The sequence below is a fragment of the Cuculus canorus genome, chromosome 2 (genome assembly GCF_017976375.1).
Source record: "Cuculus canorus isolate bCucCan1 chromosome 2, bCucCan1.pri, whole genome shotgun sequence".
Classification (NCBI taxonomy): Eukaryota; Metazoa; Chordata; class Aves; order Cuculiformes; family Cuculidae; genus Cuculus; species Cuculus canorus.
In genome coordinates, this window is record NC_071402.1 from 154,219,506 (window position 1) to 154,363,684 (window position 144,179).

The following is a 144,179-nucleotide window of genomic DNA, read 5'->3' on the forward strand; positions in this document are numbered from 1 at the left end:
GACTTTTCAGAGTTCCTCTCCAAATGGAGATGCTGTTTGCTTATTCAGAACAGCTTTTGAGTCCATGCAGACATTGCTGAGAGTTGAGTGGCGAGGTCAGGGTTTGCTCAAGTGAAGGACGCATGCAAGATATCTGCCAAGAGGCACTTCAGCACCCACAGCCCGCCTATGGGTCCAGGCAGCGCTGCATCTTTTAAACATTTCAGACACATCCTGCTACATTGAGCTGCACCTCACAAGTCCGTTGCATTATGTCAGGAGCTGACATGACATGAGATAATAGGATTTGATATGACATAATCCACCCATAACACAACATGTGATAGATGAAAAGACTTTCCCTGAGGCAAGCAGAAACCAGCTGGTACTGTACAACACCAGCAAAAAGGGAAGGTTTTTAATCATCTCCTCCTGCCTGGCTAGGATGGCAAGTTGTTCAGTCGATGCACATCCCTAATTGAAAACTCAAAATAACTGGTTTTTGAAATACCACTTCATGTTTTACTGGGTTTAAAACAAATAAGGGTTTCTGTAAATTCATATCAGTCATCCACACAAAACAAGAAAACCCAAGCTGAGGTGAACTTCTGCAGTATGTGAGATATGATTGGTTTGCTTCAAGCTCTTCTGAGCTAAAGTACCTCCTGCTCATTCTTGATGTCTACGTGTATTTAACCTCAGTTTTGCTGTTAGGGGGAAAAATGGTGGCTGGACATCCATTTCAATCTGATCCTGAGCAAAGCTTCTTGTGGTGCTTCTTGCTGTTCTGCTGAAACTCATGGCCACTATGTCGTCAGAGTTAGCTGTATCAGAGGTGTAACTTGGACACCTGCTGTCACAGCTGAACATTTGATCATGTTTTCCTTGGGGACATCCCAGACTGTGATATCCCCTGAGTGGACAGAGAAAGCCACAAAGAGAAGATTATTCATGCCTTGGGAAAGTGTTTTAGTACCTTTATTTCTGAATGAAGACATCCTGCGAAAAGAGCTGGAGGGGTCAGAGGAAGACTTGCTTTAGATGAATTAAAAGGGATCTGATCCTAAAGGGACATGTTCCCCGTCTGCTTTGATTCAAGTTACTGTCATTCAGTCATTTTACAGGCTTCCCTTTCAATATTACTTTCCGGAATGCTGTCACCTCTTCATTCACTACAAGTGCTTCAGAAAGGTTCGGAAAAAGTAGTAGTAGGAAATCCTGACAAATGTAAGGATGGTAGGGAGAGGCTGTCATTTTCACTGTGTGTGTTCTAATTCCTCTTGGCTTTGATGTATAGCTCCTGTCTTAAGCAGTTTAGCCTAGATTGTCTCGTACATGTGACACTCACACTTTCACGACCACACTCCTTATTTTTTGAGGTGCAGCATGTAAGGATTCATGTTACATCACTCAGCTTTCAAAGAGACAAAATGCTCCTTTTTATCCCATTTCAACGCCAACCCCAAACCCCACTGTTTTTGTCCAAGGCTCTGGTTCACTTCAGCAGAGCAGGACTTTCCCTTTGTTGTCACTGCTAGTACCAGCAACCTTACACACCCACGGACTTTCCTGTCCTCTTCGCTGACCCTGCAGTAATCAGCCTGGGCTCTGCTAAACTTCTTGAGTTCTCCATTTGTAAGCATAAACTACTTGACTACAAGAATGAGGCACGTGACTTCTTATGATAATCTCCAAATAAGGGATGATTTTGTATTCCTATCAAAGGCTTTGCCGCAGTTTCCTCTTGCTGGTGTTTCCAAGTGATCCTGACAACTGTAGCCATCCCAGTGGATGCCCTAGTGAGCAGAGGTAAACTATGGTTTGGTGCTGGCCTTGAACGTCCTTCGATTGGGTTTGAAAGAGACGCTGAATGTTGTTCTAAGCTGTTTCCTTTGTGATATCTTTAGTATAAATCTTTGCCCCCTTTCTTAAAAGCCAGCTCAGCCACATGAACTAGGCTTTATTTTATGAGGCTCATTATTTTTATATTGATGTTCATTTTCTGAAAATAGTGTGAAAGCTAAATGCATACAGCCCCCTAGACGTTTTAACAAAATCATATTTCAGTTGCAGTATTGATTGTCTATCTATAAAGCAATATATGGCCAAGAGTTAATGTTAACAGTGCACTATGTTAACTGAAGTAATGTAGTGAAAAACAAAAATGAGCATTGGGCTTGCTTTACTTTTTGCTGCAGTGTGACACCTCCAGCTGAGCTTTATTACTTCTGCTGAGCGTGAGGCAATCAGAAAGATGACCTATAGCAGTTTCCTTTAATGGATAATAAGGAAAATCAGCCAGAGTTTGTGGTTGCTAGTATGGGAGCGGCACATAAACAATCCTCTTTTCGTTATGTTTACACACATTTTGTTTCTGTCCTCTGAGCAAAAGGCAGTTGCTTGCAGGTTCAATGTTAAAGTGATGCTTACACTTGGTTACTTCTATACACTCCTGTGGTCTTGAAACTCGTCTTGCTTTGAAGCGAATAGGTGGAATTTTTATAGGAACTATATTTGTTCAATCATTTTCTCCCAGGAAATGAGTCTTTAAGCCTAAACCCAGGCAACCATCCCAGGAAATGAGTCTTTAAGCCTAAACCCAGGCAACCATTTAGGCTGCAAAGCTTTTCCCCAATGATTACTGCAGACAGGCAAAAGGAGTTGGAGGACCCTGATCCACATTATCTCCATCTATAGCAGGGTGGATCAGCTCCTGTTTTCAGAAGTCACCAAAATTCCAGCACATTCATAATCAGACAGATTTTTCAGGTTCATTTTTTTTCCAGGAAAGGGATGAGAATTTTCTTTCTGTATATTTACTTAATTTTGTTTCTCTGTGTTTACATATTGGAAAATAGCTAAGAAGAGGAAAGTAGTGATGTGGTAAAAATCACATTGTTCTACCAAAGATGGGAGCAAATCTAAAATCTCACTGTCTTAACAGGACCGTGAGGGACTTCAACTAATGATTTAGGCTGTTCCTCTATCACTATGTCCTTTCAATTGAAACAAAAACCTTTTCCCTTCCCTTCCCTTCCCTTCCCTTCCCTTCCCTTCCCTTCCCTTCCCTTCCCTTCCCTTCCCTTCCCTTCCCTTCCCTTCCCTTCCCTTCCCTTCCCTTCCCTTCCCTTCCCTTCCCTTCCCTTCCCTTCCCTTCCCTTCCCTTCCTGAATTTCTTAATTTCTTTCTTAATTTCCTCTTCTCTCTTACCTGTTAATCCAACTTCTCCTGACATACAGTGGCCAAAACATAGAAAAGTTCTCCAGTAAAGCCTTTACCAGCAGCAAACAGAGCAGAAGGCTTTCTTCACACATCTCAAATATGATGGTGCTCTTTGCATGCCTCAGCATGGTGTTTGTTGTTTTCAGCATAACCCTGTTGATTCACATCTATCTGCTGATCCACTCTAACCGTCAAGTCCTTCTCCGTGTAGCTGCCACCCAGTCTGCTGTTTCTGGCTTGTAGTTGTGCAGTTGTTGTTCCTCTGATCTTGATATTTATTAAGGACAAAAGCTTATTTGCATCCTTTTTTGTCTCAGACCACCTCTATCATTTGCCAGGACGATTCTGAACTCTAGCCTTGTGTTTTCTGGCATGATGGTAGCCCCTCCCTCTGGAATAGTGTGTGTGAACATGTAAACATAGAGGTTATGCTGTCATCCAAACCGTTAAGGAAAATATTGCATAATGTGCATAATATCCCAGTCAGAACCTTGAAAAATTTTATTGATCTATATCTCCATCTTGCAAGTGAGCTGCTAATTACTACCGTACTAATCCATATTTTTTTCCCAGATAAATTTGTATACTTCAGTAACAGTTTCACCTAGACTGTATTTCTGAAATTATTTGATCTACAAAAATCCAAACTTGATTGTTACTTAGTGTTTCCGGATATCTCTTAGATCTCAAAAGGAGCTTCATTAATTGTGCTCATATTTTTACAGAAATTTAATTTAAATTGCTTTTCCACTCTTTCTCTCCCTCTCCCTCTCTCCAGTTCCTGTTTTCCTTTTCCCTGTAATCATAGAATCAAAGAATCACTAGGCTGGAAAGGACCCACTGGATCACCGAGTACAACCATTCCTAACAATCCCTAAACCATGCCCCTCAGCTCCTCATCCACCCATCCCTTAAACACCTCCAGGGAAGGTGACTCAACCACCTCCCTGGGCAGTCTGTTCCAGTGCCAAATCGTTGAGGAGGTCCAGCAGAGCCCTGTCTGAAATGTTTTAGCCTGCTTCTGAAATGCCATGCTTCCTTAGCCATTTGTCTCTTCTTGGTCCTCCAGTGCTGAGCTACTGGATGCTCTTCTGTGGTGCAAATCCTCATGAGGTGCATTGAGTCAATATCCTAAATAAAGAGGTGAGTGGTCTCACCTAGTAGTTGGAGGACTTCTCATAGCCGGGAGGCTTTGATCCCTCATGTCTCTGAAGAGTTATCTTGAAGTCATGATGAGGGTTAGGGAAGACGGGCTGACCTCCTCTATTCCAGCTGCTGTCTTCAACTTTTAATTTTTAATTTAATCCGGAGATCCCCCAAGCTAAGCAGAAGATGTTTGACTGTCATCCAGTGCCCTTTTCTGGGAGAAGGAACTTTGACCTCTAGTCCTTCCTGCTCCAGGGTCTGTTTTTGTCATTTAATGTGACATTTTATGCATTTTTGATATTTAAAGCGGATAATTAAAAGATATCAAATCTCTTTGTAGACCCTTATTCAAGTTTAACATAGCATTAATTTGGCTGAGCTTAATTTACTTCATAAGCTGAATTAGCGACATTTTAATTCTGAATAAGAGTGTGCATAAAGGAGCCTAATGTGGATTAAATAATCCAAATTAACTTAAAGTGCGAATAGAAATGAATTAATTTTCCTGTGCAGGTTCAATACATCACTCATTCTCTGCTGTGGCTGCTCATCCCACGCAGGTGAGAATTCCTCTCCAGCAGTTCTCTCCCTCTTTGCTGTGTGGGCCTCTCATTTCTCTGTCTGGGTGATGACCAGATCCTGCTGAAGCACTGATGGTGAGCAGGATTGACAGCAGGAGAACAGGGAGGGTTTGTCAACAGAAATGGATACAATATGTGAAGCACGCAGACAATGCGAGCAGCTCTCGACCAACTGTTAAACAAAGAAGGGAGTGAGAAACAGAATCTCCTGACCATAAAAAGGGAAAGGAAAAATCTTTTTCTGCTTTCAGCTTTGTTCTCCTTCGCTTTAGCCACCAGCCCTGATTTAGACTGAAAAGAAGGGCTGGGCTCATGAGTCCTGAATATAAAGTATTCCTACAGGACACCATCCATTACTTGTGCTGCGTAAGCACTAATAATCCCATTGAGCACTCTTTCGTATGTGCCTTGATGCTAATGCCTTATACACCAGCTTTCTCATGCATCCCCCTTCATCAGGAGCTCTGGGGAGAAAACTAAAATCAACCACAGATTACTCAGACTTGCCAAGTGTGCTCTGCAGACCAGAGAGTACATCCTCGGCTCAATGCATGTGCATAACTCCCATTCACATTAATGGGAGTTATGTGCTTACATCCACAGAAGGCTATTCCCCAATGCCTGACATCTTGCTTCATCATTTATGGTACTGAAATGATCTGTAAATTGTAGGGGCCATAAGTGAATGCCGATACACCGGAGCAGTGCCATGATTACGTGCAGACTGGAGATCCCCTCTCTTTTACACCACGATGGTGCCTAGCCCAGGGTGTCTTTATTCTGTCACTGCTAATAGGACAACTTGTAGATAGTTTTATGATGTTTTCCCCATGGAATTGAAATGACACAAAACTTAACCTCCCAAATGCTTTGACACCCCTATAGAATAGATTTATGCCAACCCTACATTGAAGGGAATTAGCCCTATGGCAACAATCAGCAATTATATATGCCAGGGAAGAAGAGCAGTTGCTGCAAAGGGGATTAATTAGGAGTAATGGGATAAAATTGAGGGGGTGGGAGAGTTTAGTTTGAGTATTAGGTCACACTTTATACTGTCGCATTTTTTAGCCTGTGGAACAGTTTCTGAGAGGGGAAATTTTGTCACTTCAGGAATTAAAATGTGTATAGAGCTGGAAGCCTCTGAAGGGGAGGTTACCTGGCTCAGAATTGTTGAGTAGGATATGAAAAAGATGGGTCGTGTCTCATGGTGCATCAGGGTGAGGTCTCCAACATCACTGTGACCCCTCCTCCTTGGCAATGGGTCCACAAACTGCGGATAACAGAACAGCCCCACAGAACAGGTATGAATATATCTATGCTGTAAAGCAAGAGAAATGCAAATCAGTGACCAACATCCTTCTTTTCTTCAGAAGTGTTGAGGTCTTGTAGCTTCGTTGACTCTGGAAGGTCAGTCAGTCAGAAACAAAAGTCCTCATGATCACAAGTGTGAAAAAACAAGGTGCAACTGGGGAGAAGACTGCTTTCTGCAAGCCTTGATAGATAGTGAAAGAAGAGGACTCGGTGGATCTGCTTTTCTGTTACTCCTATAGCCATAATCGAATGGTTCCTCATTTGGGACTTATTTGCACCTCGGAGTGTCTACACTTGGTTTTCATTTTGTCTTGGGTCTGGAGCATCCTACCTGTCCCATTGACTGGGGAGATGCACGTGCATGGTGGAGACTTGTATGTTGTCCTGTAGAAAGTGTGTCCTACAAGTTACAGAGCAGAGCAAGCCTTGGCCCAGCCTCAGGTAGGGTGATGGTGTAGATATACCAAATATATATCCTTATAGGCATACGCGTATGCCCAACTACAACTGTGCAATGGTTCATTTTTTAAGGCAGATCCTACTTTGTGTCCCCTTCGACATCACCACTACAGCTCTAGACCTAGCTCTGAACAATTTACTATTCTATCAGTGGACAAATTTGGAAAAAACAGGGTGGTTCCTTGTAATTCTTTAGTGCTGTTCCCTAAATATTTTGGAATCTAATATTCCTTGTGTTCTCCTGAGTTAATTTTTCTCCCTGACGTGCTCAATTGAGTCACTTGGCTCTTTGTTGTGAATGAGGTTGCTAAATAAAATCCATATTTAGGTAGAAGTGCAGCTTAGCAGAGTTTGATGGCAAGGTCACGCTGCAACTTACTATAAGGAGGAAACAGAGAGAGGGAAATTAGGTTAGAATTGGTTTGGAGTGATCTACACAGGAAGTAGGGATGCAAAGGGAGATGCTCCTGTTGAGTCATGTGGTTCAGAATGGACCGCCTTGCTTTCTAAACTTCTCAGAGAGGAGTCTTGGAGAAGCTAGATCCAGTCCTAGTCCTAGACTTGGTTGATGGCTTATGGCTAAGGGATTCAGAGGGTAAGGATTATGCATGTTTATAGCTAGAGGATTACGTGTGCAGATCCAATTCTTTATGCCACTTAGCTAAGATTTCAAAGTTTCATCATGCTTTCCCACTTCACTTACCTTCTGTCTGGGCATCTGGCATCAGTTCTCTCTGAAGTTTGAAAACGAGGTTTTGTGAAGCAGACTCTCAGGAATCATATTTTATAAAATAATTTAATAGAATGGAATAGTACAGCAGCAAGGTCAGCTCCAAAGGGATGGCCAGAAATCCCTAGGCAATTATACTCTGAATAACTATTTACAAACCACGCAGGTGAGGGCTTGGTCCAGGATTAATTTTTGTTTCTAGAATCTTCTTGTTTCTCGTTGGATTCCTTTGCTGTCTTTCAGACAGGTTGTTGACTTTTCTAGTTGCAACTGTTGTTGATGATATGTATCCCCAAAGCCTCTCTATCTTCCGATTTTTGTTGACTCCGAAGGCTCTGTTTTGACTAAATAGGTTGTACATGTTTAGAAAGTTTTAAGTGGAAATATATAGCTTACAGCCTAATGCCAATGCTTCAGTAAATCTAGCTACTCATGCTAAATAAGCAAAAGTAAGCAAACAGCATACTAAATCACACAATAATATAACTCTAAAGTGATTTATTCTATTTAAAATATTACTGATTTAGGCTAAACAACTAATTCCTCCTACAGAGGAGTGTTGCCCGGCGTGCAGTCCAGTTGCCTTTCAGGAGGGATTCAAACGGGGCTCACCATTGATCTGTCATTGCTGAGAGATCTCATTACTTCATAAGGAACCCTTGAGTGGCATCCCAGTGCAAGGAGGGATCATCACCATGCAGCCACACTGCCTTGCATGGAGAACTCAAAGAAAGCTCACTTAGGCTGTCGTATTTATGGGATAAAAGAGATTAATTATAGTCAAATTGCATACAGTAAGAGAGGTATGCACAAGGCTCCTTGTACCCACAACTTATTAGCGTGCACTGTGTTGCTCTGATCCTCCCGGGTTTCCTAGAGGAGTTCTTGGTCTGGCCATGGCTCAGGCTTTTCCTTACTTTTGAACATATTCCAAACTGCTGGTTTGGCTAAGGGCAGCCAAGTGCACCACCATCACACTCATGGGTGTGATCTTTTAAACCTCAAAATGCCTACATATTTTGGGGCTTCATTGTCACGGTGCTTTGCACCTGTTTGTACTTTCCTGGGATAGACAGTCTAGGTTTTTAGTGTTCTTTTGCTGGGATTTTTTAGTGTTCTAGTGGTAGTAGCTGGCAAGAACATTCACCTATTCTATTCAAAACCTTAAAGGCCACAGAGGTCATTACGTTAATCAAGCCTGGCCTGCTACTCAGAGTTCCTGAAGTTGCCGCAGCAGGAAAACAGAAGCCTACACTACTAGTAAGCTATAGATCTCTGTCTTCTCCCAGCCTTCCCTCCCACCCATGGTGACATGTCCATAAGGAGTGACAGCCAACTCAATATTACTTCTTCAGCCAGGTGAAGGTTTGCCCAAACCATGATGATACTGTGCCTTCAGAATGACAGAGCATTTATTTATAGTTAATAGCATTTTTGACCTTCCTCATCTCCTTACTGCTCTTTCAAGTCTGCTTTAATCTCATTACATAAGGAAGTAAGAGCCTTAGAGGGAGAATGTGTACCCAAGGCGAGCTCAGATAAAGCTCTAAGCATTGTAGGGTGAAAAAACCCAGTATCTTGTTACCAGCTATGTGAGAATCAACAGGAGTGAAGATGTGACCTGGCAGCCAAGTCACAAAAAGACTTAGAAAGATACTGATTCCTCCTTCCACTTCTCTTTTGGTTTAACCAGACTTTTTCTGGTTGATCTAGATAAAGAAAAGTAAGAGCAATGATCACCTACTGACTCCTGGGGTTTTTTTACTAAGGGAGGTTTGAGAAGCACATGCATCCTTGTGCTGGTGAAACACCAGAGAGGAGGTGACCAACTATTTTCTATTTCTATGGAGGACTACTGAAGCCTGGTTTGGCCTGTCACAAAAAATACAGCAGGTCTAATGCTTGTTTTATGTTCACAGGACGAATGGCATCTCTACTTTTTCCAAGCTCCTTCCTAGCCCCAGCCTGCCCTGAAATAGGAGACCATCCCCATGCAACCAGCAGAGATGGCATGGGTGCACTGGAAATGCAGGGAAGAGATATTTTTTTTTTATGCATAGTATAGACCTGATTGCTCTGAAACGAGTCTAGAGTTATGTGCTTGCAGCTAAATGGGAAATGCCTCTGTCAATGGGATTGTGGGAATTTCTACTTGGTAAGCAGCTGGAGGCAGATGTCCCAGGGCTCTCTTTAAGCTCTTCTTTCAGAGACAGAGAAAGGTCTGTGATCTTGGAGCACTGGGCATATTTCAGATGAGTGCAGTAAACACCCCTGTCCTGGATAACTCCCCAAAGTCAGGTTTCTTTTCTACTCTATCCCTGTAGGCTTTCCTGGAGCAGGATTGCCTCTAGTCTTGCATTTAGCCTCTCAGCAACACTCGATAAGAGCAGAAGCGCTTAATCTCCCATCCTGCATCCAGGCTGATGCTCCGCTTTTTATTGTCTATATATATCTGTAATTATTAACTTACAGCAACATTTCATTGGCCAATAAATATTAGTTATGGTATATTTGGTAGCTTTATGAAATATAATTAGTGCTGGAATAGTATGAGATACTCAGCAGCTCCAATACTGGTAGATGAACCTTTTATCAGCTGCGGGCATTTAACTCACTTTAACAGAAAAGACATAAACAAATAGCAATATTGCATCCTTGGACTGGCCTAGTTTCATCTTGTTTGCCTGCCTGGCTGCTGTGTTTCTACGGTTTCCTTATATGATTTTTTGCTCCTGCAGGCTTGTAGTAAATTGATCATTGTTAGTTCTGAGGTTCAAATTTCCCTTTATACCATCCACAGACCACTTATTACTGCTTATCATGTCTCCCTGGAACCTGTGAACCTTCATCAGCTTTAGAGGTCTGAGATCAAAACTCTTAGATAAAATTGGAAAAATATTGTGACCAAAGCTCTCAAAGAATGCATTTTTTTTTTCCAGTTCAACAATCAAAATGAAATGTATACCCTTTGGATTAAACCAAACTTTTATGTTTCCCTTTGGGTTATCTGGCCAAAATAAATAACCCCAAATGCCATTTTATATGAACCAAAAATCACTGGAGGAATGCAATTTTTTTTTGGTCACTTGTCCATAAAGTAAAACACTCAAAGACCAGCAACTTTCCAAAGCATTAGATATTTCAGAAGTCTTGTAGAGTATGTTGGAGACCTAAATTCAGTTATTGTTTCAAGCTGAGAAAAACTGCATCCAGTCCTGCACCTCCCAGGTGGGGACTTCAGCCACTAGGAGAAAAGGTATTCTTGGGTGATGCTCTCAGTATTTCTCTTTGGCTCCATTCCACTTCATGCAACCAAACACCGACAGGTGCAGGCATGGGTTTAGGTGTGCCTTCTCTTCAGATGGGTGTCCTGGATGCCTACAAGGAGGATTACCTGCTTAAAGCAGACCAATTCCAAAATAGGCCGAGATGCCTGCCTGAACTGCAGAGGCTGCAAGTCCAATTTATTCTATCTGAATCAGAGACCCAAATTTGCAAATAACTCCAGGATGATCAAAATAAAATTTTAGCATATTTATGGGCTGTCAAAAGAGCTGTTCTGGAGCTCTGGTTAGTATTTCTGCTTTGTGGCATGTTAGTGTGAGGCAAATGAGGTTTACAGTTCAGACACACTGCAGGGGTGCAGAACATCCTCTTTAATACCTGCTTGCTTTTCCTGAGCTTTTATACAGCACTTGTCGTATCGTATCTCAGTACTTTGCACATGTGAAAGCTGACAACAACTCTGCAGGGAATTCTCCTTGCTTCTGTTATGGATGTCTCAGCACATCCTTCTCTAACACTTGAGAAGACTCTTGGCAGCCAAGGGGTCACCACACCAGACCCGGTCTGCAGTGGGCACTGTGGGGTCCTTCATCTCACTGAGATGCAGTGGTAAGGCCATGGCCAACTGAAAATGTGAATTCTCCCTCAGTATAAGGTGCCAGTGGTGAATGTCTTCTACTTGCATGGGTGTGCATCTCCTGTGACTCCTGAATAATATTTTTCAAGGACAAGATTGATTTCCAAAAAGACAACAAGCCTGGTCCTGAGTGTTGGTGTCTCCACTGAAGTTGTCTTGATAAAGCTTTGATTATCACACACAGCAATCTTCATTGCAAGTCCTTCTGGGGAAGAGTCCTTTCCCTGCCCCTCATTCTCAGGGGGCTTAGAGCATCATTAGCTAAAATCCACAGATGTGTTAATCTAGCGGAAAAGGGAAAATAATGTGCCTCTAGCTGACTTTATTTAGCTGGGGACTAATGCAGACAATGCATGGATGTGGTGCCATTAGGAAGCTGGAACTGAAGCTGCCAGCACCCGGTACAGGGTTATCTGCCCGTTGCGGGACTGGTCTTGGTGCAGGCTGACAAAGCCGGCAGGAGGGGGAATTTGCTTGTCATGCATTGGATTATACCTGATTTATGGTTTCGCTCATTGACTTCAGAAGTCTCACAGTGGCAAGTTGCATTGTCTTAACTTTGCATTTGTAGATTATCCACACTGCAGAGTTATAAATCCTTCTGAGCACAGCGTGCTTCCAGGGCCTAATTATATTGTCAGTGATAGGGTCTGGAGCGGGAGTGTATGCGCTACAATGCTCTGCTGGCCCCGAGTTCAGGAGGCATTCATAGAGGCATTTTATCAGTCAATTTCATGAGACATTAATTAATGAGATACTTCAATTAGATCATTTCTGTCACTAGGAAGGAATTATTCTTCATGGTCAAGATTACATCATCTTAATTAGTCCCTCTCCAAGTAATTTGCTTCTTTTCAAGCCCCGAAGAAGGGTACATTCATTATAGATAATTAATATTCAAGTTAATTGACTGTACCCTACAATTCATGGAGCCCCTTTGAAACAGATTTTCTAGTTAGGCATCAGGAAGGGCTGTTAAAGTTGCATTGTACAGTCCTATGTAAGGCTTCTCAATCAACCAGGGGACCAAATTATAATTATCAGCCCCAGGCCTGCCTTAGCCACTCCAGTTAATATTCACAATAGAGTTCCCATTCTAAGCAACTACTGTAGAGATACAAAAGTTGAGACCAGGAGGTTAGGCTAAATCTCTTGTATTTATGTACACACTATGCAGGGAATCTATTTTTTGTTAGCACACACATTCTTCACAGCAAAATTACTTTGATTTGACTGTTTCAATTTTAAAAGGGAATTTTTATAGCAAGCCAATCAGGAACAGCCGATACTTGAAGCTCAGATGCTCTGTTTGTTTATTCTCTCCAAAGAAAGGTCATGCAATATTAATGTTGTGTCTTTTAGTGTTGCCAATAATCCACAGAAACCACTGTATGCGACCCAAAGTAGTAAATTTAATGGAAAAGTTCTGTATCATATACAGTTTTTGTTGCATAAATTTTCTTTCCTAGTATTTATACTTAAGTTTTTACATTTGACTTAATTCAAAACCAGATTTTTCTCTCTCACGTTTCAGACTATGTCAGTGATGTTAAGTGTGAAAATTCTGCCTGCCAATCTCAGAAGCTCGCAACTCAAATGCAAGCCAGTGTTTCCAAAAGCAAATACTTTAAAGAAAAGTTGATAAAAGTTACAGGTTAGGAAACATAGGAACAGTTAGAAGGCTCCAGGGAGACTTTATAGCAGCCTTCCAGTACTTAAAAATGGCCTACAGGAAAGATGGGGAGGGGCTGTTTATCAGGGAGCGTAGTGATAGGATGAGGGGTAAGGGTTTTAAGCTGAGAGAGGGGAGAATTAGATTAGGTATTAGGAGGAAATTCTTCCCTGTGAGGGTGGTGAGGCACTGGCACAGGTTGCCCAGAGAAGTACCAGATGGCCCATCCCTAGAGGCATTCAAGGCCAGGTTGGATGGGGCTTTGAGCAACCTGATCCAGTGGAAGATGTCTTTGCCCATGGCAGGGAAGTTGGATGGTCTTTAAGGTCCCTGCATCCTAAACCATTCCATGATTCTATGATTCTAAGTCGGGAATAAACAGCTACAACTCCCACTGAAGCCAGGGAACTGTGATGGCTGTGCTTGCGTCAGGGCTAAATATGCCTAATTGCAAATGCAATATCGCTGCTCTTCATTTTTATGCAAATAGCTGAACTCGTCTGATCCAGGCAGAGGTTCTGAGAAAAGGAGATGCAGTTCATATGTGTGCAAGTCTTTGTTTTTAGAAACAAAACTTCCCATTTGACTTGAACTTTAAATAATAGAGCTTAGCAAATAATATGGATAATGTCACTGAATATGTGCTCAGATTTCGGCATTTTATAGCTCTCTCTTTCTATGTGCCACAAATCAGTTTCCTCTGAATAATTAAATGGCAGGAATGCTAGTGGAAGCAGCAAGATATAAACAAACACTGAATATTCAGAATGACTATTTTTATTTGCAGCAGAAACCTAAATTTAAGATCAGAGTTACCCCAAAAGCGGAGAAGAACCATTAGTATGAGTACAACAGTGTTTGCGAACTGTACTATTACAGCAGTGCTGTGGAAGCTTATCAGGAACAAAATGCTGCTGAGTGAGTACACGCAAAGTGAGACTTGGGGCAAATCTGTATGGAAGAGGATTTGGGACTGTTGTGGTCAACCCACTGCCTGCACAGCATGGATTGCATAGAGAAAGAAGTTTGCTGTAACTCTATTCCCACTAGAGCCTCTTTGAATAGGTTAGAAGCGGGGATGAACGTATTCTAGGATCTGGATATTTGAATTTAGTAGTACTGATGTGAAGCTTCTCTTCTTGCATTGCCCTTGCCACAGACCTCCCAGACTCCTCCAGCCCACCCGTGACGCTCACTGCAGGGGGTGAGCACCAGCCTCATAATAGCTGTGCAAGTCAGGGAATACAGGTACTTGGAGGGGTCACTTTCTCTCCTGAAATAGCTACCACACCATTTGCATTCCTTGTCCTCAGCAGTGGTGGCTTTGTGGCTGTCTGGGGCTCTGGACTAAACAAAGCTCTTTGCTGCAAAGTTACCAATCCTAAATACATGGCAGAATGAATCCAGCACAGAATCCCAAGCAACATAATTTTGAAGACTGCTGTATTCCGAATTTGGTCATGTGGCAAGGAAAAGCTAAAAAAGAAGATGAGCACATAAATTTCATGTAGGAAATACTTTGTTGAGAATTATTCACCCAGGGCTGTTAAAAATGTAGCTTGAATTAACATTCTGCCACTTGCTTAGTGTCTTTGCCTAATTCTGTTTTCTGTGATTGATTATTCAAGAACAATTCTCAGGAGCTTGCCCAATTTGTTTTTATTGATAGTTAGGCCAATGAAAAGGAATTGTCTAAAACTTCTTGTTGTCTCTGCTTCCTTCTTCATCCTCTTCCCTTTTCTCTAATTGACTCATATAACTCCTAGCCCTGTCCCTGCACCATTTCTGCATTGACTTGCAGATATTTTTTGCTACTTTTCATACCCCATGGAAGAAACCAGAACCTTTTTGCTGTTGGTTTTAGAATACATTAGAGTGGACATTCTGTGGCCCAAATCAAATCTGTGTTCTCCTGTCACGTCCTTAAGAGAGAACAGGTTCTGCCTCTGCTGGCGCAGAGTGCAGTAAGTGCGCCGAGACAGAGGCACAGGACTGTGCTTCTTCAACTGTAATTGTGAAAGTGTTCCTTTATTGATTTTGGGGTAAAACACTGCTAAAAAAGTATTTCTGATTGTGTTATTATGAAATCACCTCTAAGACTGCCTGACACCACGGCTGTGGACACATTTGATCTTTCAGCTCTGGGTCTGGCAACACTCTCTGCATAAGAACTATCACAGGGTTAGTTTAGGAGGATCACTGCAGTATTTTTGCACCTTTGGAGCAGCCAATTTGAGGATATCAAATTGCTCTGCAAAATGAAGGTGCAAAACCTACCAAAGAAGGTCAGTAGCATTAACCCTATTTCAGTACTGGCTGATTTAACACCCATAGTGACAGAAGGTCCACACTGTGGAGATGCTGAACGTGTGCACTTTGAATTGAAGTCCAGAGGAACTGTCAGTATTTGATGCCTGCAGAAAGCAAGGATCCCACTGGGGATATGTTTAAAGGTAAATAGAGGAATAAATGAGAAGTCTTGACTCTCAGTCCTCTCCTCTGATCATTGAATCACACTAAAGTGTAACTTGTTTAAACATCCTGTAGTATGACACCAGTCTGAAGCATGGAAAAAGTATTTAGCATTTTAAGGGTTTCTTATCCCACGAAAAGCATGAAGAAGAAGGAGAAGAAGAAGTTGAAGAAGAAGAAGAGGAAGCCATGTTGTCTGTCACCAGTCACCTCCTTATTTTCCATACACTTTACTTAGTTTCCAAGGGGATCTGCTCCATGATCTTGACGGGTAGAGAGGTAAGACTGACTGGCCTGTAGTTCCCTGGATCTTTCTTTTTAACTTTTTCAAAAATGGTGTTTATGTTTCCCTTTTTTCCGATCAGTGGGAACCAGACTAACACGACTTCTCAAATGTGAGGGATAGTGGTTTAGCAACTTCATCCTCCAGTTCTCTCAGGACCTGTGGACTCATCTAATCAGATCCCACAGACTTGCATGCCTGCAGGTTCCTTAGATGGTCTCTCACCTGAGCTTCATCTACAGTGGGTGATTCTTCAACCTCCCAGTCTCTGCCTTTGCCTTCTGTGACTTGGGTAGTGTGGCTAGACCACTTGCTGGTGAAGATTGAGGTAAAAAAGTTGTTGAATTCCTCAGCCTTCTCAACATCCTGGGTAACTGAGCACTTCCAATTTACATTTGGAGAGGGCCCCCACTTTCACTGGTCTTCTTTCTATCACTGATGTACGTATAGAAGCTTTCCTTGTTGCCCTTGATGTCCTTGGCCAGATTCAATTCTATTAGGGCTTTAACTTTCCTAACCTGATCCCTGGCTGCTTGGACAATTTCCCTGTGTTCCTTGACCTGTGCAGATGGTCACAGAACAGTGCCTCATTGCCAAGTTATGTGTACTTCAAGTATCCTACTTGGCCAGTGGAACGCCTTTCCTTCCTGTATGCGCTTCCATGCCAGCTGCTATGCCAGCTGCCACACCATGCCCTGTTTGCCCATCCTCGTCGCAGTACTCCTGGTCGCTGTGGTCCCTATGGTTGCCTTCTGTGGGAGTGAGGGGTGGTCACCATTACTCCTGGTCCCATCCAGGCCTCCTCAGCCACTCTCATGAGAGCCGCCAACTTCTGGTGAGGCTCTGTGCTGCCCTGGGGTTTCTCCAGCTCAAGAAACCCCCCTGGACGCCACAATCCCCACCTCTGCTGAGGAAAGTACCTACACCAGAGATACTTGCCTTGGTGATGGATACTTTGTCTTGACAATGGAGTCCAGTGGAGCAAAAAATCCATTTCAGCACAGATTTCTCGGAGCTGGGGAAGCTGTCTCTGGTGAGAAAATAACAAATCACATGTTTTAAACTACAATTTTCCTTGCAGAGCAGTCAGTGGACTGTGGCGAACAGGGTAGTAAGTTTGGACAGCCTGGATAGAGGGTATGACAATCCTGCCAAGCTGAACTGGAAATTTGAGAGCTGTTTGGGATGGGATCAGCTTCCAATATGATGTATTGCCAGACACGGGACAAGAGGCAGAAATGAAAATTTTCTGAAATGACTGATAACCTCTGAAAATGTGAAGCAAGTTAATCACAGACAACGCTGTAACCTTGCTGTCATGCAACTTAAATGCACTTCTGCGTGTCGTGATGGTATAGTACAGTACATTCAGCATAGCAGTGTGGAGGTTTTTTCCCAGCTAAGCATTTCTTTTTTAACAGTCTCCAGCTTTTTATGAGTAAAATTTTTGTAATTAGGATTGTCTGATATATATTTGGACATTTTCCCATTGTTTTAGCATCTGGTGTTTGCTTTGTAGGTAGAGACCATTGCTGGCACTCAAAGAAAGAAGGTTTTTCCTGCTTTCCGCTGAGGCTTAGAGAATAGTAGTCATGGCCCAAATCTGCAGTCAGAGCAATGTGAGTCATTTCCATAAAGCACTTTGAGTTTGATGGGCTGCAAACAAAGGGAAAAAGGGAAGTGGTCCCTGAGCACCGTCAGGGGGGCTGAGGTGACAACCTGATGGGACCTTTCCAATGAGTACTGAAAATACCCATCATCTGCATTCTGGAAAAATTCTTTTCAAGGTTTTTTTCCCTCTCTTCTTTTTTTTTTTTTGCCTCTTTTCTCTTTCATCCTCTCCTTTTCATTTTCAATTTCAGCCACTTGATCTTCAAATATTTTTGAAATGGCTGTGAAAAAGGGAGACAAAAATGAAGCCACACGAGGAAAACTGAAGTGCAGGTAAAACCCACAGCAGTTTATTCCAGACCTTATTTAGTGATAAATAATTAGAAAGTTTGAAAACACTCTCCGAATTTCAATCCCTTTTTCTGTTTATTCATGATGAACAAAAACTTGAAGCTTTGGTTTCCTACCATAAAAGCAAGCAATATCTATTTTTTAATCACTTTTTTTCTGTCCATTTATTAACTTCAAGAGCATTTGCATCTAAGCAGACAGTATTCAGAGCTCTGCATGCTTTCTAATTCTTCTGGTTCTGCTCCCCCATTCTGGTTGACATTTACCTCTGTGAACCCTGTCTTCCCTGGGTGTGCCCAGAGCTAAGGCCACTGGTTGAAGGTACTGGTGAAGTGGTTTGGAGTAATGGAGAGAGACAACTTGTGTTTGTGCCTTGTTCTCTGTAGTAAGGAAGACCTGGTGGGACTGGTCAGTCTGGGTCTTTTCAGTTTGTAAATCAAATGGCTGTGAGGAAACAGATTAGAAGGCTCTGATATCAGGGATGAAAAGGAGGAAGCAAAGAGGGAACAATTCTTCACCTTTTCTCAAAATGAAAGAACTATCTTGATCCAATGCAATTATCAGATGATATACATGAAAGAAACAAGGCAGTATTTTTCACCTGAAAAATCTACTTGACTTGTTGCCGCTGGATTCTGCAAAGAACAAATATCTTGAGTGTACCTGAAAAGAACTGAACAGTTATGAAGCACAGCATTACTGGTGACTCTTAGACAAGATGGTTCACACTCGGCTTCCGCCTCTGCTTTCAGTGAGAGGACAGATCTTTCATGTATTAGAGTTTGTTGGACTTTTCCCAGCCCAGTTGAACTTGAATTCTGTGAATTAAAAATTGAAGATGAATTAGTTAAATCAGTAGGTAAATATAAACTGTCAAGTAAAGACAAGGATTTCCCTAGCAGATATCCATCCCAATCTCTGTCAGTATACCAAGTGTTGTGACAGAAAAAGTAGTTTCATCCTTGACTGACCTATTCTAAGATCTTTTATGAAATATTTTCCTCTGTGTTTATTTTATCTTCTCACCTGTGTTGTATGTGTGCAGAACCTCTTAAAAAACCTAGATGTCTTCCACTGTCAGTACAATGCCTAGCACCATGGAGCTTTAGCCTTCTTCAGGTCTCTAGGTTCTGCCTTATTACAAGTAAATAATTATAATTTCTGTAGACTACAACATTTTCAGTTAGGTCTTGATAAATATAATCTGGTAAAACTGGAGTTGTAATAAAACGAGTCCTTGTTCTTACTGAATGATGAGCTAAGCACTCTCTTTGATGCTATTTTCCTACTTTCTCCTTTGAATCAAGTGGAAAATATCTGAAGGGTGTCCAAGGGCTGCTTCCTGTGGTGTTTTCTTGTTTTGCAAGTGTGGAGTATTTTTAAAGGGATCTAAGTTGAGAACCCCAGGAATGCATTGATTAAACAGAGCTAAATATATCAATACCCATGTCAAAGCAGAGGTGTTGTTTGCTTCTGGAGACCACAGACAGGAGGGGAAACATAAGCTTTCCACATGCAAAAGAGGAATAATGGCATTTGGTCATTCAGGTAAAAGAAGTTAAAAACAACCCCTTAAGAAATTATTTTCCTAAGTATAAATAATCTCAAAATGCAATTGTGCTCATCTGTCTTCGCATGTGGTTATTATTCAGCAGCACCAAGTCAGGTTGTACATTGCCATGTGGAAGCCATTTAAATGATCAGGATGTGATATTTTGGGGGTTGGTGGTGCAGGAATTAGGGGGATGATCTTGTGTAAATGTGATCTTCTGTAAATGAAGAACTAATCCAGATATTCTTTTCTGACAGGCATGTAATTTGCAGAGTATGAAGTTTTTTTAAAAAAAATTGCCGCGGAGACAATTTGGATTCAAATAATGTTTTCTAGAAGGAGCTGCCTGCTGGCAGTGTGTCTCAGTCCATTGCATGTTGACAAGCCCAAAAAACAGAGTTAAGAGGCCCTCTGAAGTTGACTGAAGTCAGTGTCAACAAAGCTGGGATTTCTTCCAACCAAAAGCTGTGCAACTAGTGTGAAATGTTTGTCAGGCTGTAGAGAGGAACAACTAGTGAAGCTACCAAAATATTTAACTCAGACTCTCAGAGACACATTGGGTTTCTACTGAATGATACTGTAATGACATTCAACACTGAATATTGTTTTATCTGGGAACTTCCTTGCGTTTCCACTTTAGAAAGACATAATTACAGGGCATCGAGGCAGCTGCAAGATTTTCAGTGTTCAGGGAATAGGGAAACTGTGTTATGCTATGGGAAAGCTGGAGGCTATCTCCATTTGGATTTAGAACATTCAAGTTCAGCCCTGCAATTTGCAAGTCCACCAGCAAGCTTCTGCTTAGTTCTGGTACCCTAAGCTCCACTTCTGCCTCAGTTTCTGCCCTAGAAGTATTCCCTGGGAGCAAGTAAAGCCTCTAAGGCAGATGAATCAGCCTACTTCCATGATCTCCACTGACGACATAGGAAAGGACGAGTGACTACATTAGGCTCCAGTACAGTGGTGCCTCTGACCTGACAGTAGTCTAGGCAAGAAAGATCTTCAAATGTACATGGAAGAGGTGGAAGGAATGAGCAGCTGGGGATAGTTTAATGCCTGATGTGAGGATTATGATGTGTTAAATCTACTCCCATCAGTACCTGGTGTTTGTAAAACACCTCAATGTTGACATTGGTGGGTGCTGTCTCGTACTGGTACCTAAAGGAGTGCAGTTCCTTCATCAAACAGCTATATTTTGGAAGCATCAATTTAAGTCTGTTGGTTAAACATGTTACATTTACTCTCTTTGCTCTTTGACTTCTCTAATCTGCTACAAAGAATTTTTATTTATGTTTCCGTGAGTTGCCCCAGCTGCTCTCATTATGTTCTCCCCTCTAGATCTCAAATGATCTACTGCCAGCTCCAGACCAGTGGCACACTCTTCTGGGAGGTGGAAAATGTGGATCTGCATTCCCTGAGGTAGAGAAAGTCATTAAACCTGGGTCTCTCACTTCCTTCTCCAGGGTTAATCAGTAGTAACTGCTTAAACGTACAGCAACACTGCACTTTCTGTGGATGTCCCGTCCTCACTCCAGAAATGAATCAAGTGCAGAAACCCCTGAAAGCAGAGACCTCCTCTACCACAGAGTAGTGTGTAGAGCCTGCAAGTAAATCTCACTCCTTTCTGTAAAGGAGAAGAGGTTGAGCAGATGAGATTGAAACCTTTCCAAAGAGCCTGATGTTCTCAGGACAGTCTCTGGGGAGACAAGGAAGTGTGTCACACCTCTGTAGGCAGCACCAGACCTCCCATAATGAGCAGCATTGTCCTTACTGACACCCCTCCTCTCCCATGCTGAGGAAGACCTGTGAAAGAGGAATGACCCCACCTAGATTTTGACAGGAGGGGTCATGAGTATGCTATCAGGAGAGGCATCTTTGTGCAGCACAGTGTGAGCAGCCAAAAGAGGTCCGATGTTCATTCCCACTGCAGAACAATAGAATCACAGAATAGTTTGGGAGGGACCTTTAAAGGTCATCTAGTCCAACCTTCCTGCAGTAGGCAGAGACATCTTCCACTCAATCAGGTTGCTTAGAGCCCCATCCAACCTGACCTGGAATGTTTCCAGGGATGGGACATGTAACACCTCTCTGGGCAACCTGTTCCAGTGTTTCACCACCCTCATTGTCAAAAATATCTTCCTTATATCTAGTCTGAGTCTACCCTCTTTTAATTTAAAACCAGTATGCCTCATCCTACTGCAGCAGATCCTGCTAAAAAGCCTGTCCCCATCTTTCTTATAGGCCCCCTTTAAGCACTGAAAGGCCACAATAAGGTCCCCGTGGAGCCTGCTCTTCTTGAGGTTGAACGGCTCTAACTCTCTCAGCGTTTGTGTGGTGTGTTTTGTGACACCAGTCCCTGGATGCTCTATAGGTTGGTTGTTCTGGATCCTGCTCTGAGTTATTCTTCTTCCCCCAGATATTCTATGTGTCTCAGGAGCCTCGGGCACCACTTTTGTGCCTAGAATGCTTTGGTGAAGACTGGATTTGGGAGGACCAGCACTTCAAGGCAGAGTGACTATAGTGACACTTGAAGGCAGTAAAAGCTGTGAAATAAAGAAAGTCATCTGCATTAGATGACATTTTATTATGCTTACAATATTGTTCAAAGAAACCCCCTCTTTCTCCTCCTATTCTAAAGGCACGATGGTGTCCTCAACTTCATCAAGCTCGTACAAGTATTATACAAAACCATAATGATAATGAGTGGTGGGATTCTTCCATCACTGATGACCACATCTGCCCATGGCATGTTCTGATCCCAAGATCAGCACTTTATCTAAAAGTTCCCTTTTTAGAATAGCCCAAAGCTTGAAGAAAATCAGATCTTCCTGATTTCTGCCATTTCAGTGATGTTAAATGCCCCCTGTGCCACTCACAGGAAGGCCCTACCACACGCATCACATTTTTCTTAAGTCCTCCAGAACTCATGTTAGAGCTCTTGGTGTCAGATACTCGCCGAATAAATGGATTGTTCTCTAACTCCCCCACTATCCTAGTGTTTAAAATGGCTCCCCAAAATGAGGCTATTGAACAAGAGTGACTAACTATGACTTTATTCCTCTGCGGTGGAACATAGCAATGCTGAACACACAGACCACAGTACCTATGTGGCATGTCCTTCAGGCAGGGATTTGGTGAATGAATTGGAAGTAGTAGAAATGAAGCTCCACCTGAAAAGTCAATCAAAACTTAACACAAGTGAATTGGTAAGAACACTAAAGATAGCTCTCTCACTCCTGAGAAAACATCTCTGTTCTGTTGTGCTTACAACTGCTTACAGATTCAGCTTCATTTCTCATCCAAAGGGCAGCTGCTTGATCAGGCATTGGTTGAGAACCAGTTTCTTTCTCTGTAAAGTGGTATCAAATACCCACTGAGGCCATCACAAGGAATTTTTGCAATGGCCTCAGTGGGTGTTTAATTGAGAATAAGAAAAGACAGGAATGTTTAAAGAGCTAACATTCTCTAGAACAAGAGACTTGCATGGAGCAATATCCAGTTGCTTTGCCACCTAAATAAAAGATGCATGGATCATTAAAATGCATGCTTCCTCAGCATCTGGGATAGTGATCCGCTGTGGCTTCGATGATGATTATCTACAGAGCTCAACCATGAAAGCCACAATAGTTGATGAACTCATGGTACCAAGGATCAGTAGGATTCAAGGCTAGATGAGTCAATTAGATTATTATATTCTGTTCTCATGAACATACAAGGTAGAAAATGTCATCCAGTGAGGCCTGCACAGAGCCCAAGGTCTTATGTTTGATTAGACCATCTGTGTTGATTCAAAATCCTTATCACCCCTGTTTGCAGGCTGTTTTAATCAGAAGTCCCATGTTGCTTAAAAATTACAGGGGTGAAATTCCAACTGTTGAGTCTATAAATAGACCAATGTGCTGTCAGATATTATTTTGTGATCATATCAATTGACACCTTTGCCCCTTGGCATAGAAAGAAGAAAGGCATAGTTTACATTGACTGCAGGTAGTAATAAATGCAGGATTCTCATGGGCTAATATATAGGACTCTGTGGAGTGTTGAGGAACAGAGTGAACGTTTTGACCTGGCAGGATTGAAGCCAGTCCTGTTCAATACACTACAACGAAAATATTTTTTGAAGGATAGTCCTTGATATTGTTTGGTGTTAAATGAAAGAAAAAAGGAAAAGAGGCAGAGTAAAGCCATGCATGAAAAAAAAAAAAATCAGAGAAAAACATGGGCATGGAGCTCACCATTTTTAGGGGAGGAGTGCAGGGGGAAATAATCCCTTTTCTTAAAGATTTTGGGGAGAAAAAATCCCTGCTGTGCTTGCTAAAATTCCCTTCCAGTTCAGTGTTAATTGGTGATAGCCCCCATCACACAGAACTGCTGTGGAGGTAAAATGAAAGGAAATATGTAAGGGGGTGTGTGAGAGTAAGAGGCTGCTGCATCATCTGAACAAGGAACACAACAATGGCCCAGAATAAGCTAATATATATAAATGAAAATATCACTTGATCCTTTGCTGGACTTTTCGATGCTTTGAAAGTTCACGTTAATTCCAGCTGCGTGGGTCCCTTTATTAATTAAATGGTCAAGGCAAGCTCCATGTGCAGCACCAGCTCTGCTAGCAAACGATGAAAGCACTGTGTTGACATCCTTATTCTAAGACCCATAGTCACCTTCAGGGGTTGCATTCAGGGTGAATTACTTTGGCTTCGGTGAACTTAAAAAATCCCAGGCTTCTCTCAATAGATTTTAAATCCTTCAGTGCTGTTCACCTAAGAAATGAGAAGGTCTCTTGCTGACACCCTTCTTGATGTTCCTGATAGTAAAAAAACTTTGAAGCCAAGTAGGAAGATCTAATTATTCCAAAGGGCTCCCAGCTGCACCGCTTCTTGGCTTTCCCTTTCATCATCTATTTAATTAGAAAAGGGCTTTGTTTATTTATTTTTACACAGTATGTGGTAGAATTTTATTTTAGACTGCTAATAGCTCATAGTTTGTCTGTGTGCTGGAGACTGCTTATGCTTGAGTAGAGTTGAGACCAGGTGTTGACACTTCTTCTGTGTACAGCTGCACAAGCAATAATGGCTTTGGTGACATAAAAGTATTCACTATGTGGCTGACCTAAGCTTTTGCTTGGACCAGGTTTGTCCTCCCTGTGCACAGGTAGGACCTACACATAAAAGCTGAGGGTCCTTGCAAATATACTCTCAGTTCAAAAGCGACCTCTGATGAATATAGTCTTTGCAATTTATTACTTCAGTGTGCAGTGCTTATGGATGGCTTGACAGAAACACACCGAATGCAAGCCCCAGAGATCTGCTAGGAAGGAGAGTGATAGCTGTATGCTTAAGGAACAGAGATGTCCTAGGGCCCTGCATCTCTGTTTCATGTAAACATGGTGGAAGGATTTTTCTCCCTCACCTTTCCCCTCTTGGTTGGGTCTGGTGACTTTTCCTCATTGTCTTTTCTGCAGCTGTGAAGTTCTGCAGGAGCCAATTCCCTCTGCAGGTAAAGTGATGCAGTGTTGAGGTGTTGTTCTCTTTGGCAAATAAAGGATTTAGCTGCCCTCACTGGGGAGCATGATAACTCAATGCCTACACTAACCTAAGCTTGTGAACCTCCTCTGGGTCAAAGGAGGGACTTCTTAACAGCTTTTCTTGACCCCCTCTAGATTTTGAACACTTCAGGAGACCTTTTGCAACAACATCTAATTGAACACTAAATTAAGGCTGTAAAAACAAAGGCTATGGAAATGACATCAACCTTCATGCATGAGAATGGAATGCACTTCCAGCTCTGGGAGCTACAAGGAGAGCTTTCTTGGGGACAAACTCTCATGTAGCCAGGTCCTTCTGCTCCAGAAGCGATTGGGCTGGCAGACCCAACCCGGACCTGCTGCAGCAGCTCCTCAGAAGTGGTGCCCCTGTTTTGGTGCTGTGTGTTGGGCTTTTCCTAAATGTTATGACAGGTTTTGATCCTTAAGTCTCAGAAAATAAAACTTGAGCTGATTTAGGGATAGATCATTATTCTAGATTAGACATCGCATGAGCTTTCTTTGGTTTAATTCATTGTTATTTTACTCTATCCTATCACAGCTCATCATCTGAGGTTTGAGTCTGTAATCTAATAACATGCTCCAATGGCCGAGTCAATTCCTCCTCCTGATTTTTTTCCTTTGCTTTCTGACATTAATAGCAACGAGGGACATGAAGGCACTGAATTAACAGTTGGGCCCAGTGGCTGTCCAAAGTGGTAATGGCTTTTTCCCAAGCCAGCACATGCCGCTTGCTGCATGGTTAAGAGTGCCAGGTGTCCAGAGGGTAGAGCCAGCTCTTAAGCTGCTTGTCATCCCTGGGTGGCGTCATTAGTGCATCATATGTTTCAGAAAGAGAGAGCCCAGTGAGAGCCATGCATTGCAGAACAGAAGCTGAAATGCTGATTCTCTGCCCTTCTGTTGCCAGGAAAATGTCGCAGAGAACGGTCGAGTAAGTTTGGATGCATGAGAGCATCTCTCCCATGCTGTGCACACTGATTGTCCCGAGCACGAGTCCCACTTCTTCCTGGGCAATAGAAAGAGGACATAATCTCCCCTAGGAAAAGAACTTTAATTTTTGGGGCGAGGTTTATGTAGATTCTTTATTCTTTCTCCCTCTTTGTGCATGTGCACATACACACATGCATACTGCTCTTTATTGAGTACATTTGTGCTTCACAGACTGGTTTATTCACCTTTTCCTTCCATACTGGGGAAAGCTTCACAGCACTTCAGCCTGTTTTAAAGCATGGACGCAAGTTGCACTACTTGTGTCTTGACTCTTTGATACTTTCATGTTACTCTCCTCCATGGCAGGATGACCTGGGGAGCTCTGCAAGAGCTCTCAGTGGGGTGCAGATTGTGGTCTCAGCATAGTCTCAGAGTTGGTGACATGGACATCAATGCCCCATTGACATCTCTTGCCTCACTGTACAGTGATGACATGCCCCTCAGAGTCAAGGCAGCTCCAACAGAAAAGTAATTCGCACTAATTAGGGCTCCTGCGAGCCGTTGTGTTCTTCACTGGCAGCCAGGTGGCCTTCACAAAAACATAAAACTCTTCCTGGGTTTTGCAAATGTCAGAAGATGTTTAATACAAACCTGCAATGAACCTCCACAATGGAAGTGGTCTTTGGGTAATTAATAGGGGATTTGTGTTGGCCAAATATTATTGAGTGTAAGAAAAACCAAACCTCATAGGAGTGCATTTTTTACATTCAGAGTTTTGAGAGGATCTCTGGTTATTTCCCGAGGAAGGGATCTGTTTCTCTAGTGAGAGGGCCCAACTTCATAGCAGCTTGTAACACCAGCATGCTTGCAACAGGCAAATCTTTAATACAGTTCCTTGCACCAACATTGAATGTTTCCCATCACATAGTTCTGTGAGTGGAAGAGATGAGTGTATTCCCACCAGGGTGATAGTTATTCCATCCTTTTCCACCTCTGTTCCTCAGTTTTCCCCTACGTAAAATGATGGGACTCCTCAAGAACTACCACAGAAAAATGCTGAATGGGAATCAGGCATTAACACAAACGAGGCTCTGGAGGCTCTTTCTTTTGCACATCTTTTCTTACTGTGAAGAAAGGGGTTTGTGCATGCTTGAAAACAAGTTAAGAAACACAAGTGCTTGGAAGAGGCAGTATGTGTATCTATTTCCATAGGTATACACACAGCATTGCCTGTAAGCTTCACGAGGAGGACTGAGATTGGATCATGCACATGAAAACTGTACCCCTCAAGAGGAAAGATGGGCAAGGGACCTTCTCTGTGCAAAGCTGCACAGGCTGAATCCTGCTCCTTCACCCAACGTGCTTGACAGGAGAAAACATAGCATGCCAATTAACAGCATATTTTGCTTATTCGCAGCAAAAAGATCTGAAATCAGATTTAGTTATCAATGTGCTCAGTGTTCTTTATGAGGAAAAATCATGCAGAAGTAAATACTTTGAATGAGGAACGTATAAAATGAGATGATTCCAAAACACGCGTGTGTTATCTAATAGTTTTATGATGAAATGTACTATCGTCGGGGCTGTTTCCAGGGTTTGCAGAACTAAAGTAAGTGTCACCATATTTTGTGGTTTTCATAGATTTCTATTGCTCCTGGAGTGCAAGATAGCTTCATCCTCGCTCAGATCCCTTTGAACTTGGCACTGCACAAACACCAAGTTGAACAGCAAAGGACAGATGAAACCAGGACCATTAATGTTAACCCTCTGGCTCCTTCCCATTTTGGCCATCTCAGTTTTCCTGAGGGTCTAGGGTTTATACAACCTGCTGACACAATGTACGTGAGTGGGGTGTTATCACAGGTGACACATTTGCAGAGGTGACAACTGCTGTGTTCTGTTTGGAGTCATCTACTGCAGAAAAGCTACTCCAGTTACTCTTTGGGATTTTGGCCCCTCTGGTGCCATGAGATGAGGAGATGAGGCAGTATGCGTGCATTGCACTGACAAAAATTGCTCCTGTGTATGCAGCACATATTTGCTTTCCCCATTACGACTTATTCCACCTCCCTGAAGGGACAGAGTACATTTTTCCACTTTGTCACAAATAGTAATTATCTCAGTGATAGCCTGTGATGGGAGCTCACCCTGAGGAGGCTGCTCTGGCTGCAGGAGACACATCAAGATGCTCAAAATAATGCTCTGTGCTATTTTAGCTGTGCACTTCTTGCACTGAGGGAATCTGCATATAGCAAAGGGGGAAGAATCTTGTGCATTTACCCATCAAAAACCTTTGATTATGTCTGTGTGGAGTGGTACAGGTGCTTATAGCCTTCCCTTTGCCTTCTGTCCTTGTTTTCTGCACCTGCCCAGGTAGAGCATCCTTGCAGTTAAAGCATTTTTCTGCTCTCAGGAAGCATAGCAGCTTCTCAATATACATTAGCCTAACACTGTAGCACTGCTGGTTTGCTTTCTGTCCCAATGAGTCCCTTACTGTTAAAACAACCGTTCATCATTCACCATGTACAATAAACCAGGAGACTACATTTTGCTTGATTCCAGCTCCAGGCACTTCAAGCAAGTATGAATCTTTTAAGTCTAAGTTCATCTTTAACTTGTCCCAGAGTGCTGTGAGTTACGTACGTGGCTTTAAATGTCTGTGAAACAATCCTGAAATTGAAAATGGTGATGTGGCCCCAGCAGCTCTCTGATGTTTGTAGAAGAAATTCTGCTGGGATTGTAAGTTGGACTGAAATACCTTTCAGACAAGGTTCCCAGAGGGCTTGGCAAAATGTTAATAATTACGGTTTGTGCCACCCCAACAAGAGGTAACTGATGGGAATCCAACGTACTCAACCATTGGTGTGTGACTATGTATGGTAGAAAATACTAAGACAGAAGATTGAGGAATTAAGAAAATTGCAATTCACTGGTTTCGTGGTGTTTAATGACCACAAGAGGTCAGGCCTTCTGTTTTCACATCTGTGAGAGACAAGTCCTGTCAGAGTGCAACATCTTTAAAGGTATGGTTTCCTGAGCAGCTTAAGTTGGAGACTGTGCTACTAGCTAAAAGAGGCACCTGCACCTTTCACCATCCCAGGCCATGATTTCTTGCCTCCTCCTTTGCCCTGGCATTGGTAAGTATGCTGCCATGTGAAAGGTCAGCTCCACCTTCTGATCTGGCTGAAAATGTACAGGTGAACCCTAAAGCTGTAGTTGTTAGAGCAGAGAGAATGGATGGCTGGGCAAGGAGGCAAGGGGATCATAGGTGATGTTGCTTTTGGTAGTCACACAGCCGTTAATGTAGGACTGCAGTATTCTCTGAGCCTTTGATAGCCCTTATTATGTTCGAATAATGACCAAAACCAGTCCTGAGAAGTATAGGGAATCTGAATGGCAGTGATCCAAGCGGCCTGGGGTACTTTAGATGACCAACTTTGATGGGAACCCAAGGACAGGATGGCAAACCCAAACAGGCAGATTCTCATGGGCAACTAAGGACATTTGGCTCATCAAATAGGCAGCAAGGAAAGAAAATTCCTCCCAGGATTGGACCATGTTCCATTTAGGAGGCATGCAGGTCATTTGGCCCTCCATTCCTGCTGGAAGACAGCTCTGTCGTGTCTCTTCTAAGAAAAATAGACACTGTCTTTTTGATTTCTAGACTAGGTAAGGACAAGGGGCGATGGGCACTAAGTGGAACACAGAAAGTTCCACCTCAACATGAGGAAAGATGTCTTTATTGTGAGGGTAATGGAGGATTGGAACAGGCTGCCCAGGGAAGTTGTGGAGTCTCCTTCTCTGGAGATATTCAAGACCCATCTAGACACGTTCTTGTACAATGTGCAGTAGGTCTGCAGGTGAACCTGCTTTAGCAGGGGGTTGGACTAGATGATCTCCAGACATCTTTTCCAACCTCTACCACTCAATGATTTTATGTGATTCTGTGATTCTGTGACTCTGTGATTCTGTAATGCAAAGCACGTTTTTACCTATGGAGAAAGGAAGTAGATGTGGAAGTTTACAGAACTCTTTGTCCTGGTCACTTGGGGGTTGAGTTAGAGTCCTGAGTCTTAAAACTACATTGAAGAAAACTCAACTGACTTTGTGAAGTAGTGAGGCTAACCTCAGAAAGAAAAGGTTACTGAAGGGAAGACTCTTGAGAGACAAAGTACTTAGGGAACTTTGTAACCTGGGAGAGAAGTGCACCTAGTATCTCAAAATAGCAAAGATCTGAAGCAAAGCACGTTGCAAACAGCTTTTACAGCAGCCATTCCTCTCCACACCAGTTTATCCCACCAATTTCTATTCAATTTCTTTTTTATGTCATCAGTGCAGACATTAATGGTTTTGCTTTAGAAAGCCACACTGAAGCATGCCTTGCCAAGGAGGTACCCTTAGTAGCAACTTGTAGCAGCACTATCCTAACTTCAAAGTATGGATCTCTAACTGCCAATGAACTCACCAAGTTGTAATTTCTGAGCCTAAGACTAAAGGACTGTGTACATTCTGCTGTATATCAGTAATAATATGTGTGGACATGGCTGTGCTAGCAACTTTGTTGTGGGCTTATTCATGTTATGCCAGAAGAGTCGTTTGCTACAACCTCCTGTTTCTAGAGCACTGCAATATCACTCCGATTTGGTTTCTGGTTTTGCTTTAAAGTGCGTGTCAAGCCCTGGGGACGTGATCGTTTTGTAAAGATGAAACTCACTGCCTCCTCTCCTGAGATGGAGTCAGAAGTGTGAATTCTGAGGGATCTGATGAAGACTTAAGTGGCTAAAAAAAGATAAAATACCAGCACTGGGTACTTTAGCTTGCTATACTAACAGCAAACGGGAGCTTCAGAGGCAAGACCTCCTAAATACTTATGATAATGTCTAACAAGAATAGAAGATGTAAGACAAAATAGCAACTACGCATCTTAAGGAAAAGCCTTGATGTTTCCTTGGCTTGTTGGATATTTATCAAAGCATAACCTGTAGGTTAGCCAACAAAGCACCAGAGAACAAAGGCTCTGTGTTTGAATCTTTCAAGGGGGAAGGTTAAACAAAGGACATTGAAATATGCTTTGTCAGAAGATCTTTGTTTCTAGACATCAGTGGAATAAAGGATTTGGAATAGCCTTCTCGCTTCCTTCATTGTCCTTGCCCACGGGTGTTTAAAAAAAAAAAAGATAAAAAAGCAAATTAAGTAGTGGAAACAACCTATATTTGTTGGTGCAGTTGTTGAAGTAGCCATATGTGCATCACCTGGAACATGAACTGTTCATATTCCAGAAAGTAAAATATGATGCACTCCACTCAGATTTCAGACTATTCTGCTGCCATAGATGTAGGATTTTAAAGATAAATTCATTTTCTTGGGGAATAATGTGAGCTTAGATACAAAAGTGAGTAAAATTAATCTATGACCAAATTTCACAAGTGGGACATACCTTCTATATATTAAAGGGATTTGTGCTGCGGTTTCTTAGGACTGGGTAAACCAGTTGCTCTTCCAGTGGCACATCTTGGCATTACTGACATTAGGAGCTTTTTCTTTAGGTGCGATAAAACCAAACCACTTCAAGGAACTGGACTGAGGTAATAGGATAATCTTATTTTTCATAAAGTCTTTGTTTCAGAGGAGGTCCATCACCCAAGTCTGACTCTTCCATGCTCCTCTTCTCTGAATTCTTCCCTATGAAACAACATCTAAGACCGTCCTCTTAACTCAATAGGATGAGCAAAATACTTTCAAGTCTTTGTTGCCTGCACTATTGAGGGGAAATGTCTTTCCTTTCTTTGTACTCCAGACTCTGGACCACATGCATCGCATTTCAGAACAGCTTGTGATACAACTTCATCTTGCAGGTAGTGGCTGCTTCATGTAAAGGTTAAGAGACTCACATAGATGCCAGGTAATACAGCTGCTCTGGAGTAAGCACATTACTCTAGTTGATGCCAATGCCAGATGCTTTATGTCGTAATTTTTTGGTATGCAGTTACATCTTGCCAGGCTCCAAATATTTCACCAGAATGAACAATTCAAAGAAAAAGAAGAAATGCTTTGGTTCTAGCAGCATTCTGCTTAGGAAACTTCCTTTGGCCTGGACAGGCGCATGCTCTCCTGGGTGAAAAGCTGGTTGGATGCCAGGGCCCACAGAGTGGTGGTAAATGGAGGTAACTCCAGCTGGAGGCCGGTCACAAGGGGTGTCCCCCAGGGCTCAGTGCTGGGTCCAATCCTGTTCAATATCTCTGTCAATTACCTGGATGAAGGCATTGAGTGCACCCTTAGCAAGTTGGCAGTTAACACTAAGCTGGGAGGAAGCGTGGATCTGCTGGAGGCTAGGGAGGTTCTCCAGAGGGATCCGAACATGCTGGACTGCTGGGCTGAGACCAATGGCATGAGGTTTAACAAGGCTGAATGCTGGGGCACAACAACCCTGTGCAGTGCTACAGACTAGAGGAAGAGTGGCTAGAAAGCTGCCTGGAGGAGAAGGACCTGGTGGTCTTGACTGACAGCCGACTGAACATGAGCCAGCAGTGTGCCCAGGTGGCCAAGAAGGCCAATGGAATCTTGGCTTGTAGCAGAAACAGTATGACCAGCAGGTCCAGGGAGGTTATTCTCCCTCTGTACTCGGCACTGGTGAGACTGCACCTCGAATATTGTGTTCAGTTCTGGGCCCCTCACCACAAGAAGGATGTTGAGGCTCTGGAGTGTGTCCAGAGAAGAGCAACGAAGCTGGTGAGGGGATAGAGAACAAGTCTTAAGAGGAGTGGCTGAAGCAACTGGGGTTCTTTAGCCTTGAGGAGAGGAGGCTGAGGGGGAGACCTTATGGCTCTCTACAACTACCTGAAAGGAGGTTGTAGAGAGGAGGGAGCTGGCCTCTTCTCCCAAGTGACAGGGGACAGGACGAGGTGGAGTGGCCTCAAGCTCCACCAGGGGAGGTTCAGACTGTATATCAGGAAAAATTTTCACGGAAAGGGTCATTGGGCACTGGCAGAGGCTGCCCAGGGAGGTGGTGGAGTCACCATCCCTGGAAGTATTTAAAAGATGAGTAGACAAGGTGCTCAAGGACATGGTTTAGTGGCAGATAGGAATGGTTGGACTCGATGATCCAAGAGGTCTTTTCCAACCTGGTGATTATGTGATTCTGTGAAAGCTGGACAATCACAGTGAAACCACAAGAAACCAAGAGGATCCCTTTAAATATAGGTGGAATACCTGTTCTTAAAGAAACTTAGGTTACTTCTGGATGGGGAAATGTGTCCATTCAGAGGGATTTATGTGGCTGGGTCACTGGTAAAACAGAGACTGAATGAGTCTTGTATGCATGGTCAGTTACCTCATACTGATTGCTTTTCTGCAAAGCACCTGATTGCAGCTGCTGTGGGAAACCATGTGCTATACTAGATATTTCACTGGGATTCTTCAGTACTCGCTTAGTGTCTATTCACAAACATATAGTTCATCTCCCATTGCTTTTCAGGCCAAGAATGTACCGTTCCCTGACGTTGGTAAAGTCTGCCTATTGATGCTAACAGGCTTAAAACCCAAAGAAGTTAAAAATTGGCCTTTTAAAATATGTAAGGTGGCTTTCTATGTTGCCTCTAGCCTTCACATTTTAAGAAGCAACTTTCCTTCTCTAATGGCTAATTCTGATGAGGTGATGATAGCTATTGAAATGCCTGTAAAGTAAAATTAAATGGGTCATTCTGTGTGTTCCGGTGATAGACATAAAATATCACAAAACTTGGGCAACTGCAGCTGGAAATTACATTTTTTACCTTTCACCACTGAAATGAATATAATTAATGTACAACAGACAATAAAAGGGTTCAGCATGCTCATTCGGTTCTTGGGGACAACTCTGCTGTATGAAGTTAATATGCTTAACTTTTAATGTTGATTTCTTGAAAAAGCTTCTCCAGAGGAGTTTTCCATTCCCTAGAAACATGGCCAGGTTAAATGCTCCTTAAATGAAGGAGGGGACTCTTAGTAGAATTTGAAGTGATCAAAGCAGATGCAAAAGATGGCCCTGGGTTTCAGGTACTGCATTTCAGCTCCAAATAGCTGACTTCACTTGAATCTCCCACAGGCTTTCTGTGACTGCAGAGCAGTTACCTGGGACTGCACTTCCCGTTTATAAACCAATAGAACAAAGCAATTTTAATGCACTTTTACAAGCCCCTGTTTACTATGGTCATGGCAGGTGGGACCATTTTTCTCTCTTGCCATCAGAGGAAACCTGAATAGAACATGGATACAGCAGCCGTATTTTATCTAATTTCATTTAATGCATAGTGCAATTAACACTTAGGTTTCTTAGCATTTTACTTATTTCTGCTAAAATTGTAATTTAAATATTGAATAAATGAGGCATTTCTGTCCTTCATGGACACCATGGGAACCCAGCCACTCGAAACCACACTATGGCACAAAACCAGTGGACTGCTGTCATACCTGGGCACAGTGACAATTCAGGGAGGAACGTCATCTGCATAGAGCATGTTAATGCAATATTCAGCATGTGGAAAGGCTTTTCCCTAAAGTCTGCAATTCCCAAGCAGGAAAAGAGGCTTTACCTTTATAAAGCAACCTTTGCTTTTTTTGTCAGTAGGATCAGCTTCTGTGGGCTTTATTTGGGATGAGGGGGGCTTTGGTGGCCTGGGGCAAGGCCAGGCAGCCCTGGTGTGATGTTGACTGGAATCAGTGAACAGGACCTCCTGGAGATGTCTGACCTTGAATAAGCACTACATAGATCAGGATAGTGGCATCCCCACAGGCAATGCACCTGAGTCAGGCAGTATGTGTTAGGGATCTTGCAGCAGGTTGGGGCACAGGGCAGAGAGAGCCTTTTGGCTGTGGACTAAGGGTGTACTCACTTGGCAAAAGCTTAGTTCAGTGCTGTTTTCATAACTTTATGACTTAACAGCCTTTACAGGCAACGTAAACTTAGCGTATTGCAGTGCTGAAGAGGAAGAGCTGTGAAAGGCAGCATTTGATGAAGAGGGCAAATAATTCTTACTGTGGTTTTAGATGTCACCTCAAAATCACTTTTGGATTTTACTAGATGTTCTTCCCAAAAGCACCTTCCAGGGCCCTTTAACTGAAAAGGAATAGTCTTCAGATGCCTTCAACCTGCACCACAATGTGAATGGGCCATAAGAGGATTAATTTCTAAAATACATGTGCACTCCAGACTAAAATGCTGATGTCGATGTACCTCCAGGCACATCTTGGTGGAGGATGTGGTGGTCCGTAAACCTAGAGCACTGGGTCATTCCCTTAAAATAGAATTCAATTGCCTAAACATAGCTGTGATATAGGACTTTGGGGAGACTTGTACCACCTTGAGTAGGAGCAGAAGGACAGAATACAGCATCTAAAATTACATTAGGTGTGTGCGTTGAAACAGCTGAACCCTACCTATCCTTTGTGGTCAGTGTCTCAGCTCATCTCCAGGTCACTCAGAGGGGACCAGGCTACATTTCTGCTTGTGATATTACATCCCATTAGGCTCCTGCAGTTGGACAGCTTGGAAGGCAGCTGGGGGGGAAAGAAAAGGAGAGGCAGAAATTTGGAGAGGGCTTCTAACATTGCACCACGATGGTATCTAATTCAAATGGGACAATTCTTCATACATCTGAAGCAGTGGTTGGCAAAAAGTTTATTGCAGTGAAAATCCTGTTAAAGTGAATGTTTATCCAAGTCCCTCAGGGTTTTCTATGTAAAGAAGTTAGATTTCAGTCTCCTTTTTTCTGTCATCTATTTAGACTATACACAATGTGTGGAGCATGTATCAGCTTTTCCGCTGTGTTCCGTACTGTGAGGCTCAGGTCTCTGCTGAGCCCCCAGCTATGATTGTGATTAAAGGAGTTTGGGGCAAAGGGTGGCTTGTGGTGTTAAGTCAGAAACCACAAATAATACAAACAAGATGCCAAGAGGTCTGGTTTGAATTCTTGGATAATGCTTCCTCGTGGCTAATTTAGAATGACTGAGGCTTAGAGTTTCTGTGGTCAGTTCTGCCACTGTGATCTGGTTACAAATCTGTCCTTGCAGAGGCAGGGGAAAAAAAAGTCACAGCATCATGTCCTCTTTCGCAAGTCATATCCTGGGGTGCTTATTTGACAAAGCCTCCCATTCACTCCTGTAGTATGAATGCACATCTGCAGGAATGTAACCCAGAAATGTGACCCAATAAATGCTGCTTCTTCAGCTATCAATCTGTTTCGCATCATGTTGTTCTCTCAACTGTTAATCCAGATGTTATTTACATCAGTACAGTAACATTAAACGCTTGTACAAGCAGTATTAATAGCATCAATAACAATACTAAACATAGATAGCGGCATCACTGATAGTAATACTTCCAAAGCAGCTTGTAATTGTAACAACCTGTCATTCCTTTGCTAACTCGTGCTGACTCAAGATTAAATTGCTCTATGTGTGGAAAGCAACATACAGAAGAGCTCATCTATGCCAAGCCTGTTTTCCTCCCTTTTTATTTTTGTTTGTTTGCTTACACTGACTAGCTGAGAAAATGTCACCATCCTTTACCCTCTTTATTGTTACCACATTTTTGACTGGCGTCATTCACAGGCTTCTAGTCCTTGGAATTAGAGTATGGAAATGATATAACCATGAGTACTTCTTAGCAAGCAGAATCTGAATGCTGGTGAAACTGCACTGACTTTGATGAGTTGACTCCTGATTTGTGGCATTGACCTTCCTGATCAATTATTAAATGAAAAAAATTATATAAGAATTGTCAAAATATTCTCTGGCTATGTTTCCTACTGGCCCAGTTTTGAGCTCTTTCTGTCAACTTCAAAATATTGAAAGCAGCCAAATTTCACTAAAATGGCTCTTGTCTAGAACAAATGTGACCTATTCCTGCTCCTGGGTGTGAATGAAGTCTCTCAAGAAAAGAACTGAGACTTCTGACATGCAACACATCAAAAGCGACTCTGGCTTTTACATATTCCTCAGCTTGGTAAAAGGATTGTCTCCAAAAACAACAAAGGTAGGAATTCCGCTCCCAAAACTGTATTTTTTTTTCCTTTGGTGCAGTATGGTGATGATTCTCATTCTTAATTAAATGGATAAGTTTTTGTGTTTTAAGAACATGCAGACACCAAAATTTTCCTGTATTCCTTGTAGAGTTTTCTGCATAGCTCCATATGTTATAAAGCAAAGGTAGGGATTTGATATACTTTTCACTGGCTATATGGCTTATCAGAGACTGGGGAACACATCTGAATGCCTTCAGCGTACTGTGGATCAAACCTTAGCTCATTAAGTAGTTGAATAGTTCCGACTCTGAGATGTGACTATGTTAAGGGAAAGGACTGAAGTATAACATGTCTTGAGATAGATCTAAGAAGAATTCTTGAGTTTAATGCAAACGCACCAAAGTGTTTTGTGGTTTTCTTATTTAATCACCTTTATTAAAATTATTGGCTTGGACTCTACACTAAGTGAATAGATCTGCTGCATTGCATACCTTGCCACGTGTATCCCATAATCTATTCTCCCATGGATTTCAAAGGGAGCCAAGGACCATTGGATCCATATCCACAACAGCAGCTTTGTAGTAGGGTGGATCTTTTACACTTAGAGTCACGAGACGATGAATGGAGGAAGGGGATAACCACTTTAGGAGTTGTGCAATATGGTCATCTGTCCTTCTACTCCCCATGAAATGGAGACAACACTATTTAGATGCAGAAAGGGGACACTGAAACATGGATCATTGACAGCTGGTCTCTGATAACCTTGTAGCTGCAGTTTCAGATGTCATCATGCTTGAGTGTCTCTCCTGTTTAAGGGCAGTGGATTTGTGCTAAGAGGCTTGTGTGTGAAACTAAGCAGCAGAGGGAAGGACAAGCAGCATGTGGAGGGGTCATCATTACCTGTGGAGCTGGAGTGGCAGGGTGGATTCTTGGGGCAGCAGTTTTTTGAGTCACCACAACAAAACTCAATAGGGAATATTTCCTGTTGTCTTTCACTAAATAATATTAAGTGCCTAAAGTCTGTCTACAGAAAAGAACTAAACAATGAAAACATATTTGTTTGTCCCTTATTTTGTCAGCCTCACCTTGAAAACCACTGTCGAAGTTACCATTAGCTCCTCTCTCTTGTGTTTTCCATTTTACTGTGTCATATAAGTTATAAACAGAATTGTAAAATGAACGGTAAAATTCCCATCCCCAGATAGTATCTTTGAAGAATTAAAAGTATTGCAGTTTCATAAGCCCTGGTAATGCTGAATTTTAATTACTGGCTGGATCCTGGACAGTTTGCCAAGGGTTTGGCCTCTCTATCCTGTCATTGCTCACTAACCTCTGTCTTAGCATTTTTCATGAAAACATCTCCACAGCTCTCAGAGAAAACTGACAGTCTTGTAAGTGGATGTTGCTTTGAGATGTTGGAATCAAAGATGTTCATCAGGCCTGGGTTACAGAAGAGGTCAAATGAAAGGGTCATTGTAATGATGCTGTCTAGTCCTGAAGAAAACCCTTTTAGTATGTGGCTTTTTTGAATGTTGGAAGATTTTGCACATTTGCTTATAATAAGAACCGTAATAAGACTTCACTTTGAATTTCAAGAACCCTAAAAATATAGAAAAGGTAATGGAAGGTCAAAAATTTAAATGTACTCATGGCAGGAGGGGTTTCAACTTGTCACAACTCTGTCTGTCTGTAAATACACCTCTGGAAATCTTATTCTAAAGAAATGAATTGCCTTGACTTGGGAGTGCTCTTCAGAATATGAAACAAGTTCCGAAAGGCAGAGGGAGACTCTTCTTTTCATCATGAACTGTACTTTAACTGTGCTTTACAAGTACAGTTTAGCTATTTAGCCAAAGTTTCAAATGTTTACTCAAATCTTATCTGACCTACAGAAATCTCTGAGTATGCCAAATTAGGCTGCAATTTTTTGATAACAAGATTCTTCAGGAAAAATACAGTATTTCTGATGGGCCCTAAAATAACAGCAGCGTAATCTGCTGCAAGGTATTCAGCCCACTCTCTTCTGATCATGAAGTGACCGTGGAAGAAAAGTATGGAAATAGAAAAGTTGACTTCTTTTTTTTTTTTTTTTTCTTAAAGAGCATCTCCAGTTGTGGAAAATATTGTGTTTTCACTTCTCAGATCCAGAAAGTTTTGTTTCTCTCTTGACAGTTGTGGCTAATTTTACCCCAGATAGAGGTGGTGCCAGACTCTCTTTTGCCAAGAACTCAAATTTGTCCAAACTGCCTTGTTTTTGCTGTGAGATGAAAGCACAGGCACAAGCTTACACATCACCCATGATGTGGCTGTCTTTTTCTGTATTTGATCCCAACATCCCAGTTTATTCTATGACTTAGCCTGTTTCATTGGCATCCTATCTTATACTATAAGAGATGGAGTTTTAGGGGCATATAACAATCTCAGCAGCCAATTTGACACCTGAAATATTTGTGAAAATATTTCTGAAATATTTGGTGCCTAATTGCCAATGCAACCTGAGCCCACTTACCTAAGCACCTCTTCTAAAATGATATATAGACACCCATAGCTTCTGAGATTCATACCCAAACCCCCCATCCATGGGGCTGCACCTTACGGTTCTCCATTGAAGCACTGGACATCACTTAAACGTTAGTGATGTGGCCCCCACCTGGGCAATTGAATGCAAAATACTTTTCTCCATTTGACTGCCTGAATGGGAGATAAGTAAGATTTGAGCTTAGAAAAATCTAAAATAAGTGTATGTCTGGTTTTTGGCCCTGTGGTAGAGGAGTGTGGCAAGCCAACCTGCTCTCTGAGGCTTCTGGTAGGAGTTTTGCTTCCATGTGACTTGAGATATGTGGAAAGAACCTTGGGACTGATGCTCCCAAGACACTAGGGCACATTCCAGCAAGCGCGATACCCAGTGGCAACATGTGATGCACTGGTAATGGCACAGGACCAATTCTTAACACTTCTTTATTGCTGACATTGCTTTTTCATGTAAGGCAGAGCTGTGCTAGACAGAAGGTCTGTCCTGTGCAACAGGATTAACAATAGGTCATCCTTCCAGGTCATGCTGACCTCTGTCAGTTCTTTGGACTCCTGCTCTGTTCACCTGTACCTCTTGTGTTCTTTCCTCCTGCTGCCTCTTGTCAGTCACACTGAGCCATGCTCCAGGGGCAGAGATCACCTTGCCTTTGCTTTTGCTGTATTGTCTGTAGCAGTCATAGAATCTTTGGTCTCCACGCCATTAAAAACACTGCTTTTTGGGTTACGTAATCCAGCTGTGCTGCTGTGGGACTCAGTTAACTAATTTTTGCAGACTTTTCTTGAGTCTTGAATGAGAAGCTGCTCAAGCACAGCGAGCCCTGTGAGTGCATGAAAGCGTCACTAAAATTTTGAATCTCTGGTTAGATTGCAGAACCAGACTTACATGAGTCGCTTGGTAGGATTTGGGCATGGCTTGGCCATTGGTACTCTCTGAAAAATGCCCTTTTCTGGAAACAACATCTCAATAGCACTCTACAAGCGCTCCAGCTGCTGGAGATCATTTCATCCCTTATGTAAACAGCATAAACCCTGAGCTGGAATTTGAAAGCTCACATTGCACTGAATTAAAAGAATTTTCTTCTTTACTGCTCACTAAAAAAATGTCACTTTGTCTGGCCCCATGAGAAGAGGGGTTTCACTGTACATCCTCCTGGGAAATTCCTCTTGGCTGGCAGTCAGGAAAGCAGCAGCATGTTGAGCAGTGCCGCAAGATGCTGCAATTACTGTACTTGTGGTTTTTTGCATTTCAAGCTGCTATCTTAGTGTCAGCCTGTGCACATTAAACATGACAATGCTCTGTAAACTCCTCTGTGATGTCAGTATATTCCTGACAAAAGCGGATTACGGGAACATTTCTAGAGGAGAGATTTTACTACTCCTGCCACCCTCCTTTTTGCTGGTGGAACTGGTGGTGATTCAGACGTGAATCTGGAATCAGTTAAAAATACACCAAAAACTTCAGTGTAGCTATGCAAAACATTAAACAAAACACAGGAACATTTCACGGGAAGGAATTGTGTGTGCTGCAATTTTTTGATTAGATAAAAGAACTAGAATGAAGGAGTGTGATTCAAAGTGGTCACACAATAATAATAATAAATAATAAATAAAAGCTGCTCTGAAATCCTTTAATTGGAAATAAAAATCATCTTTTGCTAAGCAACCTGGAGAGAGGGTACAAAGGGAGAGGAGGGAGCGTGGATTTGGAGCCCCTTTGAATGATCTATTATGCTGAAACTGCTTTTATCTTTTGTTTAGTGCAGTTGTTGAATGCAAAGTTGGCTTCATCTGTGTGACATGTGTGGCAGACGCCTCTTTGGTCTGTGCATCCTACAGGGTGCAAAAGACCAGCTGGCTCAGCAAATTCCTCCTGGCATTATTTGCTGCTGCTCATATTAATACCGTGCATAGGGATCCTCTGACATATTTGGGAAAGATGGACTTGCACAAGAAGAAGGAGCCTGAGGAGGATGGTGCAAGGGGAAGAGAGATGAGGTGCAAGGAGGCGACTGCCTCCTGACACCCCAAGGAGCTACTTACAGTTCCCACATCCCAGCACGGGCTGTGGAGATGAATTCCCTGCCTATCCTCTGCCCTCACTCAGGCAGCAGCCATGTCCCGTTTCATGAATGGACAAACCCAAAGCCAGCTCCACACTAAGTGCTTTGGTTAGGCAAGTTTTCCAAAACCACGTTCTACAGCCTCTCTGCACTAGAAGCTGAGCCTTTTCTCCTGCTACAGGGTTTCCACCAGGCTTTTTCCTATTTATTATCACCATTGCTTGGCTGCTTTGGACCTCTGGTGTTACTCCAGTTTAACTGAAAGGTGGCACAATCGGAAGGCTGCAGGAGAGATAGTTACCCATAATATGATGGTAACCAACCTCCTGAGAAACCTGCGACCTAGTGGTTAATGTCAGCTCAAACGATGGGTGATGGACATTTTTTCTCCTCCTACAAGGTTTAACAAGACTCCTGTCTGGTGCAGGAAGGCCTGATCTAACTTGAGTGATGTCCTGTAGTTGGAGTTAACCCTGTGCTGCAGAGCTGTATAAAGTATATGTCTGGCCATCTACAGAGGCGGTAAATGTGAAGGTATTTCTAATAAAGCTGATAAAAATACTTATTTGGATTGAATTCCCTTGGAAAACTCTCTAAGCGTTTCTGCTCCAGGAGTGGTCTGGCATGGAACATTCGTAGACAGCACATGGTGTATGTTTCATTTCCGATCTGTGTCTGTAATAACCTTTACGGTTGAAAGAGAAGTCGACAACTTATAATAAAGGTGCTATAGCCAGAAAAAAAAGAAAAAGAATTCTAATTTATGTGATTTAAACACACTGTACCTGTGCTGCCATTTGAAAATCATGATTGTAAAAGAACTATAACATGAAAAACATGGGCAGGAATTTATTAAAGGCCAAGCCACTTTAGCAAAGCCAAGATCTGAGCTGTCTGAAACGTAACATGGTGCTTATAAACTAAAGGCATAAGTTATTAACTTAACCTAAATGATTTCAGATTTGTATTCAATGGACTTGGTAATTACACCAAGGAATTTAAGCGGACCTCATCAAGCCTGCTTTCTCTTTTAAAATGTATTTCTGTGTCAATTAAAATGCCTGAGTATAAAAAGCAAAGTTTTTATAGGCCCAGCCGTACAAATTCATTATCGCGCTATTATATACTTGGCAGTCTACAAATATGCCAGTGATTAACTTAGTGTGCATTAGCTGCCAGTGTTGCAGCATTTCAGATAAGTGTGGCTATTGTCTACACTCAGCTGACTGAAATTGCCATGGATATGGACCTTGGATATCCTGGATAAAGTAAATCCTTTCCGGCTGATAGAGGTTGCCTGATAGATGAAGCTTATATTGGATACAGAAGCATCATAATCAATAGACAGATAACTGTTCCTGGAAAACAGCTGCTAGAGAGGCAGGTTTTCTGCAGGATGTCAGACGGGGACAGCAAATTCCCGGGCTGGGATCGCTTCTCACTTCTGCCCACGTATGGCTGGATGGCTGTGGTCAACATCTTCCCTACTCCATCTTTCCATCATTATATTATTCCCATTTTGTTCCACTTATATGTCTGGTTTACATTGTAAATGTTATGGAGCAGAGATTGTTTTATGAATGACTGTTATGGTATTATTGTAAAATACTATCAGATAAGCTGAAATTCCCTAACACTTGTTCCCTCTCCTCTGTCTTCGCACTGCGATGGCAGTAGTGGTGGGGAGATGAAGCAGATCACCACTGGACACCAAGACCCAGGAGAAAATACTCTCTCCCTTTCGATTCCAGCATTAAAGTAGTGAATCAGTCCAAGAAAACCTAAGCACCATGCCCAGGAAACACCCAGGAAGCCAGAAGAAGTGCAGCCCTCCAGCGTCGCAGTTTGGTGCCGTTAGCTGTAGATGTATCCTTTACCTCCATATCTTCAACATTGTTCAGCTAAAAAATACAACAATATCTAACCCTCCCTGTAAATATTTCAAAATACCTAATATAAAACTCAATAAAGTGATAATGTCAACAGGGGAGGAAACTATTTACTCAAGGTAATGGGCTCTTTCTGTCAGATAAATGCTGCAGCAAAGCCTTGAGTTGTAATGGTAATAGACATTAGGGCAGGCCCAGGGGAGATATGTTTGATGCTGTGATTGGATATTTTTTTACTTGTCTTTTATATTTTGGCATCTGGGAACTTGTTTTCTGGAGGTGCTGAGTAGATGTGCTCTGTATGGGAGATGGTGGTGCTCAGCACTTCCAAAAATCAGGCCTCTGAAGATGAAAACTGCTGATCTTGACTGTATCCGAAGGTGAACCTTAGCTTCAGTGTCTTGGGAGGCCAACCTGTTCTTGTACAATTTTTGCCAGTACTAAAGGACTGCTAAAGTGCAGACAGAGTAATCAGGGAAAGCATGAGGTTGGGATTCTCAAGCTTGATCTTCTCATTTCCTCCATCAATGGCAGCTCTTGGCTTCACACATTTCCCTGAGATGAATGCATCTCTCGTCCTGCATGTACTGCAGTTGGAAAGCCAGTCCTAGAGATGTCATCTGGGCTTCATGTCCATGCCCAGACCTCATGTCCATGTCTGGTCTTCAAGACATAGTAGAGGTGAGATGAAACTTACCCTAACTATAGCCTTATGAAAAATTAGGGATCTAGCCCACACAGCTAACCAGGTTCCTCTTCAGTAAGAAGTGAGAGTATCTAAAATTGTCAAGATCTCCAGCTTAGATATTGCTTTTAGACCGCCCATCCTCTAGAGGTGTATTGGCATGCAGGGAAGAAATCTAGGCTGCTGGCTGATGTTAAAAACTCAGTTTCTGTGAAGGTATAAGGTGAGTTCTACCCTGACTGGATTACCTGATCAACAATATGCATCAACACTTAAAGACCACATAAATATGAGCTAGGAGCATGGTGGGGTCCAGGTGTCTGACCTGTAACTGAGACCAGACCTACGTGACTGATAAACCCTCCAGGCACAGAAGAATTACCCAGAATTAAGAAGCATTGATGCAATCATGTTTATGTATATAAAATGATCAGTTCTGTCTTAGAGTGTAAACAAAATCAGGCAGTGTAAAATGAGACGTGTTGTATTTTTTTTGTTGTTTAAAAAAATACCTGATGAGCCTGTCTGCATATGGAGCCTGTGATTAGACTAGACCAGCCTGGAAGATTTCCATACCAAGTTGCACATCTATCTAGTCCTGGAAGATTTCCATACCAAGTTGCACATCTATCTAGTAGAGCTCTTGCACATCTATCTAGTAGAGCTCACTTTATATTTCAGACAACAGTGGGGCCAGAAGACACTGTTGAGGGACACAGAAGACACACACATACAAAGCTCGCACCTGTTGGCCACAGTGAATATTAGAGTCTCCTCGCTTTAGCCAGCCTGCAAACAGTCTCTTTCTGGAAAGTCTTGCTGCTTAAGGTAAGCTGAAGACAAGAGAGGGCTGGGAGGGAGATTTGTGCCTTATTACTTTTTTTACAACTAAAGAAAACAGAAAGAGGGAGAAGAGCTGTTTGCGGCAAAGGCAAAAGATAAATAGAAACTTCCTATTTTGCTTCAAGCATGAGATGGCTATGAACATCTCTGGGAAGGAGGTCAGTCCCACTTGGGAGGTAGAACACTGAGATCATAAGAATCTTTGCAGGTTTCTGTAAACAATATCTTGTAGCTTAGGTGTGGCAATTTTCAGGTCATGAATGGAGGGTGGTGTGTTAGAGATCTTGATATATATTTTAGTGCTGAGCAAATAAAACTCAATTATTGAAGTTTTTGGAATGAAGGAGGACAATTATGTGTGCAAGGGAATACTTAACACAGCTAGGCATGTCACAAAATGAGACTCAAAATGATGCATTGTTATTTAATTAGCATTGCTCCATTTAAGCAAGCCCATTTGTACTTGTACGTATCACAAGCCCTTAATATAATCCATTCAAGCACGATGATGGCATAGAAGCAAAAATTAAAATATGTACTTTTTTTGTAAATGGAATAGGACAACGTCTGCTCTGCATCCAGTGAGATCCTTCTCTCTCAGTAAGGGAATTTGGCAGTATCTGCCAAACAAATCACACAGGAGCTGTTGCATGCGTTTGGAATATTCAGTTATTTATGGAATATTGAACCTGGTGCTTCAACTGTGACTCTGCGTCCTAGAGCCCTGGGTCCCAGAAGTGAATGCAATAGGTTCATAACCCATGTGTTGTCTTGCATCTACTGGGGCAAAATCAGACCCTCTCTTCAATGTGTCAATAGATTTATGCCCAACATAGATCTGACAGTGTCCCTACAAGAGTTCTTTTGTATTAGGGTAATATCTTCAAGGCACTCATGGCACCATCTCTGCTCCCCTCTGTGCCCAAATGACCCTTTCGGCCACAGTAGTGGGAAAAGATGGGGAGATGACCTCCAGGTCATTGACTTGAAACACCTGCAGGTGTTCTCGATTGAACAGATTTCAGATGTTTTATCCAAAAGGTGTCAACCTGTTCACGTACCTTAACCTTGTACATATTTGTTTAAGTGAACCTGGACCTTCCTCTAGCTGTTTTTTCAAATGCTAAAATCTGATTTTACACTTCAAATGTACAAAAATATTCTAGTCCTTATCATCGTTGCTCTTACCCAGACGTGAACTGTGTAGTGATGCTTACCTGAGACTGAAGACAGCCTGCTGAGAGCTCCAGTGAAACAGAGAACATGAATCATTCCTCAGCCTGGTTCCGTGCTGCAATGCCGTGATGTTCATGTTGGTCATGATACTAAGCACTATGTATCTTATCAAACTATCTACAGAAAGAGGGTGCAACTGACCCCATCTTTGGCAAGGGAATGGTCAAGATCTCTTGCAGTACTGCTTTCTGTAATTTTTCTATGAAGATGTGCACTCTGTGCTGCAATAGTCAACATCAACATGAAGAGCCTGGCAGGCTATCACCATTTATCTTTTCCTCTGGGAAATCATGGACTTCTTTTATTTTTATTTTTTTTTGCCAGTAGAGCATTCATTATCTGTGTTTAACTTCCCTCCTCCCTGTCTGCTGTGGGAATCAGCGAGGAGCTCAAGATGGCAGTAGCCCTCACACCATTTATATTTGATGTAATAGCTTGGGACATGTGGGTGTTTTTTTTCACCAAACTAGAAACATGCTGTGAAAGTAGATGCCTGCTAGCTCCCTGACTGCTGAGCCAAAGGAGCGAGCACAAAGGAATGTTTGCTAACCTAACGGGCTTCTGGCGTAGACCCAGTCCCACTTCCACCCATGCGAGACTGGATCCGTCCCCACTGCTGCTTCAATACAGAAGAGCTGGGTAAGAAGGTAATGCTCCCTTCCATGCATTTCACCCTCGTAGCAGGGAAGAGGCATGGAGGCAGTGAGTTATAGAAAGGAGGATGATTGTGCAGCAAGGTGGAAAGAGAGGGAGAAGAACAGTTAACTTGGCTGTTGATGATAAAACCACTCAGAATATCCCCCTGTGCCGAAATCAGTGGCATTTATAGGGATTTAAATGAAAGTACTGCAGTGCCATGACAGGTGAGCATTTGTTTTCCTAGCCCAAATCTAGGCTGTGCTGTGAATGATCTGGGCCAGAGACCTGGCCTGACAACCTTGTTTGTCATTAGAGAAGGTAGTGACAACATTCATTAATCTTTTTTAAATTCTTCTCTTACCCGCTTATTTTTTTAAGCGAGGGTTTGTACAATGAGCAATTTTGCCTCCATTTCCAATGATCAGTCTCTGTGAAGTCAAGCCCTTATTTATATAAGGTTAATATTTGGGAGGCTCATCGGTAAAGTGGCTGATAGCTTTCTGTCCAGTGCCGCCATCCATCTCAGCTAGGTCTTTCAGAGGAGGTTAGTGGCTAAAGAGAGCAGTGCTTTTTTCCCTCTTGGCAATAACTTGAGTTGCTCATCAAAAAGATCAAAATTTCTCCTCCATTAAGATAAAATCACTGACTGCATGAGAGAAAGCTGCCTGTACCACCCGCTGCCACCAAGCAACACTTTTTCATTCTCCTTTCCGCTGAATAGAGATGAACCTCAAATAGTTTAACCGTTCTGATTGCCTCTCCTCTCCACCTTGGCCTGGGTACCAGCTGAGAAGTAAACTCCATAGTGATGCACAAACATGACTGCTATGGTGTAACAGTGCCATGTTTGTTAACTATCTATCAGCAATAGGGTAGGTTGTATTTGCTACTAGAACGACATTATGGTTAGAGCACCATGGCAGCTGCTGGCAGCCTCCTGTCCATGTGATATTATCCATGGAGATCCGACAGCTGGGCACAGTGAGCTCAGAGTACTCCCAATGGAGCTAAATTGTCTTTATAGAGGAAACATCTCCACAACTGCATGTTGGGTGGTTGGAGGGATATTGCATGACTCTGAGATGCATTGGTTTAAAATAATAATAAAAAAAAGCGAAATACAGTATGATGGCCAAGATCAGTGTAAACTGAGATTCTAAATATAATTAGCATTGAGCTTGGCCTTGTAGGGTATTGGCTTAAATATTCATCATCAACACCAGTCTTCATATTAACAAACAATATTAAATATTTAGCTTGCCATAACTGATCAGAGCCATACTAGATACAACACATTTGTGCTATGTGAGTGGGAGAACTTCTGGAGAGCTACCAGAGATAAGGAGCCATTGACAGACCTTTCCCTTCTAAATATTAGGTCTGTTGCTGAAGATGGTTGAATTTGAATGGGCTTTGTGAGGAGTTGTTTTTGAGGAGGATCTAGAAGTCCACAGGTGGGGTGCTTTGGGGTTGGCAATATCGTGGCTTGATCTTTTCACAAGAGGTAGGAGAGAGGCAATCAGTTTCCCTGAGGCAAGGGCACCAATTTCCCACCAGAAATCCTGAGAAGATCTGGCAGGCTGGAGGTCCAGGCCAGGTCCTCCTACAAATGGTGAGACTGTATTGAGGGAAAATGTTTTCAGAGAATGTTTTTCATAATTGATTGCTTTCAGTGGTTTTTAGGAGCAAAAGCGTTTTGATTTAGAAAATTCCTGTGGCACACAAGTTATTTGGCTTTACTGCCATCTAACCCTAAGGAGGTAGTTGAGCAACTATAGCTCCACTTGCCTCTGGAAGTAGCTAACTGAGCAACCGATGTCTCAGTAGGGCTGAAGGACTGTTTCTAGGCTGAAAAGAGATGGTTGGTAGGGCCCCATATTGTCCAAATGAGATAATCTGGCATGAGTTTGGCCTCAGAGAACCCTTGTAGTGAGCTGATGGCCACTGGAGTGGTAGACAGGACCACTTCATGACTCTGTTTAATCACTCTATGTAGCTCCCATTAGGGCATTATCTGAGCATTTGTGTCCTACAGAAAAAAGTGATAAAGCTTGCTCTTCTGAAGTTCACAGGCTGCCCCAGAGCCAACACATCCCCAGAGAGGATAATCTGAGACTGCTTATCAAAGTGAAACAGCCACGTGTTGCAAGTAATGAGACATTATGGCTGGAAACCATCCTGCTTGTTGTCATCCAGACCATGTAGACTGTAGTCAATTGCTCTGTTGCCATCTCCTCAGAGAGCTGTTATTTACACAGCAGGTAGGTTTTGCCTGGAACCAGCATCTCATTTCTTCCAAGCAGGGAGTTAGGGATCGAAAAGGAACAGGACCCATTAAACTGGTACAAAGTGTAATTTGGTGGTATGTAGTAGCTCATATCCCACGTGGTGCTATGTTCTCTGAAATCCTATAGAAATGGGGGAATTTTGGAGGATGTTTGAGCTCTGGGAGATTAGTTTTACTCTGTGGCTCTTGGATAGACTTCTTTTGATAACCTTGAGCAGCTGATTTGTCTTAATTATCATGCTTTTAATGGTGGTTCCCTTGCGTCTGCATGCCATATGCGTGGATGATTCATCCAGTCATGTCCAGTAGGAGTGACATAGGCTCCAGAGAGCAACTTCAGTGATTGCTGAGGCAATCCTTTTGGATGTGCTGTCTCCATGGACAAGGACAAGGGTCAAGAAAAGAATACTTGCTCTACAGAGATCACACAGATCTACTCTCTGTGCCTCCTTCCTCCTTTGTTAAAAAGGTGATGCTGCTTTTCTCCTATCTGTACAGACCATTGGCTTTCTGAGGCAAGTGACATTTCTCACTCTGTATGTTTACTACTTTGTACAATACATGAACATTGATCCTCTGCGTCTCTTCTTATGTGCATCTGAATGACCCAGTACAAATGTCCTGAAACCATGCAATACGAGACATGTTTTTCAATACTGCCTTTACCATACTAAAGCCAACAGCTTATTAAGCAAAATAAAAATTAAAGGGGGAGCAGAACTTATGTCTAAGCAGTGTGCAGTGCACAGTGGTATTTCTGGGCTTGGCAGTCCTGAGTTTTCATTATGTTTGGACTCCGCCAGGTCTCTGCCCTATAATCCGAAAGCTTCTTGAAGAGCATCACACCCTCAAGGACTGCCTTTTCATCAGTGGCCAAATGGCAGGTGCTGTTTGATTACTACTCATTCCTTTTTTTGTTAACTTTGACATGTTAAAATATTGTTTGGTGATTTACTCCCCTTTGTATTTAAATGCAATGATTAGAATATCTTTTTATATTAGACTGCAGTTTTAATTTAAAGATGAAAAGGGTTGTGTATTAAATTACAGTGCAATAACTCATGGGTATTGTTATTCAAAGTCTGCCTAACCTGTACTTGAGAAGCAGCAAGTTGAACACTCTTCACATGTGTATCTGGATGCCTCTGTTGCTCCTACAATTTCATTTCAGGGAATGAGCTGAAAGCACAAGGAATGTGTGGTCCACCTGTGTCCTTACAGCTGGTACCAGCAGCGCCTCTAATTTGCCTCTTGACGGAAAAAGAAACCCAGTATCCCAGCAAAACCATACCTACCCATTTTTAGGAGAAGGTCACAAACTAGGCAGGCTGAAAAGGCCATTCAGCAAAAAATAAACAGAGGAAAATATGACCATCTGTGCTCATCTCAGATGAGCAAATGGTATTTGGCATAGTCATTGTCACAGCTGAGTACCATTACCTTCTGTCCCCTCCAGAGAGGGAGTGTGAATGTCACCATTTAAGCACCAGGAGTTTTTGCAGTTGAACTGGCACTGTCAGGTGTGAAATCTTGTGTGAACCGCATCCTTCACTGCAGAACTCTCCCTGAATATTTGTGACTTTTCTAACCCCCGTGTGTATGTAAAGTAGATAATATGAGCCATCTCTGGTGTGACTCCATCACCTGCTGTGGCTCATCATTACCCTAAATTTGCCCCAGAAGGCTGGTGGTGTGGCTCACAGTCACCTCTGAAAGCCATGAACTTGGCATTATGAGATATCTGTCTTCTGCCTGACTCCAGTTAAGCTCAAATTGTTATGCAGTCTTGGTCTGCAAGGCCAGATGTACTATGCATTTAACTGATAGACTCCAAGCACCTTTTGGCATGAGGGAAGGGCATTTTCAGTAGCCCATGGGCCTAAGCTCTCCTGGTGGTACTATTTGATTCAGCTCTCAGCCTGAGTACAGAGTTTGTGCTGTGAAAAGCTAGTCCAAGGCTGAGACATCAAATTAAGCACAGCTACCTTGGCAACTTATTTAGACTTTTTTAATTTCCTAGGTCCTGGAATCATATGGTTAAATCTGACTCTCAATTTTCATTAAAAGTAAAGAGAGGAGTGTGACTATAGAAAAACTGTCAGAATGAGTCTTGATCATTCAGAATCACAGGGAAACAAAATGTGAAGTAAGATAAGGATGTCTGACCTTGAGATGGCTGATCTCTACTTAAGCCCACCCAGCTGGTGGGGCTTGGGGTGCAGCTACATGTGTCTTTTCCAGGACTGCTCACCCTTGGACCCATCACCTCCTTTCTCTCCTTGCTCCTAGAGGGATTATGGATAATGTAGAAGCACCTGTTCACCTCCTTTTCCGGCTATGCTCTTTGCCAGATTTCTTAAATGAAGTAACTAAAAAAATAATCTACAGGAAAAAAAAATACTCTCATGCCATCTGGTCTGAGGTATATACAGCTAATAGCAGTAAACCTACTTTGACAACACCAACCTGTGTGGTGTGGTTGACACACCTGAAGGACAGGATGTCATCCAGAGGGACCTGGACAATCTTGAGATGTGGACCCATGAGGTTCAACAAGGCCAAGTTCGAGGTCCTGCACCTGGGTTGAGGCAGTATCAGTATAGTCTGGAGGAAGAAGGGATAGAGAGCAGCCTTGCAGAGAAGGACCTGGGGATCTTGGTGGATGAGAAGCTGGACATGAGCTGACAATGTGTGTTCACAGCCCAGGAAGCCAACTGTATCCTGGGCTGCATCAAAACAAGTGTGGCCAGCAGGTCAAGAGAGGTGTTTCTCTCTCTCTGCTCTGATTTGTTGAGACTCCACCTGTGCTACTGCAACCGACTCTGGAGCCCTCAGCACAGGAAAGACATGGGCCTGTTGATGCAGGTCTAGAGAAGGGACACAAAAATGGTCAGATTTGGAACACCTCACCTATGAAGAGAGGCAGAGACAGTAGAGGTTCAGCCTGGATAAAGAGAAAGCTCCAGGGAGACCTTATTGTGGCCTTTCAATGCTTAAAGAGGATTTATAGGAAAGATAGGGATGGACTTTTTAGCAGGACTTGTTGCGATAGGATAAAGCATAACGGTTTTAAACTAAAAAGGGATAGATTCAGACTAGATAGAAGGAAGATATTTCTCACAATGAGGGTGGTGAAATACTGGAACGGGTTGCCCAGAGACATGGTAGATGCCCCATCCCTGGAGACATTCCAGGTCAGGTTGCGTGGAGCTCTGAGAAACCTGACTGAGTTGAAGATGCCCCTGCTTATTACAGGTGAGTTGGACTAGATGACCTCTAAAGGTCCCTTCCCACCTAAATCATTCTATGATTCTATGATTCTACTCCCCTACTTTAGCTGCTGATGTGCCTGCCTTACTGTGGCTTTTACAGCATCATCAGTGATCGCCATGGACATGATTCAGTTTCCTAAACACAATATTTATGCAACTTTTCAAGTCGTTTGAGGTGCCCTTATGTAACTGAGATGCCCTCATGGCTTGAGCAGATGTGACCTACTGGAGAGCTGTGCCTCTCTGCAAGCAGCAGCCAGGTCCAGACAGAATAAGCTAAGGCAATGCAGATGGCCACGAATACTTAGACACCTAAATTGTACACAATGTGTCTACACTATTTTCATGGTATAGAAAAAATGATGTGGCTTTAGGTGTACACAAGCAGCGATATTGAATATGAAGTGGCGGAATGTGACTTGAGCACACAATTGCGCTTCCATGGCCAGTGTGCGCAATCTGGTGTTCATGCTGCCCATCTGCTGACCACAAGAGAATGGAGGTCCTAACCTGGATAGAAGAATATGGGCAAACAATGCACAGTTGACATAAAGACTTCATGGACTAAATAATTGCTTTCATTTAGATATATTTGAATCTGGATTTGACTGTGTTTTTTCTTTGGGGGCGCTAGTGTTTTTTTTAACTAGGATTATGGCTTTTTTCTCTGGCCATAGTGCTTTTGATGGAGGAGTAGACACTCTAGGACTCAGTTTATTGAGTGTTTGAGCCATGACCCATGTACGCTGGCATCAAGGACAGGATATTTTTATAATTGAGCAACTCCATCTGCACTAAGGCGTATGCCAGTGAAATGTTACTGCTTCTAAATGAAAGGATCTCGCGGATTTGCATAATATATACAGGGGTATAGCACACCAGAGCATGAGAAGTAGTAATGGGCTTATCTAGTTCCTACCTGTCAGCTGAGATACTGTAGTTATCCTTGTGTATGTTCTCTGCCTATTTCTGTTACAAGGCCTGCAGTTTAGCTTACTCCTTTTTCATGGAGGCATAAGCTATTGTGCTTAGCTCAGAACAAGAAGCAATTAGTTACCTTGCCAGTTTAAGATGCTGTAACTCAATTGACTGATTGTGTCCTGGTGTTTTAGACCAAGTCTATCATGGCTGCAAATGTTAACTTAATTTAGGCATTCACCAAATGCTTGTTTCTGGCTGGGATCCAGCTTTCAACAAATGTTTCAATCTTGAAAGATGTATTCATGGAGGATTGCTAATTTGCAGCCCTGTTAGTTAGGACTCTTTCTCCAGCAGGTGCTTCTGCTGCAGGGAATTTTTTCTGCTCTCTGGAGGTGACAGTCAGAGGGACACTGGAGCAGCACCAGCCCCCAGCATACCCATTCTCTCTCTGCTGTGCAAAATCCAGGGCTCTAATCTAGCTGTGTAAACTCATCCAGGTTTCAGATAACTCTTAGAAGCAAGACTTTTGCATGGATTTGGACTTTGAATGGATTTGCAAAGATTTGGAGTAAAGCTGCGTATATGCCTCAGTCAGCTGCGATGTGTAGATATGACTCAACATTGCACCATGCCCTGGCTGTTAAGTTGTCCTCTGGTGAACCAAGCAAACAAGAGAATTTTGGGATTTAGACCCCCCTCAGCTGAAGCCACGTGCTTACTGCTCATGAATTTCCTGGAAGTCACTAAGTACTTCTTGCACCTTGCAAGGGGGCTTGAAGTGACAAGTGGCTGGGTGAACCTCCTCATCAAAGCATGACATTTATTTTGAACATGTGAAATTACACCTTGTCAGGAAGCCAGAACAGCCTCAAGAGCCTCTGCAATGAATGATTTTCTGTGGTCACTGCCACCTCTGTGGAGGATGAGGGTTTCTACATAGACTTCAAAGATGGATTTGTTTAGGATCCCACTATCCCAAATGGACCATTGCCGAGCAAGGGTGCTCATAGATTGCACCAAGGCACTGACCATTTGAAGGGCCTCAAAGCACAAAGGGGCAGAACTCAGTCTTCACGGAGCGCACTGGGGCTTAGACTCAGAGTCCAGAGAGGCGTGGACATGCAGACATTGTCAGTGGAAGGAAAGGCAAACCAAAACTGCATAAAAAATATTGGATCTTGGGCATAACTGGGGAACCAAAATGAATCAGTACAGGGGTAGGAGCAAAGCTCCCCAGCCTGGAGAAAAACACTGAACCCTTTCCGTTAAGTAGTTTTCCATGACATAACCACTATTCTTAAATTGTAGCTTGTTTCTGCCCATGTCACAGGGTATCCACTGTGTCGTGCCTCATGAAAAGAAGAGGAAGATTTGCCTGTCCTGAGCAGCAAGAGTTCCACTACTGCCTTTGGGAGAGTCTGTGCCAGAAAAATATTTAAGGGGAGTATTCAAAGCAGCAGCAGTTCTCCTAGTGTTTAATTTCTCTAGTGAGAAAAGCACAGGGTGGGCTGCAGATGATCTAAGCATGTCAGTTGTCAGATGAAAGCATTTCCAAATGGCTTTCTGGTTATATTTATGTCTTCTGGCTGAAAATGCATTCGAAATTTTTTACAGATGAGGAGGTTTTTTTCTTCCTGCCTGTCTTAGAAAGGGAATTTACTGATTAAAAGTCACTGCATTGACAGCACTGGAAATTGAAGTTCCTCTTTCATCTACAGAACAGGTACAGCATGTACAGAGGCAGCATAAACCCAGGCTGCTGATGTGTCTTAGCTCTGTCCTGAGCTTAACAACCTGGAAGGAAGAGGGAATAAGCTGCTCCTCATGGCCCTGTTTGGCTGTGCTGCTGTTTGGGTGGAGAACGCTAGCTCTAAATCTGGAATAGGAGGTTTTGTTAATGGGATTGTCTGTTCAGCAGGAGCACAGCTGAAAACCTCTCTCAGTGGATTTGTAAAGAAGGTAACCGAATAGCTGTCAGGTACTGACAGGCGTTGATCTTCTGAGTTGGATCTGAATGGCTCGATGATCAGTGAAAGACTTTTCCCACTTCTGTGAAAGTCCCTTTAAGAGGAAAATGGTCGTTTGACTGCAAAAGGAGATCCCATTACATACTCACAATGAGGATATCACTTTACATACAGGTCTCATTCCTTTAACAAGCCTCTGAAAGAGGTCTTTGTCTTGTGATTTAGTGAGGTCCACTTTTTTTTGAAAGATCTGTGCCAAAAGCTAATCATGTATAAACTGATTTGGGAAAAATAATTCTGCAGCAAGGTAATTGGCTATACCACGAAAACCAAGGGTTGTCTTACCATTTGGTGTATAGATGCTGTCGCTGTTTGCAAACTTAGCCAATATTGGAAAAATAAGACCATTAGTAAGCAGCCTACAGTTTTCTGTCTCTAGTGAGGCCAAAATATCTTGAAAACAGTTTTCTTCTAGTAGGCAATCAGGATAGTGGGTATTAATGTAGTGTACGACACTAGTTTTTGCATACAAAAACAAAAGCATGAACATGAAATAAATGTTTGTTGACCTTTCAGTAGGTATCTCTGTGCATGTAAGAAAAGATGAGGGATGTATTTCTAGCCTATTTGCCTTGGGAAATAAGACTTGTAGAGTCTATATGGCAGGACAGTTGGAACTTGATGATGTTTAAGGTCCATTCCAACCCAAAACATTCTATGATTCTACGGTCTTGGTGTCTGTGTACAGATCCACTTGCTACCTACTAAGCCTGCTGACCTATTTCAATCAAATTTGAGGCAAGTTTCAAGATATTTCCTTCCTACACAATTCATTAAAATAGACAGTACAGAAGGCAAACCCTGTTAACACCTTCCCTAGAGAAAGGTTTAAGTGTTAGCAGAGCTCTCATTAGACACCAGGGAATGCCTCCAGAGACATAAATTTTGTGGGAAAAACCAGCTTCACTAGTTCCATTATCCTTGGAGATGTTTGGTGAATTATATAGAAAGGTTTCAGTGTAGGACCTCCTCTGTATGTCCTTCTGTTCCTGGGAAGGGGTGACACAGGACAAAAGAGCAAAGAGAATATCTAGGCAAAGGGGATGATGCTCTGTTAACCAATACTTACAGTACCTTAAGGGAGGGAGTGGTTTTGTTTTTCTTTATTTTTCACATAGACTTTAGAAGCCATGATATCTCCTGTGATTACCAGGATTTTATGAGGATTTATATGTTAATGAGCTTAGGGTAGGTTCCTTGAAGTCGTTGGGTAGATGTTTTGTACCAAGGAAACTTTATATTTCAACAGGCAATGAGAAGTAACAGAAGAAGAAATGTTCCAATTTTGAAAATGCTAATGCTCAAAAAACCCAAAATACTGAGAGGAAAAATATCCATGGATTGACTTGCTGGAGAACAGATGTAAGTTTTTTATGCTTTCTTGCTCAAACGTTGAAAGTGGTTTTTGTAAAATGTTTTTTTCAAAGCTCTCCTTTCTTCTTCATCTTATTATTTTAACTAGCTCCTGTACAAAGAACATGAAGCAAATCCTTCAAATGAGTAAATTCATCGATAAACCTGAACAGTGTCCTTTATAGAAGCCATTTTCCTCTTGAGCTGCAAATTAAGTCCGTATAATAGGGAGAAGTTTTGGTTTGGTAATCTTTACATTGCATGCTGGTTTCATTCTTCACATTGCACATTAATAATAAAGAAAGTGCTGGTCAAATAGCTATGGTGGTTCCTTGCTTACATTGCTTTTGAATTGGAGGGTGAATCCTCTCTTGACTGTAAAAGCTTCAGTTCCAGTCATAACAGAGGCCACAGCAAGACCTTTGGTGCTTGAGCCAATGTGGTAATTCTCTGAGATGGCAGCAGTTACAAGCAAATATCTTCAGCAGGTCCACAGAACATGTTCCATGCAGGGGACAAGGCCTGTTTGCCCTATATCATGATTTGCTACAGAAGAAAAAGTTTGGAAAGGCAGACAATCTGTCATGTTGTGTGTAACTAGAGGCAATGCAGCACTGTCTAGGTGCTGTTTTCGTGCAAAAGCAAAAAGGTTCCCTCATGATTAATAATCAGGAGGTGTGGGGAAAGGAGAGGGAAAGAGACCAGCTAAATAGTTTCGGCTACGCAAAATTCATGTGGTCAGTAAATCAGTTAATAAACCTGTCTCTTGGAAATGCCCTGGCTTACACTGATCAAAACGTTCCAGCAGGCAGTGCCTCTGAGCTCTTACAGCTCAGCAGAGAATTGCAAACTGTTAATCTGAAAAATATTTAGGAGCAAAGCACAAAATAAACATCCCTCTCCTTCCCCAGCCCTGAAGTCAAGTGTCTGTGCTTCTAAATGTACTTTGTCTGTGTCGCTTCAGCTGCTAAATGCTTTCCATTGATTGCTCTCTTACAATTTTTTCCTCCTGTTTTTATTTCTTTTTTAGTTTTTTTCCCCTTACCCTTTCCATTTGGTTCACTTGTTCCATAAGTACAATGCATAGCTTTCAACAAAGGCTACATAGTGGCTCTTTGGAAGACCACAGCCCTTTCTGTTGTCTGAGCCAGCAACACCTTGGGAATCAAGTGGGTTTGTACTGTTCCAACTGGGGATATTCAGTGCAGCAGCTGGGTATCATCTGGGTATCATCCCATATATATGCTTCCATTGCATCCATCCATCCCCTTGCATAGGAAAGAACAAAGAGTGGGGCATTTCCATCCGCACCAGTCCCAACACCACCCTTGCCATGCATTTCTCAGACATCCCCAAAACGTCAAACTACCAGATCCTGTATGCTGCTGACTTCTTCTACGGGCTTCACAGAGACTAAAAATTAGTAACCATCCCATAAATATGGGCTTTTTTCAGACCAACACGAATGGTCAAAACAGGGACGTTTAGAAACTTTCATGCAGCAGCAATCTAGTTCAAATGACTCTGCAGTCCATAGCATCATATAATTGTTCTGTCTTTTCCCTTGCCTGTTTCCCCAGGGAAGGAGCCTGCTGAGATTTTCCAGCTGTGTGGAAACGGCAGGGGAACACTGGCTGAGTGACGTATGAAGCAGTGTGCTACACTATGAGTTGGAAACTTCAGAGGGGACATCTCGAAGGAGGAATTCCAGATCTGAAGGCTTTAGTATTTATGGGGGTTGTTGTGACTACTGTTGTTTTCTCCTTTGTATTTTGCGGCTCATCATATTGTTATAATACAGCAGGACAGCATGGGAGTTGTTAAAAAGAAAAGGTGTTTTATTCCATCCCTCTTTATGGGCAAAATGGAATACAATTCCTCTAAAGTGGAGGTAAAATGTGGGGTGCAGAGGTATGAGCCACCTGGCTTGAGGTATATGGGCAAGCTGCTCTTTCCTCACTCCCTGCTTTCTCACCATCCATCGGAGTTGAGATCAATTCAAGTGTTTTGGCTGCAAATTTGGTTAGTGTGCGGGGAAACTATGCCTTTGTTCTGCTGCTGGCAGACCTCAGCAAGCTTAATTATCTAAAATAAAACCATCTGCAGCCACTCTAATCAATGGCACATGCATAGCAGCAAACCTCTAAGCTCATGGCTCGTGTAAAATGTTCATTAAATCTGACGGTTGTGCTGCAGGAAAGAGTTTATGGGTGAGAGCAAGTGGCTCAGACTTGTTGGTGGGACACATGCCCCACTGTGTATTCTTTGGTATTTGTCCCCTCCTGTGGCTGGTGCAGTGAAGATGAGGATGCTGCAGGTACTGCCTGGGGAATTGCTGAGTGCCAGGGTCATTCCTGTTGGCACTGCAGGTCCTGGGTTCAGGACTCATTACATGGTGATGTTTTCAGCCAGGGTTGGAAAACAGAAAGGAGACATGAAGCTTGTATTACTTGTGGGGTGAATAAGATTACACCAATGACAGCACTGGATTTTCAGGAAATGAGTTAATATCTTTTCCCGTACATTAAATCTCCTGCAAGGTGAGGACTCATATTCAGCTCCTTGTCTCGAAAGTGAGGTGCAGCCTGCTGATACCATAAACTGTGTGGGTGTAACAAGTGACCATGCTCTGGATTACAGACTATAACTTTTCAAGCATCCTTTCACAAGCTGGAACAGATATTCACAGTGGCTTGCCAGTATAGTAGTCAGCAGTACAACACCTGCACATCCCTTGTCTTTTAAATATGTGTGCCAGACTTGACCAGAGCACATAGGACCACTTTTTCCCTTGAGAATCTCAGTGCAGGTACCATGTCTATTTTCAACAGAGTTTTCTTAAAAACTGATGTCAGATCAAGGCCAGGAATAAGTTCCCATGTTATTCCTGTAATCCCCTTTTCCTACAGCCTTGTGTAGTGCAGCACCCACCAAGACCAAATACTCTTTCAGGTACAGAAAAAATATATCACTTCACCACTGGAGCTCACCTGCCTTAATGTTATAGAAGTTGTTCACTACCATCTTTTCCCATTTGCACTTTTCATGTCAAACTATTGTGCCAGAATTGACAGGCATGGCAAAGCTAGGGTGTTGAATCCATTATCTTGACTGATGATAATCACAGCATCTATTCCTCTGAAAAGTACAAAATTCTGATTCCCCCATGGTCTCTTTGGAGCAACATGTAACCTGGTACTCATTAAAAATTTTCTTTGACTTATCTTTTTCTTCATGTTTGAACAAATGCTGAGCCTGGGAGATCCTCTCTGAGTTTGTGATCTTCCTCCTGCAAAACCCACCTCTTTGTTCAGCAGTACGTGAAGTGGTGGAAGAGGCAGTTGCTTTGTATTCTGAGGCAGCACTTAAAACTAGCCTTTTCCCTTGAAAATCTGATACACAGGTCAAAGGGGTGACTGGTCACGGGATTTCATCTGCACGCGCCTGACAGCTCCCATCCTCTTCTGCATATTCATCGCCATCTCTTTCACTGCAAAATGATGTACTTGTAAGTCTACTCAGCATCTGACCACTTTGGGGACTGATTTATGGTAGCAGAGATTTTTTTGAAATTGTATTAATCTTTACATATTGAACGTGGCCCTGGGCTACAGCACATTGCCTTCAGGCTTGCATGTTTCTGTTTTTTGAAGGGTTATTATGTTTACAGCAACGATTGATTTAATCAGACAAAGTCTTCCAACCTAGAACCAAATGCTAATTTAGCCAACCAAATCCACTCAGCAAAGAACATAAGCACATGGTTCATGGCAAGAAAATGCTTAAATCGTGATATGGTCAACAAGTTTTAAAGATTTTCTTAGGGACCTCTGCTGAACTGGGTAGGGAGAGAGGACATGGAGTCTCTGCTGCTTCTCATGCCAAACTTGGGTCACTTAGGTACAGTTAAAGTGGTGATTGGAGCTACGATGATAAAAAAATAGGCTGGCTTCTTGTCTTTGCTCACAGAGGCCAGTGCAGTAGTGGTGATGAAAACTTGACAAGACTTTTTCCAGTCTCACTAGCTACTGTCCCACCATCTTTAATGTGTACGCCCAACTGTCCCACCAGCTTTAACAAATGCAGTGAATCCAAGCTCTTTGCAAGTAATTGTGCTGCCTCTGCAGAAGATACTTTGTCAGATTGTTCTCCAAGGGTAATAGGGTAGCTAGGTGGGAAAAAACCTTCCAGCCTGAGACACAGGAACAAGTCACCTTGTGATTGCGAGTTTGCATCTGGATGAGAACTCTTAGGCCACAGCAAGAACAAGATAATTTGCTAAATTAATCTACACTGAGGAGAGGATCAACGAACCCAGGTTGCCTCATCCTGAGAACATTCACAGAGACAGCTATCATGGATCAACTGTTAGGCTGAAATTTGTCATCTTCCAGTAACTTTGCTTGTGTTTCCAAGCCCTCCAATGTGCTACAGGCACATATGCAGCTTTGATATTTACTTGTCTGTAGCACTGTTTGACCATTTGCTGAAAGGAGATTTTAGATTTGACAACAGCACTCAGCAAGGGTGTGAATTCTCAAGTTTTAAGTTCATACGTGCAGTTTGAAATTCATCCTGCTGTTGGTTAAATTACCTAGAGTTTCCCAGGGATGGAACAGGAGTGTTACCTCGACGTTCCTATAGTGAACCTACCCAGAGTGAACTGTAAACTGACTGCGTGTAGTGTATTGCTCAAACGATCTGCAGACTGATTATGATTCACTGAAGAAACCTGAAAATGACTTTAGATGAAGAGTCCAATCAAGAATCTATTTGCAGACAATTCACAAACACAAAAAGAAGTGAGATTCATTGGATAAATTATGCATTATGAATTATTCATCTAGCTCCAGTTAATGAGGTAAATGGTACTATCAGTGTTTAAAGTTAAGCTGATTTGTATATATTGGTAGATCAAGGCCAAAGTAAGAGATGAGGTTTGGGGGGAATAACCTGGACTCCACAGAGTTCAACAGCAGACCTAACAACTGCATGTGCAGTCAGGATTTCATGCTTCAATTTGAATGTAACGACCTGTCTGTGTTCTTGAATCAGAGGAGAAAAAGAAGTTATTCCCAATTTCAGGTTTGGTTCTATACATTAAGTGTCATTCTGTGGGGCTTGCATTGAAACCAAGAATGAAAATAGCAGCAAGGAAGGGAAGCTTAGGTTGGCTTCTTTAAAGGTTTTGTTATGTATTTAATATAGTGATTGGCCTGAGCTGGAAATCTTGGATCTTAACTGATTTTTTGCAGTTGTGTTAAAGGATAGAAAAATACCACTGAAGGAGGAATAATGAAAATTTGAGAATGTTCTAAAGCTTTATTTTTCAAATGAGTTTACTTTGACCAATATTCTAAGACTTCCATACTTAAACCTTGACTTTAGACCAGCAAAGAACTTAAACATATGCTTGATTTCATCACAAGTAACTCTCAAAAAGAAGGGAGAGCAAATGTACGTGTAAGATTCAGTCCATTCAGAAAATCCAAGGTTTGGGTTTAGTCATTCTGAGATTTAATTGGAATTAAGTAAGAGGTCAAGTGGATATTAATTCCTCCCAAAACATTTTTCTTTAAGAGTCTCAAAGTGGATTTAATACACTCATTTGACCATCCAAGTTTGTAAGTTTTCACTTTTAATCTTCTGCATCTACGAGTAGAAGAATCCAGAGAATTCTTTATGGAATCAATTACTACTATACTGGAAAAGACTTTAATTCTAAACCTCGCTTTTCCTTTGTATTTTCAAATTTTTAATTTCTAAAAACTGATTTATATTTATTCTAGGACTTGACATTTTTAATATGAAATGATATTGTTGAGAAACAGGTTTTTTGACATTGCTACACTAAAACCTTAGCAGGTAATGCTTGAAATTACAGGCCCTAAATCTCAGTAAGTGCTATTTACTAACATGATAATTGTGGAACATTCGATGATGTGTTAAGTACCATGGAGTGGCAGTATAATTACAGTACATGGCACGTTACAATATAAATATAAAGTAAATACATGATTATTTCTGGCTTAGGTCACATGGTAAATACTAAGTGCAATTATGGCACCAAGTAATCTGCAGGAACGTGTAATTACTCTTGGGCTCAATTCATTTACAAGTCCTTGTCCAGCTTTTCACACCACATGGGTAGTAGAAACTGTGGAAAATGGATTATTCATGGCTGCCATGGACTCCTTATTACCACAGCCAAACCTTCTATACAGACGATGCCTCCTCTGCCCTCTCTCATGTCCCAGAGGATGGAGGTAAAGGCAGAACTGTGCAGCCAGATGTCCATGGAAAGCTGGGCCAAGAGCTCTGTCCAGCTCATTTGACAAATTCAGTTGATGTTATCTAATAGTTTTCATCTCACCAGTTTTGCTTTAGCAAGATGATCAGAGAAGCTGGTCCCCACTGTATTTTGCTAGGCAAGATTATTAGTATTAATCTTACAGTCTGTCAACAGGATCTGAACCTGGGACCTTCACTATTAAAGCCCAGATCCCCTGGGATAACTGTAATGACTGCAGCTGTTTGCCATTAGCAAGTCATGATCTCCAGGGACTGCTTCTGGGGTAGCTGGGATTTTGGCTTGTTTCTTTTAGGGTCAGCTGCAAAGCATTTGAAGTAGAGATGGGAGGTGGGAAATCAAGTCAGACACAGCAGGAAGTTGCTGTGGTCTGTGCTCCTTCAAAACACTCGGGAGGTATTGGCTTCTGAGTTGAGGAGGCTGACACTTGACAGGGTCTGATGAAAAGAAAACTTCCTGAGCTTAGAATGGGCATCTCCTGGAGCTTTGAAACTCTTGGCAACACTTGGGTGCAGGAATATCCCAATTGCAGAGGCAGGCACAGGTCAGCTAAAGGGTAGTGTGGTTCCGGAGGAACTGGAGAATGTTTGGCTATCCTAGAGAGCTGAAATGGTGCTCCTTGTCTGAAAGCTGCCTTCCTGCCCTCAGCAGGCCAAACATGACTTCCAAGCCTGGGGTGGTGGCTCACCCTAACGCACAGCAAGGAGCCCATGCTATGTTATTCTGCCACATTCTCCTCACATCCCCTTCTCTCAGCAAGGGGAAAAGTTGCTCTGCTGAGCCAAAACATGGGAGCAGGGATGAAAGGATATTTTTGTTTTATCCTCCTGTATTCCCTTTTGTTGTGCTTGTCTTTGGCTTGTTCAGGCTTCTTTGGTTCAGTTTTCTCTCAGTCTCCCTTGACCAGAAGAGAGGAGGAAAAAACAAACAAATTGAGGAAATATTTCCAGTTGTGTTGCACACAATCCATTTCACAGGAATAGTTAAATGGAGTCTTAGGGCTAGAACAGGGGAGAAATAACAGAAACATCAATGATTCTGATTTAATCTCAAAATGCCTCGGCACCTTCCTAGTAAAACTGTTGCACCCTCCTCTAAGGTTCCCAAAACTTTGGGTAATGTCTATGAAGATGTGTCAGATTAAAATTTCTGCTTTGCATTAGGCTCGAATATATAATTGTATATTATATAATTAGGGCATCAAGAGAAACTCCAGAACAAGAACCTTCTTATTTGTTACATGCCATTTGCTTGCTATGAAATAAAAATGTACTTACACTGTGCTACAGCCTTGAGAAATCATTATAAAAATCTGTCATTGCAAGAGAAGACTATTGCTTACTCTAACCATAGCAAAGGCGGTAATGAAGACATGAATTACGTGTAACCTAACTGAAGGGAAAAGTTCCTTGCCCTAGCTGAACAGACTAGTATAATTTTTCGAGATGCTATGTCTAATGCTAAGTGTCTGAACACTCTCAGGTTGTTTAGAATCAATTGGCTTAAATCTTGTGTAATGAAAGTGCATTTGCCAAATAGGCTCAAGCTTATTGTCATGCAAATTAACATTTGCTGGGACAAATTTTTAAGTCCTTCCTCTCTTTGTTGCTTCCAAGATGTTATGGATACAATTTTGCACTTGCAGTTATGTGTGGGTGCAGTTCGTGTCATTTAAACTTCTAATTACAGCATCTGATTGCACCCACGTATCTTATCAGTTAGTTAGACACGTCAATGACACACACCATAACTGCAAATAACTCGGGGTACAAAATTGCATCAGCAATTATTTGCACCCACTGAAAGTGAGGTTGGATATAAAGCAGGCCATTAAAGTGTTTAAAATACTTCTCTTACAGTAGCATAAACCACTGCTACAGGGATATTACTTGCAGGAATGTAGAACAAATATTAGGCTGAATATTGAGCAGCAGCTTGGTTTGCTTTGTAGCACAAATCTAACCAAGTGCCCTTTATGGGTGCAAAATGTGTCAGCCAGGTCTGTTTACTTACCTGGCTTCCTCTCTTAGCTCTGCTCAGTATCCTGATAGAACCAGCACTCAAACACTTCCTCCAGTCCAGCTGAAGCCAACAACGATGCCTATACTGCACCCTTTAGAAAATGTGCTCTGGCAGTGTCTGAGCCGACACCTGCAAATTCACTGTGAGCACAGTCTGTTTTTCAAGCAGCCTCAGGGTTTCTCTTAGCAGGCAGAAGAGATATGTCGATGGGGCTTATGCTCGTATTTAAATTTAAGCTTGCAAGTTATCTGCTAAATAGAGATGTAAATGGAATGAGGACATTTCAAATAGAAAGAAAATAAAGCTCTACCGACTGTAATAGAATGCAGCTTCATGACCTTCCTATGATTAATTCAAATAAGTAACTATAGTAACCTTTGGGACACGTCCCTCAATCCAGTCTCTGTGATCTTGCCATTATTTCCTGGAACTCTTCAAAGATGTCACCAGCACTGTACCGTCCTATATCTTTGTGTTAGCCTAACTCTTCAGTACTTGGCTTAGAGACTAATTCTCCACTGGTTCAGTACCTAAGGGTGGTTCCTGACTCAGAAACCTTCCAAGCTGGTTCAATTCTTTGTATGAGGCATGGAACATGCAAACGGCATTTGCTCTCATAGGTCCACGAGTGGCTTAAGGTAGTAGAATTACTCACAAGAGCTAACAAGAAATACTCGTGCTAACATTTTGAGTACTGCATTGTGAAACCAGACCTGTTTTAAAGTCTTTTTTTTTCTTAGATATCTTTTAAACAATAACCAACCTCACCTGAAAATAGTGTAAATATTCAATTAGATATTTTGCTGTCTGAATTGAAATCTCTTACCGCAATCTAGGTGTAGATGTCTTCAGATCTTTCCCCCTGTCACAAATTCTTGCAGTTATTCAGGATTAGATCTGAGCTTTGCCAAGGAACTGGTAACATTACAGTATCTGAGCTGGAGGGTAGTTGCTGGTAGAAAGGAGCCCTCCCAAAAAGTGGAAGGCAGTAAAGAACACAAATATTTATATGCACAGAGATACCAGTGGTGATATCTTAGAGCTGCGCTAATATTCAGTTCTTGGAATCTGACCCTGATTCTTCTTCAAAAAGGAAAGAAGTGAAAAAGAAAACCTGGGGGATTGTTTTCTGTTCTCATTTACCTGGGGGTAAATTCAGAGCAAATTGAAATATCCACATGGAACCAGTCCAGATTTCCAGTGGCCTAAATGAAAACATTGTTTTTGTATATTAGGGAGAATTCTGCCTTCTTTAATACTGTACTTTTAAATTTTGCTGTTACCATGGGACACTGAAGTTTTGGGGTTTTTTGGGTTGTATTTCACCCATGAAAGAATTAATTGCTTCAGCTTCCTAGAAATCATTGTGTGATTCAAGTTACTCTTTTGCATGGCTTGTTCGAAAGTTTGGCTCAGTTTTCACCAGAACTGCTCCCTACCCTAAACCGTTATTTATATCCGTAAACAACCGCATGTAGGGAACAGGCAGTGGAGAAGTCAAATAAACACAGCATTGCCTTTTAGCTGGAGTTGCACTCTGCTCCCCAGAAGGGATAACGTTTATAAATCAAACACTGGTTTAATTAACCTTCCGTCCTTGCACAGGTTTAGGAGAGTGGGCACAGTCACATTGATTTGCAAATGCAAGATGCTCATGACTACTTCACAAAATTTAAGGCATTTAAAACAATAAAATAAAGTATGGTTTAATATACTAAGGTCTGGGTTCAGGGCTCTGCCAGTGCTGGCCCAAAGCTGTAAGAGCTCTGATGAAGTAAATTCAAAGCAGAGGGAGAACAGAATGTGGTACCCAAAGTGAGTATTTCTGTCTTTTACATGGCAAAAAAGAATTATTTTTTTTTCCCAGATGAAAAGACAGTAATATACATTCTGGCATTTGAAAGGGGTTTGCATATATTTTGCCATCTTGCAGTCTGCAATCATACACACTTATCCTTAACCTGTCATTTCAGTAAGTGACACTACTCTAGGCAGAACATCATTTTTTCCTATTGACAGAGAGAGTAAATTTTTCTTTGCTTTGATAAAATGCTATATACTGGTTGAAAGGCATCCTTTCTGGGAAGCTCCTCTTTGTGCAAGTAGGCAGTTCTGTGACCATTCATAGCATAAAACTAACTATTAGTGTAAAATCAGTCAAAGAAGATAGCAGTCCCTTTTGCAATGAAGTTAATTAACGACGTTAATCAAGATTTAGGTGCCTTTTGAGAAGAAGAGTTCTATCTCAATCACAAGGTGTGGGTGTTTAATGCAAGAGGCATGGGGTCCGTTTCTGGGTCTATCGCAGTAGGGTTGCATGCGATGTTCAGACTAATTCCTATGACCTTTAAACTACCAGCTCTGCCTGCACTAGGAACACTTTCCAAAACATTTGTGCTATGGATAGCAGAGATTGAATGCCATTTTTTTCTAAGGGGAAAAGAAAAGCCCTGCTATGTGCAGGTCATCTTCTTTTCATTCATATTTCCAGAATCTCAATGAAGAAGTCAGCAGATGAAGATTAATACTGGTGAAAGTGTTAATCTCAGTTTGATTGACAAAGAATTTATTTCTATTTGGCAAAGGTTGTTTATGAAGATGGGCTGACACTTTTCCTCAGAAGCCCTAGTCATGGGATGACTTTGTTCCTCCACACCAACTGGTGGCAACACTGGTATCAGCTTTGGAAAGTTTTTGGCACTGTCTCGGGGCCCTGACAGGGCAGGTGGTTCTGCTTTATATAGAAAAACATGGCAAAAAGTCTGGCTCCTATTTCCCAAGGCCAAGGAGCGCCCCAGCACTGAAAGGAAGAAGGGGAACTGGCGGCTGGTGAAGGATGATTTGCTCTTGGGAAAGAGTTCAATCCCATCCTGATGTCCAATTAGAGGGACAAAAGAAATGTTTAGTTTCTCATTACTCTATTGTTTGCATTTAGAAGAAAATCCAGTTGGGCATTTCATTGTGGCTCTTGTTGTCCGAGCCTGGCAGGACACAAGATTAAACTTGGTTGACTAATCTCTGCTATTGAGGGCACAGGGCTGCTGGTCAGACACCTGACTGCAGTTCCTAGCTTTGCTGATGGATTTTTAACAAAGATTTCCCTTTTCAGTGCTTCAGTTTCCTTCCTCTTACCCATTCCAATGCTAATGCTACTGTCTTACTAAGAATTTGAGGAGCATCGGACTGTGCTGTCAGCTGAAGCTCTCAGCCTCCCTGGTGAATCAAGTATATGGTATATAAAGGGGTGCACTCAGGTCACAGAGATAGGACATTGGAAATCCAGCCAGGAGTGCAGAAGAGGAAACCACTAAACAAATTGCTCTGCAATGCATGGTGCACATATGTGTGCAAAGCACATGTTAATTCTAACTCCATTTTGTGTTTCTTCTCTCCAGTGAGCACTGCTGACGTCCGATCTGTCTTCTTCGCTTGTTATTTCTAGGAGTTATCAAGTTTAAGTGCTGTCTTTTTCTGTCTTACAAGAACGGAATGCTTGAGCCTGTTGATTAAACACATCCCTTGCTTTTCCCTGTTCAGGCAAAAATTTCCAGACTCAAACTCTGAAGGTAATTTCTATTCCTCCCACACCATATGCGTGTTGCAGAATTTTACTGTCATGTTCCAAATCTTGCAGTAAAAACTTTTGCAAGTTATTAACAGACAGGATGGGTACTTCAGCTTTGACTGCTCTAGTCTTTTGGATTTGTATGGGGTCTTTATTTTGGGTTTTGGTTTTTTTTTTTCAGAGGAGGGATTCCAGCCCCTGGAGATGTAGAGAAAAATAGTTTGAGGCAGGACTGCATGGATCAGTCACACTTCTTTGCACTGTGCTATCAGTCATGGTAAAACACCACATCCTTCTAGAAGTTTATATACCAAAATGGACAAGCATGTTGCTCAGGTGAAAAATGGTAACAAAAAAAGGTACTGAAATCATCTGATCTTATAAGAGTGTGTCTAGCAAACTATGCATTATGGTGCCTGTATTGCTATTGCACACATGTACATGGACATGACACAGTGCAGTGCAAACACTACTTTTAATTCATGGAAACATTAACTGGGAAGCCATTAGGCGCAGGGCAAAACTTGCAGTGTGCATGCTTGTGAGCAGAGGCGTGATAGACTGATTGTAGAGGACCTTTTAGAGGCTTAAAATGATTCTCAGGGCCAGGCTGTGAACCTTGTTCTCCAGGAGATCCAACACTATTCACACATGTAGCCTCCTTGGTTTCACTAGAGTTGCTCATGGGAATGCTCACCAGTGGGAGTAGGTGGTGCACAGTCTGGCTGTAAATGTTTGTTTCCCTGGGTTTCTTGCAGCCAAGCAACACTGATAATTATAGTCACCTGCAGGTTTGAGACATGTAAAATGAGGCATTCATGAACCCTTTCTGGAGCAACTATACTACTAGAGTTCCAATTCCTACTGTTCTGAACATGGGATTCAGGGTAATTTCCTGCCTCTAGCATTCAGTTTGGACACCAGATTTTCATTTTCAAGCCACAACTTTTGGACCTTTCTGATTTCCAAGTGATTGATAAGAGGAGGTGGCAAACTAGGGCTTTGCCCTCAGTACTAACCACATGCTCTGTTGCGTGACCCAAAACATGGATTATACCACCATGGCATCACCACCCTCCTTGGACCCTGTTTGCATTCCATCGTAGTGCAGCTGCTTTGGAGTTTCTTTATGGAGAATGACAGAAACCTCCCCAGCATGATTTATATCTTTGGAGGCCTCAATTCTTCCTGGAAATGCCTCTTCCTTGAGTACAGGGGCCAACTGGCATAAAGCCACACGCAGATGCCCCATAGGTGTCATAGACCCTCAATGTGCTATTCTGTGCTCGCAAGGACACCTCTGCCAGTGTCATTAAGAAGGGAAAAAAGTGTGAGTTGTCCATGCCTTACCTGCATTTCAAATACATGAAAGAACTGGGCATTCTAGATCTGATCAAAGTAGTTTCTGAGATCAGGATGTTGGGGAAGCAGGGTGCTGAGAACCCACTGTGCCTCTCAGGCAATCAATTGAGAGGAGAACTGCACCAGCAGCGCCTGTGTAGCCTCAGCCTAGAGAGGTTGAGTTGGGAAACCTGAACATTATCAGGAGAGGGCTTCTGTCAAGTGTTTCATTGATGTCAAAACCTGGTTCTTTTCTGAGGCTCAGCATGGCAGGGAGTACTTTGGAGACACTGCTGGGGCACCTCTGAGGAAGTGACAGAGCTGACACCTCTCCAGAGAAGGTCCACAGAGAAGAGCAACACAAAAGCTGGTCTCTGGGAAGAAGTCAATTTTATTTAGTCCTTCAGCTATGGATAGCGCAGAGATCTTGGGTCTACAGTGTCTTGTAGAGATGGGGGTGAAGTTAAAGCCAGTGTGGAAGTATGTGGGGGATCACTTTGTGCCATTAGCTTCTCAAGACTGGTATATATGGCAGAGAACGCTGCCAGGACATCCTGGAGTTAGGATCTACAAATGAGATCCCATTAATGGTCTGCTCAGTGCTAAACTTCCTGATCTGAGTCTGCTTTTCCATTTCTTAATGTTATTTTGACCCCCAAAATGTTCCAGTTCTTTTAACCCTTTGCACTTAGCACTTAGGAATAAGAAAATATTGCACTTCAAAGAGTCTTACAAAGGGAAATGTCTTCTCTCAAATTGCACTGAGATTGCTGATGTTCTTCTGTCTTTCTAGAGAATAAATTCAGCCACTCTGAGTCTTTGAGCTGAAGTCACTGGCCACTCCAGCCCCATCATTCCCAGCACAGCAGCCATTCATGTGCAAGCATTATTGGGGAGGACTAGCTGGGGAGCAGATGGAAGCCATGTGCAGATTCTCAGTTATGCTTCTGCCTGAGTTTTGGGCCAGAATAAAATCCTGTGTTTGAGCAGCCTTCTGGCTGTGGAGGTGGCATAGACAAGAAGCCGTGCAACTCAGCTCACAAAGCCAGAAGGCAATAACAGGTTATATTTCATCACTTCCCCTTGGAAACCTCTACATTTCTTCTCTCTTTCGTCTCCTTTTTCTTTATGCTGTTCTCACCTCCCTTCACAAGAGTCCTGTGCAGTAAAGGGGTGAATATCTTTGATATCTTTCTTTATATCAGGCTGCAGATATGATGAGAGGGAGATTCACCACAGTCTACTTTCAGCCATCAAACTTCAGGCATTTCACTGAGGCTCCTAAATTAGAAACCTTATTGTACTGACTTACTGTTGTTTGTGCCAGCAGCATCTTGAGAAATGGAGAAATACTGGCATCTTGAGAGCATGATTCACCCTCCTCAGATGTGAATCCCTCTCCTGAGGTGTCTCTCTCTTCTCTGTGACTGTTGCTGGTGCCCAGATAATGACAGTCCTAACTTCAGTGTCCCTGCCTACTATCAGCTGGGATGCATCTGAGCTGAAATGCCAGATAAGCAAAACAGCCCATCAGAAGTACCATGGGGAATATGAACAACGTGACTGATTCATTCTTTCTGGTGAGAGGGGAAAAAAAAGTTATCAGTATTCTTTATATCTGCTCCTGGGATGATGTTGGTCCTTTTTGTTCATCTGTCCTCCTACAGTAAGTGATAACCCACTTTGAGCAAGAGCAATGGCAGTTTTTTAGTGCTCACTTTTCCCCACTGCTAGCAGATGAGGTGTCCACTGAAGAAATCAAAACAAGACCAAAAAATCCCCAAATCCTACCAGTAGATAAGGTTAAAATAAATGGTTGCTGCTTTCCAGGAGAAGGACCTAATAGAAAATGTAAACACTCTTGAATGACAAACCTATATCTACCTTACTAGCATGTACCGTTTTCCCCCAAATACTGATGTTTTTAAGCTTCAATCCATCGGTCAGAGGTGACAGGATACTTCTAAAAGGAAAACACTGCTCTAAGCTATTGGGGGAAAACGAAATGGAGTATGTTAGCAAGATGTGTTACCTGCCTTCTGACAGCTAATATATCTTTCTTCACATTGCTACACCTTTGTCCTCTTTTCTTGCCAGATTAAACCAGAATCATTATGGATGTCCCCAAAGACAGCTTGGTAAGTGATAAATTAAGTTCTAGATGCTTCTGGCAGAACCTTGGCACAGAGTGTTTATGGGGTCCAGGTACATCTGCTCCATGGTTGTGTCTGGAGCCAGTGAGAATGTTGGACCTCAGAATGAATAAGAGGTTTTCTGTCTTATTTGTAACAGTTCACTCTTTTGCCTGTTTTAAAGCTCTTCTGCCCATATGCATGATAGGCCAAAGTCAAGGTAGCTTTGTATTTAAAAGCCACTTAATCTGTCTAGGACAGAACTGATGAGCCACTCAGTGTAAGACACCAACCACACAAAGTTATGGCTGGAGGAAAGCAAAACATCAAATGGAAAAGATAGTTTGGAAGAAGTGAAGGGGAAATACATGAGTTTGCAATAGGTGAAGGAAGAAGAGGACATGCTATCAAGACAAGCTAGAAAATTTCTTCTGGTAACTAAAGAAATGAGGAGTACTAATATTTCTTTTTTTAAGCATTTAGTTGCGTGGCAGTAGGACAGTGGGAACTTTATAAATAAATCATTCAGAAAAGGACATGAATTTAAGCATCCAGAAAATGGTTTTGCATCATTTTCTTGCATTGGATTTTAGGGTTCAGGGAAGACAGAGAAAGAAATCAGTTATGCCAACAAAAGTGATGATTCTATTTTCAGGAAAAGTTGCTCTGAGTATCTTCTCACACACAACTGGTTTTGGCTACGTTTTTCATTATCCACCTGCACAGATTTATCAAGCAATTTGTGCTCTATGACTTGTTCTACTGCCTGCTTGAGAGCGTGGCCACAGATCACAGCCATGTGAGATACAGGAAAAGCAAATGGTCCTTCAATGAGATATAAAGAAAATGCCTGGCTTGCTTCCACCTAAGAGAATTGAACTGTGGCCTTGCAGGTCACCTGCTGCAGCAGGACATGTGTGCTTGATTCACTTTCCAGCTCCACTACAGATGTCCTGTGTAATTCAGGGGGACTTAATCTGGAATATTTCTGGAAATCTATGCTACTTAGCAGTTCAACAGAATCAATTTTATCAATCTTTTCTGGCCTTAAAATCTGTGCCTTGGCTTCACACTCTCATATGTCTTTCTTAAACATCCCTTGGGCTGTACTATAGGATAGCATATAGCCATTATTCAAGCTGGATTGACTTTGCCTTTACAGATATGATAAAAATTCTCAGCAGGGTTAAATCACCACTGCTCCACTGTAGGGAATAATATAAAAGGTTTTACTCACTCAAATGGATGCAAATTGAGGGTGGTTTAAGGCAAGTTAAGTAAAGAATTATCATGGTAGAAAAGCAAATATGGAGAAAGAGGAAAGAAAAGAATGTAATTTATTGCCAGTAGACAATGGTATGATGCTTTAAATGGACTTACTTCTTTCCAGTCTTGTCCCCTTTATGATGTTATTTCCACCTTTGCAGAATACACATAAGCCTGTAGCAGTTCAGGAAAGTTCCTTTCATGTCCAATTGTCACTTCATTGTAAAGTTCTTTAACATGCAAGATGACAGGAAATCCCTTTGCTGGGATGTCTTTCCATTACATCCTGACTCTTGTCACAATTTGTTAGAAGGCAGCTAGTCCTCCAACTCCTTCCTAGAGGCCACCTGCAAACTTTCACTGACTCAGCTATCCTGCTGCCTTCCTGCTCTCCACTTGCAATGAAGCTTCTTCTTGGCTCATATTTGCTTACCTGTCTTGCAGACTTTCTCACATTCCTGAGCTGATGTTGAAGATTAGCCACGAGAAATCCTTCCATTAGTATATTGCTCCCTGTCTCTGAAAATTTTCTTGATATCTTATTTTCTTGTAGGGTCTGTAGCTTTGTTTTCTGATTCTCCTTTCTTCCAGCTTTTCACAGGTCCTCAAGATGTTTCCTCTCCCCTTTTATATCTTTCCACGACATGTTTCCAAGTTTCTGAGGAAATAACAATGTAAAGCCTCTCACGTTGGATATCAAGTGATTTTTTTTCCCCTTTTAGTCTCAGTCTATAAGTTAAAAAGAAGCTCCTGTGAAGGCTAAATTCCTGCTAGAGATATAAAGTTATTTTGAGCAGCAGGGCATATTGGCCACTGACTGTGGCTTTAATGATTATACACACATGCACACAACGCCATCCTACTCCTTGCACACATTTAAAGCTCAGGTTAATCCTTATCACAGCACAAAGGGCCAAATCTGCAGGAGAACAGATTTTTAAAGACATTGAGGATGCAATCTTAAGACAATACTGGTTAACTCAGAAAAAAATCCCATCTGAAAGTTGTGTTGATACAGTGTTATTACTGCTGTTTTGTACTAACAAGAGTGGCCATTCACGAACATATGGCTGTACTGAGTGTCTGACCAGCAAATTTCCATGGGCTTTGGTTCCAACCCTCGATGTTGTGATCTTAGTTACACGCATGATCTGTCACTATTGCATGACCATCTTAATTCTGGAGTCTATAGAAGGCTGACAAATCAAAGTTTAGGTTTAGCTATGAGTAGAAAATGTGGGGTTAAAATCCACAAAATAACCTCTAGGAGCATGAGTATCCCTGAGCTAGTTACTGAGAGGTGAAAAAGAGTGGGATAGAGCTCAGAAAGGACTGGAGGTATACTGTCCTCTTGAAGCATGCATTAACAAATAAAAACACCCACCCAATTATCTTTCAAAAAGGAGGAAAGATTTATAGGTGAGTGGCATTATATCTTCCTATTTGTTCTTAATGAGTTCAGAACATGTTTAAAAATATTTCCTGATGTGTCTTGTCTAACATGTAGCATTTGTGTTTAGACAAAAAAATGGTCAATGAAATCTATAGTTTTCCATCTCTCAGTGGTTTTTGTTTAGTGACATGGACAGTTCTCATGAATATTGTACCTTTTAGGCTGACTCCGTGCCAGCAATACTTACATATTGTGATTTCTATGTTGTATCACCTTGATAAGCTCAGCCTTGAGAATTGTCTCCAGGTCCCAATTAGTACTGCTCTGGGGGAAGGCATGGGGCCGGCAGCATTGATCATCCAGAAATATCAGGTCTCTTATTTTGTCACTGGTTTTCTGTAGCAAGATGCTCACCGTCACTCATGTTTTTGGGGTTTTTTTCCTGTCTATGGATGAATGCAGTTATTAAAGTCTAGACTAATTTCTACGGAGACCATAAGTTCATCAGGACAGGGCTGGTGTATCTCTGTCCACACTTCCTGAAGTCAGAACCGCTGACACCTGAGAAGAGCTGTGCTGTGGTGCCTTGAACTGACTTGTGCTTCTCTTTCCACTGTCTCTGCCTGCCTTTTGACAGAACCTTTGGGATTTGACCACACGGTACGTAAGCTTAATTAAAATTAGCTTAAAACCAGAAGCAGTTGAAAAAAATGCAGAAGATGCTGGGGACACAGCTGGCAAGTGCAGAGCCTCAAGTTAAACTGAATTTTAAAAAATGTGTTTAAATCCACTGAGAGTATCTACACAAGGGTTTCTATCAGTTTAATTTAATTGGTTTAAAAGAATGCTTTTAATTAATCCTGCATGTTCCTATAGGTGGATGAGACCTTCCTTGGAGGCAGCGGAAAGTGCCCAGCATTCTCAGATAGAGATGACTGCAAGAAAAAGCATTTAGCCATCCATGTCCTCCTCCCGTGGGATGAGCAGATAGCACAGCCGCTGCACCAGGGATGCTGATTCAGATCCATGAAGTATCATAAAACTTCTTGTGTCACCTGGGGTGAGCTGTTTAACATTTTATCTATTTTACCCATTTCTCTGCCCAAGAAAAAAAAAGATAATTGCATCTAATTCCCTGGAGTGCCTAAGAATAAATATATAAAGCATTATGAAGGGACAAGATACAGTAGTAATGGGGGCCATGTTAAAACTACCTTTTCCTTTCTATGAGCTGTTTCTAATGATGTATATTGATTTACAGGGTAGCTATGGGCCATCCATTACTTTTCAGACAATGAATGCATTAGATGTGTCACCAGAATGATTACTGCCAAACTTGTGATGTATTTTTTTTATGAAATGTAAACATTTACGGTGCTTCACAAAAATAAAGCAAAAAAAAAAAACTACAAGCCCTTCACCTTTAACATCTTTCAACAGATCTTGTGGTGTTGGATGGAAAATGAATTTAACAGGATATTACTGTTCTGTTGCAATATTTCTGCCCTACAACAATATTATAGTTGGTGTTAAACTTTATTACTAGCCCTGTGATAAAATTAGTTCAATATCGGCTGCTTTTATAATGTAGTTTTACAATTGCAACATGGGATAATGTGATAGTACAAAAAAATAAATAAATTTACAAACAAACCTAAACTCAGTAAACCCAGAAACACGGAGTGCAGGGAAGGAACGGAAAGTTACATAGTGGGAAGGTACAGGACAGCAGTTGCGTTTTAAAGTAGGGTGCTGTGAAAATTTCTTTCTGGAACGGCTTGAAGCCAGAAGCAGCCTTTTGATTATATTATACACAGGCTGATGACTGTCACAGTGAAAAGTGTCAAACGAGGAGCAGGCAGGAAAGGCAGGTGAGAGGCAGGGAAGAAGGTAACAATGTCAGAGCAGTGACTAAGCCTAGTTTGCCCGGAGGTGAATTTAGAGCAACGTCATCATGCTGTCATTGTCTTCCCAAGGAATGGAGGCTTCCGAAATGGGGATTTTTGAGGTTATTTGTCTTCCTAAACTGGGCGAGCCTAACCTCAGAAGGGTTGAGTACATTAGGGTGAAAATACAAGTCTAAGCAGTGCTATAAAGGCATAATCAGTGTGTGGTATTCAGACATCCAACCTGCAACACTATGTCATGTTCAATCAGACATCTCCCTTTCGCTGCTGTGTCATTTGCTGTTTCGTTATAAAATCTGTGAGCTCCTTCTGCCAGATATTATCTCTTATTTCATGTTACTGCAGAGCTTGGTGCAACAGGACCTATTCCCTGCTGTTATTTCTGATTATTGGGCTAGCATAGCTCTTTGAAGAGTTTGGAGAGCCCGATTCTGAACCAGTGCAATCCTTAGGAGCTCTATTGGGACCAGGACTAAGCAGGCAGAGATAGAGGGCAGAAAGTCTTGTTTATGGCAACTGAAGATCTGTGTCTGGAGGTGGTGACTTCACAGTTGTGTTTAGGACGGTGTGTTGTAGGTATTTTGTAGCTTGTTTCCTGCTGTGTCACCAGATCACCCTTGTCTTATGGATACCCATCCCTCGGGAAGCAGATGGGGGGCCCTTGCCACAGCTTGTCACAGAATAGAAGATGAAATCAGAATAATATCCTGGTAAGTATTATACTACTGTATTGTCTTCGGTTTTGATGAAAGTAGGAATTTTACTTGTTGAGAATTATGGCATCTACTGGATGCTGTTATTAAAAGCAAAGCTGAAGTTGTATAAACCAAAGACATATACTGGTGTCTGTGCTGAGCTCTGTGCTGTTTTTCGAAAGAAATTTCTGCTATAGAATTATTGAGCCAACCGGCTCCAATGTTTCCTCTGCTTCAGCTTAATCTGTTCTCATATTGAAGCATAACTCTACTAAAAAGGAGTGGAAGGTGGAAAGAATCTGGAACATGTATTGCCTACATGAGCAGTGTACGCAGCCAACAGAAGCAGTTATTCCTAGTAAAGAGAGCTGGGAATAGTTAGGAACTGGAGAGTATAAAACCCTTTGGGCTTTGTTGTAAAGATGTAGTGATACAGATATGTAGTAGTTTCCAGAAGGAAAACACAGCTAATACAAAGGCATAGCAAAATATCAAAACTTGGAGAGGTTCAGACATTCCCAAATTAGCAGCCAAGCTGCTGACTGCCTGTGGAAGCCCTGGCTATGCTAGCCCTTATCTAAAACCATCAGGCACTGAAACCAGGGAGTGTGTTGCACTGGACACCAGAGCTAGATCACACAAGCACCAACTGGGTATGATACCCACTCCTCAGGCAAAAAAAAATTGTAGATGGTTGTAAGAACCCACTCAGCAGAAGAATATCTCCAGCAGAATATATGTCTACATAAGTTATTGCAGTTTCTGGTAGTGCTAACATGCTTTAAATTCACTAAAATTAACTTATTCTGCTGTTCCTAGGAATGCAAACACTTTCATTCTTTTTTTCCAGACCATGCATCCGTGTTACATTGACTGACCCTGAAAGCCTCTGAGACTTTCTCTCCTCCAACTAAGCCACAGGAGAGTTGGATTTGTGCATAACTCTTTTTGAAGCAAGCTTGTGAATCGCCACATTCTCCACAGCATTCAGTCCTTTGTACACAGCTGAGTAGCATCCCACCGGGTGGGCTTCAGTGAGGAAGGTGATAGATTGAAGGGCAGCATCACTGCTTGATGATCTTCAGGGTCTTTTCAAACCCAAATGTTTCTATGAGTCTATGATACCTTGAGGAACATTTAAAGGAGAACATTTAGTATTGCTGTGATTGATTTTCTTAAAAGTAAGAGTGGCTGAAGGGTACATGAGCGTGTAGGTAGGAAGGATTTAAAATGGTGAATAATTAAAGACTACAGATAAACTGTCTGTTTATCACTGTAATGGTCTTCATAGCTAATAGTAGAGCTTTCATTCATGTCTGGAATTGGCGGGATGCTTACAGCACACAGAAGTGAGGAAAAATTTCTTGATGTGGATCGTCTTTCACCACAAATATATAATTGACTTAATTTACAGCACTGTCTATTGCAGAAAGCACAATATAAACTCAACCTGAAGGACTGGGTTGACCCCTTGGTGTCCACTGGTGGACCTGAGCTGACTGCAGACCAAGACTGATGCTGTATGCCTACATCCTCTCTCTGCTCATGAAAGTGCAGCCAAAGGCGCGTGCCTCCATCTCCCAGCTTTTTGGCATAACATCTCCATCTCTCACCCTGGTGACTAGAGCCCATTTCTGTCCTCTCCACTGTTCTCCAGGCTTTCCAGGAGCAGCTGGCAGCCCTCAGCATGCACAAGTAGGGGCAGGGCTGCCTTACCCTGAGGCCCCCAAATGCAACCACCCCAGGGTGCCCACCATAACAGGGGAAGTGAGGCCTTTTCAGGGGTGATTAGGAACACAAAGGGCTGTGCCTGACAATTAGAGAAAAGCTGTGGGACTGTGACAAGCATGACTGGAATTTGGAGCAGACAAGTACTGGAATTGTCCATGTCCAGGGCCTCAGACTTCTATTTCAGCATCAAGTTTTAAAGATGGGATGAGTATTTCATTTTATTAAATGTGAATTTATTTATTTTTCTCACAGCTTTCTCAGGCAGTCGAAATGAAGCCATGGTACCAAATCAGCGTGTGGAGGAGGCAGGAAGATTTGCAGTTTAGACCTGGAGTAAAGAACTGGGAATCCGAAACTAGCAGTAATGAGAGTGCGTCCTTTCAGAGCCAACCATCAGGGAGAGCAAATCAATCACACCCTGCCCTCCTCTGGGACCAGCGAGTGATTGATTCAGCTCCTGTCGGCTGCCCTTATGGACTGGGATGTGCGTGAACATGAAAGGAGCAGAACAAAGGCCCCATTACCGCTGTGGGCAGAGAGAAGGCTCCCCTGCTGCTTGATGCATCTCTCCCTCTCTAAGCTATTGCAGACTCCCTGTCTTTGTCCTCCTTCCTCCTCTAGTGCTTTGATCCTTCCTTCCTCTGCTTTCCAGCCAGCCTGCCCCCCCCCCCCCTTCCCGCTCCCTTTTTCCAGTTTCTCCCAGCTGCAATGTTTTCTCATCAGGGAGGTCCCAATAACCTCACATAATTACTAGTATTCCTGGCTGATCCTTGTGATCAGTCCTTCTTTCCCATCTATTTTTCTCTCCCCATCCCCATGCATCCACCTCTTACTGAAAGGATAATAAGTCAAGCTCAGATGAGTGTCTGCTTTTTGGGATCTGTTGTTGGTGATGTACTGGTCTCCTAGTACTTACTTGTGGATCCTAAATATCCCTCCTTCACGGAAGCACCCTTTTTTCTTTAATTATTTGTAATTATATAGGACCATGAAGCTGAATCACAGAAATGGAACACCGTTATTTTGGTTTGAGAAGAGTTTCTTTCCCTTCCCACTGCACAGAGAAGTGTGAAGGGATGAAAACTTGCCTGTGATTTTTCTTCCCTAAACTTCTTGGTTTCACCTACTTTATTCATAGGCTCTGTCTCTTCCCACAGGGCTTTTCTCGGCTCCTGTTACTGAGGCCCCTCAGCAAACTGACATTGAAGCCAGCAGTGCTCAGACATGAGGTAAACGGTGAAAGAGGTATGGCACTATCTGCCTTACTGCCAACCAGCTGCTTGCAGCTAACCTACTCCTCTGCTGCGCTGCTGGCGTGTTTCTGGCACCTCAAAGATGATATGAGTCTTCATGCTGTAGCATCTCAGCTACCATCTGAGACCAAGAACCTGGAGGGGTCTGGTCCCAACTCCAACTGTTCCCAGGTGTGGGTGTTAATGAATATTGAGTGCAACCAGCTTGGGTTTACAGGCTGATGTGTCTTGGGCGCTGCTTTCTCTAGGACTCATAGACTTTCTAAAGGATAATACAGATGCTCAGAGGTCCAACAAGTCAGATATCCATCTGAGCCACAAGATATCTACAAGCCTTTGGCTTGTGAAGATGGGTCATCCCAGGGCTTGTTTTTCTGTTATCAGCCACTGTTTGACCCGGGAACAAGCACCAGAGCTAGAAGGATAGCTTTGTGAGGCCACGGGAAGATCTGACACTCCGGGATAACTAGAGTTCAATGCCTCCAAAACATGTGGAGTGGCTCAAGAGAAGGAATAACATCAACACCTGGTCTTATCTCTGCTGGTTTATTAGATAGTCATCCCTTTAATATGTCCTTTTTTACTTGTCTCTATTTAATCACCCCTCTGTTACTCATTCAGTCTAAAAGAAGTTTCCGGTTGTGCCAAGTGAACAGTTTTTATTTCTCCAATCCATATGCCCATGCAAGCTCAGCAAAATCTACTGATACAGAGCAGTGTGGTTAGCATTCTGTAGCTCCGTGGGTAGGCTTTGAGGGTTATTTTTTTCCCCTTCGTCTTTGTGTGGACACACATACGCACAAGGAGAGGGCAAAGGCTAAAACCTCAGAGGGGCTGCTTACAGTTTCATCAATATTTCATGATTAAGAAAGTGACAGAATTCTGCTTTATTTAATAAGAATATTCCCTAGGTAGGTTGTGTTTTCCCGGCCTGCTCCTGTAATTACAAACTGTTTGTGCATTAGCTGAGCAGCTTTACTGAATTGTCTCCCCCTCAACTGTTTTAAATTAAGGGGTTGACTTTTGCCTTGGTCAGACCCATGCTTTTCCTGGAAATCAGTGACATTTTTCATAGTTGATTTTAAATTAATCCTGAAGGGAAGAAAAGAAAGCACAAGAGAGAAACTGGGTGTGATTGGAAGGGCTGAATTTCACCCTCTCTGAGCACAGCTTGCTCCCATGAGCGTGTGAGCATCAGGCCATAATAGTCAAATTGTCAGAAGGGACTCTCTAAATTAAGAATTGTAAACTGGAGCCATGGCGCCCACCAGCTGGATAGATGATGGCCTGTGGAGAGATGTGGATGGAGTTATGGAAACCACTGTTGCAGCTCTTTGCAGCAGAAGCTGTCACTGACTATGCATTTCCACAGCACCAAGCGTGATGGGCCAGGTCTTGCTTGGCTTCTCAGGGCTGCCACAAAACACCATACCAAAAGCAGGTCTATTTATTAGCATTCTCAGTGCAAGTCCCTGATGCTTAACAAATAAAGGCAGTATAGGAAGAATGGTTCTATTCTGAGCTCCCAATGTGGAGACTGAGAAGTGCTACAGAAAGTTTTTGGCCCCCGTGCATTCCTGCAGCTCAGGCTGGGAATGGACACAACCCCAATGGGAAATGGGCACTGGTCATGTCCATGGGACTATTGTCACACCTTGGGAGCATAAAGTGGTGCAAATAAGGTGAAAATCCGATTATAAGACTACTCAGCACCTCCCTCTCTCGTCTAAATCTGTGGCAGCTGTAGAAGTGTTTCTGCTGCCATGTTCATGCTGGCTTATCTCCAGGGCCGGGTGCTTTGGAACATAAGTTGCACAGAGGTTCACATTGAGGGCTTTGACCCATGATGAAGTTCTCTTGGCTGGTGTAGCACACTTTCTCCTTAACTTCTGGGAGAAAAGCTGGTTTTCTCCTTGGACCAAGGAGATGGACTTCTGGGCCCTAGCAACTCTATAGCCCTTGGGATTACCCCCTAGCAGGATATGTTTCATCAGCATCTCCAAGGGGTGCTGTTAGCTTGTCTGGAGGTCCCACTCCAGGAAGGCTCAGTCCTTTCAGTGCTTCCCACCATGCTCTCCGCTTTAGTCCACGCAGCACAATCACGGGTTAAGTGAAGCAGTGTTTGCAGTATGGACATAGCAAGCAAATGACAAGGTGAGCCGCAGAGGGGCAAGGGAGAACTTGGGCAGAATGACGGAAGTAGTGGCTTCTGCTTTCCTGCCTCCTTGCATTCATCTGACTTCTTTGTTCCAGCCTTAGGAGGGCAAATTCCACAGGAGATCAGTGATTCAGCCTTTAGTAGGATCAAAGCAGCCTCATTCCCAGCATTCATGTCTGATGTTTGGTTTCTCTGGCAGGGGGAAAAAGTCAGGATTTCCCATCAGTTGGTGCAATGAAAGCTGTATGTGTTCACATGTGTGAAGGTCACATTTGGCTTCTCTCATTCTAATACTGACTGGGGGTCTCTACCCTTCCTTCTGCTTGGGGATCTCTCATCTACCTGGGTGCATATTTTAATGAAACTTGAAGGAACTGCTTTTCTTTGGGAATGCTCCCTCTCCTTCAGACTTGGTGAGAAGTGACCATTGGGTTCAAAAGTTATTTGGAATGAAAACACACGGGATATGATTGCATAGACAAGCTAGAAGTAACCCTTCAAACCATTTTTCAGTGTCACAATTCCCAGCTTACCTCCCAAAAGGAGATACAATGCATTTTACAAAACTGACATTTTTCCCCCCATTTAACTGAGTATCTGAATATGTGTAGTTGGGAATGCTCAGTATGTGCCATGAACATGTACTCTGAGTAAACGAAATTAAGTCTGATGTGAACATTGCTACTCACTGGTCTTTTCACTCTGAACGCTGTCCATCACAGTGATGCCCCCTTCTTCTGGATAGTTTTCCATAAAGCCTGCACTGCATGGAGTCAGTGTGGCACAGCAATAGGATTTGAACAATCAGAAAAAAACCTAATCTGTACCAATATATCCCAAAGAACATTGAAGACATCCTGAAGATGTCTTCTGAGGCATGGGGACACCTTACAGTAACCTTGAACTTTTTGTCACCAGTATGAATGTCTCAAACCAACAGGCAATATTATGGCCCACAGCTCCCTACCTTTAGCTGGGACTTTGGTGATGTGCACTGGGATTTCCACACTCTCTGTGCTGTAGCTTCCCTTTGGGAAACTGATGTTCTGCTACTGACCTTCTGCAAGGTGCTTTGGGGTCTTCGGTTGGGAACAAACCCATGAAAATTGTGTGTTATTTGGACGATAAATAAAAAGCAATAAGTTTGGAAGGTGACTCAAAGAGCTGTTGGCAATTCAGCTGTCATTTGTGGGCAGTGATACTCTGAAAACCTAATGTCATTAAATGGACACTGTGATGGCTTTGAAAGCTCCTGCTGAGCAAAGGCAAGAAGGGAATGGTTCAAGAGGCTGTATGTCACAAGTTAAATGTGAGCTGGGATTTGGCAAATTTACTGTTCCAGGTACAGAAAAACAATACCATGTTCTAGAGGGTAGGTGGGGAAAATGCTTAGCCCTTTCTCCTGAGACCAAAATTTACTAATGAGGTTGTCCTCAGTAAACAAGTCATCCAGGTGAGCTCTTTCACAGCCTCAAGTTCAGCTTGTCTTGCCTCAGAACATGAGTTTGCCTTTAATGGAAGCCTTGAAACTAAAGTAATAATAGCAATAAAAATAATAATAACTGGTTGGCTGCTGTTTATACTCTAACTGAAGCTTATGGCTCAGGGTGTTTGCCCTTATTTCACAACTAACTTCCATATGTTCCTGTATGTGGATAAATTTGTACTATCCTTTGTAAATTTTTTTTTTGGCAGTGAGGAGGCAGCTGGGGTCACCGTAAGCCACAGGCTGTGGGGTGCTGTAGAGCAGGAAGCTCTGTCTTGAGGTCTCTTCTTGCAAAATCTCCTTCTCCTCCACGCCCAAAGACCTCTGCAGCTGCAAGGGTACCACTAGCAGCACATGTCAGCAGAGAAGCAATGGCTGATGCATGCTGCCTCCATGTAATTGAGACACCCAGTGAGCTCAGAACTTGCCTTGTTGCCTACTACAGTTTTTAAGGTGATGCTCCGTGTTCTCACCTGCAACAGAGCCTCAGCACAGATTTACAGGCTGTCCATGGCTAATTTTAGAGAGATCTGCTAAAAGAGGTTGTCTTTAGAGTGACTCCAACATATTGGGCCCCTCTCTAGCTAGTGCTGTAGTGAAGAGAAAGGGTGTTCATGGGTGTCGATTCATTGAATAAGAACTAGGAGAAATAAAAACATGCATATATTTGAGGATACTCACATAACTGAGCTAGGAGGCCAGGTTCTCTCCTTGCTAGGAGGCAGGGGAAGAACAATTACAATTGGATGCCGTTATGCAACATCCATATAAAGACCGTCCAGGTTACTTAGGCTGAAGAGCCCCTTAACAGGTGTATAAGTGGCTCAAGAGTTGGAGGAACAGCTGGAATTCATGCTCCCATGTGATATACAGGACAGTGATCCTGAGACATAGGGAAGCCAGAGGGTCTCTGGAAGAGGTTTTTAATTTTGCTGTAGTGGCTTCCTGAGCTCCCAGTTCCATGGTTGATCTGTAAGGTCAGACTGTCACATGCTCCTTAGCAATACAGGAAGATGAATTTGCAGAATCAGAATCATGGAGGTTAGAGGAAAGTGAGGAGTCTGTTTACTCCCAGACGTCTGGCTTTGTGGGTTTAATCCTGCAGACTCATCAGTCTTGGTCAAGTGAGATTCTGCTACATGGTGGAACCAGTCATTGGTTCAGAGGGTTGTTTCTGAGCTTAGGAGCAGAGCTAAGTGCCCCAGACAGACTCTCTTGCACAATATGGCACCAGTGCAAGTCTGAAATCATTGACTTGATCCATAGATCTCATGGGGTAACCCACCATCCCCTTTTCAGTCTTATAGTCACTAAAGTATCTCTAGGACCTTACAAAGCTAGGACCTTACTCCAGGGGAGTCCCCAGCTACTCATCCTCTCTGTGCCCCAGCTCAGCCACGGTGTCTCTGAAGAGGAGCCCTGCTGCTGTGCTACAAAGGCTGAAGGATGGCCAACACTTGCATGTACACCCACAGACACATCCCGTCAGCGTTGATTACTTGTCAGAATTTTTTTCTGTAATTTGAACACCAAAATTGATCAGACTAGAAGTGGAGTGACCTGGGTATGTGGGTCTGTGAAACTGGCTCTGGCATACACACGGTCAGCAACAGTAGAGTTGGGGCAGGTAGGGCAGGTCCTCCAGAAGATGGGTACTTATTTCCAGTTCTTCTATCAGTGCTTGAATCACACTAGCCAGAAAAGAGCAAAATTATACTGATGACTGAAGAAATACCAGGCTTCCCTGAAGCCTATTAGAAAGACAGTCTAGCCAGGAAGCAAGAAGTCACAAGTTATTTTCCCTTGCAGAGATGATACAGAAAGGCAGGGTATCATGTAGTTTGTACCCTGCTTTGAAACTCTCTTTGCATTGATGACTCAGTTTCCTGCACGGATACTCACTGGGAAAATGAGAAAAAAAGCTCTCAGGATATAATTTATGAGAAGAAATGACCTCACCTGAAAATCAGCTGTTGACTGGTAAAACCTGATCTGCTGAATCATATCTTTGTGCAGGCTGATCTGATCAGCTGTAACTTCAGGATGTATTTTGGATATGAACGCAGGAAACTTTGACATCCCTGACTGTGCTGCTACAGAGTTCTTGAAAACAAGTTTCGTTGAGAGCAGTCGTTACTGTGAAAAAATCTGCCTCGCTTGCAGTAGGTTTCATGCAGTCAAGGTCTAGGAGAAAGCTATATAGCAGACAGTAAATCCACCTACACTTCTTTTTTTTCCCTCTTACAGACACATGTCAGTGCCTTTGAGTGTATGCTACTTTTCAAAGTGGCTTTGTAAGCTGATAACACGTTCTTCCAAGGCTACAAAATACTTAGCACTGCTCTAACAATTTTTATCTTCAAAGTGCTCTCCCCTGTGCAAAAGGAAAGTCAGTTTCTTCCCTGAAGAATTTTAAATCTAAAAAGACAAAAAGGGGTTAGTGGAGAATGGAGCTACACGAAGCAAGTTCTCAGACAGTAGTTCACTTGCCATAAACATGTCATTTTTTATTAACCTGGAACTTGGCAAAACCATGCCACATTTCCAAGGTTTTTCTCCTCCAAAGTATGAAAGAAAAACATTTTTTAAATATTGCAGTCTCACACCTTGCTCTTTGCAAAACCAAAACATCACATCTCAAATCAGTATTTTGCTTGGAAATGTAACTATATCTTTTCTTCAGAATAAGTGTAAAAACACACAGAATAACCCAAGAGAGAATGAAATAGATATTTCATTTTGGATAAAATTAAATAATGTTTATGTTTCCTGGTTCAGCTACTGAATAAAAAAAAATAAAATCAATGCTGGGAAGAGCTTTTATAAGAGAAAAGCCCTCCTGTAAAATGGGAAAACTAAATGTTAGTGGATATCACTGCACTGATTTTTATCGTCAGCCTTCTGGCTACCCTTGCCCTTCCCAGACCTACGTCACGCATCAAAGCCAGCTATGTTATTCTCATGATTTCTTAAGCATGGCACTGGGATGCAGCTGCATTCCCTTATGTCACGTAAAACAAGTGCTTTGCAGGAAAGGGTATGCAGAACACTTGTGGTTTTGAGCTTCTTTTGCTTAAAGATCAGCAGACACCAAACAGGGTACAGAAGCTTCTGGAGGTAGTAAGAAATGCTGTGGGATGAGTGCTACAGTTAACTTTTGTGCTGTGATCTTAGCTACGTATGGGTAAGTGAAAAACCCTTCACTGAGCAGTACTGAGATGTGAAACACCAGATTTCATCACAGGAGAGCACTCAGGTTTGGGCACTAGGCTGAGAGTTTTAGGAAGCTGGTTACCAGATAGAAGCTTGAAATTCATGTTAAGTATCACTGGAAACACAGTAAACAGCTTTGGAAGGAGAGTTTGGACCCAGAGAGGACCTCAGTCTATTGAGTTATGGTTGACAACTGCATGAGCTGATTTCTGTAAATGAGTTTGGCAATGAATGAGGGAAGGTCTTCTTTGTGAGTAGGAGGATGCATGTTCCTTGTTGCATGGAGAATGTGAAGTGTGCCCTCAGCTGTACTGATTTAGGAACATGCAGTCTCCTTGCATGCTTTGAGATGGCAGTGGTGTTTAATTTGTGGATGTCAAGCTTCTTTGCTCTTCATTTGTTGTTGAGACTGCTTGAAGGGACCAAGAGGTCCTCTCCTTGTCTTCTAAACCAAAGAGCCTAGGCTTAGCCCTGCCCTTGAGGAAGGGGGGTTTTGGGATGCTTCCATCCCACAGAGGATTCATGGTATGAAAACCCTCTTCCACCGGTGTTTGCACGCTCTGCTGCCTACAGAGGTTGTACAACGGTACTTGAGAGCATAGTGAGACTGGGTAGTGAGACCTCCCCTTGCCTTACAACATCCTTGCTCTACACACTGCAATAATGGCTCACACTGCAAATTTACAAAAGAAGCAATAGAAGATCACTATGAGTATTCCGAGAAGCCCCAGAATAAGGCCTCAGCCTTAAAATAATTAGTATTGATTTGCTCCAATAACTCGGGCTGAATGTGATAGTTCTACAAGCTACATCTCCCTAGAGGCTTTGTGCTCAAAATAGCTTCCTTTTCTGCTCTCCTCCATCTCCTGCTTCCTTCGTTCCTCCAAATCACTGCAGAGTAGCGTTCTGCAGGGAGCTATGGGGGAATGACTTTATAGACTGTGTGGGAGCTCCTAAGATATTCAAAAAAGTGAGCCAGGTTAAGTCAAGTTTGAATACTAAAAGGCAAATTACTGAAAAGCAGGCTGGGCTTCCACAGTGTCTCACAGCAAACAACCAAAGTCTATGCTGACAAAATCACCTCCTTTAAAACTTCGTTTGAGATGAGTAAACACCCTGTTTTCTGCAGATACCACAAAGCTAACTGGAAGTGTTAACAAATAACTTTTTAAAAATCCCTGTTGCCTACCATTGCTATGCTAACAGGATACTAACACTCCTTGGTGCTATATTTTTGGAATATAAGCCCTGCAGAGTGAGGATGTCTTTTTGCATTTTCTCATTAGCACAGTGGGTGCAATAGGAAGTTTAATTACAATTGAGGTGATGGAGACATGAACATCACAAAGGAGAGATAAGGTTCTGTAACCGACCACTGTTCCTCCTTTGCTGGTTTCTTAGAAAATCTCAGGGAAGTTTCTCATGCTTCTCTCCAGACTGAAGGGGAAAGATCTTAAAGAACAGTTTGGGGGAGGCTGGAAGAAAATGGGTTCAATGTGTTCTGTCAGTTGGTCTCCTTATGCCATTACTCTCTATATTGGTTACCTTAAAGTTTCTCTGACATGCACAATTACTGGCCTCCAGAGAGGCTAAAATTACACATTGCACAATGTGATGCTGGGGCTGCCTCTGGGCTCCAACTCCTTCCGCCCATAGCTAGGCACTCCTCCACCCCCACGTACATTAATATCCTCCAGGGTGTCCCATAGCAGAGATCTGGGGATTCCACCCCTCCCTATTTCTCTAGTTGTAAAGCCGAAAGGAATGAAATGACATAAATAAATGCTCAAAGCTTCTAGTGTAATGATATAAATTATTGGGCTGTTATGTATTAAAATATTCATGTCCTGAAAAACATGCTTATATCATTCCTACGCTCTTTTGGGAAACAGCCCTACTCTCCAAAAGGAAGAAATTCTCTTCCCAGAGTCTTCCAGAGATGCATGTCCCCAAAAGAAGAGGAAATCCTCCCAGGCAGCTGAGGAAAAACAAAAATGTAGAGTATGATTTAAAAGAATGTTATGACAGCAATATTTACCATGCAAATGAAAATTTAGATGTGAGTTTGTAGGGGATGAAACTACACCAACATCCAGATCCCAGTTGACAAAATAAGGGAAAGTGAGAGCCAAGTAGATTAACTGGTTGGGGTAGACTAGTTTGCTCCTTACTTTAAAAGCACTTTATTCCTGAGAGACATTAGTAAGGGACACAATGACATAGGAAAAAGGAATAATTAGTGTATTTCCATCAGAGTGCTACTGCCCAGAAAGTGATCTGCTGGATTTCAGACAGTGTAACGTGGGACCACGTGTGATGCTCTCCCATGCTGTGCACTCGTAAATCCAGTGTACACAGACTAAACTCATGGGTCAAGGCCTTCCAGGTCTGCAGAACTGTCTTTAGACTCCGCTTTCCCCTCCATTTTTGAACTGAGTGCTTGGAGCATGAGAAGACAGTGAAGCAGATACATGTCACCTGCTCAGCCCCCATCTCGTTCAGAGGGACTCAGCTTTGCCTTTGATCACATTTGAAAGTTTGGTAGTTGAACAGATGTCAAAATAGGAGCTGATTTCATGAAAATTTAATCTCTGGTGATTTGCTTTAGCGATGATGAGGAGACTTGGACGTTGTTGGGTAGAATTCAGCACACAGATTAAGGCACACATCTTTAGAAGTCCAGATGTCCAAATTCCCATTGTAGTTAATGGAGGTCAAGTATGTCATACAATTCTCTAAACATAGGCATCCAGTGTTATTTTAAATGTCCTTTGGTATCTGAGATATCTCTGTGGCGCTGGCAAACATTATCCAAAATTTATGGGAAACCTGCATCCCTCTGGAGAAGCAGATGAAAACCAGCCAGGACACCCTGGAGCCTCTAATAGCACTGGAGGCCTTGTTTTATGCAAATAAATTGCTTTCCAGATCAATATTACATAGAGACAAGAAAAAAAGTCTTCTAAAAATTATCAGTGTTGACTAAATCTCCATTGGCTATAAAAGAAATCAAGCACCCAGTTCATAACACACCTAAATTTAAGAGTCCATCTTATGTTTGATCCCATAAGTAAAAGCTGATGCCTTCCTTCTGCTGTCTGCAAGTTCATAATCCAGCTGAAGCAGCCCTGGACTCCAGCCTTGTGGCCCCTGTCCCAAACCCCAATGCATTCCAGCAGAGTGGCTGAGAAACCTGTCAGGTCTGGTAACTATGGGCTCCTGGCTGGTTAACGGGATGCTATTGGAGTTGTCCTGTTCAGGGACAGGAGCTGGATGATGATCCAGCTTTAATGATCCTTTTGGGTCCCTTTCAGCTCAGGACATTCTATGATTCTGTGATTCTGAAACATAGGCATCAGTGATGAGGGCATGGCCCAGACGGCTCCCAAGGGAGCAGAGGCACCATGGACCAGCACAGTGGCCAAAATCCAGAATGGCTCTAGCTCGTAAAGCTCTGGAGCAGCCTATGCCCAGCTCTCTCCATATATCCTCATCCTGTCTTTTCTTTTTTTCTACCATCTATTTACATCATGTTCGTATTATCTACGTTTCAGGTGATGGTCAAGATGCTTTCTTTCCTTTGGAAGTAAGATTTTTTTTTGCTTAATTTTAAGGCTTATATAAATTAAACAGCTAAGAATGTGTATATGAATATGACCTCATTTTTCCCTCCTACCTCCCCCTACACACTTCCCCAGTTGACATGTTTGTGCAAATGTTGAAGATGAATAACGTAAATAGACTTCTTTAACAGTGATATCTTATTAAAATAACATGGGTGTGTGAATTTCTATGGCTAACCGGGAACCCTGCTGCTTACCAGTTGCAATTCCATACATGCATTATTCTGCAGCTGAAAAAGCCCATTGTTCCCGTGTTCTGGAATTAATCAGTTGAGTATGAGAATTACCTGTCACCAAAATATCATGTTTACTCAGTCCATCAAAACAGCCTGATCTGACTGCAGTTGGATTTCCTCTATGGAGCGTTACGTGTTAAAATACATGTTTATAAATGTGATAGGGACCTCGTCATGTTAAAGAGAATGCAAGAGAGCAATCTTTTTCATCTGTCTTGTGTGCTGGAATTTAAAGCCTGTTCTGGAGGGAAGAAGGATGAAATGCATGGAGCACCTGCGAGTTATAATTCAATCAGTCTGCAATGCATGGTGTTATTGTGACAGATCTAAATCTGACTTTCAAGCTGAAGCATTTTCCAGCTGAAGCAGAAGCGTATGTGGTCCCTGACTTCATTATTTTGCTCCCATGCCGTTTCTCAGCTCTCGTACTTTTCTTTACTGAAATCTGTGGCTTTCTTCCGTTTTTCTTCTCCTGGCCTTTGACCTCTTCACAATGTTTTCTCCTCTTGTTGCCAAAGTCAAAGTATTTGAACATCTGGCCATGCCTATTTTCACCACTCTGCTGTATCAGATTAAGATGGCCCAAGTCTGAACTATACTGTGGTACAACTCAAAAGATTGTCGTGGACAGTCTGACTGAACCAAGACTTGAGTGAATGAACAATAACAACAACAACAACAAGTTCGCAAAGGAGAAGCGTAGGCAAAAATGCTGCTTATACAAATTATCCCTTATTGTTTTCATTTATATACATTTTTTCCCCAACACATACATATGAAAACATCCATAAAAGAGGATCTCAGATCTTCAGATGCATGTGCAGTTGCATGGCCTCATCCAGAAACAAGCGGATTTCTGAGTGGTGGCAAAGGAGGTGGATGAAGTTGTCCCTGTTTTGTCTCCAGGTCCTTGCAGAGCCTCTCAGAGCAGAGGCAGATGTACAGCAGCAAGGTGCTGCCTGCGCTTTTGTTTGCAGAATCACTAATTTCGGTCACTCTGCTTTAATTTGCCCAGATGCTGCTCTTAATTAAGCACTTAAAGTTTCCTGGTCTTTGAGACCTCTTTCACTCTGTCAATTTTTTTTCTAAGCTGGCAGGCAGATTGATCACAGAGCTGTCTCCTCTTAAATTCAGGCTGAGCTTTGTCAGTAGATATGACTGTTTCCAAGCAGGGTTAACATATTCACCTGGAGTGTGAAATATCAGCAATGTTGCATGTTTGCCACATGACCTTGACTCTGAGAGTGAGTTGCCATATGCTCACTTAAGCTGGTTGCAATCTTTTCCCCCCTTGACTTCAGTGGGTGTCTGATCAGGGTCCTAATCTCTGTGTGCCTGTAATCCCAAACAGTAAATGAGCAAGCACTTTGCTTTATTAAAAATACAAGCTCCTCACAATCACCATTTGTACAGATTCCAGACTGACAATGTCTCCTTCTGCATCACCTATCGCCTATATCCAATCATAAATACCAAGCTTTGTCACTCACCCTGTGGCCATGCTTCTGTCAGGGACTTTTCATAACATGTCACTGTCCATGTCTTACAATTGGATATCAAACATGACCATGGCAAAGAGTGTAATGCAGGGAATAGTCTGCAAGGACTATAATGTAGGGAGTCAGTAGGCTTTGTTACGTGAGGGGACATACCCTTTCTGCAAGAGTATGTCCTCTTGCAGAAAGGCAACCGTCTCCATGTCTCTTTGCTCTTAACTAGATCAAATCTGTTTGCTTCGAAAAGATGTGTTAAGAATGTTCTGCCATTCTTTAGATTTCCCAAGGAGAAAAATGGATAATTTTAGTGGAGAGAACGCAAAGAGAAGGATAATGGCTTTAAGGGGTATGGGGGGAAGATAATGAAGCCATTATCAGATATTCCAATTAGCACTTTCAGAAGAAAAGTTGCCCTCAGAAGTGTTTCTTTGATCTTTTGACTGGCTAAGACCCATTTTGTCTGTCAGAATGCTTGTATCTTTGCTCTTACCTTATAGAGCATGTCCCTGGCCTGGCCATTTGAATTCCCTAAGCCAGAAACAGCTTCATTCATTGCAAGTGTGTCAGCTCTGCTCCAGGCTCTGTAATAACAACTCTTTCACTTTAGCTGATGAGATCTAGATATCAATCTTGCTGAGGTCACGAAAGGAGAAAAATGAACTTGGTCACTTCTATGTTGACAATTCAACACAAACCATACATCTGTGCCCAGGGGGGCTCACACTTCCTCCCTGTTTTGTCCAAATTGTACAAAAAAAGCACCACCGAGATTTCACTGATTTTTAAAAAAATACCCTCCATGACACCATTCATTTTTTGGTACATGCAATGTCATAGGGACAAGTGGCAAAAGGCTTCATGTTTCATTAACGCCAGCCATTTCTAATTGAAAGAAGCTGTGAAGCTGACCTAAGCTCTCCTCAAATGGAAAGAACAAAACCCCTGTACCCAGAGACATTATCCAAAGCTAGCAACAGCCTTTTCTCTGGTGCTTGCTACTACTGAGTAGAGAAGAGGGAGCAAATGAATTCAAGTCTGTTTATCCCCATCTGGTTAGATGATGTGTTATTGGCAGGCCTGGCTGAATTTGCTTTGTGTGGCACCTTATACAAGACACCTAAGGCATATGTCTTCCAGATAAAAGCCAAGTCCCCTGATTAAAGGGTCAAAGCAGAGTGCTGACAGTAGGAAGATGAAGCAAGCTGTTACTGAGCTCTTCAGAGGGATGGGAGATTTCAGAGCAAGACAGTGAAAGAACTGAGAAAAGACGTATTTCATCCAGGCAGAGATACCAGCACTGAATGGGCTGTGCGAGACACAAAAAATGTAGCCGCCATTCACCTCGAAAACACAAACTGCAGAGAAATCCTCCCCAGGCACCAAACACAGACAGTGGAGAATGGTGTGTGAAGGACATCTGGAAGGGGCAGCTGCAGCAGTGTACTCCTGGAGCAGCTTCCGTGTTGGTGGCCTTCTCCTGCCCCATTCCACTGACTGCCCCCACTGCCACCTCCCTCTCCTTCCTTATCCATTGCTTTGTGCTATGCCATCGGCACCCTGGGCTCATGAGCATTCAGGATTTGGTCTGACCCAAGAAAAGGCACTAACCTTTATTAGATGGCTTCTGGTCACCAAGCTGGACCAGCACCAGCACTGGGGTCTAAGAGCAGTTAGCATCACCACCACTTGCCTGCCTCTTGTTTATAAGGCCTGTTCCTGTGGGATTTTGCTGTTTCATATCTCTGCTGGGGACAGAAAGGCAGCTCTCAGTACCTCCCAGAAGTGGGAAGCTGAACCTCCCCAGCAGGAGCAGTTTCCAACTCCACAAGCAGCCTCCAGCAGCTGATATGCCCAGGCAAGAACAGCTCTGCTCCCAAGGACTGGCTCTTGGTGCCCTGTGGAAGAGGCTGCTGTACAGGATCTCCAAAGCAAAGATTAATTAATGAGTGTTTGCACAGCACTTTAAAGGTGTGAAGAGCCATGTAGATGCTGCAAAGTATCGTTGTTAATTATGATTAGGTGTAATATTGTAATATATCAATATTGCACAGTAAGTACTGTGAAGAGCATGAGAGAAAATTTCTCAGCAGCCATTGACATTTTATATTCATAGCTGGAGGCTCATCTGCTCATTGGACACAAACCCATTCTGGGAATTTGAAGGGTGCAAGCAGTGGGAGACAGAAGGCAAAAAGCTATTTTGGTGGTAGGATGACTTGTTTGGACTTTTTGTAGGGAATGGTGAGAAGACAGAACAAAATCATATTTTAAAACAGGATTAAAAGGAAATAGAACACTGGAAAAACTGACTGTTGAATAAACATAATTTCTCCAGCCCATTTTAAGGAAACCACCACCTCTCCAGCTGTCACACCTCATCAACAGCAATGCTTTAGACAAGAATTTTTTTTTCAAAGGCAGGTTTTACACTGTTGAGTGCTGAAAAGAGTGACTCTTGCCCAGGGACAGTCCTCAGGGTGGTCCAAATTGCCACTTGCATCTCTTCCCTTCCTGATATGGGCCTTTAGAGGCTGCGAGTGGAGACTTCCATCTGCACCTCTGGGTGTCTATGCCAAATATTCATGTCTTCACCCAGGCAGGCGATGATTTACTTGTGACACTTGTTCTCAGCTCCTTGGGTCTGGGTTTGCCTTCAAGCATTGGGGTTTGTGTCCACTTGTCAATCACCCAAAGGAATCAAAGTGGGTGGACATCATCAGCCACCTCCACCTTCCCATTACCCCCAACAGCCTCTGTTCTCAGCCTGAGCAAATGGACTGTAAATCTGAGTGTTAAGCTCTTGAGCCAACACACCTGACAGATTTGCAGTTTTAGGTGAAATCTGTTAAAATCAAACACCTGAGTATCCCTGAGGCTGGGCCCCTAATTTCTCTGTTGCTCGCTTTCCTCACTTGTAAGGCTGAGGACAATAACTTCCTTTATGAAACAGGCTGAGATGTATGGCCAAAGGGCTTGAAGCCAAGGAGAGTTAACTTTTATTAAGTGAATTCTGAAGGCCAGAAGGACCATTGTGATCAATAAGTCTTGTCTGTATAACCATCTTCTGCACGTTCTTTGTACCAGTCCTTTAGCCTCTATTTTAGTGCTGGCATGTTGTTATTTTGTGCATTCACCCATCCCTGAGACCTCAGTCTGCCTCCCCCAGTGCCACCCTGGAGAACAGATCTGGTAGCTTTTGATACGAAGAATGCTGCAAGGATGAATTTGTTGTTATTTGTAAGGGGTTATAATTTTATGACTTATGGGCAGGTGTATCAGCCTGTGGCATGTGAATGCTATTGAAGACCAAATTTGCCAGAGAGAAAAGAAAACAAGTGTGAAGAGCAGGGAAGTGGTATACGATAAATCTACTTAATATACAGGAGAGAAACTTGTAGGGAGTGAGCTGCTCTGCTTGCTCTCTTCTTTCTGTTGTTCATGCCTTTATTAATAATGCTTGTGATGTTAATTTCCTCTCACACAAATGACAAATAAAAACGTTTGATTTATATTGTTCTTGAAACACAAAGATTCATATACAGCCTTGGAGAGAAACTCTGATCACTCATTCACCTTGGTAAACATAAATATTCAATAATTAATATTGAATTTTTGGAAGGCTGATCTGTTCTCTTGATCTCTGCAGCAGCCTGTTGACCCTGTCATATGTTATAGGCAGCCCAATATTGAAAACTGAGCCTCACTTATATCTGCATACACTAAGTGAATCTATTCAATCCAAGTTAGAAGGTGATATATTAACCATCTCTGAACTGCTGCCACTGTGTTACTGCCTTGCTGAAGAAGCAATGCCCTGACTATGCTTTTCATGCAATGCTTTGGAAGTTGTCCTGTATTTGCTCAAGGGAGTCCTTGATCTTCCCTGTTCCAGCTTGCAGAAGGAGCTCTGTTTCATGACAGATCCAGTGTGCGATGAAAGGAACACCTGTGTTTCCCTGTTTGTGCCTACACTTTCCCCAGTGGTCTTGGTGTCTTTGTGGTTCACTACAACCCTCTACCTCAAATTTCCTCTTTCTCCATCCCTCTATAGAGCACCCAAGCACCCACTTGATGGAAGGACATGCCTTGGAGGAGGAAGAGAAGCAGGAACTGATTCAGTCCTGAGGGGAACTGGGAACAACTCCTTCCTCAGTCCTGGCAGGCAGGGACTAGCCTTCCTGGGAGTGTGGGAATGGGAGAAAAGACTTGGTATTTTGGGATGATGATAACAATTGCTTTCTCAAGCCACAAGGACTGTAGTGAGCAGAAGCCTGCCCATACATCCTCTCAGCTCAGTGCAGCTCATTGCTTCTGTAGTTGTGTTTTTTTTAGAAGAGCTACTCTTGACAGCAGGATGTCAGCACTTCTTGAGGCTGAGTCCCCAGTGTTCAGCCAGAGGACCGTCTCTGTTAACTCACCGAGAGCCACAGACACAGAAACCACAGGCAACCTGTCATGTCAGCTGAGAAAATGCTTCAGCATTTGCTCTTTTCCAGAGCATCACTGCCAAAACAGCCGCAAAGGAGTAACATGGAGAAATCAGAGGAAGGAACAGCTTCCAAAGTACACTATGTTGGAAAAGAGCATTAAAAGAAACCAAAACCAGAAACCAATCCCCAAAACACTCTCCACACAACAAAATTCCTCACTGGTCTCCCTAGTGGTTTCATCAGAATTTCTTCTTCCTCGCTCGACCTCTCATAACACCACTGAACTATAAATAAACTTGTGATAGTTATGACACAAGCCAGGCTGTCTATGCAGGCTTGGAAACTGGATAGAGATGCTATTAATTATCTCTACTATTTGAAGTGTTGCTTCCCTTTATTTCTTCTCAGTGACTAAGACAAGACAAGGAAAAGAGGAAAACAGTTGAGAAATATCCACTTACTTTGCACTTTCAAATTAATTCCCTTTAAAAAAATGGTTTTAAAATGTCTAGGCAGTTTTCTGTCAGTAAATAAAGGGTTCTTTTGTTCCAAAAACATGTAAATTGGACTGTCAAGTATTTCAGATACAAGGTATTTCCTTTTGAGTATCATAAATACCACAGTGCAGCCCCTGTCTCAGTTAGCAAAGTTTCTGTCCCATAGTCAAGACATAGGAAGAACCATTCTCGAAAAAATACCTTATTCCCTGAAAACAGTATGTTGTAGGTTACCAGTCAATCCTTAAGAGTCTGTAGGCAGACCCTTTTCTGCTATAAATTGGTGTCACTCTGCTGAAGTCAATGGAGATTACATAAACCAAGGGTCTGACTCCATGTGTATCTCCCACTCCCTTATGCATGATGTGTTTTAATCAACTGAAGTAGAGCATTTGCTGTATAACCTATTTGAGGAAGGAGAAAAAATAACATTAGAGAAGTGATCTTCTTTATCTAGGGCACGAATTTTCTGCTTGAAGCTTGGGCTTGCAGTGATGACTGGGAAACAGCTTGTTGGTGAATATTTGCAGGTCTCTGTGTGACTGAAAAAAGCACTGTTCTTTTAAATATTCTAAACAAATTTTCAGACATTTCTTTTATATTAAGTGTACTTCTGCTGGTGGCATCTCTGACCACAGGAATGTTATTTGTTTGAGGCTGCACTCTTGAGTTCTCTTTGCTGACCCATTACTGCATCAAAAATGAAGAGATTGAATTTAGTTACAATAAAATTGCATTAAGTTTGCAATAGACATCTTTTATTTCCAATTGGATATGGCAGCTCCCTTCCACAAAAAAGAACCAAGTACAATGTTTGCAACAAAATCCTCTGGAGGTCTTATCTATGACTTTCTCTGCGGAACTTCTAGCAAAGTCCTATTGAATTAGGTACGTACCTTGTTATGAAACATACCTTTGAACTAGTGTTGATAAATAATTCTGGGTGTACAACCCTTAAAAGCATATTCTTGCAGTGTAGCTTGATTCATAGTCCTATCTAGAATACCACTGAAACAATCTTTTTTTCATAGAGTAAGGAGACGATGTACAGTAGGATGTGTGATATTTGTCTACTTCTATGAATACTTATGGCAAAGGAGGACAGGTTGAAAGCATTCTTACTTTTGTATCTGAGGATATTAGACATGATCCAAATGTCTCTATGAGCATTCGATGTTCATTGTTCAACAAGTTTTTCAGAAAACAATTGTTAGGCCCTTCATTTTTAAATTGTTGTGCATATCCATTATTTCCATTGGGAGATTGGCTGCCATCTGATTACAAGACTGCTCTAAACAGGAAAATGATACGATACCGCATTGTGGATTACTGAATAATGATGATTATTATTATTATTTTATCCTGGCACAAGTTTGGAAATATTCTGGGCATTGTATTTGGTTTTTTGAATGCTCAAAGTTATAGCTCTACTTGTTTACAAAGAACAAGCAAAACAATTCCACAAAATACTAGGAATCAAATTCAAGCTGTTTTGTTTATATTTATTTACCAAATCTGTTTCCATTCTCTGACTAGCTCTCATTGTAACTAGAGTTTATCAACATTTTTCAAATGCCAGCATTTCAATGAAACAGATTTGTTTGGGGGGAGGGAGAGGAAATGTTCATTTCATTCCAAAAAAGAAGACTACTTATGAGTCAAATTGTTCCATTTGATTTTTAAAAAAGCCCTGTTTTCAATTATAATTCCATGCATTTTGCAAGTTTCTCAGCTAAATTAGATAGTTTTCAAGATCTTTCCAAAAGGTTCCTATAGCTGCTGAATGACTACTGAAAATTTCACTTGTTTCTATTCAGTGACAGGGTTGTTTCTGACAATGCCTGTGTAGAACAAGTATTTCATTTCTCTTCACACTTCTGATACCTCAAAGTGTAATTATTATTTATTATGAAATTACGTAGAGCTCAAATTGTACATAGATGCCCTGAGAACTTTACAGAAACAATACAGAAAGTATCAGAGCTAAATCAATAAGTTCTTGTCATTGCTTAGAAGGTGATACACGTCATGTTATTGGCTTCACCTCTTATCCTGACCTGTTTCCCTACCTGATTGCAATCACTAATGTACATGGTACAAGTAATCTGTGGCATAGACTTGTCTATAATTTCTCATTCTTATTTGATCCAGTAAACCCAAGAGATTGTACACTGGCTTCAGTGAAGTGATGCCTGAGTTACAGTTATGGCAAGAGCAGAACTGAGCCTGACATTTACAGTTGGGACTGCTGATCTCTAGCATTACTGATCATTTGATATCAAATGTTTTGTGTCTGAAATAAGTTTCCTGGTAGTTTGACTTAACAAGTACGGTCTGTACAGCCCACATACTTTTAAAATAATTATTTTCCTCCCACAGCTATTAGTTAAAACTGTGACATCTTCCCCTTGTTCACAGTGATATGTCATCTCTGCTTCAGCACCAGATGGCCCAGGAAAATGAGCAGGAGAAATAAGCATGTCTATTTTCCCCTTCCCTAACATGGCAAGAAAGTAAATGTGAAAATAAGAATGTGTTACCTGTGCTAGGATAAAGCCTCCGGATGTGATGGTTCTCTCTGCCAATTTCCTCCTCTGCTCTTTTCTTCCCTGCCCCCTCCACCAGTGCAGTCACTGCTGATAATGAGACCTTACATACAGGCTGTTCCTTCATCCAGACCCTGAGCTTCAGGTGCAGGAAACAATTTTGCTGTCTTTTTATCAAAGAATGTTGCATGCCATATGTCCTACCTCACATGTCCCATGATTAAGGCTCTCTGTTTGGGTTAGGAGAAATAACTTTGATTTCTGACTCCACTGTGGGGATCCCAAATGACCTTAAATATTGTTCATGCTTCATGTTCCCACAGCTGCAAAAGGAGGCACTTAATATTGCTTTTTCTTCTGTGTATATAAAGTCAGGTTTCATCTATGACTCCAGAGTCAGGTAATCCGATGAAAGTGCCATTTACTGCCAAATTTAGAAAGGTGTTCCTTACACTTGTACATGTGAATTGAAACTCAGAAATATGACCTGAATATAATGGAAGAAATTATACCTACATACATGGATAGACAACGCACACAATAATTCTGAGGGTCATGACCTGGGAATCGTCGCCCCACCACCAGACTCAGAGGCCATGGTGCCACCTATGCCTTAGCTTTGACTGAAAACTGAAGATGGCAGTAAGCCCCAGCAAATACGCTATGATTAGTGGATTAACAACAGAGGATTTTTTGTTGACCCTCAGAGCCTTGCCTTGAGAGTTGAAGAAGAACAGTTCTTCCTGGGGTGTTGGGCAAGTGTTCTTCAGACTGGTGCCCTAGCTATCTAGGAGGGTTTGGAGCTGTGGTCTCCTCTGTTGAGGTGTTCCTTGGCCCATATTTACCTTTATCCAGTGCCTCTGTTCAGGTGTGAGGGAGAAAAGAAAGAGGAGTTGAGAACTGGGCCTTCCCAGTTCATCTGCAACAAGGATTCATCGTATCATCTGAAGCCATATTATTCATGTCTGCTTTACAAGAAGTTTATCACTTCAGGCTGGAAGAAGAACAAAGGAAAGGTAACTTGAACATTAGCTATAGTAAGCACCTAGAGCTCTATATTTCCTTTTTAGCTTAAGCTATAACTGTTAAAAAAGCTTAAAATCCAAACTGCCCTACCATTTCTGCCTTAATTACCAACCCATGCAAGAGACAGACACCTTTTTCACTGTAGGCATGTCCTTCACGCCTTGGTGGAGGATCTGATCTCCCAGTCTAATCTGTTTGCATAGGAGGTAACATAATTCATGGGGATGTGAGCATAAAATTCATCTGTGAATTGTCTGGCCCCTTGTTTTATTTTGCTGCCAGCTCATCAAAATGTTTGTTAATTCTCAAATTCCCTTCAACTTCTGCACCAGTGATTACATGTCTCAGAGTTTCCTAATATATGATTCTTGTTCTGTTTCTTGAAAGCCCTGTCATTTATCAGATAATAGAAACAGCATGACAGAGATGAACCACAACCCAATAAAGATATATAATATTCTGAGTGAGCATCTTGTGAAGAAAGAGGTCTTGAACTTCCTTCAGCAATAGCTTGGTGAAAACATGGGAATAAAGAGTGTCTTTACAAAAGCATAGATTGGGTGCTAAGTGGTTTGGTTTTTGTTTTTTTTTTCTTTTCCCAAATTACAGCTGTTTATCTCTTCTTATAGCCATCCATCACAAATAGTTTGAGGACCCTCCCATACTTATTATTCTTGGCAAAGTGCCATGTTTCCATTTTCTTTTCATTACTGACCTACAATAAATTGTACTGATGTCCCAAAAGCAAAAGTCTCTCCAGTCCATTACCATTCCCTAGAGCCATGCTTTCAAATGTAGTTAAAATTGGATCTCTCTTGTCTCTGAGGCTTCTCTCTTTTTCAGACCATTTTCCATTTGGATTGACTGAAGCTCTAAGAGGTTAAATGCCTTGACCAGGGTCATACAGTGAGTCTGTGGCTTTGCAAGAAAGAGCCCTTGCACATGACGACAACTGCAACCTTCTTCCTTACCCAAGCCCCCAACCCCAAGCCCTCAAGCAGTAAAAAAGGATTTTATGAGAAAAACTTCAGCTCATAGAAATGGACTCTTAAACAGCAGAGTTTATAATGGAAATACTAAGAGAAACCTGACTCTAGCAGTGTAATAGTAGTAATGCATTACTTATTCCATTAATGGCTGTATTCTTAATAGAAACAGGTTCATTACATGGTAAGAAGCAAAGTTTGCATTAAATAGAAACATCATTTGGTGTTTTATTGATTAAAAGGAGATTAGATTTCCATGATGTTCTTTAGCAAATAGGATGCCTCGGAGGAAATGTATATGTTTATATTATAAGGAGGAGGGTTTTATTACAATATAATGGAAAGAAAATGTATCTCATAATGATAGTTTATGTCACACAAGGGATCCAATAACTAAAAGTTTAACTCTTAACTTAACAGTGAAATCCAAGTCTGTATTAGTGCGAAACTAATGTTTTCCATTTGGATAGCCTAGTGTTACATGCTGCATGGGACAGCAAGGTTAGACCCTTTCTTCTCCACTAGAAGACCCAGTCAAACCTGCAGACTTCATGGAGTAGGGGGCTGGAGAGGGCAAATCGTTACACTGAAATATCAGCATCAACAGAAACATAATCATCTCCGATCAGCCAATATATGGCACACACTTGTTTCGCTTTTCCCTGGATCCATAATGGTATAAATATCAGCAATCCTAATTACCTACCAAATATTTAACTGCTGTCTTTCTGACATGTGGCTGTGAAAGTGCGTTTTTTTTTCCTAAGCTTCAGGACTGTGGGTGATGGGCTGAATTTCAGCTGTGTAAGGGCCACCTTTCCATCTGTTCTTCCATCGCAGACAGGTTGATCCCTACTGTCCCCAAATCACCACAGAAGCTTTTGTTATCAGATGAAAAGTACATCAGCTCCAGCTGGAGAACATCCCACTGAAGGCCAAGGTGGGCTAGGGCACCTTGCAGGCTGATCTGATTTACACCTCAGATCAGACTCCAAATGTTGTGATTCATAGTCCTCGAAGACTGCACTGGACTCAGGCAGATGGATTTAAAACCTAAATATTTAAAACACAGCATGGATCCTCATGCTGATGTGAGTGTGAGGATGTGTAGGCTGACAGAAGCCAGAACCTCCGTGCCCCAATGTGTATTTCCAGTTCAAGCAGAAAAGAGACAGAGGTAAACACTTCTTCAGGAGTGGATGAGATCTTACTGAGTACCCCAAAGTTGTCTGAAATACTTCCTCAGCCTGTATCCTCTCTGAGACCTTGTCCTCCTAGCAGATGTCTCCATTCGTGAGTATGTGGCTTTAACAGAAACCCCTCATTTTTCTATCTGCCACAAGTCAAATCCATCAGGTCAGTCAAGAGTTAATTGAAAAGCTCCCGTTAACTTCAGTGGGGCCAGACTTTGCTCCTAAATAATTCTGAGTAGTTCAATTAATGTTAATGCCGGTAACTAACAACCTACCTTTAACAATCTAATTATTTCTTCACAGATGTTGGACTAGTAAATAATCTAGTGGTCTTTGGTGATAGTTGTTTGACAGCTTTGGAAAAATGCCTCTGAAGGCAAAATAAAAATGGTTTTCCACCATCCGCCCTGCAGATGGTCAGATTTTACAACTTGGCTGTGTTTTGATGCCCTTTTTTCTTTTTTTACTATGGCTGAAATATGCGTGATAGGAAGGAAATACTGTAAATGTAGCTTAGTTGGCTCTACCATTCAACCAGAGCACAAGATTATAGTTCCTAAGTCCTTACTGGCAAGTATGACCTGACCATTTGTGGTCTTGTTTCTCTCTAAATATCTGTAAAATGGGGCTGAGAACTCCTATGCCTGACTATGAGCTTTATCCAGGGAGCAGCCAACAACTCTAACTACCCTTTCATCAAGTGGTATATATAAGGATAAAGTTGTTAGAAGATACAGTAGTTTCCAAGTAAGTGCAAGGGGTGAGGTAGAAAGAACATTTTAGAGCTCTCCCAAATCTATCATTTATTCACATGGGAAGTGTTTCCTTCTTGAAAATAGCTATACACAAAAACATACCGGCAGAAAAGTAAAAACATGTTTATTTGGAAAATATGTTGAAGAGATTTGTCGAAATTGCAGTCTACTTCATTCATTGCCCTCCATGACCCAAGTTCCTGTTGTGTTGTCCTTTTGTGCCATAAACAGGGTTCCCAAAAGGTAGCTCACAATTGTCACACACAATGTAATCCACCTGGTCTGTACGTGATGATGATAGCAGTAGGAAAATGGAATAAATCAAAGACAGCTCCAGAAGACACTGTAGCATTTCCAGGTGAAATGTGGTGAATTTCTGAAAAAATTGCGGAATATCTAAATTTCTCCTGAAAGAAATCAATAATTTTCCATAAATGAGGAGAGACAGACAGACATAATAAGAGCTAACAATTATTGTGGCTTCCCTTGTTTTCATCAAAGGACCGTAGAGTTTGCACCTGTAACTTATCTGAGCTGTGAGATCAGTGCAGTATTCAGCCTCTCTTTGCATTTGCCTGCCTTTGACATGTAACGTCTATGGGAAACTTCCTTCACTCACAGAAACCTTTTTTACCTGTCTCAAAGGCCGGATCTGGAGAAGACTGTTTCTGTAGCCATGTCCACCTCCTGTCTGGCAGCCTTCCTTGTGCTGCCTGGCACAGACTTTACCTCCTGGGCAAACAACAAGTCTCTCAATACTTACAGCTTTTATAGGAACAAGGCATAATGATGCTATTTACATAGTCCAGTACAAGTTTGATTTAGTTTAAATAGTCTGAGGAACTTTTTTTAAGGAAATTGATTGCTTTTGGATGGTATTGAAAGTCTGCTCAGTGTGTTTAATGGTGGAGACCTGGACAGGAAAAAGGCAAATTTGATACGTCTATGAATTCTGTGTGTTCAAGAGTCCACTGGGGAAATGCCAAATAAGTTCCCGGCCCAGATGTACTTGAAGATAAATGCTAGAGTGCTTGTCACAGAGTATACTTGAAGACATCAGTCCTGTGTTTCAGGGAGTTTGCCTGGCATAGGAGCTGGTGAGGTGGTCAGAGCAGAGGAAGAGGTTGGCGCTGCAGGGTGCATCTCTTGTGCTTCCTTGCCAGCACTCCAGAGTGACTGCCACTGTGGCAGGACCCTTTGGCCCCAGGTGTTATGACAGTTTTTCACCAAAGGAGAGGAGTTTATGCTGATGGGGATCAAGCAGAAGAGAGATGTACAGCTCACCACACCAGGTGTCCACCAAACTGCTCTATCACTCCTCTCCTCAACATGGCAGGGCAGGTAGAAAATAAGATGGAAAAATCCTCATGGGTGAAGTTAAAGGCAGTTTAATAAAGCAAAATCTAAGGTCACACGCAAAAGCAAGGGAAAACAAGATTTATTCTCTATTTCCCATCAGCAGGTGATGTCTAGCCACTTCTCAGGAACCTGGGCTTCTGTACACACGGTCGTTGCTCTTGAAGACAAATGTAATAACAATGACTTCCCTTTTCCTACCCCTCCTTTCTCTTAGTTTTTACTAGTGAGCAGATGTCGCATGGTATGGAATATCCCTTTGACTAGTTTGGGTCAGCTGTCCAGGCTATGTCACCTCTCAGAGTATTGCTCATCGCCCGGAAGGGGGTGAGCAAGTGAGGAGAGAATGTTGGAGAGATGGTGCAGATGCTGTGAGAGCACTGCTCAGCCAAAACACTTGTGTGTTATCAACAACTTTCCCACCAAATACAAAGCATTGCACAACAAGGGCTACTACGGAAAAACTGTCAAGCCAGATCTGGTATACCCACCAAGATAGGGATCTTCAGCTGTGCTGGTCACTCATGGCTTCCTTTAGAGCCAACATAATGAAATGTGTATAATGTATCCGAACCTAAACCTGTCTGCTTTAGGATGTGCACTATTAAAATGTCTGGTTCCTTGTGTGGGTATGGAGGAGTGGGGCCATTCAGCTCATATGGAAACATTCACACTGATAGCGGTAATCTTGGGGCAGATGAACTTCTCCCACAAGTCTTTGGATAATGATCTCACTCAGATGGCTGTCAGGCAGTGGCTGGACCGAACAATGTTACCACAGGCCAAAGCTGATAATATTTGCAATACTGATTTGAGACAATTTCGAAGAATTAATTCTTTCATTTATCAGCTTCTGCTGCTTCAGTAACTTGGTAATAATATGCTACTTTTCCTCAGTGAAGCTTGATGAAGCAACAAGTGTAATTAGTTACTGTGTAAGGCATTGCTGAAAGCATTCCTGGGATATGGCGTGGATAAAGAGTATTGGATGGGATTGGCTGGTATGCAAAGAAGCAAAAAAAATAATGATTAAAGATATAATACTTATGCCTATGTTCATAAAAAAAAAACAGGCTAGGGCCTGTGCTCTGATCCCAGAAGCCACTGGCATCTCAAGGCTTGTGCTCATGGATCTACACCCTCTTCCATTCATAATTAGTCTATGAAGTACCTGGACTAGACCAAATGATCTGAAGATCTTTTTTCCAGTGGATCAGATGTGGATGTTAATGGTTTCCTTTGATACATATAAGGATGAAGAAACATGAAGCTGTGTTCTATGAAAGTCAGGAGTAGCTAGGAGGAGGCAGGAATCATAGAATGGTTTAGGTTGGAAGGGATGGTAAAGATTGTCTATTATCTATAGAGGAAGACTATACTTCTTTGTTCAGACATGGGAAGATAGGCATCATTTGTGGCAGAGAAGGAGCAGAAACCCTTATGAGGGTATTAGGTATGCCGTTATCTCTTGGTAGAGAGTTGTGCCTCTGGGTAAACTTCCCATTGCTTTATCCAGGCTTTCCTGAACAGTCACAAGAACAGGAGACTGCTCCAGGAGACAATTTTGTGGTTCTGCAAGAGTGTAGGATTTCATGGTTTGCAATTTAGCTGCACCAATGTAGTGATCTACAATTGTGAATCTTGACATCTGGCCACTGCCTAGTATTTTGAAGAACATAACTTTATGGTCATATTTATTATTTTATATGACTGCAGGTGAGGATTAGTCCACTTCCAAACTAAGAATAACTCTAAGGATGGGATGTAGACATTGAAAAAGAAGATGGAAGAACCTGGAACTTGTCAACATTATAAAAAATGAGAAGAGTTTGTTTGAAGAAGAGAGGTTTAAAGAGAGATTTGGATGTGTGAAGATAGATGCCTGGATTCTCAACTGTTCCCAGCTGCTCTTGAGATACAACACAGCAATAAAATTAGGATTTGAAGCTCTGAGTGATACAGAACTGGTAGATGACTGGGGTGGTTTTTTATGCCTTTCATATCAAGAGGAAAATGTAGGAAATTCCTCTTGTTGGAGAAGTTCCTTAGGATCACGTGTATAAGCTAGAGAAAGTCATCTTCCTATGGATTTGGGTTGTAGCTGGAGTAACTCAAGGCCATTAGTGCCTCCCTTTGGTCATCTACTAGAGATATTTCAGTGGTCTACAAGAATGTGATCCAGGGAACCTGCCACTGAAGAAGGTTGGATTGTGGAACAAAGCAAAAAAGGGAAAATGTAGTGATAGCACTAAGAAGACCAAAGTAGTTGTGAAAAGAGTGTGGAAAAGGGAAAGATGAGGTCAGAGACATTACAAAAGGAACAAACCGTATTTTCTCTGTCCCCTTACAACATCTGCTAACTGACACATTCTCTGTCTCCTGTTCTCACTTTCATTTTCTGCACAACTCAAAGATGAAACTGCTCATGACTTTATTTTTGGCTTTTTAATGTCTGTGTCCGTATGAATTTTACTCATCTGTATATCTCAAATGAATGAGATATGAAATGTAATTAACCAAGTAAATTAAATTAGCATGATTTGTCCTGTCCTTGTTCTTTGCCTCAAGTCCATCTCTTACATGTTTCAATGAATTATGGTTTCATTGAGGGATGAGAATGAAGGCCTAAAAAGAATAATGTGTTGAAATTAGTGTGGTGCTGAGATTGGATCCTTGATTTAGGCTTTCTGCACGTCTACAACATCAAAAGATCAAGCTCCATCCTCCCCCACCTTTTGAGCAGTGACTATTTCCTGGGCTATATTTACATATGAAGGAAAACAAATGAAGAAAGATGAAGGTACATGATGTATCTACTCATACTCCTGCAACAGATGCTCTCACAGTTCAGACCTGTGCTGTAACCACCAGGCAGGGTTAGTTAGAGTGGATAAAGGAGACGAATAGTTGCAGGAGTCAAGACCTTCTGTGAGCTTTGAAATGGGAAAACACTTTAGGTGAATTTCGTATTTTTTTCACTCTCAGAGTAATCTGGGCCCCTGGAAGATTTTCTATTGCATTATCCCTCAGTGCTTGGAGCTGTTAACAGGACTGCTTTATATTTTGCATTTTTCTTTCTTTGCTTGTTTTCTTTATGAGAATGTAATGCCCTAAAATGTCAGGAGACTTCTGTTCCCGTATCCATTTCATCTCAACATTACATACTTCTTTGGACTGACAGATAATTTGTCTCAGCCTTGTGACACTACAGTGTTATGAAAACATGAACTGAGGGGCCAGATCTGCTTTCCAAGTTTCTTCTTAAAAGTGACACTTCACCTCTGGCTTATGGCCCCTTGGCCCACCCCAAGTGATCTGTCTTCTGTTTTATTATTGAGGTTTAAAATGCATTGACCCACATAGGGAAATGATAGTGAGGAGAGACTACCAGCCTAGGACAGCAGTCAGTGGCCACAACCAGGAATTGCAGGGGACAGCTGAAGAGCCCAGTGGCAGCCAGAAGATGACCTCTCCCCTAGCCACATTCACGCTGCAGTTTCTTTGGTTAGACATTGCCTGCTGCCCTGTCTGCTGCAGGTTCACATCTTTCACTTCCACTCCATTCACTTCTGAAATCTGTGCTTTAATTAAGTTTATGGCATGTCTGGATAATCTGAACTCTACTTAAGTGGCTTTTCCCTTTTAAGCATCCTTCTGAGCTCTCAGCCTCAGTTAAGACGTTATGGTTTCTTGTGGTGCAGTGTGCCATCACTGAATTAGACATGGTGCCAAGTACCATTCTGCAGACTTCAGAATTTATCCTGTGAGCTATGTGACATCTATTAGAAGTCATAAGGTCCTTTCCGACTTGCTGCTATTAAAGGAACACTGTTACCGTAACCTAGATTGCCTAGAAAAAAAATGGGAGGCTGTTTCTGGTTCTCCACCTCCTCCTACTCCCAAAGCTGATTTTTATTTTTTAAAGTCTAGTTTTCCTGTTCTATGGAGCTATTTTTTTTTCATTCCCAATGCTTTGGGAAATACCACACAAGCACCAAGGAGAATTGCCTGACCCTGCAGAGGGAGGTGGAATAGGTCCCAGTGCTTTTCTCCTCTTGCAGCTCTGGAGTGTTAGAGGTAACATCTTTGATGGTCTTGTTTGCCTCTGGGTTACAAAAAGACAATTTCCCTTCAGCCCTGCCTGCTGTCAGTGCTTCTGATCCTGGTGCATCTATGGACTTTAAGGCGCTTGCTGCTGGAGGAGTGTTTGTTTGGCTCTAGACACTTCAGGTAGCGGTAACCTGATGCACTGCTATCTGTGACAAGCTCATTAACCACTTTACATATAGGCTCTTACTTCTTCCTGAAGAACTTCCCGCTAAGGCTCTCGCTGTGCATTAGCTTGAGTGCTGCTTGTGTGATAGAAATAAAGTGGCTTAGACAGAAACGTGAAGTGTTGTCGTGAGGAGTGCTTTAAACAAGATACAAAATCCAGTTGTGGCTGAGATGTGCTTCCACTTTTGTCTGACATTGGAGGGGAGAACTTACCTTGGGACCTTCTGGTTGGTGCCCATGAGTCCTTGCCCACATGGGACGTGTTTAACACAGTAATTGAATGATCATGAAGAATGCAGAGCTCTTCTCGGAAACACAATCAGCAAAACTCCCTCTCAGAGGGAAACAGGACCAAGTGTCACAGCACTGGCTCTCTCACAGCTCCTGGAGGCACTAGTCAAAGTCATCTCCTCTGCAGTGCTTTCATTGAACACAGCAGCAGTGAGAAGCCCTCGTCAGTTCTCCTGACACTGAGGTTTACTCCTACCTTGCTAAGGACACAACATTTCATTTTCTTCTTATCCCACCTGCCTGTTGCAAGGACTGTTCACTGCGGTGGGTCTCCTGTATTCATCTCTGTCAGAGGGACCTTCAGGTTGTCTTTCCACCCCAAAGGAGCACAGTGGGCCTTTTGAACCGTGCTGCCACGAGTGAAGAAATTTCTCCCCTGTACTTAAATCTGGATTTTTGCAAATGGAGCAATGAGCAGAACAGAACCCTATGACCACAGAGGCAAAACTTTGCCTGAGTCTTTTAGTACTTCTCTGTGAACAGTATCTGGATGGGATCCATTTACAGTGTTGCTGGGAAAGCCTGCACAATTGCGGAGCCTCTTCCCACATGTGAGGACTGCGCCTCATGCCAGCCAGTGCTAAAGGCTGGGTGGGTGCTGCACTCTGGGTCAGTCCCGGTACAGCCTTGAACACAGCCTCACTTCTGCACCACTGCCAAACTGGGATCACTGACCGGAAATTTGTAATACTTCGATGGGCTGAATGCAGGAGAGATAGGATTCACTACAGAGATCTTTTATGAAAGAACACAGTGTGCACAAACTTGGCTCAGGACCCTTTGACTCCCAGTTGTCTGAGCAGGTTTGATAATACATGTAATCTGGCTCAGGCACTTTAGCAGAACAAGTTGCATCAGAGCAGCAAACTCCAGCACAGCTTGCATTGAAATGATGCTGATGCCTTTAAGACATGTGATTTACAGGTCTCATCTCTGCATAACACTACACACGGTATATGTTAGGACTGGGGTCACACATGAGCCTTCATTAATTGCAGATGGCAATGTTATGGGAGTGGTAGATTTTGGTTTCAGTTTTCTAGGGAGAAGCTTTGCCTTGCTTTCACCTTCACACAGCATCAATTCATCCCAATGTTCTCCTAATTACAACCCCCCTCCAGTTCGTTAATATTGTTGTGCAATAATTGTAAATTTTACAGCACTCAGATTTGATTATTTCCCTTGACACAGAAACAAACAGACTGCTAGGAAATGACCATTTCAGATTACTGGAAGAGTCACACAATGCTTTCGAGCCTAGGCCAACTGCTGTTCTCAGCTGCACGTGTGTAATCCCAGGGATGTTGTTTAGAGCTGTGCACATGAAATGAGAGCGCGCATTATGCCTCAACACGCATAAAGAGCAGTGGACCCCATCCTGTGTACTGCTGTCGTCAAGTCCAGACCGCTGCGCTGATAAACCAAACACAGTAAATTTAATTAAAGGATGATCCCACATTGCTAATCAGATACATGTGCAGATCCCAACTGTGGGATCTGGCCCAGAGCTCTTCAGGGCTGAGCCTCATCCACTGCCATGAACTCATTTAATAATATTGGATCTCAAGAACTACAGGATTGGACTTCGGGTTGCTTTGCTGCTGAGCCAAAGCACACGCCAAGGAATGTACCCACAGGTTTTTGCTTCCTTCCCTTAGATGTCCCTGAGCCTGGCAGGAGCAGCAAGCAGAGCTTGCTCTGCCATGCCAGGCAAGCAGGTTGCCCAGAGCAATGCCAGGAGTCAGGCTGCTTAGATCCAGCACCAGGCTGTGCTCGGGGTGGATTTAGCTCAGACCAGTGCCGTATTCACCATGCCACACAGCAGAGAGGTTCTGTTCATCTCCCAGCAGTGGTTGATACTTCACAAGGAATATCAACCTGGCATTAAATTTGCTTGATACTGTACAGGGTCATCACAGCTGTGGCCATGTTATACCTTGAAGTCCAATATACTCTTGGCTCTTGGCTCAGAAATGATGAAAATGAGAGCAAAGAGAGCAGTTTTACCTTTAGTAGCTGGTGAGTGTCATCCCCATAGGAACCGTGACAGCAGTAGGTCATTTTTGCTTGCACATGAAGACCACAGGTTCATTCATATGTGTTAAAGGCATCTTAGGAGTTGCAGAGGAGGTTTGCATGACTTACCTGTGCTGAGTGTAGGCTACAACCTCTGCACTGAAAGCTTCAACCACTGCTATGTCTGCATCTACTGCACTGATCCTTATGCTACGTGCTTTGGTGGAGGGGGAAAGGAGTTTGATCTGCTTTATTCAGCACCTTTCATCCTTTGACAGGAGAATGAGAAGCTCTGATCTGAGTTTCTGTTGTGCAAATAGGAGCAGGGAAGCCTGTTTTCCATGTGCTGTGCACTGCAATGCTGCCATTAGCTGCTGCGAGGTGGAATCCAACCTAATGATAGCAGTTATTTCAACAGTGTTAATGATTTGTAGAAAGATGAATTAAGCAAAGAGAGAGAGCTGCACAAGTCTATTATTACCCTCTGCCTAACTCTATTAAAAAGAGCTGAGCTGTTCATCCATTTATGAGCCATTGACAGGGAGGCATATATCTCCAAGAAAAAGGTCAGATTGCTCCAAAATGGTCATGGGCACATTTCTTTTCAAGAAGGAGCTTTCTGTGACAGGAAGTCTGGCAGAGGGTTTCCAAATGCAAGGCTACTTGAGAGGTTTCTTTCCTACCTGCTACATGCACAAGGATTTACTCTCAGCTTTTGAGGTGTCGATTAAGGGAACAAGAAACCCAATTCGGCTTTGACTGCTTGCTTGCACCTTGCATGTGGCAGAGACTACAACCCACTGGCAGAGAGAACCTCTGCATTTCTGGGGCTGCAACAAGGGCAGTGCACCCTTAAAGAAAGCTGAGTGTTTTGGATGAGTGCTATTCCTCTGCCTCACTGCACTCTAACCCATAGGGTTTGCCCTGTCTATCTATATTAGAGTATTTTAGGAAGCTGTCATTGCAGTATTGAAGTGCCACTTGTTTAGCGCAGTTGGGATGAGACAGATCTGAAGTTCTCTATTGATCATCAGAAGAAAAACAGCCTCAGCAGCAGCAGGTATATCATCCACAGCAGCATTGCTAAGTTGCCTGGGTTGTAGAGGCAGCTGGCTGCCGGGCCCCCCACAGTGGCTGAGCTGTGGTGCTGGCTCCTCACCTCTGTAGGGTGCGTGCACATCAGAGAGGACCTGGGCAAAGGGCGAGACAGATTTTCAAGAGGCACTATGATCACTGAGTATGTTTTCGTGTAGCTATAGCACTGAGAGCAAACTAGCCACAACCACCTCAGTATGCATGTACCAGGATCTCTAAGTCCTGCCCTGCAGTTCTCCCTCAGACATGCAATCTCACCTCTCTGGCGGCTGCTAAGTCTACTGTTGTTTCAATTCACAATGACAGCGAGATGACAATGGTTTTTACCTGCTAATGAGCTACGCAAGACTCAGCTGGAAACAGTGACCTAGAAGTAAAGCACTTCATATCTCCTTCTGTCTAATGACCTGATGTCTGGTACTGTTCTACTCCTCAAGGGAGTTTAGTGATGAAGACAAAACCCAGCCAAGCTGCAGGTTTGGCTGGTTCCTCTGTTGGAGGTGTGCAAGGTCTACTTCTGTCTTTCCCATCAAACTGAAAAGAGGTTCTGGAGTGGCTGTGTGCATGCCTTGAATTTTTGTCATGTCTTGATTTCAGTGTGTTGTGTCAATTCTATTATGTTGGGCCACGAGTTGTCATCCCTGATGCCATGACATTATTTGCTGACATCTAAGGAAATAAGATGGAAGCAGGCTTTCAGCTGTCATTGCCGCTTAACGTTTGTCCTATGGTCATGTCTAGGGAGCTGGAGTGAGACAGAACTCTTCAATGATGGCAGCAGAGCAAAAACAAGGTAAGAAGCAGACGGTTGTCTGAAGAGCCTTAAGATGAACATGAAAGACAAGGCATCAGGAGGAGGAAAAAACATGCCCACTTTTTCTGATGGCAGCCTGGGCCACAGCGAAAACATGTCACTTATCAAGATCACAGAAGCACCTCAGCAGGGGAGCAGGATGGACTCTTCTCTGCCTGATCCCACTTCCACGCTCCATTAAATCTGTCCATCCTGTCTGGCAGTAAAAAGAGAGGCTGTACCAGAAAGGGACTCCAGCAACACACTTTACCCTCTAAATCTTTAAGAGTAGTCTGCTGCGACAGGGCTCACGCAGCTGAGAATTTCCTCTGATATTTCCTTCTATTGATAATAATGGGTAATGCAGGGTAAGTCACTGCTCAAGATCAAGTGGTTTTCGTGACATGCAATCCAATTTGCCCACCTCCTGCTGCCAGCCAGAGCCATCCCATTGTAGCTGCTTCATGCAAGACAGGGAAGTTGATTGTGAAGATCCTTTCAAGGACCATGGCTTCCAAACCAAACCCAGCATGTAGGTTATGGAAAGTCATTCTCTGAAACCAGTGATGGGTGAATCAGTTTGTGTAAAATAAAAGACAGCCCCAGACCTCTCCTGTCACTCAGAATGCATCTCACCTAAGCAGCAACCACCTCTTTATCAAGGGAGTTTTGACCTTTTTCTGAGTCTTGGGAAAATCGTATTCAAAAGTTTCTATTCAATGTCTGTTGTTATCTGGTATCTCATAGGGTTTTTCTGGGTGGGAAAGGGCATATCTCTCCATCATGTTAGAACCATTGTGTTCACTTAACAGGTTTGGTGAAATCCTGTTAAAATCCAGCAGTGTTGTGGGGAAGAGCCTAAATTATATAATCTAACTCCAGATCTTATCATGGCTTTCTAACTCTCATCAGTTACTGCAATTCAGACAGATGTCTTTTTTGCTAATTCAAAGCAAATGATCCCAGAAGACACTCAATTGACATGCTAAATAACAAATGTCATCTGTCCATTACTCACGCACACTGTGGCTGTAGTTCCCCAAAATCGATGTGCCTCTGCCCCAATGGTACTAGAAGGTTCAATTCTACCTCCACGCATTTCCGAGTCTCCTTACTAAAATCACTACAAGAGATCTCTAGAGACAAGAGTGAAGGTCATATTAATGAAGATAAAAAGGTTTAAGAAGGATTGCCTGACACTTTTTGGATCCAGACCTATTTTCCCCCGACACATTACTTTCTGTATTGTGAGTAGGAGTTCATAAAGCAGTTAAACAAATTAAACAAAACAACAGGTTAAACAAGGCAGCAGGTTCCCAGCTTGAATAAAGAGTTTGCTGTGACCTGACAAGTCCTTTTATACAACTGGAACTGGAAACTTCTAGGGAAAATGGAGGTCCTTATTGAAGAAAATGAGGACTCCTAGCAATAGTTGGGACACTATTTTCCTTCAGAACAGATTATAGATAAGAACCAACAGACACCAAGCAAAATTGATTTCTGTAGCAATTAAACCTACTCACCTTTGAGGAGTCTGTTATAACCTCAGAAAAGAGGAGATAAATGCTGAGAAGAGCTGCAGAAGATGTAACAGAGTATTGTGCACTTCAGCCAAGCAATTTTGTCAGCTCCTTTGAGTTTCATCGTAGGATGAGGAGATGATGTAGCTGAATATGTGGCAGAGCTGGAGGGGCTAATTGAATGTTGTTTGATTAGCAGCCTCCTGAGGGATCTGCTGTGAGACAGATGGAATTTCATCATTACGAGTGCCATAAACCATCGCTAATTACTGGTGGAGGAGAACTTCACCTGTCCTATACAGCGCTGTCAGGAGCAGCAAAGGAAGAAACTGTGAAATGCAGAAAAGACAGGTATGTAGAAAGAACCTGAAAAAACTGAGCTGACCAACCATAAGATGAAAACCTCCATGAGATTTTGTTCTACTGAGGATGAGCAACTTGTTTTGTAGAAAAATCTACACCGGAAGTAGCCCAGGGTCACACATGCCTTAGGATGGTATATGCAGCAGGAAAAAAAGGTGGTGGCAGCTCTCAAAAACAACCTTTCAAATCTACTATTTCATGCAGAGGTAAAGGAAGGGAGCAGGGATCTTTTCATTTGATTAGGCAAAAGATACAAGCAATGTGTGTTTTCTGAAAAACAATGATGGACTTTATGATGTATTTGTTGAGTTAAATTGCCTGTCAGCTTCCACAAAAGCACATACAACACCCATTAATGAATAGATATCGTGAAGGGCAAAAGAGTCCACTGCTGAATGCCAAAGTGATATGTAGGCTTGCTTTGGAGGACTCCTTCTGGTGTCAGTCTCTTGGTTTGTTTCTCTAAACACAAATGCAGAGATAAAATATGTATTAGTCCTAGATATCTGGACCAAACCCCAAACCTGTCAGGCAGAGATTGTTCGCAAAAATTAGAAAGGAAATATCAGACTAGATCCCATAGATACACTACTTCTCTGTGAAAATACATCCAGGCATTTACAAAGAGTTAGGACATTTAGAAGGGAGAATAACATGGATTTATGTGGAGGATGGGCTCATGCTGAAACACCTGCAGGTAGGGTTAGCTCTCCATGACCTTAGAAGAAGGATCGGGGAGGGGTGGTTAGGGACGACATCATCCATGGCTACTCTTGTCTCTCTGGATTGCACTTCGAGTCCTTGTGTTTGAACTAGAACAAAACAGTTTCCTTGACAGCAATTGTGCACAAAGCCATAGTGAATCAAATCTCCAGAGGAGACAAGCATCCTGTCCCTTGGATGTGAATTATCAGTGCAGGACGATGGAGGGGTGAAAGTTCAGAGGAGTGGGTGCATAGCAGGGGTCTCTGCAGACAGTTCTAGGTCAGCACAGAGAGGATCTGATTGCCAGAACAGCAAAATAGGCAATGAGAAGCCTTGGACATCATTAAAGAGCAAATGAAAGGGAGTCTGTTTTATACAGTGAGAATAGTTGATGTCCTCAAGTGCAAAAGCAGCTGTTTCCATCACTGGGGGCAGCAGGACTTCATATGCAAATGTCTGCTGTCTTGTAAAACCAGAAATGTAAAATCAGAAGTGTAACACCCTGGATACTCAGTAGGCAGGAAAAAGATTTACCTTATGGCTGTTCACTTCTGGCAATTAAACAGGCCAGGCACCTGGAAGGCAACTAATTTATGAAACATACTTATACTGGTAAAAATTACTATCAGGGGCTATCAAATATTTAAATTCTTTTGGAGTCATTATGTGAAAACCTGGGATGAATTAGTACCAGTGGAAAATGCCAAAGGAAGGATTATGAGAAATCTAAAAATCTATGAGGTCATGGGAAGCGCTTTCCATTTTGACTCTCGAAAGATCATCAGTGTCATGTCCTGTGACATTTTGGTATGTAACATGAGGCTGCTGGAGGGTGGACAGATGGCTTCAACTTCAGGTCAGTGGCTAGGGCAGAAAAGACTAAATTAGCTGATGAAAGAAAGGCAAGTTGTTGTTCAGGGAATAAAACTTCTCCATCACTGCCTAGATGAGAAGTACTTTATTTTTCTAGCAGATCATAGCCTTCTTAAATGACTCTTCCATGGAAACAAAGGCGGACTGACCAATGCACCCAGACAAATGTTCTGCTGAGTTTTTTCCTTCTCAGTGTAGGGAATGGTCTGTCAGGTGAACGCTGAAGTAGACGTTTTCACTCTGGCCGTGGCTGGTACTTCAGAGACTGAGTCACAGAAAAAGAGGGGACATATCCTTCCCCAGCAAAAGGAAGGGGTGGCTTGAATGCAGCACATGCTAGATGTACATTGCGCACTATTGAATACTCGGAGACCAAATGCAGAGGGCATTTTTTGCCTATAAATTCTTTGGAGATGATGAGGACCTGAGAAGTCCATTAGCATAGCTTCTTGAAAGGAGCCTTCTGCTCCTGCCCCTCCCCAGGGTCACTGGGATGCTCAGCATGTTGGATTGATCTCTCCTGATTTAAAAATTCATACTGTGGGACGGGCACACTTGAAAGAGCAGGGATCTCCATAGTGACACCAGCAACCATCATTGGCATACACAGAGAGAGTAAACCAGCTGTGGCTATGCAGAAACCGCCTCTAGGAGCTGTGGAGATTGAAGAATAATGAGTGTGGACATACTGAAGACTTTCTGAGCCAGGATGGACTTCAATGTGTTCAAGTATTTTAATATAATCCTGCTTCAAATGGTGTATCAGATAGCTGCTAGAAAGTGGGTGTGAAGGAGATGATTAATGGGAGCTTGGAAAAAGATCCGGATAGCTTTCTTTTGAACTATGCCTCAAATTACAATGGATGTGAGCCTGGCCTAGATCTTGATGAGCAGGAAGATAACACTCATTTGGCCTTAATCTAACCTGTCCCAGGAGAAGAAATAAGGCTAGCCTCTTAAATACAAACCATGGGCTTTCATGCAAAGGATAAGTACTGTGTAAAGACCATCCACATAAAAATGCCAGTAGGCGACAGTATACATTATCTGTGGGTATTGCCTTAAAGTAATTGGACTCTTTCTATTTAAGTAGTGGCTGAGGCTTAAGATCACATCAGGACAGTGTGTCTACTGGGTGATGTTTAAGTATTGGAGCTCAGGACCCTCTTGCATGAAGGACCTGAGGCCAGGAGATGTGTGTGTGTACTTCTTGGGCCCAAAACAGAGGCACCTTCTTAACTCCTTGGACCAACAAGGGAGTCACCCCTGTCATGGAAAGGAGACTAGATAGTGTTACGGACAACAGGTATGGAATCGGTGACAGGAAAGAGCCTCTAATTTTTAAAGTAATCTGTGTGAGGTCTAGTTAACAAACTTGGCTCTTAAAGGCAAGGGAAACCTAGAATAAAGATGCATAGAAGTATTAATATCTTATCCAGGGTATTACAGGATGCAACACCCTCATTTTCTGTTTTCTGCAGCTCTGTGATAAATAAGGCAGCAGGTTTCCACCTGCAGTGCTGTAAGCAGTGTTTGGTTTTCTTGAACAGTCTCTTTACTCAAGAAACTGTTTTTTTTCCCCCACCTTGGTCAAAGTCCCAAGGAATCTGATCCTTCTTAGGTAAACTCACATCTTGAATGTATTATTTCCTTTTGCTCCCTTTTCTTTGTTTCAAGGAGAGCAAATGAGAAAGGGTAGCCCAAAAGCTGGGCTAGTCTGGAAGGCTTTTATCTACTCCCTAGAGGTTCTTCAGTAGGTGCAGTAGCCCTGGGGAAATGTTTGCAATTGTGTGGGTGCCAGATGTATGTCGTAACCACACCAGCCCTGGTTTGGGGCCTGCAAGCAATGTTGGGGGAGAATATAAAGACCTGTGCAGGGAAACTGAGCTAGTCTGCTAATAGAGATGGAGAGCTAAGTGCAACCTCCTCTCACCTCCGTCTACACCTGCTCCTTCCTCTGGGCAGGAAGAAGACTGTGCAAAGGAAAAGCCGGATGCAAACTCACATTGAGCTGGTTTGTGTTTTCAGCAGCAATAAAGAAACCCTCAGCTCGGTTAGTTGTTCTGCTGTGAGTGTGCAGCAAGGTGTGTGCAGCAAGGTGTGTGCTTGTGTGTGGATAGGAGCAGCGTGGGATCACAGCCTCCTTGCCAGCACCTTTAAACCTGAGCATGAAAGTCTGCAGTTTGTTTTAGCAGCTGCTTTTTGGAGTTGTCTCTGGCTGTCATTTTTGGGGAGGGACGGGGGCAGGGAAATTGGGTTGGGTGGCAGATGGTGTTAAACAGGAAGGGAGACAGTGTTTGTTTGCAAACATGGTGAGGTGTCATTCCATTATTGCCCGGCGCTCTTGACAAAAATCAGTGTGGGAGCTTTCTGCCAGCTACGGCAGCCCTGCAATGCTGTGCAGCAGATGAATCAACGCCAACCAGGGAGCAGGTCCCTGCCCCAGAAGTCCTCCCTGGGAGTGCGATGAGCAGGAGCAAACATGGCAGAGATTTGCTGCCAGGCGTGAATGAGGATGGTAGTGCTCCATATTTCAAGGCTAGTGCTGGGGAGGCAGTGGTGTGCCTTTAGCCAGCCTGCGTCTCTAGCTGCTTGTTTCTTCCCCCTCACCTTCCTTGGAGATGGAGTGATATCTGCAGGAAAAAAAAGAAATGCTGCCTATCGACATGCTGGGAGGCAGTGAGCTTGTGTCTCACAGTGGGTTTCAGGCATTTGGAACCAGTGCTCAATTTCTGCATTTTGCCCCATCCCCATGACAGCACAGGGCTGGCGATGCAGAGGAGGAGTGTCACAGCCCTTCAGTGGTGGCACAAAAGGGGCAGAATTTATGTCTGCAGCCATGGCAGATGCCCACCAGGAGATAGTCCTGCTGCAGATGCTCAGAGAGACCCCGCCTGCGTGGGGAGCATCCTGCACCTTTAGCACTCATGTGGGTGTGCAGCTGCTGAAGCCTCTGCAACATTTGCAAACAAAGTAGAACTACTGACCATTCCTGTAGACCACCTTTGGACTCTCAGGAGTTTGGCATGTTTAGGAAAGTCAGCTTTGTCATGATTGCAAGTTTACTAACAATGGGCTTAGGACAGGTGCAGGGGGCGTCAGCCTCCCCTGTAAGACCCCAGTCGCACTCACCCTCCCACAGTGTCAATGCATTTTGAGTTGCCATCCCCAGTGTTAGATGTGGGCAGCACGAGGGACCCAGCAATGCTCTGCTGAGCCTGGGGCAGTTGGAATCTCCTTACCTGCAGCCCCACGACATGATGGATGCTAGGAAGGTAACATCCTGCTAAACCAGCGCACTACAACTAAGGCTGCCTCCATGGGGACTGGGTGGGTTAAGGAAGAGACGGCAGTTTTTCTGAACATCCTCCTAAGTCACCACATACCCTCATCTTTTTGTTGTTGTTGGGGTTTTATTTCTGAAAATGTGGTGGTTTAGGCGGTTTTGCTGCTCGAACTTCTTTCTTCTCCTACTGGGAGAGCCAGGATTGATGACTCAGAAATTGCTAAAAACATCACGCTCAGCACTGCCACAATCAGGGGACTGGCTTAAAAATCATGAGATTTCTACCAAACAGAAATCAATTCTTTTTCCCTTGTCCTCTTGTTTTTTGTGACTTGGAGGTCATTCTTCAGTCCTCAGCTCTGAGAGACATGTTTTCTTTTGTTTGGGTTTAATGGAAAATAGGATTCCCATCTTGTCTCCAGAAAGGAGAGCTTGAGCACAGTACCAAGACTTGTGCCACTCCCATGGAAAATGTGAGCATTGCCCATATCCAAGTGCAGGAAATACCAGGAAGGACAAATGCAAACACCCAACTCCGCACCATCAGCTTTTATATGAATATTAATGACCAGGGCACCACTGCAGTGAGTCAAGATGTGGGGAGGCAGGTTGTCTCCAGATTCTGTGACCACTTGCCAGCAGGAAAAATGAGTGAACTTTCACTGGCTGTTTTTCAGGGTTGGATATTGTACTTTAATTAACAATCAGAAGGCAACTAGCTGGAAAATAACTGGACATTTAACAGCCTTGGTGCTTAATTTACCATGTATTTTTTCTTACGTTCTCCCTCTCATTGCTGATATTATATAAGCATGGCCGCCTCTCTGACACTGGTTTTATTCAAATATTGCTGTTTCATCTAGCCTCTGCTCCTCACCCTGCCTCCCCGGGCTATTTCACCAGGTCTGCCTCACCTGTCAGAGCAGCCCATCACTGCCTCTTCAATCATAGCCCATTAGGAAGGGCTGCACGCCAGACACCTCCATCTCTGTGCTCACGCTACCGTCCAAATACCAGCTCCTCCATCGGATTTGGGGCTGATTATAATGCTGCCGAGCCCACTCTGCCTCAGCAGAGAGGGCTATGTGGGGTGGCTGTTTGGATAGAGTCATTTAAATCTGTGATTTATGTGTTCTTCACACTTTAATTGCATCGTGGAATCTCTCACTCTGGCAGTGTCTAATCTCTCGACATTTCACATGCTCTGCCGGCACAGTGTCAGAAGATGAATAGCCCATTCATATGGGGAGTGCTTCACATCCAGATATGCTGACTTACAATGCTGATAGAATGGAGCAAGAGATGAAGGATAGCAGCAGGTACTGAGTAACTTGTTGTGCCTACCAAACCTCATTGGCTCAAAAATAAAATGCACTCTGTTTATCTGTAAATGATGGCATTTTTACTTGCATGGTTTGGTTTTTTTTTTCCTTGCATTTTCCAGGACATCTCCTCCCTATTTTCTAGCCTCTAAGCAAGCTCCAAAGCATATCTTTGCCTTCAGCATTTGCAGGGTGGTGTTCCCAGAGCTGGCTTTGGCAGAACAAACTATTGAGAAAACCCGAAATCTCTCTTTAGAATATGCATGTGAATATTGTTACTATTTGGTGCTGAATCTGTCACCTGAAATGCCAGAGATTTTCTTAATGGTGCATGCACATTTTGCTGGCTCCCTTTGTCTGCTCTCCTTAAAATACATTTGTTCTTGAATACTTTAGGGCTGAGGCCCTAAATTAATTTTTTTGGCATTGGAACAAATAGGAAGAGAACATACCATTCCACCAGACAGAGTGGGAGGAAAGAGGTGATTTTATCCTCATCTGAGGAAATAACAGAGTAAATAATTTGCCCAAGGTCATACAGAAAATCTGTGTCATCAGATCACAGAAGTACAACCAGGTCTTTTTCAAAGTTTTGATCACAATACAAGTTTTATCATCCTGATTTGCTCTGTTTACACACTGACATATATTACATACCTCTAGAATAGGTAAAACTTCATTGCAAAGAATATTTATAAGGAATGTGTCCCCATCCAGTCAGCACATCCACTGTGGATGATTCCAAATTTTTTTTCTGTAATTTCTGTATTTGCACCTAAGAGTTTGGAATAAATGAAGGAGTTCATCTGTATTGAGATGTGATACAGAACTGGCAAGAAGAGTCATATCAGACAAGTTTAAGCTAATAAATAGGTGAATAGAAGCACAAATCAGCAGTTTGCTTATCTGAAATCCAAGTGCCTAGAAATCAATAAACATGAACAGTTAGCCAAGGAAGGAGTAGAAGGGAATGTGTCTCTCTCATTGGAGTTGTAAAGTCCTGTTTTTTCTGACCACACGAATGATCATAGAATCATAGAATCAGTAGGTTGTAAAAGACCTCTTGGATTGTCTAGTCCAACCATTCCTATTAACCACTAAACCATGCCCCTGAGCATCTCATCCACCCATCTTTTAAATACCTCCAGGGATGGTGACTCCACCACATCCCTGGGCAGCCTCTGCGAGTGCCCAATGACCCTTTCTGTGAAAAGTTTTTTCTGATGTCCAGCCTGAACCTCCCGTGGCAAAACTTGAGGCCATTCCCCCTTGTCCTGTCCCCTGTCACTTGGGAGAAGAGGCCAGCACCCTACTCTCCACAACCTCCTTTCAGGTAGTTGTAGAGAGCAAGAAGGTCTCCCCTCAACCTCTTCTTCTCCAGGATAAACAACCCCAGTTCCCTCAGCTGCTCCTCGTAAGACTTGTTCTCCATCCCCTTCACCAGCTTCGTTGCTCTTCTCTGGACATGCTCCAGAGCCTCAACATCCTTCTTGTGGTGAGGAGCCCAGAACTGAACACAGTACTCGAGGTGCGGTCTCACCAGTGCCGCGTACAGAGGGAGAATAACCTCCCTGGACCTGCTGGTCACACTGTTTCTGATACAAGCCAAGATGCCGTTGGCCTTCTTGGCCACCTGGGCACACTGCTTGCTCATGTTCAGTCTGCTGTCAACCAACACCCCCAGGTCCTTCTCCTCCAGGTAGCTTTCTAGCCAGACTTCTCCTCGTCTGTAGCACTGCACAGGGTTGTTGTGTCCCAAGTTCCGGACCCGGCATTTGGCCTTGTTAAACCTCATGCCATTGGTCTCAGCCCATTGTTCCAGCCTGTTCAGATCCCTTTGCAGAGCCTCCCTACCCTCCAGCAGATCCACGCTCCCACCCAGCTTAGTGCCATCCGCAAACTTGCTGAGAGTGCACTCAATGCCTCCATCCAGGTCATTGATAAAGGCATTGAACAGGGCTGGACCCAGTACCGAGCCCTGAGGAACCCCACTTGTGACTGGCCTCCAGCTGGAGTTAACTCCATTGGCCACCACTCTCTGGGCCCGGCCATCCAACCAGTTTTCAACTCAGGAGAGTGTGCGCCTGTCCAGGCCAGAGGCTGACAGTTTCCTAAGCAGTATGCTGTGAGAACTCTGTTAAAGGCTTTACTGAAGTCCAAGAAGACTACATCCACAGCCTTTCCCTTGTCCGTTAAGTGGGTCACTTTGTCATAGTAACTCTTATTTGATCCGCTAATAACGCTAGGTTACTTGTATGAAAGAGGAGCAGCTTCGACAGAATTAGAGGCTCTGCCTAGAGCGGTCTGGGGCTGGTTAAAAGAGTCTCCTGCATGACTACTATTTGGTGAGTGAGTGTCTCCACGATTTTCAGTCTGGAGGCTTTCTGTCATGCTCATATTTTTGTGGAATTTTGGAATCGTTCCTAAGAGAGGAAAATCAGTTTGACCCACATCTATTCTTGAAGTCTGAATTCAGAAGGCAGCACAGTGATGGGATCAGAAGGGAGGTGTGGTTCTTGCATTTCAGTTGCAGTCTTCTGGGACACTGAAAACAGCAACGTAATTACCTATGTTTGAGCAGTCATATAAGTGGAAAGCAGGAAGAGAAGCCTGTCTGCTATAATCCAGGTGTGGACCAGGGGAGGATGCATGTATTCAGCTGTCAGAGATGCAAAGAACTCTTCACTTTAATCCACCAGTTGCAATTGTGTTCCCAATGTTGATTTTCTTGAAGTTTCTTGGCCATTTCTCATCTGCCACTACATGAACTGCTTTGGAAAAGTTGTCAAAATATTATGCAAATTAAATACTTTTCTTCTTCTGAGAACATATCAAAGTATGAAAATCTGGATTTATATTTTTTTTTACGTGGAACTCACTGTTGGAAGTGTGGTCTGTGTTTGAATGGACCAGCAAATAACTGCCTTTAAAAGGGAGGATAGAGCTTGGAAATTGATCTAACAGTAATACTGTTTGTTTATCATTACAATGAGTAAAATGATGACATGCTGTCTACCTCAATTTCTATTAATTCGGCAAGTTACTGGAATAACTCTAGGTCCAGATTGTCAGAAGATCTTGGAAGCTTTTGAGCATGTCTGAAAATCTGGCTCTTATTTCAGGGCCATAAATGGGAATCATACACTTGTAAAATAATCTAGCCCAGTTGTGGGTGCTGAGCACTTAGAAACCTGGCCTTCAGTTCTTGAGAAAATCTGGCTGCTAACATTTTTTCAGACTGAGAAAAGCATGACTAGAACATCACGCAAAAGGAAACAATTTGTCTTGTAATGACAGGGTTGAGAGGTAGATGATATTCTTTTAAGTAAGTACAGTATCTAGGTCTGGATGATCTCTGCTTCCAACTAGATGAGGATATAAAGACATTGGTAATGAGATTCATTACAGCAGCTTTCTAATCTCTTTCACTACAAAATACATTACATTTGGAATTTAACTGTGTGTGCAGCACACCAGGTGGCCAAGCTGCTTTTACAGGGAGAAAATAAAGAAGCTGAAATGCACTGCTATATAGTGCTCTTAATGCCTAATAATGTCATAGAGGAAGAAGTATGTTCTTGCTCTCTGTTGCTGATGACTGCCGAGTGAAGCACATGTTATACAAAGTCACATATGCTGGAGTATAACGCTGCTACGGGAGCCCTTAGCTCACTGGTATGTGACATTGCAATGTGATTAGGAAAGAAATTACTTACTGGCAAAGAGCATTCTCCCATTCTGAGAGGGAGAGAGAAGAATTACCCCCTTGGAAATGTTATATCTGAGTGAATTTACTTTTTCATGGGCTGATATTCTTCTAAGGAAGAAGGATGTTCTAGCTGTTGCTCAGCAGAAAGGACATATTTTTACTTTATTGGCCTGAGGTAATCATAGGGTTGTGGACCAAATTCCAACTTGGGTGAAGCGGGGACGGTTTCACCAGTTTCAGGGAAAGTTGAGCCTGAGATTTGTGTTGTGCTGAATTTGAATACGGAGACTTAAAAATAGGGCTTCTAGTTCACATCTCAGTCTCTGAGGTGTTCTTGCTAACAGTGGAGGTGTGTTGACATGGCAACTCCCTAAATCTAGCCCTGAATGTTGTAAGCTTAGCTCCTGGCCTACCAGGACTTGAAACTCTTGTGAATGAGAGACTAAGTCAAGGCTTTCTGTCCACTGAGGGTAATAGTTTATCAGACGGATGAAGTTGGACTTGGTGGGTTTTTCTGCTAATCTCTTAAAAGCCCTCAGAAATTTTGCATCTAAATTAAATAAGAACAAAACTGGCCTGCTCACCTATATGGTCATAGCAAAACTGTGGCAAACACTGTTTCTTCCCTTCTAGTACCTTAGCTTGCTGTGACATAGAATTATTCTACTTTTTTCTTTCCCCACCTCCTCCTTTTTGGTGCTGAGCAGAATTTCTGGTGGGTTTTGGTAGGAAGCTGTGGATAGGCTGTGAAGCACAGTATGACTATTGAACGCTCTTCCCAGCTGTTTGTTGTGGATCATATTTGCTCTTTGTCATGGGCTGGGATCCAGTTGCAGGACAGATGTTTTACAGTTTCGTTTATTGGATTTGCTACACAAAGGGTTGTGCTCCACATTGACAGGGAGCAGGTGGCTTGTAGAAAGCAAAAAAACCCAATATGTTTTTGTATGGTTTTGACTGTTTATAGATTCTTGTGACATACTGATTGCAGCTGGATGTGCAAAAAGGCAGGGCTGAAGGTATGCACACAGTCTGCCACCCCATATCACTCAGGCACAAACAGGGACATGCTAGAATGTGTGCTTTCTCCACAGCTTGGGGATGCCCACACCATGGCTCATGGGTGAGCTTGGACAACTTCTGACATCCTTTCCCTTACCCTTCCTCCATGACTTCTTATCCCTCTTAAAGTGTGGCACATGTGAATGCCCCTGGCAGTGTACTATATTAAGTCTTAGCAAGCCTGGAGGACCTCCTAGATGCAACAAAAATGCAAGCAGCCTTCACCTTGTAATACCCATGTACACGTATGTCAGATAGTGTAGCAGTCTACTTCTGTCTGTTGTCACCTACAGGGCACCTGCTTTCAATGCATGGAGGAAACTGTCCTTTTGGTGACAATTATGTTGGATGTCTTCTTAGTCTATCTTCACCGATGTGACGGACGTTGCTTAGAGCATAACAAGAAATGAAGTTATCAAAATATACAGGTAAATGAAGCATTGATTCACTTGAAAAGACAGCAGGAAACTGCGTGCACCACTAAAGGCTTGCTTCTGCTTTTGGCCACAAATAGAGCTAAACAGTGGCTGTGCTCCCTTCATGATCTGTTTCCTCCACCATGTGACCAGACATGAGCCCTTGTGTGACCAAAATTTAGACGTCTCCCAATCCTTGCTGAATCTCTGACCATAATAGTAATAGAAAAATGCCTGCAAGAAGTTCCCCTTAAGGGACTGAAGGATAGCTAGGCAAGGTCCATGTGAAACTCATGTCCCTGGGGATTCCAAAGGAAAGAGAAACAGCAGTGAAATATAGACTAGTTTGGTTAGCAATCCATGGATTGCCTTCACCATATAATTCTAGAGCAAAACCCAAGGGAGATATAGAAGACTGTCAGAAACTAACTATATGAAAGACTGAGGAGTCATTGTCAGGACATCTCCAGGTCTGCATGATTCCTTCGTGCTACACTGGCTGTGCAGAGAACAATGGGTAATCTCTCAAGGGCTTTTTCAAGCAGTTCTAGGCAGTTAAACAGAAGTTCTTGGACAGCGGAAGCAGCATTCAGACCCTAATTCACATAAACATAATGTCAAAAAACATGCCACCATGGAGTATGACTCTCGTTCTGGTATGCATAGTCATGCAGTTATTTCTGCATATCAAACTTGGAAAAGAGCCTTTCCATTTGTGTTTGTGTAAGAAGCATTGGTGAAGCCATGTGAAACTCTCCAGGCCCTGTGCTTGGTTTATGTTATTGAAGGGTGGGATGAGACACATGGTCCTACCAGAATAAAGAACACATGAGGATCCTCTTATTCACAGCTGTGATGACCAGTATGTGAGCAACCCTGGTGTCAGCATTGGTTTGTATAAATCATTTGAGCTACTTAAGTGTGAATAGGTGAGGATTTGGGGAAAATCGACCTCTATTACTGGCAAAAAAACACAAACAGGAAAAGGAGCTGACTTTGTGAGACTGCTCATAGCCAGCAGGTTGTTTGGCTCTGGCAGTGACTGAAGAGCTTCTGTGGAAATTTAAGAACTAAGGAGAGAAATTTCTTTACTTCAATATACAGGGAAGTTAACAGGTAGTCAGTAGAACCCTTTTAATTGGCAAGTAGCCCCACGGAGGCTGGGACATATTAAACAATCATGTTAGTAACCCAAAGCACAGCTAGGCTGAAAGTGTTCACATCTATCTTGTGTATTCCTTAAATAATAAACACTGGATAAAGTTCAATAAACAACCAGTCAAATCTTGCTGAAGAGGCACTAGGGAAGCAACTAGACAGAAGAATCTATGGGGCAGTGCTCTACAAAGTGGAGAAAATCACACACAGATGCAGACTGGAACAGATGTCTGCTCTGAAAGGATTTATTGGCAACTTGAGGTGAAGTGTTTTGGGCAGGGCAGGTGCTTTTTATTCATGTTTTGAAGCTGGAGCTAGAATTTTTTTCCAGGGGCTGAACCAGCCTTTCAGACTCATTTGGTGGACCAGCAATGAAAGTCAGCCAATCATAATGCCAAAAAACTGTGTGTCCCTGAGCTGTATGAAATGGAATCGTGGCTTGTGGAAGGGCCACAAGTTCTTTTTTTCCCCATGTATTAAATATGTGGCATTCAGTGCAACGAAACTCTTTTCTGCAGCCTTCTTCACTATCTATTAGTTCTCTTTTTGGGGGATAAGTGTCCCTAAAATGCCATCAACTCAAAGTATGCCCTCCCTGAAATATCATTATGGTTCCTTGCTAATAGAAGTCCTTTTCTAAACTCCTGGCATGAAACTAACATATGATGCATTCAAGAAACTCTGAAGTTGGGTTGACTGGACCAGTCAGTTCAGTCCCAGCTGAGTGGTAAAGATTAGATGCTGTGGCAGGATAAGCCCAAGCAGTGGCAGCTTGGCGGTACTCAGGGGAAATAGCTGTAACCCATCCCTCTCTCCTGGTGAATCCCAGTCCACACCTGGTGGTTTATAGGGTAGTATGTAGCACCGGAAGGAGCTAGGCTGTTGTGTTGTGTGTATCTAGGTGAGTGGGCTTCTTGGGGAGTATGAGGGATGTAGACCACGGTGGAATCTGTGGGGTCGTGCATAGGAGGACAGCAGTGCAGTGCGTGGAGCTGAGAGAGGAGGATAGTGTGTACGGGAGGGCTGTAGAGTTGTGTGGAGGGGTCAAGGTTCACTTGCAGACATTGTATTGAGCTTGCTGATGTATGCTGAATACATATTGCTGTGACATTACTGTCCTCGAAAAAGAAGAGGTTTTGGTATCTCTCTTTTAGCCAAAATGGAGATCTCTGAGCCTTGTGGATATAACACCCTTGTCATGTTTAATGAGATACGTGTGAACTGCTGGCTTTGCTACAGCCTACCTGTGCTTTTGCTTAAGCCGTTATGTCAGGCCCCTTCTCATGTAACACTTTGCTGTTTGCACCTTGCTGACAGGTTGTCAAGACAGTGCATGGGAATGCCACCGCACAGCTCGTCACCATGCCGTCAAAGTGGAAGCAGGTGGCAGTGACATGCAGGTCTCCTTCCTTGCTCTGCTGCGCATGGCAACATTCTCACAACTCCTTCCAGCTCTTTCTCAGCCTCTACAGCAGGTGGACATGACTGGGGGGGGGGGTCTCTGAGTGCTCCAGATCTTTTCTGTGGGTCAGAGGATGGAGTTCAGCCTTTCCCTGCCAGGGCACAGTGGTTTCCAGCCACAGGACAGCTGCACATGGAGACAATGAAGTCCCTGCTGTGAGCACTAGAGGGGAGACAGCTCACCCAAACCCATGTGGATATAAGTATTGATTTCTGCAGTGAAAAAAAGGAGCAAAATTTTCTCTCTCAACTTCATTCCCTACTGTTGTGTCCAAGTGCAAAATCAGTTAAGACTGCTGCCCTCATGACCAAGTGGCACGTCAATATTTAGTCCTTGCAAGGCTGTTTCTGCTAGTATGAAAAAGCAGTGATGTGAGCCAGGCACTGGATTGAGATTATTTTGTTTATTCACCAAAAAATGCCAATAAAATCCTATTTCCCTAAGTGAAGGAAAAAAATAAGCAACCTCCTTGACCTAAGTAGTTTTGAGTGCAAGCAGCTTGTCTTTTTGTCGCTTCTTAAGACCCTGCTCTCATAAGACTGTGTCACCAGCATAAATCCTTGGCTAATAATTTACTAATTATTCCTTTAGGAGACTTCAGACCCAGCTGAAAGAAGTTGATGTGGAGCCAGCACTGCACAGCGCTCATGAACCAACATGGTTCAACCAAAGCTGAGTCCTGGCAGAGTTCTTGTCTGTGAAGGAGTCAGGTTTGATATTTCAGCCAAATATTCCATATCTCAATGAGTTGCTCCCCAGTGCCTGTTAGTGTTGTTACAGCACGTGTCAAGTGACTCCCTGGCAGAGAAGGACCCTGTCTGTCCTGCTGCCATTCATCTCCTTGATGAAAGCGCTTGAGCATGAGCAAGGAGGACCTTGACTCTGCAGATGAGCTCTGAAAGGTGACGCAGCAGTGAGCTGTAGGTGTTCATAGGTTTAGCCATAACGGAGGAGCAACGTTCATAAAATCAGTCAGATTGCAGGCAAGGCTGGTTGTAAAGAGTTTAATGCTGAATTGCCATCAAGTCTCAAAGGACAACAGCATGAGTAAAACACCATTTCATAGTTGTGGTGGCCTTTGAATGAAGTGATGTCTACAGTGGGCCTCCAGGAAATGAGGGAGAGGAAGCTGGATGGGAGCTGGATCAGACAGGTTTCAGTTATGCCTCTTGAACATAAAGAGCACACCAAAATATTACACTTAGAGCGTGAAAGGTAATACTTGCCATGGTTTGAAACACTCTGTCTCCTGCCTCCTAAGTATTTTTAGAACTGAAGAAGAAAGTCAGACTTTGTCTTGCATGAAGAATGACTTAATTTCCTATAGAAGTATGAACATTTTGCATGACCAGCAGAGCTAGCCTGGAAAACATATAGTTATCTGTGCAACAGTGAATAATAGGTACACTCTGCTGTATGCTGTTTGTCCTCCAGAAATGTTGGCTGAGTGTTTTGCTACCTCTCAAATCCTAGGAAAGTCACTCCTTCTGCATTCAACTGAGTGAATGACCCTGAGGTGAAACTGCTTCTTCTCTTTATTTTTTACCTAAATCTGGCCATTTGGAAACATCGCTTATTGCATTACTGCAGGTAGAGCCTGGGTGTTTTTTGTCCAGTAGCTCAGCTGGTCCTTCTCAGAGCTTGCAGAAATCTCTTGTGGACATTTGTTTCTTGAACAGTGTATTCATGTAAAGGTTTTCCTCTATGGAATTGTATAAATGTGTCTTTCTCAAGTTGCCCTTGAAAAATGGCCAGATCTCTAGATCCAATTTGCGTAGACCTGGAAGACAATGGGATGAAAACATGAAGGATTTATGGGATGTGCCTTGCACATCTCTGAAGTCAGCATCCTCACAATACAAGGACATAATTTGGCCCTTGTTGCAGTAACCTCAGATTCATCACTGTATTTTGTAGCACCATCAGAGCCACAAAATGTAAATGTTTATTGCTTTCTTTTCATGGGCCTATGGCTTGTATTTTGAGTTTCGTGCAATGCAGTGAGGAGGGCCTCTGGAAAGCGGAGTTACAAAAAAAGCCAGAGGCCAGATGCATGTTAGACTCCAGTCCAGAGAAAAGACCTCGCGGTTTGATTCCATCAGGGCGGCAGGGTATTGAGAACAAGGGAAAATTGAGCCACCCCTAGGATGCCATCCGGTCTTTAGGGTGGACAAATGCATGTAATCTTGGTTGGGGCTGTAAAAGCAGCATTGCTAGGCTGGAGGAGAGGAATGCGTGGTGGGGGAGCTGTGATAATGGAAGGAGGAGCTCAGAAGAAAAAGGAGAGGAGCAGCATTCTCTTTCCCTATCTGTGAGCTTGATGCAGAGAGACATTCTTGGTTTCCAATAAGTAGTTCATTTATCTTAACTTAATACCTTTTTACTCCATTGCTAGAAGAGTGATCCCAATTAAGGTAGCACAGCAGGGCTTCCTATATAAACCTCCTAACACCGCCAGTTACGTTATTTGCTACAACCAGCCAGAGTTATGATCACCAGTGAAAAATAAGCTTCCTATCTGGCAGCTGGCCAGATTCATCCAAGCAAAGCGGCAGAGTAGAAGGAAGACTGGGAGAGGGAATGCATTGAAATGTAAAACAGTTAACATTTCTACAATATATGTCAGCATCCACCAAGCAGTGTGGGCAATTAAGTAATGTTACATTGTACACTTCACCTTGGAAGAAAAGCTCATTTTGATGGAATAAAATACCCAAATGCCACAGACTCTACTGCCGATTTCACATCTAAAGCAGTGTTTTCCCTTCTATGCACAACGCTTAGCACAGAATTAAGAGGAAAAAAGCAGCATGATTTTAGACTTAGAAGATAAGTAAAAGTGTGGGCCTTCTGCCAAGTTTCTCACAATTTAGCAGTACTGAGATGGGATAAAGAGCAGATTTCTGACTGCTTCCCACAGCTACTTTTCTAGTTGTGCAGAACTGTTTTATATTAGAAAATTGTTGAAAATCTTTCATTGATTCTTTTCTTTTTCTGATTTAAAGGAACTTTGTGTCTCCTCCTCTCCCTGCTCTTCAGTGGAAGTAGCCTCTAACTGGAAGGGACTCTAGCCTTGCACTGCGTGAGAGTAGTTTTCTTGTAGGAATGATAAAGCTTTTCAGCAAAGGGACCAGGGAAATCAATTGTGGCTGCAGATGTCAGTCCTGTTGCATTACTTCTTTTTTAAGGTAAGGGGGTCCCAAAATTACGTATGATAACACTGCTGGAAATCTTCCACATCACCCTATGGACAGCCTTGAAATTGGATGGTGACTTCAGTGAAAAATAAAACAGTGCATGTGCATCTAGGCCATTAGTCTGAATAGCTGAGCTTGAGAGATGAATGGAAATTGCCTGTTGCTTGAGTTCACTGAAAGGGAAAACCTATCTTGAGAGGAAAAAAAAAAGAAGAATATAAGCAAAAAAATGTCATCTCTGAATTCCTGTGGGTTCTATTTAAATTCTTCCTCTGCTGGCATGTTATTGGTAGCCTTTAAGTTTGAGAAGGGATTGTCCAGAACTGCAAGCTTGTCTGTCTTAAAACGTGGATGCTGACTGGAACCAGATGAAAAATTGTAACTCGAATGTCTATTAGGGAACTCATTCTGAGAGGAATTCAAGAGACTTTCAGGCTCATTTCTGATACACTCAGATGTTGAATTGGTAAAGAGGTACTGCATGCACTGCAGAGCAATAGATGGAGAGGAATGGGAAGGAGAAAACAAAAATGAAGTGGCAAAAGTGTTTGCGGGGTTGGGAGGTGGAACATTTTAACCGGGTCTTGTTTTGCCTTTGTCTATGAATCTCACAAACGTTACTGTAAGTTCAGTCACTAAACATAATAGAATCATGAAAACCAAGGAAGAAAGTTCCTATTTGCTACTATACTGAAGCTTCAGGGAGGTGTTTGGATACACAAACTGTTGTTATGCAAATGTTAAACGGATTTTTCTTTTTTTCTAAACCTCCCTGTTCAGGGCATTGGAGCCTAGTGCTGCATATTCCCTTGATGTGGTATTTTGGAAATTTGTTGGGCTTAAATTCTGAATGCAGACTCTGCTCTTAACACTTTGAGGGTGTAGGAGGCTGGCTTTGATATTTTGCATAGGTTCTGCTGAACCTATTTCAGGCTGCAGTTCGATGGCTTAAACAAGAAAATAGCCTGAAGAAAGTGACATTTAAAACCTGATTGTTCATGAACTACAAAGCCAAGAGAAATTGTGTGTAATGGGAGAGCTGGGAATCCTAATTTTATAGATTCCCTGCTGGTCATCAATTTTATGCTTCCAAATAGTCACTGGTCATTCATACTAGGCAGGGAATCAGTTTTCCAGACCTCCCAGAATACTTTGAAGAGCAAAACTGTGTTTCTCAGGCAGCCAGGAACAAATTGCTCCCAACAATGCAATGCCTAACAGTGGGACAATTATTCAAATGGCAACAGAAAGTTCCCCCGGAAACATCTGTGTGACATTAGGAACATCTGAGCCATGGGTACTCCACTGGATTCAACTGTCACACACAAAATGTCTTTCTGCCACTGCTTTGCCATGAGGTGTTCTTCCTCAACCCTCCAACTTCCTTGCTGTTATGGACACGGGTGCAAATTGTTTTCTGCACAATTTGCTTTGTCTTACCATTTATTTGGAGTTCTGATAGCATGAAATCTCCTATTCTTAATTTGATGTACTGCTCTGAAACAGATAAAATGTCCAGAAGGTCTAAGGCACCAATTTTTCTAGGGCTTAGCCCCTAATTGCAACCACCTGACCTTATTGTTAAGCATATACTCATGCCTTTCCTAGGCAGAAGCCTGAATTAGTATCCAGGACAATAAACTGCCAGTGGTGGCTTAGAATATTAAAATATTTAGATATCTGGACCTGAATCCAGAGAAAACAGATTCTATATTTCCATCTTCTGAACTGATCTGTTTGACATGGGGTCTTTTTTAATGTTCTTGCAGCATTCTGTTAATCCCTATTCCTTCTGTGAAATGGAAAATTAATGTACTGTCTTGGGTAGCAGCTTGGTTCACCTTCATGGAACAACTCTGGTTGTAGTCCAGCTTGAGCAATAAGCTAGCAGGATCTATGCTTTTCCCAGGTTATTTTCTGCTGCAATTGCTGTTATCTTACTTACCTCTTTGCCCTTTTAATGTTAACAGTGGTCATGTTAATTTGCAGCAACAATCGAAGACCGTTATGTATTTCCAAAAATCTTTGTATATAAAGCACTCTGTTAATTGAGTGGTACAGTTGTCGGTGTGTCTATTACACCACAAACATGAGCATTATGACCCTTATAGCCTTCTTCCAAACCTCTCTGTGTCTGGCTAATACCCTTCTAATGCCTTCTTAACAATCTGAGACTATTCATGGTGGCAGCTTCAAGCACCTTCTTCTGCTATCGCTTTCCTATGTCTTCCAAAATGGGGCCCAGGAGCTTTTATGGGGTCTAGGTATGGCAAATCCTTCCCACAGTCAATGGGAGTTGTTCTATGGAGGAGAGTGGGTGATGGATCAGGCCAAAAACAATTCATGATTTGTTCTTCAGTAATATTCTTGTTCTACTTAATAGGACAAATTCATCCTCTTCCCAACATCAGTGAGTTTTATAGTGGCACTGCACGTAGCTCCTTGTGCTCAGCCAAGATAGTTCTGGGCAAAGCCGGCAGTGGGGAGAGCTGCTTTGTCATTTGCTTAAGGATCACTGCTACAAGCAAAAACACTGTCAGCAAAGTGCCCCTAAATATGAAATCCTATTACATGTTTTGGTGAATAAATACAGAAAATACCCGCATTGAAGCTGAGCTACTGAGTACCTCAGTACCCTGAGCCCCAGTTCCCTGTGTATCCTGGCACTATTTTAGTCTGAAAGAACCCACAACGACTTCTGTGAGCAAAGGACTCTTGTGTGTACAAAAAGCTTGTCCTAGTCTGTTGATATGGGGAGAAAAAACAGTCTATGGCCCAAACGCACTATGCAGTCTACAGGTTTCCTGAACCTCTGTGAAATTAAGGAAAGCAAAGCTCTGACAGCCCCAGCACACACGGGCCACCTGCCAACAAACTCATACTGCCCTTGATAGGGCAGGGTTGAACTCAAGATACAGAAAATTCCCATTCCTTCTTGTCCCATTTTCAGCAAGTGGGGAAATGAGGCTTAAAACCAGTCTTTACTCTCACTAATTCTAGTTCTCTTGGCTAGATGGATAAAATTAATCTCCACTATAAACATCTTCAAATATTTACATACAATAACAATTATGGGTATTTTGATTTAAATGATTAAAACACCAGGCTTGACTAGACACTAATTGCTATTGATTGTTTAATGATATTGTAGAATGGTAATGCAGGCTTCATATTGACAGTCAAAAGCAATTGACCGAAAAGTCATTATCCATTTTTAGCCTTACGAGTAAACTGCTTGATTTTGATTGAAAAATATTGTACTAAATGTAGAAAACCTCCTAAAGCAAAAGGATGAAAACTCTAACCTCCATATTATTGAAAGCATTTAAATTACTCCTCTGACCACACAGCGGGAATACAAGAAGAAATTTAACCTTCATTTCCAGAAGGAAGCTTTGACTACAGTCAGCGGTTAGAGCACTAATCTTCTGGTTCTGGGACTGGGATTTAAGTTCCTTCTCTGATTTTTATGTGCAGTATGTTTATGGCCTCATCTCACTCCTATAATTGGCATTGCATTTCATCACAAAACCATTATACATAATTTAGCTCTGTTCTTCGTAGGTCAGACCTGAGTAGAAGGTCACATTGGAGCTACCTAAACCATCTGCATTCTGAAGATAAATACCGAATCTTGATTTTCATTTTGCTGCCAATTCTTTTTCCTTTTTTTTTTTTTTTTTTAAGGGAAAGAGGGAAGGAAAATCCTGGAAAACATTTTATCAGTAGCAGTATACTTTTAGCATTCTCCGTGTATATTATTATGCACATAGTTTGGAGCATAATATAGTAATCAGCTGGGTAATATCAAGGGTCCGATAACTCCCTATCTTCTACCTGAACATGACCAGTATGGGAACTGTGATGATATTATCAGAGCTAATGTTCCTCAAAGGAACCTATAGGACACGGAGGCATTGGGAGGATCGGACCTTGATTAGGGATTACACAGAGCTAATCCGCCCAAAATAACCATCCTGAAGTTGGCAAAGCCCAAATTCTGCATCTCGTCTCTCCCACTTATGTTAGGGCTTGTCTAGATTTCAAATCAGATCCAAATTCAGGAACCAGATTATTCATCTCCAGGGAAATGCCCTCCTTGGATTTCAGTTCAAAAGTTGCATTTCTCTCCTCTTAGAAATACGAAGATGTAGCTAATATGTAAAACAGAAATGAACCTTGAATTAAAGAAAGGATTTGAGGAAGTGATGGTTTAATTTGTTGTGGTAATCGTGGGGTGGGCATCAACTAAACGATCTGAACGTTCAGAAATCTCTCTCAGTCTTCTACTCAGGTATTTTCCAGGGCTTCTCTACAAAGGAGTCAAAACATGACTGGGTTAATTGTAGTAGTATGACCAGAGGGTAGAGCCATGAGAAAAGGTAGCTGTGCTTACAATGTGGAGGCTGGTACTTGGAAGGGTATATCCTGAGCATTTCTTTGTCTTCTAGCTGTTTGCACTGGGGTGAGCTGTTTCCCATGCTTAGACTGACTTGAACACAGTTAAAGGGGAAAACAACAGCTCCACCAATGAGCTCAGGAGAGAGAAGCACAATTTATGCACTTAAACTGAGAAAAACATAATTGCTCTGTATTATTTCTTGTGATGCCCTGGACTCTTTTCTAAGAAACTGAAAACAGTCACTGTTCTAATTAGTACATTGAAATCTCATCTTCTCTCCTTGTTCAAAGTATGAAACTGTTTCATTACAACTCCAGAAAGATCGGTTGCTATATATGACGCCTCAATCAATATTAAATCACAGTTGCTTTTCAGGGCCAAAAGAACCAAAATATATGCTTTGGTAATTGCATTGTGACCCCATTATATGACAGGTACAAACCACAGATGCTAATGAGTTGTCATAAAATAATACAGAAGCAAGTAAATCAATTTATGAATAGTACTTTTGGTTTGAAACAATTCAGAATGCATTTTCCTAAGTGGAATATTTAACAATGACTTTTAAAAAATACTTTTCTGGAGAAAATCTGGAAAATCCTTGCATATTACGGAGGAAAATTAATATTAACTGCCCACCAAGCACAAATCAAAACCTTCCAGCCTAGGAAAGCTATGAGATTTGGGTTGAAGGTGAAATCAACATTTGCAAATATATTTTTTTGCAGACAAACCCCTAAAATCTAAATATAATCAACTAAAAGTAACCTGATTTTTTTATAAGACCGTTGAACCTCCAGGGGCTGTAGAAACTGAGAACAAATTTTATTCATTCTTCAGGGCAGCAAACCTTCAGAACAGCTCAGGTTAAAAAAATCACATAGGAGGAAATCGTGTTTGGGCTGGGATAACTCAGTCTATGGAGAATCTTTCTTTGTCACTGTATTCTGTTATATTTCTGCATTTGTTGGCTTTTAGAAAGGGAAAGGTACATGACCGTTTTTCTGTTTAAAATTAGTTGAAGTTCCAGGTGCTGAATCTAGCTGGTAAAGTTTCTCTGCTGAAAAATGCTTTAGGACTTGGCATTCTTTCACAATGAAGATGCTTGATGATACGCAAGTTTCATCAAGATTCCTCAGTTTTAGGCCCAGTTCTGGGAACATTGGTTGTTCATTGCAACCTAACAGAGGCTATTTACCTGTTTGGGAAATGAAGGGGAAAAAGAACTTTCTCCAGTGCTCAGCGGCATGGAGAAGCTGGGAGTCAGATACTCTGTTCCCTGCTTTTGAATGATAAAGATGAGCCTAATATGGGATGACAGCTTCTCTGATGTTTTTCTCTTACTCCATGTTTATTCCCTGTGCTTTGGTTCTTACATGAAGAGCACACATAAAGCAAATGGGATTCTCCTCTCCATAAGTATTTAATAGCAGGGTGGAAAGTCATTGGCCAAGCCTGGCTGCTTGATTGGTATGCTATTTCATTGGAATTTTAGGTCTCACCCTAGAAAAAGAATGGAGGTGATACGGTCCAGGTTGCCTAATGTACCTAAGTACCTTTTCTTATAAGAGTTTAACTCCTCTCAACAACTGCAGACTAGAGTACAGACTACCTAAGCTTTCTTTTTTCACACTTTGGAGACCTTCTCTGGACTGCACACGGGTCCAGAGGACAATTCCATCTGCATTGCCTCTTCACTGAGGGGCATCGGGAAGCCCTGGGTGCCACCGCTCATCAGGGAATCTGGTCTGCCAGGCTGAAAAAATAAGGGGATGTTGTGGTGACGGTAGCAGTGCTGCTATTTTGTACAGTAGCATATCCACCCAGGAAGAAGATCCTGGTCTCTAAGTTGAGCTCAGGAGGAGGGGGATGGCACCTCTTCTGTCCACTCCAGTCTATGTCCAACGGTGTTGGGACTATTTCTGCTGGCCAGAGAGAAATAAAGAAGAAATCTGATTTTAGCTGAACTGTAAGGACTCTTAGCTGTAGGAAATCAAAACTGGACTTCAGGCCCAGCTTCCTGGCAATCCTGTGCAATTTTCTTTAACTCATCATTGGGGTAACTGTGAAAAAGTCTGTAGCAGGAACCTGAAACCTAGGTCTTTTCCCTTGACCACCAGCCACTCCTTCCCTCAGTTTTTACCTAGTCCTCGGCAAGCATCTTTCACCCTCTTTTGTCTCCTGGAAAATTTTACATTCCTGTCTGGCAAACGTAGCCCAGCTGCAAGAGAAGAGTGCAAGAGCAGACATTTCTAGTCTGTCTTATATCCTAGTGGTTGAGGACCTCTCGGCAGATAGAAAATGTGGAGAGTAATGTCTCCTGGACTGAACAGACATAACTACAACATCCCTCTGTGGGTAAGCATTTAATTATCAGAGAAGTGGGCAAGAGGCTGATGACACCTCTACCACCAAGCACTGACATCTTTGCTGTAGCCCTAATCACACCTTTGCACTTCTAGCAAATTAACAGATGACCATCATCTTCTAGATTAAGGATGGCTGGTGATGGCTGGTGACCACAGCTATGCAGCCAGCGATCTCTCAGGTGTGGTGTATTTGGACACCTCCAGGATAAGGCAGATTTGGTGTACACACAGGCTTTTGATGACTTTCGAATATTTAGGTCTCATTTGAAGCAGTATTAGAACTAGTTAGATCCTTTTGTGAATGACTTAAATTTGTTTATTGTTTGTTGCACTTCAACGTGTGATCTTTTGTTAGGATTCCCTGGTATTGGGCTGGGAAATCAAATACTTCTGAAATGTCTGGCTGGAAAAAAGCAATGGCTTTAATTCAAGTCACAGAGACTTTCCTCATTTATTTTAGGACACTCAGTCACCTCCTCTGGTATAATTCTGTGCACAGTGGAATTAAAGATGGAGATAAGAGCTTTATGTGTTTCTTTCCAAGATCTCTTTTTCTTAAGTGATTGTTACTCTGCCTTTAAATTGGAAAAGTTTCTATTTGAAGTGTGAAACTTCAATTACGGGTAGTGGTGTCTTCTGTATACACATTCCACCCGTCTTTATATCTGACCTTTCTGGTGTTAACAAGAACCTTACAAAACACATAATTGGTAAAGGGCTCTGAAAAAACAGCATAGAATTATAGAATCACCAGGTTGGAAAGGACCTACTGGATCATTGAGTCCAACCATTCCTAACAATCCCTAAACCATGCCCCTCAGCACCTCATCTACCCATCCCTTAAACATCCCCAGGGGAGGTGACTCCACCACCTCCCTGGGCAGCCTCTGCCAGTGCCCAATGACCCTTTCTGTGAAAAATTTTTTCTTGATGTCTAACCTGAACATCCCGTGGCAGAGCTGGAGGCCATTCCCCCTTGTCCTGTCCCCTGTCACTTGGCAGAAGAGGCCAGCACCCTACTCTCCACAACCTCCTTTCAGGTAGCTGTAGAGAGCAAGAAGGTCTCCCCTCAACCTCCTCTTCTCCAGGATAAACAATCCCAGGTCTCTCAGCCGCTCCTTGTAAGACTTGTTCTCCAGCCTCTTCACCAGCTTCGTTGCTCTTCTCTGGACACGCTCCAGAGCCTCAACATCCTTCTTGTGGTGAGGGGCCCAGAACTGAACACAGTACTCGAGGTGCGGTCTCACCAGTGCCAAGTACAGAGGGAGAATAACCTCCCTGGACCTGCTGGTCACACCATTTCTGCTACAAGCCAAGACGCCATTGGCCTTCTTGGCCACCTGGGCACACTGCTGGCTCATGTTCAGTCGGCTGTCAATCAACACCCCCAGGTCCTTCTCCTCCAGGCAGCTTTCTAGCCAGACTTCTCCTAGTCTGTAGCACTGCACAGGGTTGTTGTGTCCCAAGTTCAGGACCCGGCATTTGACCTTGTTGAACCTCATGCCACTGGCCTCAGCCCAGCGGTCCAGCCTGTTCAGATCCCTTTGCAGAGCCTCCCTACCCTCCAGCAGATCCACGCTCCCACCCAGCTTAGTGCCATCCGCAAACTTGCTGAGAGTGCACTCAATGCCTCCATCCAGGTCATTGATAAAGGCATTGAACAGGGCTGGACCCAGTACCGAGCCCTGAGGAACCCCACTTGTGACTGGCCTCCAGCTGGAGTTAACTCCATTGACCACCACTCTCTGGGCCCGGCCATCCAACCAGTTTTCAACTCAGGAGAGTGTGCGCCTGTCCAGGCCAGAGGCTGACAGTTTCCTGAGCAGAATGCTGTGAGAAACTGTGTCAAAGGCTTTACTGAAGTCCAAGAAGACTACATCCACAGCCTTCCCCTTATCTAGTAAATCCAGCATGTAGACACTTTCACTACAACTTTGATTTTACTGCAGATTGAATAAGCTGGAATGCAATGCAGATATTAATTACAATCCCTTTTGCTGTATAATCAGAATAATGTAGAAAATACTTCCTACTTTCTTGGCAGTGGCCATGATCCAGCAAAGCACTTAGATGTAGCAGAAGACCCATTCAAATGGGTAGGAATTTTAGAGGATCAGAGTCAAAGCATACTTGTGTAAGTGTGTGAAAACTCATACATGCACATGCAAATTATCCAGATAAAATTTTTGTTACATTTTTAAAATACAGTTGTCTAATTTTTTAATAATGGAGTTAGATCTAAAAGGAGGAAATATTACTGTTCACTTCTAGGCAGTTACTGTGAGGCCTTTGTCTATTCGAGAGTAGTCCTACTAACCCACATGCAGCACCATGCCAAGGTGGCCATATGACCCCTGGAAAAGAGCTGGCCAGTGGGCTGAATAGAAGAAGTTGTTTGTCCATCCATGTAGACGTGTCCTTAGTCATACTGAGTGAATCACATTTTAAAGAAAAAAACTTAATTCCTGTACGAGGACATCCAGTTCTTTTGGATTTATGATAGCACAGTCTGAAGTTAGGTCCAAAATTCATGGCTGACTCTTCCCTCCAACGATCCAAGCCAAAATTCTGAACAGGAATAAATATCCTGTAACTCTTGGAGAGTTTGAGATACAGACCAAACTTCTGTAACTTACATTCCTCTCCAAGGGATTGCAAGGTATTTTTTTAAATGAACGTTCATTTTCTTCAAATAACATAAGGCTTCAGAATTTGTCCTTTTGCCTCTAACTCTGTGTTGTCACATGCAAACAATCTGTATTAACACATCCAGGTCAAGCATCCAAGGTTTGCAAATCTGCCTTTGCATACACATACATCTTGGAATGGTAATAAAAGCTCTGCTTGTTGGCAAATCGCAGGGAGCTAGTGCTTGCATTGCTCATAGCACATGGGATCTGTTGATATTTTGGGGGTTTTTTTGGGCTAAGAATGAAAAAAGAGAGAAGAGGTAGGACTTGTATCTGCTAAGGTCTGATCGGACACCACCACCAAAACAGGGAGGAAGCACAGGGAATTAGGGGGGGCAGCACTTCAGCTTCCTCCCTAGACCTCTTCTGATTAACCATGTAGACATTCCCATTCCCTTGCAGCCTTAAGGCTTCAATCCTCCAAAATTATACAGCTTTGCTTAATTTTGCAGACAGAAAGTTGACGTGTGAAGAAACCAGTGCAGAGTTAGGGTCCCAATAAGCAAGACATAGACTGAGAAAAACGCAGAGATGGAGCAGCTTGCTCATGGTTAAAATCAGTTGAGAACAGCACCAGGAACAAAAAACTCTGTTCTCCTTAGCATCAGTCCTCCAAACCCTCCCAAGTGAGTCCTTCAACAAAGAAGTCTTGTCATCCTCTCCAATGGACACTGTGTAGAACAGTTACCGGTGGTTTGAGACACCTGGAAACATGCAAAGACAAGCTCTGTGATGGGACAGGCAGATAACTCAAGAACATCTAGAGACCAAGAGAGACTGCAGCTGAGTAGACCAGAAAGCAGGAAAGCTGCCTTCTTCCTTCTCCTGAAGAAAATCCTACAAGACCCACTAGAGTCTCCTAATTCTGAAACACTTGGCAAAGGGTTAAGTACTACAAAGGCTGCAGCTTAACAGCCACACTGGCTGTGAGTAGTTAGGAGCTCTTCGGCCCATTCTTCACACTTTAGGAGGCCTCTCTCAAAGCAAACATACGTCAATAGTTTAGAGGCAGAAACTATCAAGTCATGCTGTGTTACCCAGAAACAGAGAGAAGAAACCAGTATAATGGGAAAAAGAAATGATCTCACCTTCCTGGTGGTAGAGAGACATTTCTCACAACATTTAATCTAAGAACTAGTCTTAGCCACTGGCCATATCTATCATTTATCATGACTTAATGAGAGAGGAATTGTCTTGCATTGGTTGTAGAACTGTACAATGGCAACTATAAACAGTTTTTGCACTTACTGTGGAATTCTCTTATCTTTCTTCTTTCTTTCTTCTGACATATTCAACACCACACAGTGGGGAATAGTTTGGCTTTATATAGAGCTGTACACTTGCTGTGTGCTCTGCAAAGTAATGGATTGGTATAGTAGCAATAATACAATTGTGCTGCTTGGACTGTCAGCTCAGAAAGGGCTCACTGGTGGATGTGGAGCCTATGAAGATGAGGAGTTCTGGTAAGGGCATCAGAGATATCCTTGTGCTACAAGCTTTTTAGTGATAATTTACCAGCAGGATAAAAATATGAGCTGCAAAAATCCCACTGAACCTTTGCAACTCTTTGCATTTGAATGCTGTTCCTGAGACTACAGTGCAATGAACAGATGACTGGTTTTCAAACAAGCTTGTTCAGATACTGGATTCATTTTAGCTAGAGTAGCATCAGGGTCTGTCCGGACCCATAACTATCTGCATCTCCATCATAGCTCTACGACACAACATGTGTCCCAGAAGGGTCTCAGTCTTTCTGCTGCCCTACTTGGGACATGAGGCGAAATGCCATGCTTTGGTCACCACTTCTTTTCCCTATGCCTCCTGCTCATATCAGGTGAACATGGAAGTATCACCTCGTGTCATGCTTGAACATACTTGTGAGGAGTAGAGTGCCTTCCAGAATTCTCTGTCTCTCCAGCCACTGTATATTATAGAACGATGTGCAGCCCTGGCTAAATCTACTAATGTGAAGATTTGACACAGGAAAGGCAATGCTAGCTGAGTTACTGTGAAAGTATACAGAAAAAAGTACCCCACAGATGTCCA